Source organism: Megalobrama amblycephala, unplaced genomic scaffold (assembly GCF_018812025.1).
Source record: "Megalobrama amblycephala isolate DHTTF-2021 unplaced genomic scaffold, ASM1881202v1 scaffold398, whole genome shotgun sequence".
Taxonomy (NCBI): Eukaryota; Metazoa; Chordata; class Actinopteri; order Cypriniformes; family Xenocyprididae; genus Megalobrama; species Megalobrama amblycephala.
This window is the reverse complement of record NW_025953356.1, coordinates 81,396-225,574: the sequence shown is the minus strand read 5'-3', so window position 1 is coordinate 225,574 and position 144,179 is coordinate 81,396. Positions and strand designations below refer to the sequence as shown.

At 42.0% G+C, this 144,179-nt stretch overlaps 1 protein-coding gene across 10 annotated transcripts; it reads right to left on the bottom strand.

Moving 5' to 3' along the window:
* Nucleotides 1-28,420: 28,420 nt before the first annotated feature.
* Nucleotides 28,421-65,311, bottom strand: LOC125261329 (collagen alpha-1(XXV) chain-like). 10 transcript variants are annotated; one of them, XM_048179901.1, is made up of 22 exons: nucleotides 65,170-65,311; nucleotides 61,208-61,270; nucleotides 60,243-60,311; nucleotides 59,095-59,139; nucleotides 58,879-58,923; nucleotides 58,165-58,242; nucleotides 57,757-57,780; nucleotides 57,451-57,573; nucleotides 57,298-57,342; nucleotides 57,084-57,128; nucleotides 56,910-56,990; nucleotides 56,704-56,766; nucleotides 56,333-56,383; nucleotides 56,069-56,095; nucleotides 55,819-55,883; nucleotides 55,509-55,589; nucleotides 55,160-55,195; nucleotides 54,636-54,689; nucleotides 53,894-53,947; nucleotides 53,713-53,739; nucleotides 53,480-53,533; nucleotides 28,421-28,880 (listed from the first exon to the last, which is right to left on the bottom strand). In XM_048179901.1, the coding sequence occupies exons 1-21, from the start codon at nucleotides 65,233-65,235 to the stop codon at nucleotides 53,518-53,520; spliced, it is 1,158 nt and encodes a 385-aa protein (XP_048035858.1). In that variant the 5' UTR covers nucleotides 65,236-65,311; the 3' UTR covers nucleotides 28,421-28,880; nucleotides 53,480-53,517. The 10 variants fall into 10 exon arrangements, with proteins under 10 accessions (XP_048035858.1, XP_048035859.1, XP_048035856.1 ...); XM_048179900.1 differs by lacking the exon at nucleotides 28,421-28,880 and adding an exon at nucleotides 45,784-45,868; XM_048179902.1 differs by lacking the exon at nucleotides 55,819-55,883.
* Between the last annotated feature and the right edge of the window lie 78,868 nt (nucleotides 65,312-144,179).

Genomic DNA, 144,179 nt, shown 5'->3' with positions numbered 1-144,179 from the left:
ATTCCAGATTCTTATGGTCTGTCAGCACAAGGAACTGATGTTTGGCTCCCTCCAACCAATGCCTCCACTCTTCTAGAGCCAACTTCACGGCTATGAGTTCCCTGTTTCCTATGTCATAGTTGACCTCCGCCGGGTTTAGCTTGCGGGAGAAGAAGGCGCATGGGTGGAGTCTACTTGGTGTCCCCTGCTGCTGAGACAAAACGGCTCCCACTCCTGTGGTGGAGGCGTCCACCTCCACGACGAAAGGGAGGTCCGGGTTAGGGTGGACGAGGAGGGGAGCGGTGGTGAAGGCTTCTTTAAGGCTTTCGAAGGTGTTGGTGGCAGCTGGTGTCCAGGACAGAGACTTGGGCTGGTTACGGAGCAAGTTGGTGAGTAGGTTATGGAGCTGTAATTCTTGATAAATCGTCGATAGAAATTGGCAAAGCTGAGGAAACGTTGGAGTTCTTTTATGGATGTTGGGATTGGCCAGGTCTTGATGGCGTCCACCTTCCCCTCGTCCATCCGGATGCCACTGTGATCAATGATGTACCCGAGGAAGTGAACAGAAGATTGATGAAATGAGCACTTTTCTGCTTTGAGGAAGAGATGGAACTGGCGAAGTCGTTGGAGGACCTCCGCAACGTGGTGGCGATGTTCGGCCAGGCTCCGGGAGTATATCAGGATGTCGTCGATATAAACTAGCACGAACTTGTGGAGGAACTCCCGGAGCACCTCATGTATGAAATCCTGGAATACGGAGGGGGCGTTGACCAGGCCATACGGCATAACAAGGTATTCATAGTGGCCGGTGGGCGTGATGAAGGTGGTCTTCCACTCGTCCCCCTCGCGTATCCGGATGAGGTTGTACGCGCTGCGGAGGTCCAGCTTCGTGAACACAGTGGCACCATGGAGATGTTCCAGGGCCGCTGGTACGAGAGGAAGGGGGTAACGGAACTTGATGGCGATCTCGTTAAGGGAACGGTAGTTGATGCAGGGCCTCAAGCCTCCGTCCTTTTTTGCCACAAAGAAGAAGGTCGAAGCAGCAGGGGAAGTAGACGGGCGGATGTATCCTTGAGCAAGGGCCTCTTTGATGTATTCCTCCATGGCCTTCTCCTCTGGGATGGAAAGGGGATAGATCTTACCCCTTGGCACTGGCTCACCTGGAAGCAGATCGATGGCACAGTCCCATGGCCGGTGTGGAGGCAGCTTGGAGGCTTTCTGCGGGCAGAAGACGTCACTGAAGGGGGCGTAGCACTCTGGGATTTCGGTGGAACGTTTCTCAACTGGACTCTCGATGGAGGTGGTACAGATGGTTAGATCATGAGAGGATGGTACTCGAGGAACTGGAAGGTTGGAGAAACAGCTTGAGAAACAGGCTTCGCCCCACTTCAGGATCTCGCCGGTTCTCCAGGAGAAGGGTTGTGCTGCTCCAACCAGGGGCGCCCTAGAACCACGTCAGAGGTGGATTCCTCCAGAACCAGCAGATGGATGTTTTCTTGATGAAGAATGCCGACACGTAGCTGAATGAGACCCACACATCGGCGCACACATCTTCGGCTCAGAGGTTTTCCCATGATTGAGTTGATCTGATAGACAGTTGGAGAGGGCGAGGTCTTGAGTTTGAGCTGCCTGCAGAGGGCGCCGGAGATGAAGTTGCCGGCTGACCCTGAATCGAGGAGCGCCACCACTGGAAGGGAAATACCGGCAGCAGTAAGGTTGACAACAGTGGTGAGTGGTTTCATCTTATTGAGTGAAGGAATAATGGCACTCACCATTGGTCGTGGGGGACGAGTTGGGCACGCCGAGATGATGTGCCCAGGTACACCACAATATAAACAGAGGTTCAGGGTCAGCCGTCTCTGGCGCTCAGAAGGAGTAAGGCGAGAATTTTCAACATTCATGTGTTCGTGGGCTGGTTCTGGAGGGCTGATGGGTTCTGGTCGGCGGAGGAGATGGTGAAAGAGTGACTGGTCCTGGTGTTCTTCTATACACGACTGCATATGAGAGGCAAAGCGGATGGACAGCTGGATGAATCGCTCGAGGCCGATGGAATCCTCATATGCAGCGAGATGCAACCGCACCCGAGGATCCAAACCTTGACGGTCGGTGGTTATGAGGGCTTGTTCATTCCATCCACTGGACGCGGCTAGCATTCTGAACTGCAAGGCATAATCGTTAATAGTCATGGAACCTTGTTTGAGATTACACAATTTCTCACCAATAGAGGAGTCGTAGGAGGGTTTACCGAACACCTCCCGGAAGTGGGTCACGAAGGAATCATATGACTGAATGACGGGACCTTTTTGAGACCAGATGGATTCAGCCCACTGCTACGCCTTGCCTTGTAACTGGGAGATGATGAATGCTACCTTGGATACGTCGCTGGGGTAGAGGTGCGGTTGCATCTCCAGGACCGGTGCACACTGCAGGAGGAAACCGCTGCAGTCCTCCGCCGATCCTGAGTAGGGCGCTGGTCTGGCCATGGGACTGGCAGGTGCTGATGGAGAGGAAGAGGTGACGGTGTTTGCGGAAGTGCTGACTTGTGGTGGTGGAGGTGCGCTGGAGGTGAGTGTTCGTCGGAGAACATCCACTAGTTCTTGGAAGGGATCCGGGGAGCTCATACTGGCCTCGCGCTGTTGTGGTCCGGTCTTCTGTTACAATATAGAAGGGACAGAGATCAACTTGAACAGGTATTTGAGCTTTATTGAAAACCAGTATGAGCAGTGGCAGAAGTGCAGGTGAGTAAGCAGTGCAGTAGAGTGGTTTCTTGAGATGAATGGATGATAACAGAGTTCTTTGTAGTTAACAGGTGCTGGAGACGCTGGAGACACTCTGGGGTCTACTGCCACTGGACATCTTTCTTTTTCAGATTGTTGAGGGGAGTTGTGATGTCTGCGAAGTGAGGTATGAATTTGTGATACCAGCCAGCCAAACCAAGAAAACGTCGGAGTGCCTTTAGGTCTCTGGGTGGAGGATACTGAACGACCGCTTTGGTTTTTTCAGTGTCAACCTCAACTCCCTTGTTGGAGACAATATGGCCCAGGAACTTCAGCTGTCTTTTGAAGAAATGGCACTTCTTCATATTGAGGGTAAGATTGGCCTGGGTGAGTCTTTGGAATATCAGGTTTAGATGAGAGATGTGTTCTTGTAAGGATTGGGAGAAGACAATTATATCGTCAATATAAACAAAACAAAACTGCCCTCTAAGCTCTGCCAACACCTTCTCCATCAGTCTTTGAAAGGTGGCTGCGGAGTTCCTGAGCCCAAACGGCATAGACCGGAATTGGTATAACCCTTTGGTGGTAATGAAGGCCGTCTTGTCTTTGCTGCTCTCCTCCATCTCCACCTGCCAATAGCCAGACTGGAGATCCAGGGTGCTGAACCACGCAGCTCTTTCCATGGACTCCAGGATATCATGTACAAGAGGCATGGGATAAGCATCTGGTACTGTCTTACTGTTAAGCTTCCTGTAATCAACGCAAAATCGATATGTTCCATCTGGTTTACGAACCAGGACGACAGGCGATGCCCAAGGGGAAAAGGAGGGCTCGATGATATGGTCCTTGAGCATCTGGTCCACGTGCTCTTCAATTATCTTTTTCTTAAAAGGGGAAACACGGTAAGCATGTGATTTAATGGGTACTTCATCCGTCAAAATGATTTTGTGTTTTTCCACATCTGTCTTCCCCAGGATGTTGGAGGTAGCACGTGGCCAGGCAGCCATTAGCTTCAGCAGCTCTTCTTGGTTGTCTGAGTCCCAGCTTGGAACATCTAGAGGCAGAGAGGAAATGAATGGCGTTTCCCAGGTTGGAGGTAAGGCGTAATATAGATTACGGTGGCAGTGTGGAGCCTAGTTTGATCATCAGACATGGTAGTTAACCCCGGATTCATCTGGGTGTGGTAGAAAGGGTAATATCTGTAACCTCCTTCTGTCTCCAGTCCATATCTATTATGAGCCAGCTCCAGAATGGCACCCGCAGCCCTCAAAAAGTCCAGTCCGGCCAACAGAGGAAATGCCAGGTGAGCATCTTTCATTATAAAAGTATTTAGTTGACATACTTTATTGTGCCACCGGTAGGTTATGTTCCTCTGGTCTACTGCTTGATGAATCTTGCCATCTGCCATTATGAATTTCTGGGGAGGGTCTGTTGTCCTTGTCGCTACCTCACCTCCTAACTGTCTCCACAGAGTTTCCTGCATTAATGTGAAGGTGCTTCCGGTGCCAAGCACAGCCTTCATTTCTTTGCCCTGCACCTCAACCGGGACCAATAGGAGGGATGTTGCTGCATGTGGTTGGGCGATGGATAAGCCAGCCATGTGTTTGGAGGTATTTCTTTCAGATGGTCTCTTATCTGCCTTTTCTTTTGTATTTTGACTGCCAACCTTCTGCCAGTAGTCCTTTGCCCCTAAACAATCCTTCTCCACATTTGACCCCACTTTTACCAACTGTTCTACTGTCTTCACAGTCCCTCGTAGGCAGCCAGCCACCCTGGGGTTGATGTTATTAAGGATGCGACTCACCACCTCGTCCTCGGAAATATCAGGTTTCCACTTCAAGCAGAGGGCCCGATAGTCATAGGCGAAGTCTCTTAGGCGCTGTTTCGGCTGCCGCACCATCGACCTCAGCTTGTCCTCGACCTCCGTGAGGTAATCCTCTGGTAGAAACACAGCCATGAATGCCTTCTTAAAAGACCGCCAATCGGTTATCTTCCTCTTTTCCGCTTTCCACCAGCTCAAAGCCGGCCCACGCAGCACCGTGCTCAGGGTTCCGATGAGCTCTGGACTGGGCAGTGGCCTGATTTCCAAGTAATTCTCGCACTGTTCGATGAAGGCGAGCACATCCGCCGTCTCACATGCATCACCAAAGGTGGGAAACTCCAGTCTGATTGGAGGCTGAGCACAGAAGGATGTGGCACTTTGAACAGCTGGAGGATTAACCCTCTGGAGTCTGAGGCTGATTTGGGGCTTGGAGAAGTTTTTACATGCCCTGACATTTGTGCTTTTTTCAGTTGTTCATAAACATATAAATGACAAAAGTGTCATTACACTGTATTCAGCACAAACTAGGCTATAATAATATGTGAGGAACATGTACGTACATGTTTGTATTTTTGAAGGAATAATGTTAATGCGTGGTTATTGAAAAAACAAAAACTTAAGTCACTGAAATAAGGCCAAAAAAAGTATATTAAATCTATGTTCACAAGACTTTTGGGTATTGGAGGTTGTAGACTAGAGTTTTTGCTTCAGAATTATGTAAAAATTATGCTGCCTACTCCTTCATATGAAACAATATATTGATTTAGTTTTTGTAAGACACTTTTTGTCAAGAAACACAGTATGCGTGGGGGCGTGAATCTGCATGAATAATGGGCCATTTACACCTGAGAAGACAAAGGAATCACATAGTAATGATCTGAAATGACTTGCATATTAATGAGGCCTATCAGTCAGGTAGGCTGTGAAAAAAAACCTCTGTAATAATGTCTCAGCTCATCATAAACAGAAATACTGTGAAATATTATTACAATTTAAAATAATGGTATTCTATTATATTCTTTAAAATATAATGTATTTCTGTGGTGCAAAGTGTCTGAACAATTATGTTACCTCTATGGCATTTCATATATGCTTATAGCTTAAAAGCATGCACATTTGGAGAAATATTGATGGATTCTTATATATTTATGTCAATTTTCTATACTGAGAAATAATATTTATTGTCATCACTATGAGTGCTGGATACTGTGTTTTTAATTCATACTTGCAGCCGGAGGGCGCTCTTTACACCTTTAGTCCACAAATTCATAATATAAAGAAGAAAAGGAACTAGGAACTAACGGCATGTCTTCTAGAGATCGCTAACCATTGCTTTAACATCCAAATAAACACTTTTCAATACAATAAATACACGATTGAGACGATGAATGCATGTATTGCCTCTGAATTTGCGTCTGAATAGCGCTGGCTCCGTGGGTGTGGCCGCATTAGCGGATAATGAGCTGAATCACAGACTTCTGACATGGCTCTCTTTTCATACAGATTACATAAACACAGAAAATTTGTTTTCGATTTGACTTGCACGATTTAAAACCTGACATTTCAACATTTCTTTAGACGTAAGTGTCATTTTTTTTGTCATTAGTATTCATAAGTTACAGTTCATTTTCTGAGAACTATCAGATTGGACTTCGTTCAGAGGGAGAGGAGAGATCACGCATCATGTTAGTTTTCTTTATTTTACAAAAAGCACAACATTGTGTTTTTACTCTGAGTGTACACAGATAAAAGAAGATATTCTATAGTTTCAATTGATATATTACTTATGTCTCTATGACAAGAAATGACGGAGTATTTTAAGTCTGTTTTGCTGCAATGTGAAAAAAAACCTGCAAAACGCGCCGACGTGTTTTCAGACCTCAGGGAGTTAAGCACAGTGGTTAGTGGGGTGTTGACAGGGGGTACATCATATGTAACATTGGCAGTTTTAGATGTAGGTGTTTTAGTTCTGGCAGCAGGTATCTGTGTTCTAGGGGCAGTAAAAGAAGAAAAGGAGGTAGCTGGAGTGTATGCTCATAGGTGGGACAGAGAAGGGGTACTTGTGAGTCTCAGCTTTTTCATCTGACTCTCCCATTTTGCTTCTCTCCGCAGAAAGCAGTCTGTAACGGCCCTCTCCAACTTCTCCAGACTCTTCTGGAAATATTCTTCCAGCTCCGCCAAGCTAGCGTCCACTGCCTGCCGAAAATTGGCCTCTCTATTTAAAGCACTTTCAATAGACTGTTTGAAATCGCATTCCCCAGCCTGCACTTTTGTGTTAAGGGCCAATAAATCCACCTTTAACTTCTCAATATCTGCCTGCATTGTTTGTATTACATTGACATTGTACACACAGCTTGATGTTACATCATCATCATCATCATCACTTTGGTCATCAGGGTCAGAGATATACAAGGAACTTAACATAGATGTTAACTCTGCTGTAGGATTGCGTCGAGTTACAAATGGGCCTGCCGTAAAATCTACCTCAGGCGTATCACCAGAGTTATCAGCATTATTCACCATATTTTCACCAGTAACATTAGGTGTCTGTACATTATCATTAATCATAGCCGTCTGAGTAGCAGTATCTGTATCCTCCATATTTACAAATATATATGTATTCACACAAAAGGAAAAAAGAAAAAATACAAACAGAACAATCCCCGTACGGGCCACCACTATGTAACACTCCGACTAGAGAGTACACTAAATTGAGGGAACCGCTCGTTCCTCAGGAAAAAATATGAATAAAACACAGACAAAAATTTGTTTCAATCACCCAAGTGTATTATACAATTTAGAAAAATTCATGACCCACAATACATCCAGAAAAAATGTTAAAGAAAAAAGTGTATGTGAAAGCGAAAGTCCAACTGTAGTATGTATGATATTGAATCAGTCTCACCGGAAAATGTCCATGAATGAATGAATGAATGAATGTCCGAGAGCAGATCCAACGTGATCACCAAACTGTTTAAAATCCTCACTGGTAAGTAGTCCAAAGTCCCAAAAAACACCCAGACAAAACTCCACAAGCGAGGTGGCAGTAAACTCCAAGAAAAACAGTTCGGTAAGTATTCCACAATCAGTTGACAATCGGGAGCGAGCAAAAAACGCTGCAGACGCCGGTAAGCCGGCTACCTTTAAAGTTCCATGTTATGATCACGTGATGTGTAGGCCGCGCGGGCATCGCAAAATCTCGCGAGAGTTTGTTCATATGGGATCTCACACACACACACCGGAGCAACGGAACAGAGCACAGGGTGACAATTAAAATAAATGATCAACCATGCAATCGTGTTAATCATACATAAGTATAAATATCACCCCTTATGTGGCATTGCTACACTTTTGACAAGAAACAGTGAAAGGGATTTTGTCGCTGGCTGGCCCAGGCTCCGGCTGACTCATTAACCTCCTCCGTAGTCGGTTTGTTCTGCCTGGAGCTTGATAACACTGCCACGAGCTGATGCCACGTGTTTGCTGAGGTTATAGGCCCATGGGGCCTTCTTTAGCGCGTGATGGCGTACGCTGTACTCCTCTTGCTTAAAGAGTAGAAAGGTGCTTTTACAGAGTACACTGCTCGTTGGATTGTGTTGGACGGGCTGTTCCGTGGGCACTCACAGCTACCTAATCATTTGGTTGGTCATGCGCTTGGCATGCTATGTTTTCAGTCAATGGCCTTATGGGCCATCCTGAATACCACCTTATGGATTGGGTTCTTGTTGTGATATTAGTTCGTTTAAAGAACTTTAGTTATGTTGTAGGCCCCTTCTGGTCGGCCTCCATGGCTATGTGCCTACAGTACGGTCTGTCTGTTAGGTTGAGTTTCGTACTTCCCTTTGGGTTGACTGTGTAATTGTGCTTAGCTCCCTAAGCCGGTCAGTGGTTGTAGACTTCTGTGAAGTCTCCCGTTCAGACTGCCCCCCAGGCTGGTTTGTGCTCCCCTGTGTTTTTTCTAGAGCACTGCCTCCTCAGCGCCTTTATCAGAAGCTGAGTAGATCCTAGGATGAGTGGTTGTACTCCTCTCATACAAGGGTTTTTAGCGCTCAGCTGAGTTCCGCTCTCCAGGATGCCCATCTCTGCGTGTGGGTTTGAGTTGCTTACTGCCTTTTCGCAGTCGCTCTTTCTCGCTCTCATCTTTGGAGTTTGCGCTTGGAGATTCTGTGTATCAGACAAGGTTGGCCAGGCTAGGTTTGGCTTCGCTAGATTAGTAGGCCTCCTTGGTGGCGTTGGGGGTGATTTTGTTTCCCCCCCTAGTGACTGGCCAGGACTCCTTTGGACTCTTGGCCACATTACCTTAGAGGGACCACTTTCTTTGGTTCGTTGGTCCCAGATGCTCGAAAGGGAATGTCTCAGGTTACGCATGTAACCATGGTTCCCTGAGAACAGGGAACGAGACTCTGCGCTTTCCTGCCATGCTTCGGGATGCCTGCTGAACAGTCCCTCAAAGACGAAAAGATGTTGGCTGCTTCCTCAGGCGCTCCCTTTATACGTCACGGTTCGCGCCGTTTGACGTGATAGGCTGTCGCCGGCCAATAGGATTGGAGTGTTGTGATTCTTGGCATTTCGAACACGAGTCACGAGTGACGTTCCCCATAGCGCGATCAGCACAGAGTCTCGTTCCCTGTTCTCAGGGAACCATGGTTACATGCGTAACCTGAGAAGTTTTCACTACTATTTTCAGTTAGCTATATATTTAGAATAAATGACTGCACCAAGGAGAGGAACTGTCACGGAGACGAACCCCGTGATCCCCTCCGCTGGCCAGCAGAGGGCTCCATCTCCGGAATACTGACATTCATGCATCCACTCACTCACTCACACTGACGCGCACTACATTTCCCATCAGCCCCATACCTTGGACTCTGATCATCCGCCAGCTGCAGCTGGTTAGGACTACCATTTAAGCTGCCAGTTCACACAGACTGACGCGAAGTCTTGATCATTACTCCGGCTGTCATTACTAAGCGTTATTTCCCAGTTTGCCTTCCTGTTGCCATTCTTGTCTGTTTACCGTTTACTGTTTCTCCGCTGCCTGCCTATTGACCCCCGCCTGTTTTCCTGGACTGTGATACTTGCCTGTTACCCTGACTTCCTGCCTGTCTCTGACCACGATATTGTCTATTCTCCGTTGCTCTTGTTTGCTGTTTCTGACCATCGCCTGTACGACCCTGTACACTTCATTAAAGCTTGCAAATGTATCCTATGTCGAGTGATCACTCACAACAGGAACATAGTTTCACTAATAATTTGTTTATTTTTTCACAAATGTTATTGGAATACATCTTTCATGTATTGGACAATTTTAAGATTTTGGTCTATTTTTGCTTCTTTTACTCTAATGGAAACAAAACTTCTAAAATACACATTTAGATTGTGTTTGTTTTAAGCCTACTATCCTCCGTCTGTTTGCATCTGTAGATTTCTTCTAAATTAACCAAAACAAGCTAATCTGCATATTTGAACACATAAATTTTTCAGATTTTTTCCTCCGAAATGTTACAAGTACATAATATATTATAACAAATGCCTGCAGAGGGCACCAAAAGCCTGGTAATTGTTGTTGTTACACAGCACGATCAAATCCTTGTTTTTGGCCAACCAGCATAATTAAAAATATAATATTAGTTAAATAATAATAAAAATAATATTCAGACACTTTTTTATGATAGAAAAGCCACTTTAATTTCATCAACAAGAATATGTGGACATCAAACATGCATGCTCAGAGCAAGGGTTTAAACTTTCATTATTGTATTCTGTGTAAGCGTAGGTTTAAGAATGATAGCAAACTGAAAACTGTCTAATAATACGGTTCATGGATTCGCGTCCGTAGAATGCTCCATTTCCGGTATTGACAACCGTATACAGATATCTTTACCATGGTTCAAAACGCAATGCATAGCACATTAAAATAATTATTAACGCATCGTTAAACGTATAATCTTAGCCTTAAATGGCCAAAACTTTCACAGGTTTGTGAACATATATAGGCTACCTGAAAGAGATGCACGCGATTCATCTAGGGCTTTTTTCTTTTTCGATTCTCATTGCCAGACAGCTGTTGTCCTTTCCCGGGCATAGTTGTCACAAGTTGTCAGCCAACAGCAAATACGAGGTGGGGTGTGTCACGGAGGGAGGGCATCTTGACAAAGCAGACCTGATATATAATATTTTTCTATTCAGTAAATATATTTGTTTGACAGGGAAGTTGTGCACAAACAGGAATATATATTCATTTATTAAAATAAAAAAAAAAAAGCACCCCAGAAAAAAGGGCACTTTCCTTTCTCTCAAGGAAGAAAAAGGGCAGGTGCTCAAGCCCCCTTTTATGTCTATGTGTGCACTTGCCTGTGTCCCAAGATTTCACGTTTAAACTTGGCGTCATCAAGCTACGCCTTTGTTTTGAATAGGCCTCATGTGACCTCTAGTGGACAGAAAACTTTACACATTGTAGCTTTAATCAAAAGCTTTTACCTTTTTTTTTTTTTTTTTTTTTTAATTTTGATCACAAGGTGGCATTCTTCCAATACTTTTTTAGTATCTTCCAGGCATGGTGCCGATGACACATACAGAGTTCAAAATGGCCGTAGCTTAAAATGGCCAACATGGAAATACTGGGTATCATTCAACTAGGTATGCTGCACTGAATCAAAAGAGTTTTATAATTTTTTTGGGCAAACGTGTTTGTTTCCCGCTCCCATATTTTCTAGTCCAATCTAACATTTTAAGCCCATTTAATTATGCTTTTTTTAGGTTCAAACAAACAATCTATCATGCATTCTATCGCCAGGCCTTATCGGCCGAATTTAAAACAGCACAGCCATCTCAGCACTCAAGGAGAAGACTGACAGCATTCAGACCACGTTGTCAGATCACACACATAAAATTGCTTCACTCAAATTGAGTGCTAATGATTTAGACAAGCAGGTATGAGCATTGGAAGCGACCTGCACCACACTGGATGAGAGTAGCGCGAAGCTACAAGATAAAGATATGGACCTTGAATCACACAGCTGCTGTAACAATATTCAGATTGTGGGCTTATCGGAATCACTCAAAGGGCCGTGTCTTTAAGTTTTCTTTGTGCAAGTTTTCATAGACATTTTGGAGAAGACATCTTACCCTCTCCGCCGGAGATTTACCGGGCACACAGAGCTTTCATTAGTAAACCAGCGACTGGGAAGAAACAGAGGCCAGTCATCATCCGGCTCCATCACTACCGTCAAAAAGAGCTGATCATCCGTGAGGCTTGAGTCAAAAGAGGCAAACTGGTTTACCAAGGCAGCCCAATCGTCAAGGTTTCTTTTTCCTTATACTATTGTATTGTAAAATCACTTGGTTGCCTTATAGCTGGCAGAAGCACATATATAGCAATTTAAAAAAACATTTTTTAAAAGCAATTTTTTTTCTAATCTTATTAAATGTATGCATAATATTTTGTCAATTTCTTAAATTAAAATAGAAAATATGTTCCCTTTCGAAAAGGAACTCGCTCTGCGTTCGAAACGCTTTGGGGAACGTCACACGTGGCCCGGTGTCTGAAAGCCAACTATCCAACAACTCCAATCCCTATTGGCCGGCGACAGCCTATGATGTAATATGGCGCAACAAGGAAGTATAAAAGGAGCACATGGAGAAACAGACAGTATCTTTTCGTCTTTTGGGTCTGTTCTGTCTGATCGTGACTATATCGTCTCCGGTAAGGCATTCTATAATATGCCTTACAAACGTTCAAGAGAGTGTGTTCATCCGTGTCCCAGCTTTTGACAATTGATATACACATTTCTGCGCGTTTTCTGTCTGGGAGAGGAACGCACATAGACAGTGCTTGTGGGCACTGTCTGTGTGTTTTTCCGTTATTTACTGTGAGCGTCTCCCTATCGGGACGCTCCGTTCTTGTTTGGCACTCTTCTCAAGGGAAGAGATGTCCGCATCTGGGCCTGGTGATTCTGGCCCCGTTTGTGCTGAGGCAAAACGGTGGCTGCAATCATAGGGCTCGCAGGTGAGCTCGTTGGGAAGTTTGAGAAAGTTGTATTCTCTCTCAGCTTCCCCGGGGCTGACGAGGATGAGTTGTTGGGTGAAGGTGACGTCCATGTTTGATGTCATCGCATCGGGCAGCGAGCGCTCCTCTGGCTGCTGTGTATGCAGAGCTGCTGGTGTTTTTGGGACGCACTTTTCGGCAGGCTGCAGCTGCAGTGAGAGCGCGTTAAGAAAGGGGCCGCACGCGGACGGCTCCACGAGCGGTTCCTTTCTGTCCATGAACGCTGCAGCTCCCATAAACTTTCCATTCCTTCCCAATCTCCATGTTTGAGATTGGGAGGGCATGGAAAAACCCCTAGCCGTTCAGATTTATATGAGCCCAGACAGACGGGAGGAGGAAGAAGCGAGAGTGAGATGGGTGATCGGTTGTAAACACCATTGCATCTGTAATCAATCCCCCAGCGATTTATATCTACCCTCTCCTCTTCTTCTTTCACCTCCAATATATATATATATATATATATATATATATATATATATATATATATATATATATATATATATATATTTTATAGACATATATCATGCTCAGATGCTTCTTATGGTCAGACTGATGTCTAGGCCCATAGTGATTTTTCTGTCGGCCCGCTTTTCCGATTTGATAATGAGAGGATCTTTTAGGCTTAAAAGAACCCTAGATTCTATCCTTTCATGTGGAGAAAAAGGAGTATTAGGAGTCTTCGGTCTTTGAGCCGCAGGAGGGTCTGTATTTTATGTTTTTAAAATAAGACCTTGTTTACATGTATAGTTTTTTCTGAGCACGTAGTCAGAAAAGGTAAGGGTTTTTTTGGGGCAAACTGAAGTTGATAAGTTGGCTAGAAAGATATATTGTGCAGGCCACAAAATGGCCGCCTCTTAGCCACCTGTTGTTTAGAGTAGCTTCTCATCTGGTGTTTTCTAGAGTAGTTTGAGTTAGCACTCGTCACTTCAGTTAGTATGTATGTTTAGGTTGGCCTTAATCGGCCGCCTGACATTGTTTGCTTGTGAGCTTCGCTTTCTTTCTCTTATCCATGAGATTTGGAGGTGAAGCCCAGGCTTCACTAGGATTGTGGCCCTAACTAGGCTAGGCTAGAGCTAGGTTAGGTGTGTTATATGTTAACCCTATGTATACTATCCCTTGTCAAGTGGTATAGTTACTAGTTCTGGCCTCCTCCCGAGGGAGTTGTTAGGCCGTATGCCCATTGTCCCCTTGTTTATGTAGGTGCAATTGGTGAGTTAACAGCTAAGGTTGTAAACTGTTTTTAGACTCCCTGGTGCTGTTTTTCTCAGGTGGTAGGCCCTTATCTTTGCGTAGATAAGTTATCAGTGTATGCTAGGCCCCACTTTCTAGAACTTTTCATGCTATGAAAAATGTTTTTTTTCCTCTGAGTCACTTGATTTTCCATTCAAGTTTGAGTTGACAGTGCTAGCTTTTTAGCCTCCGTCCTCTAGGGTTCAGTACAGATTTGCGAATCTGTTTGGAGAGAATGTTTATCCTATTAGGATAGCATTGTGACACAGTCACATAAGACATGTGTTTTATCCACTCAATATATATATAACATGATGGTTTTATGTATATTTGAGTTTTAATTGGGTTATATGTTGTCTTAGCCATTTTATTCCTCTTACTTATTTTAATGTGTGTATGTCTTTAAATGTGTATGGGTCTGCCTGTCATGTGACTGATCACATGACAGGAACCAGGAAGTAAGCCAGCATGAAGGAGGCAGCATGGCAAACAATCACCACCTCAACATTGCAAACACACTAGCTGGACTGTGGAGTTATTTTTATGGACTTGCCTTTCCAGCACTTCACCTCATCTTCACTTGGATTAACACTTCCGTGGACTTTGTATATACACTGGTGGATACTTTCACATTGGGACTTTATCAGCACTCTACTAGGACTCTTAAGGACTGTTTTTAGGGTATGGTGTAAATGGACTCCATGCTTTAAAACAGCCTAAATTATTCTAGTTTTATTGTGTTGTTTTAAGTTCCATGTGAATATTGTAAATACACCTTATTTATCCATTTCTGTTGTCTGTCTCATCTTTTTAAACACTCCAAACCTCTCACACAGTTTAATGTGACCCCATTTTAATTCATGTAAAATCGACCAATGGACTAGAGGACTAGATCGTTACATATGGTAGCCCGTACGGGAACGTTTAAAGATTTTAAACGCTGTGTTGAGAAGAGTGTTTTAAGATGACGACAAATCCAATTAATGCTGCTTCTTTTAATACATCTGCTGGTTTTAATGATGTATGGGTTTTACATCATTGTGAGTGTGTACAGCTTCGTGCTGGGGTGGCTGCTCTTAAAAAGCAGCAAATCACCTCATCATCCACCTCATCACCGTTCATCATCAACATCACACACCAAAGAGATCCACAAGCCGGATAGGAGGAAATTCTGGGGGGAGTGGCGAGCCAGGAAGGCTGGATGCTACAGGAACTTGGGAGGAATGGTGTCACCGGCCCAAGGACATCCAGGCTGGTATCGAATCCCACCTCTCTCTAGTGTTCCCATAGATTCCTCCGGCAGACTAGTGCCTCTGTGGGAGGGCCTAGTTTTATCTAATTTATTACAAAGACATTTTAAGACACTCATTTTAGAGGACACCCACTATATGGACAATGGCTGACAGTTCCTTTTAAGGACTAGTTTCTTCCCTGGGGTGCCGAAGGCTAAGGGGGGGGACTATGTGACATTGTCACATAAGACACGTGTTTTATCCGCTCAATATATATATAGTTATAAGTTATCCTAGTTATATTGTGTTGTTTTAAGTTCCATGTGGAAATTGTAAATAAACTTTATTTATTCATTTCTGTTGTCTGTCTCATCTTTTTAAACACTCCAAAAACTCACACAGTATAATCTGACCCCCATTTTAATTCATGTAAAATCGACCAATTGGGCCGATTGTTACAGCATGTATTTCAAAGCATTGTGTTTTGCAGTGCACCACCTGCTGGATTGCATACTCAGGGTAGTGTTAGAACCACTTTTGCAGTCTGGTTTCTATTAGCTCTCTTTGGTGATCCTGATAACAGCTATATTGCATATAACTTGGAATGTAGGCTCTTATGTCTTTAGCCTCTTTCTAGTTAGCAGCTTTTGTTTTTCAAGTGCTGTTGTTAGGTGATCATAGTTTGATCACATAGATTTTACACTGCCACAGGCTTTTGCCACGTGTCTGTTTAGGGTAGTAGGCCTTGGTAAGCCTCCCCATAGACCATGTAGTCATTTATTGGTTCCCTTTACTCACTGGCGTAGGGTACATTGCCTGTTGGAATGTGTAACCATAGCTCAGGTTGTAGTTAGCTTCCCACAGCTTTGCTGGGTTAGAGCTGGTTCCCTGTAAGCTTGGTTCCCTTATATTCACGAGCTGGCGCCACGTGTCACTCAATTGGTAGGCCTTAATAGGCCTCCTTTTTAGTTTACATGTTGGCACAGTTTGTGTTTATATGTTTCAAACGGGCTGAACGCCACTTGTTGCTGAACTTGAAGGCCCCATAAGGCCTCCTTTTTAGCTGACATGCTGGCAGGATGCTTGTGAATCCAGTACCACCATCGGCCCTCCTTAGCACGTGTTGGCATACGTTGTACTCCTCTTGCTTTAAAGAGTAAAAAAGTTATTTTACCAAATACACTGCTCATTGGATTGTGTTAGGTAGATTGTCATGTGGGCACTTTACAGTTTACCTACTGTTACTAAGTCATATGTCCTGCTCCCAGCAAGACAGGTGTTCAAGGTGGCCCTCACAGGCCACCATTGAATGTCCTTCTAATAAAGCTATTATCATGATGTAGGCCCCTTTCTGGCCTCCATGATTATGTGCCCACAGTATGGTCTACCTGTTAGGATGAGCTTTGTACTTCTCTGCTAGGGATGTTTGTGTAATAGTGCTTAGCTCCCTAAGCTGATCATGGGTTGCAGGCCTCCATGAGGACTCCTCCTGAGGTTCAGTCCTAGGCTGGTTTGTGCTCCCCTGTATCAGGGTTTCTAGCGCACAGCCTCCTCAGTGCAAATAATCAGGTGCTGAGTAGATCCTAGGATGAGCGAATTATACTCCCCTTAATACGAGGATTTATAGCACTCAGCTGAATTCTGCTCTCCAGGATGCCAGTCTCTATGTGGCAAATAGACTAATGCTGTATGTTTTACAGGTTTTAGGCCCTCTGGGCCACCTTTTGAACATACTGGTGTATGTAATAGTGTACTCCTCTTGATGACAAGTATTTTATTGAGTACACTTCTGGTTGGCCAGGGCCCCAGGTGATAATTTAACCTCCTTATGGTTCGGTTATTTTTCCTTCCTGGTGCTTGAAACACTGCCACAAGCTGATGCCACGTGTCTGCTGAGGTCATAGGCCCGTCTTTGGGGCCTTCCTTAGTGCGTGATGGCGTATGTTGTACTCCTCTTGCTTTAAAGAGTAAAAAGTGTTCCTTTTACCGAGTGCACTGCTTGTTGGATTGTGTTAGGTAGACTGTTATGTGGGCACTTCAGTCTCATTTTGCTGTATACTGAAGTCATGTTTCTTGCTTCCATCAAGATGGGTGTTCAAGTTTCATTTAATGTCCAACTGTTGTGACAAAGTATTCTAGCTTATGTGAGTCTTACTCCACATAGAACTACTATCATGAGTAGGCCCTTTCTGGCCTCCATGGTTATTGCCCACAGTATGGTCTACCTGTTAGGTCGAGCTTTGTACTTCCCTGCTAGGGTTGCCTGTGTAATAGTGCTTAGCTCCCTAAGCTGATCATTGGTGAAGGCTTCCATGAGGCCTCCCATTGAGGATCAGCCCCAGGCTGGTTTGTGCTCCCCTGTATCAGGGCTCTCTAGCGTACAGCCTCCTCAGTACAAATAATCAAGTGCTGAGTAGATCCTAGGATGAGCGGATTATACTCCCCTCAATACGAGGGTTCATAGCACTCAGCTGAGTTCTGCTCTCCAGGATGCCCATCTCTACGCGTGGGTTTGAGTTGCTTACTGCCCTTTATGCAGTCGCTCTTACCTGCTCCCTTCTCTGAAGAATGCGTTATGGAGATTCTGTATTCAGACAGCGTTGGCCAAGACTAAGTTTGTCCTACATCAGACCAGCTTGGCCTCCCTGGTGGCTTAGGGGTGACTTCATTCCCGTCTAGTGACTGGTGACTCCTTTTGGTTCCCTGGCCACATTCCCTTTATGGGACAACTTTTGCTTGGAAAAGTTGGTCCCAGATGCCTTGAGCGGCCTTAGTAGGCTTTCTACGGAAGGCCTCTTTTAGGCTCAGCTTGGGCTGTTGGCCGTAGGGAATGCTGTCACTGATGGCCTGGTGTGATCCGAGGGTGAGTTGCTAAGCGTTTCCTTCTAAACTGCTCGACATTTGTCAGCCATATTATTTGGCATGCACTCTCCTTAAGCATGGCGGCGTGGGTATATCATTCCCCAAAGCGTTTCAAACGCAGAGTAGGGGTGACCCTGAATAGTTGAAGATTCGAAGCTTCGATAGGAGGAGCTTGATTTGACTACCAATATCACAGTCGAATCTTCGCAGAGGTGTTATGAGATGAGATATGGGTGCGCTCAATATCTGATTTTACATAGATGTACCGGTTCTCTCCCAATAGGTTAACTCCCTCAGGTCGGCGGTCATGTGTGAAAGAGACTCAAAATACTCCGTCAATGTTGCACATATAATTAAGAGCTATACACCATTTTAATCTGTGGAATATCTTCTTTTATTTGTGTACACTCAGAGTAAAAACAAAATGTTGTGCTTTTTGTAAAATAAAGAAAACTAACAGATGCATGATCTCTCGTCTCCCTCTGAACGAAGTCCAATCTGATAGTTCTCAGAAAATTAACTGTAACTTAGTGAATACTAATGACACAAAAATGAGACTTATGTCTAATAAAACATTGAAATGACAGGTTTTAAATTGTGTAAGTCAAATCAAAAACAAATATTCTCTGTTTATGTAATCTGTATGAAAAGAGAGCCATGTCAGAAGTCCGTGATTCAGCTCATTATCCGCTAATGCGGCCACGCCCACGGAGCAAGCGCTATTCAGACGTAAATTCTGAGGAAATACATGCATACATCGTCTCAATCGTGTATTTATTGTCTTGAAAAGTGTTTATCTGGATGTTATAGTGATATCTGGCCTCTGTTAGTTCCTGGGGAGTCACATGGTTGTTCTTCTTTAGATTAATTTGTGGACTAAATGTGCACAGAGCGCCCTCCGGCTGCAAGTATGAATTGAAAACACAGTATCCAGCGTTCATAGTGATGACAACAAATATAGAATAAATATTACTCCTCTGTATAGAAAATTGACATAAACATATGAGAATCCATCAATATTTCTCCAAATGTGCATGCTTTTAAGCTAAAAGCCTATATGAAATGCCATCTGGTAACATAATTGTGACCCGTCACGGAAACTAGGGACACAAGTCGGCAGCACAACTATTGAGCAAACTGAGTAAGAAGCGTTTTTTTTTTTTCAAAATTGGTGATTTTCGTTTTTTTGCAGAATCTGTTAGTTGAGATCACGAAGAAGCATCTCCGTGTTTTAGGTAGCAGTATTGGTTTATTTAAAAGCGTACATTTTGAGGTTGAAATCGGCTTGTTTTTCTGGGATTCTATCTCACAGTAGGGGCGTGTCATTGTCTGTTTGTATTTCCATACTGGAATCGGATACGCCAGCTTTTGTTTCTTTTGTTATTGCCGCTGCCCTCCAAGGGAAGCGAGGCTACTTATTTATGCAGCGCTCTGGCCGGCTCTAGCTGATATCAAAATTTAATGAAGATGGATGCCGCAAAGAATATCGCAGACGAGCTGAACCGTGGCTGTTACACCGAAAATGTTTTGAAGTACAACATATGGCTGGATTCTTTAGCTGCGGAAAAAAGAGTGGCAGGACATGCAAATTATTGGACATTTAGAGGCAAACAGATGCATAGTAGTGCAAACTTCGGAGATGGTTACATCCACAAAGAAGACTCCGACAAAGAGAAAGTGTGCCTGAACAACTTATTTCATTGGAGACAACGAGATCTTTTCTGTTTCTTATGGGGTGAGTTTCCATAAACATCAAAGTTTGTCGTTTTGTGTTCATTCTAAGAACACATAGGCTACATGTTATCTCATGTGTCTTTTGCTATTAGTTAGCTCAGGAGTTTCGTTTTAATTGTAATCATTAGCATCGTATCACTTGCCAAAAACCCCCATTACTATAATGGGCTTTTAGATGGTAATGTTAGCATCTGCTATTAATTTGAATAACACTTCAACTGCTTGAATTGACTGGTGTAAATGACTTAGCTCATGTAAACCTTACTATTCTTGAATTGAATGTGACGCTAATAATTTTAGCCAGTTACTACTTAATATTCTTAACAAGGATTTACTAATGTAATAGTAAATGTATCAGATTAAATTCCTACGTGTAGGAACTGTGGACGAACCAGACAAATGAATCATTCAGATGATTCTTTCAAAACATAATTCTAATTCAGAATTGAGGTTCCGGCTCCGGCCCGTCTGCAGATAAAGCCAGGCTGATTACTTTTACGACACATGCTTCCTGATAGTAGAAGAAGCGACATACCAAAGGGTCACCCAAGAAGACAGAGAGACAATCCAGACCCTTTTGTTTCCTTACTTCACAGGAAAGCCAAAGAGACTGTTGAACAAATAAAACTGCTTCAAAATTGTTCCAACAATTTTAACGGACTTATCAAACATCTTTTAACTACATACATTTTGCATTATGTGTCCACAAGTACTACCTGTAAACAGTTAGGCTTTAGAACACTCACAATTCATGTAAATGTGTTAACTCTTGACTGAATGACTGAAAGTATGCCTTATTTGGACTTAATTTGATTCTTTCCCCCTTTCCTATATCCTGACTTGAATGAAATCTGTTTAAAATGTATTGTATTCCATTTAATAGAAATTAGGTTAAAATGGCACTCTCTGCTGAAGCAGAAACAGGATGTAACACTTATGTTTTATTGGGGGCAGAGGAAGGCCCGCTTGAAACAGGACAATGTCTGATTGGCCAGGACTCCTCAGAGGTGTGACAAACAACTAAGTTTAAATGATCATATTGCAAGATAGTGAACGGGAGAAGTTGGTTAGTAAACGAGAAAGGAGTTGGTTCTGTTCTGGTAAGAGAAGTCAAGACAAGTACCAAGAACAATGGAGTAACAAGAAAGAACAGACAAGCTGCTCATTCAAGCCATCCGACCTTCACTCACTTTTCTTTTCTTTTACTTAATTTTCCTTTACCGCTGAAAGTCTTGTGTTCTAAGTTTTGCCGCAAAAGTTCAACCAACTACTTCTGCCGCTTCAACTTTAACTCCAGCGACAAAGAGACTTCCCTTCAATTTTTCAGCAAGCTCAAACGTGATTGGGTTCTACCGAACACAACACGGACCTTGAAGACCCTGCGACAAATTATCGACTTGGAAAACCCTTCTCTACACGCCAACGAGGGATATTCACATTTAAAGTCAACGCAAGCAAGTACCTCCAGATTAAACTGAACTGGTGCATTTAAATTGATTCAGGGTTCGTTCAGGTCAGATCTTTGAAATGCATTGATAGTAATTCTGTTAATCAGATCACTCTCTCTCTCTCTCTCTCTCTCTCCCTCTCTCTCAAAACTCTTTCTCTCTCATTTCCTTCTTACTGCAACGCGTATGAATGTATGTGTGTGTGTGTGTATGTGCGTGCCTTTGTGTTAGATTAGTTTGTGTTAGAATAAATAAAATCTCTTGTAGATTTTAAAAAGAAAGTGTCTTGTATTATGTGCTTTATGATTTAATGTCTTAAACTGTCGATTTCAAGTTACCGTGCTCTAATCAGTGTTTTCACGATTGTTGGATATTTATATTCGTTACAAGAGCTTATTACGGCTCGAGCAAATGAACGCTGGACGAATCAGTTGCTCAGTCGTAATCTAAACAACTCTTTATTCATTTGAGCTAATTTTACTTCCTAGGGTGTTTTCCCTACAGTAATGGTGGAGGATAATTCGGGCAGTTTAATCTAAATTTGGAGCACATATCAAGTCATTTTTCTTTTTATCAACGCAAATTATTAAACCCAGTGTTCGTGTGACGTATGCAGCGCGCACGGCGCGGCCCGTTTGAATGAGTGCCTGAATGAGTGAGTGCTTTAACCCCAGTCTGCTGTCTTGTCTCTAAACTCCAGTCTGCAGTAAATTTCAGATCTATGATATCACAATAAGGTAAGAATTAAGCGTGTTCCTTAAATTCTAGAATGCCTTGTTTATAGCTATCCTGATGTCTGCGTGTTCCAGCGTCATATAGCTATAATAACGTTATTGTGTATCAGAGAGCTGAATTGAAACTAAACTGCAATAGTTAAAATACCTATGTGTAGGACGAATACTCTCCTCACAGAACGGCAAGATTGAGCGTGTTCCTCGATCTGTTTCTAAAACTATATAGTTATAGCTAAAGTGTCAGTGCGTGTTCCACTGTACTCAATCTGCTATATTCTCCCTCTGTTAAACAGTAACGCTATACGCTTGCTTGTTTTATATTCATAGCTAAACTGATTATAGTGCGTGTTCCACTGTACTCAATCTGCTATATTCTCCCTTTTTGCTAAACGCTATACGATTGCTTGTTTGAGCTCGTGTAACACTACGTGTGTACGAGCGCAATTTAATGGGAAGTGATTTGAAACTGACCAAGTGAAGCTTTTGAACCTGTTATATTTTGCATGCACATAGAGACCCGCTGAGGTCGCGATTTTTCATCTATTACAGCAGAAGCTATCACTTTAAGTTTAAGCCCCACGTCGTAAAACAGCTACGAGTGGTGTCTCTTATTTATAGAGTTGAAATGCGCCGACATTTCACGTAATGCTTGATTGTACGTGCATGTGTCTTTCATTTGTACAGTTACATGTATTTGATGTAATTCACATGTTCGCCACTATCATTTTGTTTGGTCGCCATAGTTACAGTCGTGGCACGGAAGTCTTAACCAACGCTTCCGGAAGAACGTCATTGTAAACAAACCGCACGGTGTTGCTAAGCTAACCTCTGTAGTTTTTTACACCGAAGTTCGTATGCTAAAGCCTTTAGCCTCAAAGCTAATCTAGTTAACATCATTGTGTGAACACAGTGTCTGTTTTAGCAACTATAAAGTGATTTAACCACTTAAAACACTTCAACTTTATGTACACTTGTTGGTCTTTCCTTCATACTTTCCCTTTTAACTTTCTCACTTATTACTTTACCTATATTTTACTTGAAAAGGAAAATATTGGTTTACAACTAATAATTGCCTTACCTGCATTTGACTTGAAAAAGAAATACTGGTTTACAATTTTTAATTGTCAAATTTGAATTTAATAAAACCAATTAAATTTAAATTGAAATCCTACATTTTTCTAGAAAGTCATTTTAAATGATTTCTACATTTCCAAATTTCCATTATTTCTAATTTCACAATTTTCATAAATCTAAAATTCTATTTTAGATCAAATTACTTTAGGTATGAATAAGCCTTGAACTTTAGAAGTTTAAGCAAACTTATTCCACCAAAGTTTTTCCTAATTTTGACTCACATTTGCTCATTGTTTTATTGCGTTATCTTTCTTTTCCTTCTTGGTTATTCACTTAGCCACTCTATTTTATTTATTCATTTACCTCTTTGTTTAATTCCCTTTTCCTTATTTCATCCTGTTATTTTCATTGACTTCATTTTCTTACCTTTTTCCTTTCCTCTTTGTATTCTAGCTTAGGAACGACACACCTGAGCCTCAACAGGAGACTCTGATATCTTTTTACGAGTTTCAAACCAATCAGAGACAACCCTCTCTTTACTAACATTTTTATTCTCATGGCTTAGTTGTCCATCAACTACCAATTATATCCTCGTAATTAGACAAAGGCTTCAGAGCCATTTGTGGATCTGGTCTCATTTCTTCTCCTTTCCTTTCCCTCACGTCTTTCCTGTGCTCTCCTGCTTTCTTCCATCCTATTCTTCACTTTTGTAGGGATCAAGCTTGGACGAACCATCAATCAATTCTAAAGAAAGAGAAACACAATCTTTCCAAAGAAACAATTCATTAGGTTTTTGATTTTAATCAAACCCTTTTGTGTTCTCCATACTCCCTGCATTTGTAAACGCAATTTAAATTTTGACATTTCCTCCAAGAACATTTAACAGAGACAAGTGTTGAGCAACCGTTGCCTTCACAGCATCCCTGGTAATCAGTTCAACTGAAGGTGTGTGGTGTCAATCCTGTCAAACTAAGAAAAGAGGTATCAGCATTATTATTGTATTATTGTCCTTGCGAACATAAACAATAATATGTATTTTCTTTTCTTTTAATTTTAGAAAATAGTTATTGGAAATAAATATTTCTCTAAATTGAAAAAAAAAAATCTCTCTTTTTACTTTCTCAGTAGCGTGACAAAGTCCTCACATCACGAGTTGGAAACAGTTTTTCATTAATAGAAAATATTTATAGAAAATATTTCATCTATTGAAATTTGTTTTAACTTTTTCTCTTTCTCTCTCTTACTCAGTTGAGTGACAAAGCCTTCTCATCACTAGCCTACCTGTCTACACTCTGAGACCAACACGTAGCCATCACATTTCACGATTGGTGTACATTCACTGAAACGACACTTAGCTGTTCCACCACATAGGCTTACACCCCACACAGATCTGTGTCAGTCTCTTCTCCCCAGCGTGCCAACATGTTGCAGACGGAAAACCCCACTGCCCAAGATGTGGACGCCTGGCTCAGCGGCATTACAAACTGCCTCATGCCAAAGACAATTGAACTGTTATTATTTTTAATAATAATCATAATTCTGAGAAGATTCCCGACACATGATTCAAGCCAGAACCAAGACCACACTGAACTAGGCAAGATAACCAATTCTCTAAGCATTGCCTTCACAGCCCAGCTGAAACTAAGCGACAAGCACATCACCCACCTACAGGAGGAGCTGACACGTGCCCAGAGCCGCATAGACAAGCTGGAAGTGAAAGTCCAGGACGACTTCAAGCGTCAGACCACTGAGTTCCTGAGAGAGCTAATGCACATCCAATGCTGCACAGACCAGCACAAGGTGAAAGCTCAAGACAAACTTGTGGAGCAAGAAACAAAGGAACAAGTTGACAAGCTCCAAGAAGCCCTTGCAGTTGCGGAACGTGACAAGCAAGAATTAAAGACTGTCCAATGTCACCTGGTAAACCAACTAGAAAATGCCAATTCTGACATTAAAGATAAGAACTTTAAAATCAATGCTCTGGAAGACCATTTGAAATGGTACAGCACTGAAATGGACCATCTAAACCAACGATTAGACGATGCCAACGGCAAGCTCTACATGGTCAGAAATGAACTTAAACATGTTCACACCCAGAAACCAGAGTCAAGAAGGGAGGGGCCTCCCTCAGCATCACCACTGCTGAGCACAACAGAGTCCCCCATCCAAGAACTGCCATGCAACGGAAGAAGTGAGTGGCCACAACCCACAACACCACCGGCCTTCACTACAGAATTCTTCCCTGTCAACCAAAGAGAGCTCATCCATGCAGACCCCAAAGTTGCACATGTAGCAACTGTGGACGAACCAGACAAATGAATCATTCAGATGATTCTTTCAAAACATAATTCTAATTCAGAATTGGGGTTCCGGCTCCGGCCCGTCTGCAGATAAAGCCAGGCTGATTACTTTTACGACACATGCTTCCTGATAGCAGAAGCGACATACCAAAGGGTCACCCAAGAAGACAGAGAGACAATCCAGACCCTTTTGTTTCTTTACTTCACAGGAAAGCCAAAGAGACTGTTGAACAAATAAATCTGCTTCAAAATTGTTCCAACAATTTTAACGGACTTATCAAACATCTTTTAACTACATACATTTTGCATTATGTGTCCACAAGTACTACCTGTAAACAGTTAGGCTTTAGAACACTCACAATTCATGTAAATGTGTTAACTCTTGACTGAATGACTGAAAGTATGCCTTATTTGGACTTGATCTATTTCTTTTCATCTTTCTTAAATCATGGCTTGAATGAAATCTGTTTAAAATGTATTGTATTCCATTTAATAGAAATTATGTTAAAATGGCACTCTCTGCTGAAGCAGAAACAGGATGTAACACTTATGTTTTATTGGGGTCAGAGGAAGGCCCTCTTGAAACAGGACAATGTCTGATTGGCCAGGACTCCTCAGAGGTGTGACAAACAACTAAGTTTAAATGATCATATTGCAAGATAGTAAACGGAGAAGTTGGGGGGAGAGGTTGGTCACTAAACGGGGGAGAAGTTGGTTAGTAAACGAACAGGGAGTTGGTTCTGTTCTGGGAAAAGAAGCCAAGACAAGTACCAAGAACAATGGAGTAACAAGAAAGAACAGACAAGCAGCTCATTCAAGCCATTCAACCTTCACTCACTTTTCTTTTCTTTTACTTAATTCTCCTTTACCGCTGAAAGTCTCGTGTCCTAAGTTTCGCCGCAAAGTTCAACCAACGACTTTTGCCGCTTCAACTCCAGCGACAAAGAGACTTCCTTCATTGTTCCACACGGACCTGATCTGGACCAATCATCGACTTGGGAAACCCCTCTCTGCACGACGAGGGAAATTCACCTTTAAGCCAACGCAAGCAAGTACCTCCAGATGAAAACTGAACTGGTGCATTTAAATGAATGATTCATGGTTCGTTCTGGTCTTTGAAATGCATTGATAGGAATTCGGTTAATCAGATCCCCTCTCTCTCTCTCTCTCTCTCTCTCTCTCTCTCTTTCAAAACTCTTTCTCTCTCATTTCCTTCTTACTGCAACGCGTATGAATGTATGTGCGTGTGTGTGTGTGTATGTGCGTGCCTTTGTGTTAGATTAGTTTGTGTTAGAATAAATAAAATCTCTTGTAGATTTTAAAAAGAAAGTGTCTTGTATTATGTGCTTTATGATTTAATGTCTTAAACTGTCGATTTCAAGTTACCGTGCTCTAATCAGTGTTTTCACGATTGTTGGATATTTATATCCGTTACAAGAGCTTATTACGGCTCGAGCAAATGAACGCTGGACGAATCAGTTGCTCGGTCGTAATCTAAACAACTCTTTATTCATTTGAGCTAATTTTACTTCCTAGGGTGTTTTCCCTACAGTAATGGTGGAGGATAATTCGGGCAGTTTAATCTAAATTTGGAGCACATATCAAGTCATTTTTCTTTTTATCAACGCAAATTATTAAACCCCTTAGTGTTCGTGTGACGTATGCAGCGCGCACGGCGCGGCCCGTTTGAACGAGTGCCTGAATGAGTGAGAGCTGTAACCCCAGTCTGCTGTTTTGTCTCTAAACTCCAGTCTGCAGTAAATTTCAGATCTATGATATCACAATAAGGTAAGAATTAAGCGTGTTCCTTAAATTCTAGAATGCCTTGTTTATAGCTATCCTGATGTCTGCGTGTTCCAGCGTCATTCAAATAGCTATAATAACGTTATTGTGTATCAGAGAGCTGAATTGAAACTAAACTGCAATAGTTAAAATACCTATGTGTAGGACGAATACTCTCCTCACAGAACGGCAAGATTGAGCGTGTTCCTCGATCTGTTTCTAAAACTATATAGTTATAGCTAAAGTGTCAGTGCGTGTTCCACTGTACTCAATCTGCTATATTCCCCCTCTGTTAAACAGTAAAGCTATACGCTTGCTTGTTTTATATTCATAGCTAAACTGATTATAGTGCGTGTTCCACTGTACTCAAGCTGCTATATTCTCCCTCTGTTAAACAGTAACGCTATACGCTTGCTTGTTTTATATTCATAGCTAAACTGATTATAGTGCGTGTTCCACTGTACTCAAGCTGCTATATTCTCCCTTTTTGCTAAACGCTATACGCTTGCTTGTTTGAGCTCGTACAACACTACGGGTGTACGAGCGCAATTTAATGGAAGTGATTTGAAACTGACCAAGTGAAGCTTTTGAACCTGTTATATTTTGCGTGCACATAGAGACCCGCCGAGGTCGCGATTTTTCATCTATTACAGCAGAAGCTATCGCTTTAAGTTTAAGCCCCACGTCGTAAAACAGCTACGAGTGGTGTCTCTTATTTATAGAGTTGAAATGCGGCGACATTTCACGTAATGCTTGATTGTACGTGCATGTGTCTTTCATTTGTACAGTTACATGTATTTGATGTAATTCACATGTTCGCCACTATCATTTTGTTTGGTCGCCATAGTTACAGTCGTGGCACGGAAGTCTTAACCAACGCTTCCGGAAGAACGTCATTGTAAACAAACCGCACGGTGTTGCTAAGCTAACCTCTGTAGTTTTTTTACACCGAAGTTCGTATGCTAAAGCCTTTAGCCTCAAAGCTAATCTAGTTAACATCATTGTGTGAACACAGTGTCTGTTTTAGCAACTATAAAGTGATTTAACCACTTAAAACACTTCAACTTTATGTACACTTGTTGGTCTTTCCTTCATACTTTCCCTTTTAACTTTCTCACTTATTACTTTACCTATATTTTACTTGAAAAGGAAAATATTGATTTACAGTTACTAATTGCTTTACCTGCATTTGACTTGAAAAAGAAATACTGGTTTACAATTTTTAATTGTCAAATTTGAATTTAATAAAACCAATTAAATCGAAATTGAAATCCTACGTTTTCCTAGAAAGTAATTCTAAATGATCTCTACATTTCCAAATTTCCATTATTTCTAATTTCATAATTTTCATAAATCTAGAATTCTATTTTAGATCGAATTACTTTAGGTATGAATAAGCCTTGAACTTTAGAAGTTTAAGCAAACTTATTCCACCAAAGTTTTTCCTAATTTTGACTCACATTTGCTCATTGTTTTATTGCGTTATCTTTCTTTTCTTTCTTGGTTATTCACTTAGCCACTCTATTTTATTTATTCATTCACCGCTGTTTAATTCCCTTTTCCTTATTTCATCCTGTTATTTTCATTGACGTAATTTTCTTACCTTTTTCCTTTCCTCTTTGTATTCTAGCTTAGGAACGACACACCTGAGCCTTTTTTGGAGACATTGATAACTTATTACGAGTTTCAAACCAATCAGAGACAACCCTCTCTTACTAAAATTTTATTCTCATGTGTTAGTTGTTCATCAACTACCAATTCTAAACTCGTAATTAGACAAAGGCTTCAGAGCCATTTGTGGATCTGGTCTCCTTTCTTCTCCTTTCCTTTTCCTCACATCTTTCCTGTGCTCTCCTGCTTTCTTCCATCCTATTCTTCACTTTTGTAGGGATCAAGCTTGGACGAACCATCAATCAATTCTAAAGAAAGAGAAACACAATCTTTCCAAAGAAACAATTCATTAGGTATTTGATTTTAATCAAACCCTTTTGGGTTCTCCATACTCCCTGCATTTGTAAACGCAATTTAAATTTTGACATTTCCTCCAAGAACATTTAACAGAGACAAGTGTTGAGCAACCGTTGCCTTCACAGCATCCCTGGTAAGCAGTTCAACTGAAGGTGTGTGGTGTCAATCCTGTCAAACTAAGAAAAGAGGTATCAGCATTATTATTGTATTATTGTCCTTGCGAACATAAACAATAATATATATTTTCTTTTCTTTTATTTTAGAAACAGCTTTTCATTAATAGAAAATATTTATTGGAAATAAATATTTCTCTAAATTGAAAAAAAAACTTACAATTTGTTTTAACATTTCCTCTCTTTTCCCTTACTCAGTTGAGTGACAAAGTCCTCACATCACGAGTTGAAAACAGTTTTTCATTGATAGAAAATATTTATAGGAAATATTTTGTCTATTGAAATTTGTTTTAACTTTTTCTCTTTCTCTTTCCCTTACTCAGTTGAGTGACAAAGCCTTCTCCTCACTAGCCTTCCTGTATACACACTGAGACCAACACGTAGCCACACTTCACTATTGGTGTACATTCACTGAACGACACTTAGCTGTTCCACCACATATAGGCTTGCACCCCACACAGATCTGTGTCAGTCTCTTCTCCCCAGCGTGCCAACATGTCGCAGACGGAAAACCCCACTGCCCAAGATGTGGACGCCTGGCTCAGCGGCATTACAAACTGCCTCATGCCAAAGACAATTGAACTGTTATTATTTTTAATAATAATCATAATTCTGAGAAGATTCCCGACACATGATTCAAGCCAGAACCAAGACCACACTGAACTAGGCAAGATAACCAATTCTCTAAGCATTGCCTTCACAGCCCAGCTGAAACTAAGCGACAAGCACATCACCCACCTACAGGAGGAGCTGACACGTGCCCAGAGCCGCATAGACAAGCTGGAAGTGAAAGTCCAAGACGACTTCAAGCGTCAGACCAATGAGTTCCTGAGAGAGCTGATGCACATCCAACGCTGCACAGACCAGCACAAGGTGAAAGCTCAAGACAAACTTGCAGAGCAAGAAACAAAGGAACAAGTTGACAAGCTCCAAGAAGCCCTTGCAGTTGCGGAACGTGACAAGCAGGAATTAAAGACTGTCCAATGTCACCTGGTAAACAAACTAGAAAATGCCAATTCTGACATTAAAGATAAGAACTTTAAAATCAATGCTCTGGAAGACCATTTGAAATGGTACAGCACTGAAATGGACCATCTAAACCAACAATTAGACGATGCCAACGGCAAGCTCTACATGGTCAGAAATGAACTTAAACATGTTCACACCCAGAAACCAGAGTCAAGAAGGGAGGGGCCTCCCTCAGCATCACCACTGCTGAGCACAACAGAGTCCCCCATCCAAGAACCGCCATGCAACGGAAGAAATGAATGGCCAAAACCCACAACATCACCGGCCTTCACTACAGGATTCTTCCCTGTCAACCAAAGAGAGCTCATCCATGCAGACCCCAAAGTTGCGCACGAGATGACCCTTAAAGACCTTGACAAGCTGGCTAAGAACATCACACAGTTCAACCCGAACTCCATGGAGAACCACAACATCCAGACTTATCTCAGAGATATTGACTTCTACCTAGAGGTGAGACCCAATGTGACTGACGGAGACAGGTTGTATCTCCTCAGGTCCACATCCAGCCCCGAGGTACGAAGCTTCTTAGATCGACAACCTGTTCACGTTAAGCACAACTACCAGCTATTACGTGAGTCACTGATCAAAGAATTTACAGGCCCAGAGTCTGAACATGGACTGCTAGTCGCCTTGGAAACCAAACAAGGTCGACAAGAGACTCCCCAAGCTTACTACAACCGTTTCCGACAAGCCTACTTAGGTGCACATCACGAACCTGAACTTGAAGAGGATGTGAACTTCAAAACCCTCTTCCTGAGAAACCTGCACCCTGGACTAAGTCACCATCTTGGCGTCATGGCCTGCCCAAGCACAATGTCAATCCAACAGCTACGTGACTTGACACACAAGGCCTACATCAAACAGAAGATGAACTCAAAGAAAGGTTTGAAAACAGTCACAATTTCAAACTCCGGCAGCCAAGACCCAAGCCGTGCACTGCAAGACGGCCAGTGGCATGACAATGCCACAGCCTGTCATAAAGGACACGGAGAACGTGACCCCCATGCCACTGACAGCTTCCACACCGACAACTGGAAAATGTCATGGGACCAGCCACACTTCTCAAGAAACCCACCAGAAAGAAACATCTGGGATCCAAACTGGACAGCTAAAGTCCACCAACCAACACATTCAAATGCATCCACTGTGGGTAAACGACGGCGGAACCCACCTCTGCATCACTCAGTTAAACACAGCACTGAGAACAAGAACGCCCAAGAACAAGACAGTTCCACCTCAGAAGACATGGAACAACTGATGAGGCAAATTACAGCGTTCTTTGCAAACAACATAAACAGCGACGATCACAAGGATGAGTCACCCTTGTTATGACTAGAGACGGAACGGAAGGTCAGTGATCATCTGATCCACCTTCCAAATGGAGATGACTGCCACCTGTTCTACAACAGCACAGAACGAAGCGGTCTCTTGCAGCCAAACACCGCTGAAAACTCAGTAGTACCAGAGAACACAGTTCTGGTTACTCATCACCCACCAATAAACCCAACGAGTTCCCATCTCAAGAACCATGCTTGTGCAACAGTAACAACAGTAAGCACAGTAAGCACAGGTCAGACAGTCTGTCACAACCAGAAGGCATTACAAAAGGAAGGCAACGTAGGAGACAAAGTTTTGCACCACAGCTCAACACAGCCATGTCAAACTTCCTCCCACCTTCTGCCAAAGAACTTCCTGCCTCACTGGACTGACTCCCATCAAATTAGGGATGATCCCTCGTCCCAAGCCCAAGATGCAAAGAGCCAATCTTCATCTAAGCCCTTCAAGAAAAGGGGGGAGCAAGACAGACTGAACCAGATCTGACCATACATACACTGCACTACATTACATTTTACACTACACTACATTAACATACTCACCAACATGCTCTTCCTACAGACAGATATTAGTTTCAGAACCTAGCTCAACATCGACTTAGCTACATTCACCATAAGAACCATACAACCATCTGCACAACAAGTAGAACACCTTTCATTAAGCTGATACATGACACCTTAGATGCACGCAGTAGTGTTAGCCATACCAGGAAACACTTAACTGTTTTATTTTGTTTTGTTTTCCTCTTCCTCTCTTTCCCTTCTTCTTTATAAGGTAAAATACCTGACTGCCCCATAAGGGTCAAGGTCATGACATTAGGATTGACGCACCACGCCTAAGGTCTGAAAGCCATTTGAAAATTCAAATGTGAGCCCGAGAGAGCTCCATGATGGGTCACATCATTTTTACCACAAATGATGTCACCAGAACAACCTAGAACAATTTAGAAGAGAAGGAAACAAACAATTTAAATCACACAATTTGATCCAAGCATTAACATACTGAGACAATGTAGAATAACACTCCTAAAATTCAAACTTAATCCATTAGTACTCAGATAATCGAATTCCCTGCACCAGTATAGTGGTCAATCATGGAGGTGTTGTTTTGTTGTTGCTTTGTGTGTGTCTGCTTCTGTCCATTTTTCCACAGTGTCCGCCGATGTCTTCATCTCAACACATCGCCGAACAAAGGGGGGATATGTAGCAACTGTGGACGAACCAGACAAATGAATCATTCAGATGATTCTTTCAAAACATAATTCTAATTCAGAATTGGGGTTCCGGCTCCGGCCCGTCTGCAGATAAAGCCAGGCTGATTACTTTTACGACACATGCTTCCTGATAGCAGAAGCGACATACCAAAGGGTCACCCAAGAAGACAGAGAGACAATCCAGACCCTTTTGTTTCTTTACTTCACAGGAAAGCCAAAGAGACTGTTGAACAAATAAATCTGCTTCAAAATTGTTCCAACAATTTTAACGGACTTATCAAACATCTTTTAACTACATACATTTTGCATTATGTGTCCACAAGTACTACCTGTAAACAGTTAGGCTTTAGAACACTCACAATTCATGTAAATGTGTTAACTCTTGACTGAATGACTGAAAGTATGCCTTATTTGGACTTGATCTATTTCTTTTCATCTTTCTTAAATCATGGCTTGAATGAAATCTGTTTAAAATGTATTGTATTCCATTTAATAGAAATTATGTTAAAATGGCACTCTCTGCTGAAGCAGAAACAGGATGTAACACTTATGTTTTATTGGGGTCAGAGGAAGGCCCTCTTGAAACAGGACAATGTCTGATTGGCCAGGACTCCTCAGAGGTGTGACAAACAACTAAGTTTAAATGATCATATTGCAAGATAGTAAACGGAGAAGTTGGGGGAGAGGTTGGTCACTAAACGGGGGAGAAGTTGGTTAGTAAACGAACAGGGAGTTGGTTCTGTTCTGGGAAAAGAAGCCAAGACAAGTACCAAGAACAATGGAGTAACAAGAAAGAACAGACAAGCAGCTCATTCAAGCCATTCAACCTTCACTCACTTTTCTTTTCTTTTACTTAATTCTCCTTTACCGCTGAAAGTCTCGTGTCCTAAGTTTCGCCGCAAAGTTCAACCAACGACTTTTGCCGCTTCAACTCCAGCGACAAAGAGACTTCCTTCATTGTTCCACACGGACCTGATCTGGACCAATCATCGACTTGGGAAACCCCTCTCTGCACGACGAGGGAAATTCACCTTTAAGCCAACGCAAGCAAGTACCTCCAGATGAAAACTGAACTGGTGCATTTAAATGAATGATTCATGGTTCGTTCTGGTCTTTGAAATGCATTGATAGGAATTCGGTTAATCAGATCACCTCTCTCTCTCTCTCTCTCTCTCTCTCTCTTTCAAAACTCTTTCTCTCTCATTTCCTTCTTACTGCAACGCGTATGAATGTATGTGCGTGTGTGTGTGTGTATGTGCGTGCCTTTGTGTTAGATTAGTTTGTGTTAGAATAAATAAAATCTCTTGTAGATTTTAAAAAGAAAGTGTCTTGTATTATGTGCTTTATGATTTAATGTCTTAAACTGTCGATTTCAAGTTACCGTGCTCTAATCAGTGTTTTCACGATTGTTGGATATTTATATCCGTTACAAGAGCTTATTACGGCTCGAGCAAATGAACGCTGGACGAATCAGTTGCTCGGTCGTAATCTAAACAACTCTTTATTCATTTGAGCTAATTTTACTTCCTAGGGTGTTTTCCCTACACACAAGACCGAACATCACACAAACCCGAACTCCATGGAGAACCACAACATCCAGACTTACCTCCGAGATATTGACTTCTACCTAGGTGAGACCCAATGTGACTGACAGAGACAGGTTGTATCTCCTCAGGTCCACGTCCAGCCCAGAGGTACGAAGCTTCTTAGACCGACAACCTTTTCACGTTAAGCACAACTACCAGCTATTACGTGAGTCACTGATCAAAGAATTTACAGGCCCAGAGTCTGAACATGGACTGCTAGTCGCCTTGGAAACCAAACAAGGTCGACAAGAGACTCCCCAAGCTTACTACAACCGTTTCCGACAAGCCTACTTAGGTGCACATCACGAACCTGAACTCGAAGAGGATGTGAACTTCAAAACCCTCTTCCTGAGAAACCTGCACCCTGGACTAAGTCACCATCTTGGCGTCATGGCCTGCCCAAGCACAATGTCAATCCAACAGCTACGTGACTTGACACACAAGGCCTACATCAAACAGAAGATGAACTCAAAGAAAGGTTTGAAAACAGCCACAATTTCAAACTCCGGCAGCCAAGATCCAAGCAGTGCACTGCGAGACGCCCAGTGGCATGACAACGCCACAGCATGTCATAAAGGACACGGAGAACGTGACCCCCATGCCACTGACAGCTTCCACACCAACAGCTGGAAAATGTCATGGGACCAGCCACACTTCTCAAGAAACCCACCAGAAAGAAACATCTGGAATCCAAACTGGACAGCCAAAGTCCACCAACCAACACATTCAAATGCATCCACTGTGGGTAAGCGACGGCGGAACCCACCTCTGCATCACTCAGTTAAACACAGCACTGAGAACAAGAACGTCCAAGAACAAGACAGTTCCACCTCAGAAGACATGGAACAACTGATGAGACAAATTACAGCGTTCTTTGCAAACAACATAAACAGCGACGATCACAAGGATGAGTCACCCTTGTTATGACTAGAGACGGAATGGAAGGTCAGTGATCATCTGATCCACCTTCCAAATGGAGATGACTGCCACCTGTTCTACAACAGCACAGAATGAAGCGGTCTCTTGCAGCCAAACACCGCTGAAAACTCAGTAGTGCCAGAGAACACAGTTCTGGTTACTCATCACCCACCAATAAACCCAACGAGTTCCCATCTCAAGAACTATGCTTGTGCAACAGTAACAACAGTAAGCACAGAAGGTCAGACAGTCTGTCACAACCAGAAGGCATTACGAAAGGAATGCAACGTAGGTGTAACGACTGGGAGACTCAGGCAGGGGATCCAAATGCAGCGTTTATTAAAGATAAGCGTCGTCGTACAAGCAGGGTAAACCAGGGGCAAACAGGAACAGCAGAGGGTAGATAGAATCGTAATCCAGGTACAGGCAGAGGTCAGAACGGGCAGATAACATTCACAGGTCGGTAAACAAAGCAAGGGTCAGAGGTAGGCAGCACAGGATCGTGAAACAGACAACAGGCAGGAACGGTAACACAGGACAGGCAGACAAGGAATAACGCTTAGAAATGACACACTGGGTAATCAAGACTTCGCGATTAGATGGTGTGAGTGAGAGTCCTTTTATAGTCCAGGTAACAAGCTGCAGCTGGGTGTGGTGATTAGTGAGGAGTGTGTGCATGGCTGTATGTGGCGACAGGTGATTGGTGTGGAGTGAACATGTGACTGACAAGGAGAATTGTGGGAAGTGTAGTCCGGGGAGTGACAGGAACAGACGGTGATCATGACATAACGCCCCCCTCCCGGAAGGCGCGTCCTCGCGGCGTAGATGACACCAATAGGGAGGGGGGGTGGGTGCATTGGAGCTCTAGTAGCGGACAGGAACGGATTCTCCAATGCAGGTTCCAGGACCGCCATGGCGGGTCAGGTGCCACGGGCGGCCACGGCGGGTCAGGTGCCACGGGCGGCCACGGCGGGTCAGGTGCCACGGGCGGCCACGGCGGGTCAGGTGCCACGGGCGGCCACGGCGGGTCAGGTGACTCAGGCGGCCACGGCAGGTCAGGTGGCTTGGGCAGCCACGGTGAGACAGAGTCCGTGAATGACCACGGCGGGTCAGAGTTCATTAATGGCCAAAATAGTTCAAAGGCCGATGACGGCAGTGGCCGAGCAGGGTCCCCACCCACAAGCTTCCCACCCCTGGGTATACTGCCCCCCCCAAAAAGTTCTTGGGGATTTCCACGGGGTCCATAGCAGGTTCGTGGACAGAAGGCCTGGATGGCGACAGCAGGGCAAAATGCTTGGGCGGCGGCAGGGCAGGCAGCCTGGGCGGCGGCGGTAGGCCTGGCCAAGGGAACTCAGTGGCCATATCGGGGAGAGCGGACAGCTCAGTGACGGCAGCAGGTTCAGGCTGGGGCTGCTCTGGGACGATAGCGAGCTGCTCGGGCTGCTCTGGGACGACAGCGAGCAGCTCGGGCTGCTCCGGGACGGCAGCGGGCTCGGGCTGCTCCGGGACGGCAGCGGGCTCGGGCTGCTCCGGGACGGCAGCGGGCTCGGGCTGCTCCGGGACGGCAGCGGGCTCGGGCTGCTCCGGGACGGCAGCGGGCTCGGGCTGCTCCGGGACGGCAGCGGGCTCGGGCTGCTCCGGGACTGCAGCGGGCTCAGGCTGGCAAACTGGTCCATGGTCAAAGAAGCCTGAGTGCATCCTCCAGGCCCGCAAAACAGCCAGAACATAGAATGTGAGCACAGCCCTTCTGGCCATGACGGGACTGACAGGAAGCGCATGCGGGGCTGGAGCAGACTCACTGGCTGGAGCGGATTCTGGAGCGGACTCACTGGCTGGAGCGGATTCTGGAACGGACTCACTGGCTGGAGCGGATTCTGGAACGGACTCACTGGCTGGAGCGGATTCTGGAACGGACTCAATGGCTGGAACGCCCCCTGCATCCTTGAGCAACGCAGGGGCGGCCATCTTGCCCGTGGGCACTGGCAAAGCAGCCATCTTGTCCATAGCGTCCAGGGCGCTTGAGTGCGTTGAAACAGGCGAGCTTGAGTGCGTTGAAACAGACGAGCTTGAGTGCGTTGAAACAGACGAGCTTGAGTGCGTTGAAACAGACGAGCTTGAGTGCGTTGAAACAGACGAGCTTGAGTGCGTTGAAACAGACGAGCTTGAGAGCGTTGAAACAGACGCGCTTGAGAGCGTTGAAACAGACGCGCTTGAGAGCGTTGAAACAGACGCGCTTGAGAGCGTTGAAACAGACGCGCTTGAGAGCGTTGAAACAGACGAGCTTGAGAGCGTTGAAACAGACGAGCTTGAGTGCGCTGAAACAGACGGGCTTGAGAGCGCTGAAACAGACGGGCTTGAGAGCGACGCGGCCGGCTGATGCTTAGGAATGCCCGCCGCTCGGGCAGAAGTCAGCGGTTGATCAGCCACACTGGAACGCAGCCCTCTCGGCTCCCTGACTGATCTGGAGGTAACGTGACATTGCGCTGGGTGATCAACGAAGGCGTGACGTTGCTCTGGGAAATCAGCGGCGACGTGACATTGCTCTGGGTGATCAACGAAGGCGTGACATTGCTCTGGGTGATCAACGAAGGCGCGACGTTGCTCTGGGCGATCAGCGGCGACATGACTCGTTGTAGTGACCGTCATTTTGTGTGTGTTCTCGGGCTTGGCAGCCATTACGGGATTCTCCGTGGTGTCGGAATCCTCTGCGACACCCACAGTGAAAGTTGAACCAACTGCAAGCAAGGCAAAGTCCAGGAATTCTAGGAGCGATCCGCGGGGACCATTGGTGAGTACGTAGTCCTTTAGTGGTTCGTTTAATCCATAAGCAAAAAAGTCAATGAGGGCACAGTCCGGCAGATCAGACAGATAAGCAATATCAAAAAAGTTCTGAATGTGCACCTCGAGGGTACGGGTACCTTGGCGTAGGCTGACCAGTTGCATTGCTGGGTCCATGTTGCGACAGGAAAGACGCTCACCGAAGCTGCTGGATCTGGTTGGGGCGAAGTCTTCTGTAACGACTGGGAGACTCAGGCAGGGGATCCAAATGCAGCGTTTATTAAAGATAAGCGTCGTCGTACAAGCAGGGTAAACCAGGGGCAAACAGGAACAGCAGAGGGTAGATAGAATCGTAATCCAGGTACAGGCAGAGGTCAGAACGGGCAGATAACATTCACAGGTCGGTAAACAAAGCAAGGGTCAGAGGTAGGCAGCACAGGATCGTGAAACAGACAACAGGCAGGAACGGTAACACAGGACAGGCAGACAAGGAATAACGCTTAGAAATGACACACTGGGTAATCAAGACTTCGCGATTAGATGGTGTGAGTGAGAGTCCTTTTATAGTCCAGGTAACAAGCTGCAGCTGGGTGTGGTGATTAGTGAGGAGTGTGTGCATGGCTGTATGTGGCGACAGGTGATTGGTGTGGAGTGAACATGTGACTGACAAGGAGAATTGTGGGAAGTGTAGTCCGGGGAGTGACAGGAACAGACGGTGATCATGACAGTAGGAGACAAAGTTTTGCACCACAGCTCAACACAGCCATGTCAAACTTCATCCCACCTTCTGCCAAAGAACTTCCTGCCTCACTGGACTGACTCCCATCAAATTAGGGATGATCCCTCGTCCCAAGTCCAAGATGCAAAGAGCCAATCTTCATCTAAGCCCTTCAAGAAAAGGGGGGAGCAAGACAGACTGAACCAGATCTGACCATACATACACTGCACTACATTACTTTACACTACACTACATTAACATACTCACCAACATGCTCTTCCTACAGACAGATATTAGTTTCAGAACCTAGCTCAACATCGACTTAGCTACATTCACCATAAGAAACATACAACCATCTGCACAACAAGTAGAACACCTTTCATTAAGCTGATACATGACACCTTAGATGCACGCAGTAGTGTTAGCCATACCAGGAAACACTTAACTGTTTTATTTTGTTTTGTTTTCCTCTTCCTCTCTTTCCCTTCTTCTTTATAAGGTAAAATACCTGTCTGCCCCATAAGGGTCAAGGTCATGACATTAGGATTGATGCACCACGCCTAAGGTCTGAAAGCCATTTGAAAATTCGAATGTGAGCCCGAGAGAGCTCCATGATGGGTCACATCATTTTTACCACAAATGATGTCACCAGAACAACCTAGAACAATTTAGAAGAGAAGGAAACAAACAATTTAAATCACACAATTTGATCCAAGCATTAACATACTGAGACAATGTAGAGTAACACTCCCAAAATTGAACTTAATCCATCAGTACTCAGATAATCTAATGCCCTGCACCAGTATAGTGGTCAATCATGGAGGTGTTGTTTTGTTGTTGCTTTGTGTGTGTCTGCTTCTGTCCATTTTTCTACAGTGTCCGCCGATGTCTTCATCTCAACACATCGCCGAACCAAGGGGGGATATGTAGGAACTGTGGACGAACCAGACAAATGAATCATTCAGATGATTCTTTCAAAACATAATTCTAATTCAGAATTGAGGTTCCGGCTCCGGCCCGTCTGCAGATAAAGCCAGGCTGATTACTTTTACGACACATGCTTCCTGATAGTAGAAGAGGCGACATACCAAAGGGTCACCCAAGAAGACAGAGAGACAATCCAGACCCTTTTGTTTCCTTACTTCACAGGAAAGCCAAAGAGACCGTTGAACAAATAAAACTGCTTCAAAATTGTTCCAACAATTTTAACGGACTTATCAAACATCTTTTAACTACATACATTTTGCATTATGTGTCCACAAGTACTACCTGTAAACAGTTAGGCTTTAGAACACTCACAATTCATGTAAATGTGTTAACTCTTGACTGAATGACTGAAAGTATGCCTTATTTGGACTTAATTTGATTCTTTCCCCCTTTCCTATATCCTGACTTGAATGAAATCTGTTTAAAATGTATTGTATTCCATTTAATAGAAATTAGGTTAAAATGGCACTCTGCTGAAGCAGAAACAGGATGTAATACTTATGTTTTATTGGGGGCAGAGGAAGGCCCGCTTGAAACAGGACAATGTCTGATTGGCCAGGACTCCTCAGAGGTGTGACAAACAACTAAGTTTAAATGATCATATTGCAAGATAGTGAACGGGAGAAGTTGGTTAGTAAACGAGAAAGGAGTTGGTTCTGTTCTGGTAAGAGAAGTCAAGACAAGTACCAAGAACAATGGAGTAACAAGAAAGAACAGACAAGCTGCTCATTCAAGCCATCCGACCTTCACTCACTTTTCTTTTCTTTTACTTAATTTTCCTTTACCGCTGAAAGTCTTGTGTTCTAAGTTTTGCCGCAAAAGTTCAACCAACTACTTCTGCCGCTTCAACTTTAACTCCAGCGACAAAGAGACTTCCCTTCAATTTTTCAGCAAGCTCAAACGTGATTGGGTTCTACCGAACACAACACAGACCTTGAAGACCCTGCGACAAATCATCGACTTGGAAAACCCTTCTCTACACGCCAACGAGGGATATTCACATTTAAAGTCAACGCAAGCAAGTACCTCCAGATTAAACTGAACTGGTGCATTTAAATTGATTCAGGGTTCGTTCAGGTCAGATCTTTGAAATGCATTGATAGGAATTCTGTTAATCAGATCACTCTCTCTCTCTCTCTCCCTCTCTCTCAAAACTCTTTCTCTCTCATTTCCTTCTTACTGCAACGCGTATGAATGTATGTGTGTGTGTGTATGTGCGTGTGTTAGATTAGTTTGTGTTAGAATAAATAAAATCTCTTGTAGATTTTAAAAAGAAAGTGTCTTGTATTATGTGCTTTATGATTTAATGTCTTAAACTGTCGATTTCAAGTTACCGTGCTCTAATCAGTGTTTTCATGATTGTTGGATATTTATATCCGTTACAAGAGCTTATTACGGCTCGAGCAAATGAACGCTGGACGAATCAGTTATTCAGTCGTAATCTAAACAACTCTTTATTCATTTGAGCTAATTTTACTTCCTAGGGTGTTTTCCCTACATACGTAAGTAAAAGTATAAAGTATCCGTAGCCGTAAAATGTGCGTTATAAGTCAAAAGTAAAAGTATTTATTGAAGAGTTTAATGTACAGGATTTTTTTAATCCTTTGACTCAAACCAGGTCTAACCACTAACTGAGGTCTAAACCAGGACTATACGGTTATCACAGAATCCTGTTAAAAAAGATAAATTACTGACATTTACAATGCACATTATCCTTTATTATTAATAGTATGCGGTCCGATTTTTCCCGTTGCGCCTGTCGTTGCTATGCAACCATGCAGCTTTACAGGGGGTATGGCTTATCTAAATGAGATGTAAATGAGCCCTTCTGTCACTCCCAGCAGGTGAGAACAGGCGAGAACTGCAAAATTAGAGGTCATTTTCTGCCCTTTGAGCATTTTTGAGTGCCTACCTTCAAATGGCCACAACTTCTCCAAATATTATCAGATTTCCATGTGTTACACATCGTTGGAAAGCTTGGAGACTACACTTTCAGAATCTGTGAATAACTCAAAATGCCATTAAACATCTTGAATATAATAGAATACCATTATTTTAAATTGTAATAATATTTCAGAGTATTGCTGTTTTTTCTGTATGTTTGATATACACCATGATGAGCTTGAGACATAATCACAGAGGGTTTTTTCACAGCCTACCTGACTGAAAGGCTTCATTATTATGCAAGTCATTACAACTCATTATGCAATTCTTTTGTCTTCTCAGGTGTAAAGGAGCCATTATTCATGATGATTCACATTTTTTGTTTTTTCAATAACCATGCATAAACGTTATTCCTTCAAAAACACAAACATGTACATACATGTTCCTCACATATTATTGTAGCCTAGTTTGTGCTGAATACAGTATAATGACACTTTTGTCATTTATATGTTTATGAACAACTGAAAAAAGCACAAATGTCAGGGCATGTCAAAACTTCTCCAGGGCCCCAAAAATCCTCAGACCCCAGAGGGTTAATTGTCTTTAGTATAGATTTTAAAATTTTGTTAATTACTTACAAAGCACTAAATGGTTTAGCTCTCCAGTACCTGAGCGAGCTCTTAATGCATTTATAGTCCTTCACTGCTATTGCAATCTCAGAATTCTGGCCAGTTGATAATAACTAGAATATCAAAATCAACCGTAGCACCTAAACTTTGGAATAGTCTTCCTAGCATTGTTTGGGAAGCAGACACACTCTGTCAGTTTAAATGTAGACTAAAAACACATCTCTTTAACCTGGCATACACAAAACACACTAATTCAAATAATGTAAATTGTTAGGCTGCACTTCCCATAACAACTGATGTACACGCTACATCATAAGAAGAATGGAGTCTACGCTAATATTAGTCTCTCCCTGTTTGTCCCGAGGTTTGCCGTAGTCTGCCAGATCCAGTTGAGATGAAGGACCTGCACCTAGACACGACGAAAACACAGCCCTGAAGTGTCAACTTAACTATCTCCTGCGAAGGCTTCCTGCCCTTCCCTTTCCCTATTTATAGATAAAACGTTATCAAAATTATTCCAATTCGCATAGATATGCAGACACGACTAATTTTTCTGTATTATGCGGACCAGACAAGTAATTTGGCAATATCACTTTGTAAAAAAGACCAAGCATCTGCATACATACACATTCAAACGCGCAAGCCTATAGACTAAACACATACATTTATGGCAATAATGCATTAGAGGTCATCGGTTTTCAGTAGGAAAAAGGTGTCATTTAAGCGGCCCCTAAGTTAATAATTTACCATTTTTACAACAGAAGTGATTCAATCAAAAACCTACTTTAGCTTGATAATATTTTCTTAGAGCTGCTGTAAAGCCAAAACAATCTCTGTCAATTAATTTTCCTATTATCACTGTGAAGCTGCTTTGAAACCATCTGCATTGTGATAAGCACTATATAAATGAAGATGACTTGACTTGACAAAGCCAAGGGCCTTCTAAAATGCTTTTTATATATGAGATGCGAGTTCAGAACAGATGTGCAAGTGGATGCTGTGACATTTGTTACCATGACAACCATCGCCAATTGTCCGTGTTGAGCATTTTTCTTGTGTATCCTGTTTGTATCAAATAAAAATATCATGCATCTGAATATAAATATTGAGCAACAGTGCATATTATATTTTTGTTGTTTTAAAATGAAGCTTACTCGTTTCTGTGAAGGACCCCAGTAGAGGACGCATGCACAGTTACTTTCCACACAGGCACTCAACACTGACACCTCATTGAACACACTGCACATATGTTTGTGGTTGAAATAATCCTTGAATGATGCGACCACAGCCATATTGCGCCAGAACGCCCGCCACACATCAGCTTATTAGTGGAGAGGAGACAGAGTGATGAAGCCAATCAGTATTTGGGGATGATTAGGAGGCCCAAATTTGCCCATTGGCATTGCCTTCAGATGGTGCTTGTTACAGTATACTGCGGTGTTAGAACCCACACAGAGCACAGGGTGCTTCAGTTGGGCAACCAGTCTTGGGCTACCCTCGGGCAGTTCCATTTATGATTTCACCATATAGCCTACAGTTGCTATTTAGAGGTCTAAAACAAGGGGTCTACAACATGAAAGGAAGCCATTATAACATGTACTTGAAAATTGTAGAAAAATTGGACACAGCTATGGGACACGGTCCAGCAGCAGCAAGCATCACAACAGAGAAATGAACCTCAGGGTTGATCCAGGTAAATGTGTGCATTTGTATAGGGCCCCATTCCTATATTTTGCCTGGAGCCCCCAAATTACTAAATCCACCCCTGAAATCTAGAGTCTGTGAATCAAACATTGATGTCCCAGTCTATTCTGGAATCATTCAGACAGGTGCAAAACAATAGAACCTAATCAGAACACAGCTGCACCTGCATTGAGTAAGAGTAAAAGATAGAAACACAGCAGAAATGGCAGTAGAACACTCTTCTGGGATGGCAGTAGAACACTCTTCTGGGATTCATGCAGCAAGCGTCTCTCAGATCATCAGTGAATTCAACCAGAGAAATATGGTTCACACAATAGATGAGAGAGAGAAAGGGAGTCTGCGCACTCTCCATTACACATGCTTACTGTGTGTGTCCTTGCTCATGGGGATATGGAGGTACAAACGTCTTAACTGACATTGTATGGAGTCAAATTAATGTCTTAAAGTTTTGCACAAAAATAAAGTTTTGCAAAACAAAAAAAAGAATTGAGCAATAAAAAAATGTTTTGCAAACAAAAATAAAGAATTGCAAAGGAAAAATAAAGTATTGAGCGGAAAAAAATAAGTTTTGCAAACAAAAATAATAAATTGCAAAATAAAATAAATTGCAAAAATAAAAATATAATCAATTACAAAAATCAATGACAGCTGTAATCCTATTTTATCTTTGCCACATATTTTTCATGCTCAAACCTACTAAATCATTTGCAACGCTCATTTTATTCTGCGTTTCAGTCAAGCGTGCGCTCACGATACCGGTTTTCCTTTGTGCTGCACTTTTCTGTGCGGTTCTCTTTATGGCACTGGTTTGACGTGGGGGTGGAGTCAAGAAACTGGGGCACGCCTCCGCAAAATGCATTGGAGGGGAACGTAATCGGCGACAGGTGAAATAATTCTTTGACGTGGTTAAAAATAATGAATGGTTTGTTTTTGTTGGTTTGTTTAACATATGTTGTCGCCGATTATGACCCCATCCAATGCATTTCTTATAGTAATATGACCCGTTGCGCTCTGTTTCACTGCCTGTATCCACTTTTGTGTCCTTAAACATTCGTTTTTTGGGGTCGACAGCTTATAAAAACTTATTTCTGGGTTTTTTAGCTTGTTAGCTGTACACCTTGTCACACAGCAGCTTTAGGCATTGTTCTGTTTTTTTTGTAATGAGTCAGAAAAGACGAGAAGGCAGCCTCACGCAATACAAAGTCAATGGAAACGGTTGGATTGTTTCCCCCCCCCCGGTGGGCGTGGTTTTCAGATTATAATAAATGCGCTCTGTCTCTATGCTTGATCTATTCTGTTGCGATCTGCGTCTCCTGCCGATGACGTGTTTCGCGGGGGCGTGTCCCCGTTTCTTGACTCCACCCCCACGTCAAACCAGTGCCATAAAGAGAACCGCACAGAAAAGTGCAGCGCAAAGGAAAACCGGTATCGTGGGCGCACGCTTGACTGAAACGCAGAATAAAATGAGCGTTGCAAATGATTTTGTAGATTCGAGCATGAAAAATATGTGGCAAAGATAAAATAGGATTACAGCTGTCATTGATTTTTGTAATTGATTATATTTTTATTTTTGCACTACGTTATTTTATTTTGCAATTTATTATTTTTGTTTGCAAAACTTATTTTTTCTGCTCAATACTTTATTTTTCCTTTGCAATTCTTTATTTTTGTTTGCAAAACATTTTTTATTGCTCAATTCTTTTTTTTGTTGTTGTTTTGCAAAACTTTATTTTTGTGCAAAACTTTAAGGCATTAATTTGACTCCATAACATTGTGTTTCACCACAAAGAAATGAGATCCACTTTAGTTGGTCGCTGAAGCACAAAATTCCAATGCAAAGAGAAAACTTTTATCACATACTAGATAAATCGCTTCCTGAAGAATAAGAAATCTGAGGAGTAATGGTGCAGAAGCTTCCTTATAAAGCACTGGTGACGCAATGCCTCAATTGTTTCTATAAGGGCTTCACACAGCCTTGAGTGAACCTATAAAAAGGAAACTTATTTAATATTTTATGAAGGTTATGATATTTATAATGGTTTACAAGTAAACTTGTCTTATTTGATTTCACAGAACCTTACATTAGTGGAAAAAAATAATACACAACACTTCAAAGCAGAAATGTGTCAAGGCTACTGTAAATTATTTCAAGTGCCATGCTAATATAATCTACAGTATAAAACTGATATTGTATGACAATGTAATCGAACCCTCTATATATTTCGTCTTTAATTTAATTAAACAATGGTAAATTCAGAAGTAAATAATATGTTTAGACATCTTTTTAGACATTTAGACATTTTAAAAACTAAGATGGGGACTGGATTTCCTGCTTATTATATATTGCATTGACACATTCCAAGACATTAAAGACTGAACATGGTACAGTCTCGGTCTATGAAAAAGGCAGGTGAAATCATGAATCATGCAAGAGAAGAAGCCAGAGTACAGAGCCATTTCAAAAGCAAGAGCCTGTTGTCAATGGACTTACTCTGTATTTCTTGCTGGAGTAAGAAATAATAAATATTTTCACTTGACAGTAAAAATAAATAAATAAATAAAAAAAAAAAAAATGATTTTTATGATTATGGGATGGTAAAATGCCATGATAGTAAATGAAACTCTGAATGATGACATACAAATACTTAAACAAATACAACTGTAGGAAAAAGTATGTGAACCCTTTGTCTTTACCTGAACTTGTACATAATTTGACCATACAATTTTGAGAGGATGTAAGCCACAACAATAGACAAACAGTTTACTGAATTATTTTTTTTATTTTTAATTGCCTTTATAAAAACACTGTGTAAACATTAGGGGTGTAATGGTACACAAAAATGTTGGTTTATGGAGCTATTGTAATTGGGGGAAGAGATTTGAAGTGCTTTACACTTTTGGATGCAAAATATGTTAGCAAACCCCCCCTGATTTTTTGTTTTATGTTCAGGGGTAAAATTAATAAACATCTTGAATATTCAATTTCTACATGTGGGTGGGAATGAAACGTCCCTTTCCACTGACTGGTGAACCAAAGATCAAATCTCATCATCATCAGTTCTTCCTCAGTTCTGCTCAACAGAATAATAGTCATCTGCAGCTACAGTTGTACAGATTCTTAAAGCATTTATTGCAACTACAAATGATGACAACAAATATTTACAATTAATTTAATATTTAATTTATAAGATATAAATTATTAAATTAATTGTAAATTAAATCTTTTTAAACACTAATACAAAAAGAAAATTATAAATGGAAAAATGAAGAAACCATTCATTTATCAAATATTCAACCCTTCTCATGAACATAAAATTTAATCTCGTTTTTTCACATTTTTATTTTTATCACAATTTGTTCTAATGCACCAAATGGATACACAATAAAACCAAAATGAATAAACCGCATGAATATTCAATCTCTATATGTGGGTGGGAATGCAATGCCTCTTTCCACTGATTGGTCAACCAAACATCAAACCGTGCCATCCTCAGTTCTTGCTCAGTTCTGCGCAACAGAATAATAGTCATCCGATGCTAAAGTTGGATTTTTATCGACCTTATTCCTGACAAGTCTACTGCATTTTGAATTATGGGTGGCACTTTTGGTTTGGGGAACTTCCATTCAAAAAGACTGAAACAAATCATTTCAAATCATAAGGTTGCCCTACAAATAAAGCTTATCCGTCAGTTTGACCGAATGAGCTGTCAATTTTCCTTCATGTTTTATTTTTAGACATCATGAGAATAATGTAACACTTGGTATTTTAACTTGTTATAACAAGAATATCTATGGCAAGAGCTCTTTTCAGTCACTACATTCTTTTCCTCATGATTATTTTCTTTTTTCCCTTTGCATTCTGCTGTAATATTATGAAAAAGAACAACATATACTGCAGATTTGTGGTCTGTTCTCCCGATTTAATCCGATTTATCTCATTAATAATTCACTGGAATGCGCAAAGAATCTCTCGTTTTTCTCCTCAAATCCTCACGTCTCTTTCAAGGTTTGTTTTCACAGGTAAATACAATTTATCTATCAAAATGACGGAAATCACTTTGAAATAGTATCACGCAATGCTGAAGTTAATGAACATTTTTGATTATTGCAACGTATGTTACATCCCAGACGGCAACTAGTGTTGGCCCAGATCTGGCCTGCAAATCCACACGTAGGCTGGATCTGGGCCAAAACTATGTTGCTGTCTGGGATAATACAGATATATATTACTACAGTGATATTTAACCCGTCCGTTAAGCTGTGGAAAGAAATGCGCTCTTGGGGTTATTCATGGTCTGTTGAAAATACCTTGTTGATGCTTTTACACTTTAAAATGTCCTTTTAATGTTCGATGGTTAAAGGGTGAGTAGAATAATGTAATCTCATTGTACCCAGTAAAAAAAAAAAAATGATTGCGTTCATAGAGCGAGCCTTTCACTTATTGTTCACAGCTTAATGGAAGTTACACCCATAATTTGTGCAAAGAGTCATGGTGCGTAGGAATAAGGTGGTTAGCATTTCACGAGTTTACACTTACAAATGATTAGATAAGAGTAAAAGAGTATGCGTAATTGGCGTGCTGTCTGGGGGAGGGCTCCGAGCTCGGAATGTGGCCCGAACCCAGAGTACTCCCCCCGCATCTCTGGTTAGGATAGAAACCAGGCAAGTGTGAGGAGACGGGGTAGTGGAGGGATGCAAAAAAAAAAAAAAAAAAAAACTGTCGAATTACTGTCGGCTATGTATTTATAGGCCTTCTCTTATGCTGATTTGGTAGATCATTTGAACGTGCTCCTCCCAAACTTTGTTAATAAAACATAATTTATTGCATTTATTTCATCTCTTTCAGAGACAACCAGACTAACAAATGGCTTGAAACAAACCATAACAGGGTGGAACCTAGACAAGGCTTTCTTTTTCTCTTTTTGCAGATTTATTAAAAAAGAAAAACTGAAATATCACATGGTCCTAAGTATTCAGACCCTTTGCTGTGACACTCATATATTTAACTCAGGTGCTGTCCATTTCTTTTGATCATCCTTGAGATGGTTCTACACCTTCTACACAGTCCAGCTGTGTTTGATTATACTGATTCGGACTTGATTAGGAAGGCCACACACCTGTCTATATAAGACCTTACAGTTCACAGTGCATGTCAGAGCAAATGAGAATCATTAGGTCAAAGGAACTGCCTGAAGAGCTCAGAGACAGAATTGTGGCAAGGCACAGATCTGGCCAAGGTTACAAAAAAATTTCTGCCGCACTTAAGGTTCCTAAGAGCACAGTGGCCTCCATAATCTTTAAATGGAAGACGTTTGGGATGACCAGAACCCTTCCTAGAGCTGGCCGTCCGGCCAAACTGAGCTATCGGGGGAGAAGAGCCTTGGTGAGAGAGGTAAAGAAGAACCCAAAGATCACTGTGGCTGAGCTCCAGAGATACAGTCGGGAGATGGGAGAAAGTTGTAGAAAGCCAACCATCACTGCAGCCTTCCACCAGTTGGGGCTTTATGGCAGAGTGGCCCGACAGAAGCCTCTCCTCAGTGCAAGACACATGAAAGCCCGCATGGAGTTTGCCAAGATGGTGAGAAATAAGATTCTCTGGTCTGATGAGACCAAGATAGAACTTTTTGGCCTTAATTCTAAGCGGTATGTGTGGAGAAAACCAGGCACTTCTCATCACCTGTCCAATACAGTCCAAACAGTGAAGCATGGTGGTGGCAGCATCATGCTGTGGGGGTGTTTTTCAGCTGCAGGGCGACTGGTTGCAATTGAGGGAAAGATGAATGTGGCCAAGTACAGGGATATCCTGGACGAAAACCTTCTCCAGAGTGCTCATGACCTCAGACTGGGCTGAAGGTTTACCTTCCAACAAGACAATGACCCTAAGCACACAATAGCTAAAATTCAGCTAAAATAATGAAGGAGTGGCTTCACAACAACTCCGTGACTGTTCTTGAATGGCCCAGCCAGAGCCCTGACTTAAACCAAATTGAGCATCTCTGGAGAGACCTAAAAATGGCTGTCCACCAACGTTTACCATCCAACCTGACAGAACTGGAAAGGATCTGCAAGGAGGAATGGCAGAGGATCCCCAAATCTAGGTGTGAAAAACTTGTTGCATCTTTCCCAAAAAGACTCATGGCTGTATTAGATCACAAGGGTGCTTCTACTAAATACTGAGCAAAGGGTCTGAATACTTAGGACCATGTGATATATCAGTTTTTCTTTTTTAATAAATCTGCAAAAATGTCAACAATTCTGTGTTCTTCTGTCAATATGGGGTCCTGTGTGTACATTAATGAGGGAAAAAAATGAACTTAAATGATTTTAGCAAATGGCTGCAATATAACAAAGAGTGAAAAATTTAAGGGGGACTGAATACTTTCCATACCCACTGTATATTAATTTACTTTGTAGCTGCACTCACAACTACCACCTAGCCTAAATCTTTTTCACACCACCTATTTTATTTATCTGACTAACTATCAAAATCTGTGGGACAAAGCTGTGTGATGCACTGGACAGCGCAGAGCAGATGAATGTTTTGCTACATTACTGAAGAGCAGACTAGAATCTATTTAAGTGTACATGCATAACATTATTTAGTATCAATGTAGTTTACAGTCAAAGCACATCTATTGTTTTTGGTTATTATTCTATTTTGAGTTTTTTCATAGAGAAGTTTATTCAAATGTAGGCTATCATAATGTAATTTTCCTGTTGTTTTTTACTGTTGTTTCAGTAATTGACTTTACTGAAATGTGATGATTTGATGAGGAAGATAAACTTGTTTGAGATGCCAATTTGCATTAAATTAAATAGGTTAAAGGGATAGTTCACCCAAAAATGAAAATTCTGTAATTAATTACTCATCCTCATGTCGTTCCAAACCCTTAAAGGGTTAGTTCACCTAAAAATGAAAATAATGTAATTTATTACTCACCCTCATGTAGTTCTACACCCATAAGGCCTTCATTCATCTTCGGAACACACATTAAGATATTTTAATTAAATCCAATGGCTCAGTGAGGCCTGCATTCAAAGCAATGACACTTCCTCTCTCAAGATCCATAAAGGTACTAAAAACATATTTAAAACAGCTCATGTGAGTTCAGTGGTTCTACCTTAATATTATAAAGCGACGAGAATACTTTTTGTGCACCAAAAAAACAAAATAATGACTTTTCAACAATATAGTGATGGGCCGATTTCAAAACACTGCTTCGGAGCTTTACGAATCGAATCAGTGTGATTTCAGCAGTTTAGATGTTTGATAGATATCCGAATCCCTGATTCGATTCGTAAAGCTCTGAAGCAGTGTTTTGAAATCGGCCCACCACTATATTGTTGAAAAGTCGTTACTTTGGTTTTTTTGGCACACAAAAAGTATTCTCGTGGCTTTATAATATTAAGGTAGAACCACTGAACTCACATGAGCTGTTTTAAATATGTTTTTAATACCTTTATGGATCTTGACAGGGGAAGTGTCATTGCTTTGAATGCAGGCCTCACTGAGCCATCGGATTTAAATCAAAATATCTTAATTTGTGTTCCGAAGATGAATGAAGGCCTTACGGGTGTGGAACAACATGAGGGTGAGTAATAAATTACATTATTTTCATTTTTGGGTGAACTAACCCTTTAAGACTTTTGTTCATCGTCAGAAAACAAATGAAGATCTTTTTGATGAAATCTTTCTGTCCCTCCATAGACAGCTGCATAACTACCACTTTTACGCAATAAAAAGTTCATAAAGAGATTGTAAAACTAATTCATATAAATTGAGCGGTTTAGGCCAAATTTTCTGAAAAGACAGTCAGTTTATATGATGAACACATTGAATTTAGGCTTTTATTCACATAAAAACATTCATTAACTCACACATCATTTGTGGTAAATGGAAGCTCAAGTGTGTTTGCTTAACATGCGAGAACCAGTGAGGTTCATTCTCGTGTGTTACGCAGCACATTTGAGCTTCCAGAAGAGGTTTGTTCTCATGTGTCAAGCATGTTCGGTTGAGCTTCTGTTTATGTTTGCTGATCAATGTTTATATGTGAATAAAAGCCTAAATTAAATCTGTCCATCATATAAAGTAATCAAGTCTCTTCAGAAAGTTTGGACTAAACCACTCAATTCATATGGATTGGTTTTACGATCTCTTTATGAACTTTTTGAAGCGTCAAATTATCAGTGTTGCGTAGCTGTCCATGGAGGGACAGAAAGTTCTCAGATTTCATCAAAAAGATCTTCATTTGTGTTCCGAAGATGAACGAAAGTCTTATTGGTTTGGAACAACATGAGGGTGAGTAATTAATGACAAAATTTTCATTTTTGGGTGAACTAACCCTTTAACATTGACAAACTACACAAGATGTGAGGCTGTGGTTCCTAGAAAAAGGAATATGCAGTATGCTCAGCCTAGTTAAATTTCAGGGGTAATGTTAAATAGCCATTATAACATATATTATTCCTATATAATATAGCAATTGCTCTCTCAATTACAAGAAGATATCATAACCCTGAAATAACACTTTGAACAATAAAGCCAGAGATAAAGAGTATTTTTATATTGCCACCTACAGTCAAACCAAATTTTATTCAGACACCTTGAACATTTCATTCATTATTACAGTTGATTCACTATAGTTTAAAAAAAAATGTAATAAAATATCACAAGAGCTCAGAGTTAAACTGTGTCAGAAAAAAAAAAAAAATCTTAATTATGTCAGATAAGACTTAAAAAAACATGGTCAGGTCAAAGTGTCTGAATAATTTTTGGTCCCAAATTTTTATCAGTGTTACTGGTAGTCCACTGTATGAACAATTTTTGGGTATAATATGTCACAGTTTACTTTATTTTGCTATCCTCACTTCCATAAATGAACTATAGAGTCCTGCACCCACTAGTGTCTGAATATTTTTTGGTTTGACTGTATAACTGTCAGAAATTAACTTTCCCATATGGGGCATATTTTCCCCCATCAAATGATGTTGAGTGGAATTTTTCATTTACTTTTTTTAACCTTTATATAGAAAATATCCCCCCGAATCTTATTAAATATCTATGTCATCCTTATTGTTTAATTATTAAATTAGAATGAAATGACACTATAGGCTGTTACCAATTAAATTAGTATCAAACAAAGCTATCTTTGCACTGCAGAGGCTAGGCATACTGAACCAAAAGACCTCTACCAAATATTTTCGGTTCAAATGTCTGTACCGTTGCACACCCCAAGTAAACATTCAGTGTAGGGAGAGAAAAGTTTTAATAATTTTACATGTAAACCATGTCTGTCTTTTGTTTTGGCTTAGCTGAAGATCAGATTAAATTATGATTATGATTAATGTTGATTTATTTTTGCAGAAAGAGTTCATATACTTTTTCCTACAGCTATAAATATTGATATTTTCCTATTGTAGCAGAAAATCTGTTAAAAGTAAGATCTTAACACTGATCTCCAACTCCATGGCCCACATTAGGTCTATATGAAGGCCTGTACCTGAGCTGCTTTGTAAATGTCCATTGACATCAGATCTAATCAATAAAGAGAGCGAACGGTTCATTCCCTGTTTCACAACATCTATGTCACAATCACCTTTTCTCCTCTTTCCCCCACGTCGCCCTTGTCTCCCTTTAAGCCTGGTAACCCCTGCAAAAATACAACTTCAAGTAATTACAAATGCTTGGAGGCTCATCGGTTCAGGGGTAAAGAACTTCACTGAGTTTGTTTAGAGCTACTAGAGGGCACAACAGTAGCAAAAAGCGACCCAGGAAACAATAAATGACAAGAGTCAACACATAAGCAGAACATTAAAAGCTACAACTCACATCCATTCCAGGTGTTCCAGCAGCTCCCTTCAAAAAAATAAAAAATAAAAAATCATTTTCTCTGGAACAACAATAGTGAATAATGTGATCATTATTAATTTGCCAAATTATTATGAATGTTTGTTTTTTTTGTTGTTTTTTTTTTTTTAATTAAACATTAAAAAAATATTTGAGTACTTACAGGTAACCCATATGGCCCTCTGGGTCCAGGACCACCAACATCACCCTTCTCACCCTGTGACAAGTACATTGAACAGGACCTTTTATATAAACAAATATAGTGTGTAGTATAATATTCATACATAGTTTCTATCCTGATTTTAGTAATTGCACACAATTAGCCAGCTGTTACAAGTGAAGTTCCCTCTCCACTTCCTCCAGATCATCAGAGGGAGCTCTCACCAGAATACTGACTGTTGCTATTTCGGACTCCATTTCCCATAGGCCCTCATACCTGGGACTGATTGCACACACCTGCAGTTCATCACTCACACACTATTTAAGCATGCCACATACACGCCACTTCTGTGAAGTCTTGATTTTGCTACGGTGGTCATTTCTGAGCGTTTCTATTGTGGATGGTCTTGTTTGATCTTGAACTGTTTCCTGTTATTTGATTCTCTGCTGCCCGCCCCGACTATTGCCTATTTATTGGATTGTGAATGTAAGCTGCCAGCCCTGACCTTCTGCCTGATTTTCAGACTGTGTATGTTTGCCGCCTGCCTCAACCCAAGCCTGTCCCAGTTTATGATTTTGTTTTGCCTTCTCTACTGTCACTGCTGTGTATCAACCCTGTACTGTTTAACTCTGACCAAAATAAAGCTGCAGATGGATCCTTACTCCACTGACTCTGCGTTACACCAGCAAAGACATCAAAAAACAGCAACAAACATAAAAACCAAAATAAAATAAAATAAACTTACTCTATCTCCTTTCGGACCGGCTGGACCAGGAGCCCCGATTGGTCCATCCATACCCTGTAAATAAAAGTAAGATGTTTTGCATCTATATATATATATATATATATATATATATATATATATATATATATATATATATATATAATACTTGCATATCAACACAGTTTAGAAAACCAGACTGCCAAGTTTTATCAATCTGCTCTTCATAATCCTTTTCTCAGACTTTATCTTTAGCGATTGATCATGCAAATCCCAAAATAAATATACGAATGAGCATAAATAATAAATGGAATGTTAATGGATGAGTGAGTGTTAAATCTGTGTTAATGTCAAATCTGTCAGCAGAAAGACAGAGTAACTCTTTTTGTTGGCACATAGAGCTGAACATTGATGAAACATTACCAATAATGAGTCTAACCACATTCCCCAATCATCATAAATGTATTACGAGACCCAATTTTTTTTTTTTTTTTTTTTTTTTTTGGGGGGGGTGGGAAGAGGGGTGTGGAACATGGCTTGAGACTCACCCTGGGTCCCGGCTTGCCATCCAAGCCAGATGCTCCCTGTGCATTTATGGAAGTATGAATGGAGGTTTGAAAAGTGTGATTAGTATACGATGAGTGAACTGGACAAAAAATCTTGTGAACTCAACAGCTGTTAACAAAGATAAACAAATAGATGTTTAACTAACACACAAAGTTTAAGGGGCAGCAAATCAGGCTTGGTTGTCTGCACAAGTCACGGCAACAAAAACATATGTTTATAACATCAAACAAATGAACAGTGGGGAATGTGGTAAAGGTTAGAAGATGTTGAGTCAAAATAAGTGGGGATGAAGTACTTAGATCCTAGGATGCACGACTGTTGTGTACTTACAGGGAGACCCAGGGGTCCTCTGTCACCCTTATACCCAGTCTCCCCTCGCAGTCCCTTGAGACCATGCAACCCTGGTTCCCCCTAAATAGAAGAGAAGAGAGTGTAGGGAATGCTGGGTAACATTAACTCAGAAGCATATTGTCTTTTGATTTCTGGACAAATAGCACAGATTTAAATCCTCCTGAATAAATTGCACCTGATAGTCTACAAAAACTTGGATGACTATAGTCACTAAGAACATTTTGTGATAGGAGCACACAGTGGGAGTTAAAGTAAAAGTAGTAAGTAAGACCTGCTGCAAGTCTCATACCATGTTGTATGTCCAATCACTGCTGAAGTAATTACTTTCATCTTTGACAGAAGGCGATTTGCTCTCTGAAAAATTCATGCCAAGTTTGTTGCATGCTTTAAACACCAAATGTCTTTCCACAAGGAAAGTAGGTAATTCAGAAAGGCAATAACTTGAAATGAATTAATTAGCAACAAAGTTAAAAGACAGGCATGACTGTGGCACTGATATCAGCTATAGCACAGATATGCTCCACCCAGTAATGGTGTACCTTTGGGCCAGGGAATCCATGAGGACCCTGCAACACAACACAGCATTAATAACACACACACACACACACACACACACACACACACACACACACACACACACACACACACACACACACACACACACACACACACACACAAAAAAACAAAAAAAACAAAACAAAACAAACACAAACACACACACACACACACACACACACACACACACACACACACACACACACACATCTTATTACCATTTCTGTTGTGCAAGCATTTTAACTCACCATGGGTCCAGGTGGTCCATGTGGACCAGGTGCTCCAGGGGGCCCAATAATCTGTTAATGTGAGCAAAATGAAAATTGTATAACTGAAATATTCACAGAAGACATGAGTGACAGCAGGGCACAAAGATGGAGAAGCTGTTTAAATCATCTGGCCCTCAATTACACTACTACAGTAAGGCCCAATATAAGGTAAAGTGATCTGGCATCATACATGCAAAGTGATGACAAAACATTTACTCTTAGTACATGCACTGACATTATGCAAACTGTTATAAAGACTAGTCCCAGTTCTCTACAGCTGTCATTGACTGTGAGTTAGACTGCAGACCATACATGCACATATACTTAATTCACATTTTGGATGTACTTACCGATGGTCCCTGAGGACCAGGCAGGCCAGTGTCTCCTTTGTCTCCTTTCAGACCATTCACACCCTGCAGACACATTACCGAGATGTGATTTATCTTGTCATTATTTTAAACAAGGTGACAAGCCATTAGGACTGTTCAAGATCAAACATTTTATATTCTGTTTAATATCACAAGTATGAACAAATCTCACTCTCTGATCATTTTACCTGTAAGCCAGGAAGACCCATTGATCCCTTTTCTCCTGATATTCCAGGGATTCCCATATCACCCTTTGAACCTTTTTGACCCTATCAACATGTGTGCATTATATTAATTGTGATATATGATTATATAAAAATAGAGTGAAATTGTGCTTAGATTAGACATTTTGCTCCTCTTACCCTTTCTCCATCCAGTCCAGGAAGTCCAGGAACACCCTGATCACCCTGTGAAAAGCAATACAATTTCTCTATAGACTGAAATGAACTGAAGTCACATTGTGATCTTTGTCCTCACAAAGGTTGCAGTCGCAAGCACATAAAAATCTAGACTCTTACGTAAGACCCTCATTTAACTGCCCATATCGGCCATTTTGTTAATAGATTATGTGGTTACCTTCATTCCCTTTGGTCCAACTGGCCCAGGAGGTCCAGGGGGACCCTAAATCACAAAAAATAAATAAAAGAAAATAAGAAAATTACATATGAATCATGACATGAGAATGTGAGAGACAATGTGTCATTTCTGTGATAACCTGTGATAACACACATAGGCTATATTCAAACAGATCCAACCAGAGCACTCTGAATACATAGCTGAGAAAGGGCCTAGGCAGACTGAACCACATTCACAGCTACTTTGATCCTTGATACATAGGAGATAAGTCTTTATCTGAAGTCAGATAAAACAAGTGTTAAGGAACACTGGCACAGCAACACACAATGTTCTGTCAATAAGGCACTGGTAAGAGAATTAGCAGAAATAGGGGAGAGAAACATTTTTATGGAAGTGTTGAATTCATGTTGAACAATAACAGCACTTATATAACACAGAGACAAAACAGAGGTCAATTACCGTAACTGTAATAGTAGTTATCTTCTGTAGGCGGTCAGGAAAAAGGGAAAGTAAAAGATAAGTACAAGACCGTTATGACAGTTATGAACAAGACCAACCTGTGTGTCATATTTTCTGTCTGTGCCAATTACTTTACAAGTACCAATACCACTGCTACAGATGTTTATCCATTATGCATTTTGGGGTGTTTATCTAAATTATTGTGAATTCAATTCAGTGTGAACAGTCAGCAATTTAATTTAAATCCTTATTTTATGTCATAATTATTCTCAATTATTTGAGCAGAAACTAGAAATTGGGCACTTCGGTTTATGATGTGAAAGTAGCTGTCCTAACTTACACAGTTTAATACAGTTTAGAAATATAATTTCCAATGAAAAATCATACTGTAGATATGATTCCACTAACCTGAAGAGCCTCTTGAATGTTTCCATTGTAGTCTATGATTTCAGTTGTACCCTGTTCACCTTTCTCCCCAGGTGGCCCCTGAATAGCAATTAGATTTTAAATGAGTGGGGATATGTAAATGCCAGCACTGTTTTTAAAAAGAGGGACTTAGTTCATTAATTGCCTTGTGACAATATTTTTATTTTGAAGCTTCCGTACCTCATTATACTAGAAACTGAGACTAGATCAAAGCAAACCAATGTGCTTAATCACATAATTTACTTGAAATAGTGAACATTTCAACTAACTTCACACCATCACAAAATATTAATTCCTTTAACAGCTTTACAGTCCTTTTATGTGAGAACTTTACTTCAGGAACTTCATCACAGTTATTTTTCATTGCACAGTCACTTATTTGCCAACTTGTTTCATTGCATTATGTCCTGGATTTGTGAATAATCAATAAATCATGCCCTTTGTGGTATCATTCAGTCAAGTGCAACCCTAACCCAATTACGTCAGCATGACAAGTGCATATTTGAGAGGAAAAAAAAATCTAGATTTTAACATATAATTCTGTATATTCTTTTGTATATCATACTCCAAAAGATAATGAAGTTTATACTCTACAGCAATCAAATGATGTCAGAATAAAGCTAATTTATAGGCCACTATTACATATGATAGTCAGAGTTGACAAAAGTCATTTTTAGACATATAGACTTTACTCACTTGTGATCCTGTTGGGCCTACATCACCTTTGTCTCCTGCATCCCCCTGTAATTTTAAAATATGGGCAGAGATTATATTTAGTCATTTAAGACAGTAGAATATTTGCTATTTGTTATAGTAACATGTAACAAATGTTCCTTGTTGAGGATTTTAGCTTTAAATTTGAATTGTTTTTTAACTTCCTAATGCATGGCTTACTAAGGAACTGAGACTGACCTTTGAACCTTTTGGGCCTGGTGCTCCTGGTTCCCCCTGCTCTCCCTTTAAAATTATTTGAAGACAGTTAAAGATTTATTATTTAACAACACATTCGGAAGCAATCGGATAAAATATCTATGGATCTGAGTGTGGTCAGACTAATCATTGTTCACGTTACTGAAACAGCAATAACATAATTAAATACTGGTGCTAAAACAAAGAAATGTCTGTTCCCTTTTTAAAGCCCCCCTTGAGAATTACACAGGTCGTAATATGGTTTATGTCATATTTCCAGCCTTAGTTTTCTTGAGGTACTAATAAGAGATTGTTTATTTGAACTTGGAAAGGCAGACTGATTGTCATTTAATGGCTTTTATCTGATATGGGGTGGGGATTCATTATGTTTCATACAAACACAGGTTTGTTTTGCTATCAAAGTGAGGACATTCCATAGGTGTAATGGTTTTTATACTGTACAAACTGTACATTCAATCCCCCTACACTACCCCTACCCCTAAACCTATCCATCACAGAAAACATTCTGTATTTTTAAATTTTTTTACATTTTTAATAACACATTTAGAAAGCTATTTAAAATATGAAAAATATTGTTTTTAAAGCCATTTTAAATATGAGGACTCATTAAATGTCCTCATATTTCATGTTTACATCATAATACCAGTGTAATACCCATGTCATTATACAAATTTGTCCTCATAAATCACAAAAACATGCACACACGCACACACACGCACACACACACACACACACACACACACACACACACACACACACACACACACACACGCGCGTGCACACAAACACATAAAAAAACTCCTACAGAAATGACCCACAGCATAAACTCTGCTAATTCCAGTACTGTTGTACTGTTGTTTGTGGAAAGATCACAGGCAGAGAAAATTAACCCTTGTCTAAATCGCATTCAAAATAAAGTTTCCTGAGGAAATTTGGCAGGATAATCATTTCACATCGTCTCAAGGCAATCTAGAGATTTTAATATTTTGACCAAAGTAAACACACAATTAAAGTTCAGGGGATGAGAATTGCCTGCTCATTGTGACAGCTCTGAGAGTTTTCTCTACATGAATGGCTTTTCCCATCATTAGATGACCACTTCAATAGCACTTACTTACTGCTCATCTTACCTTGTGTCCTGCTGGACCTGTCTCACCACGTTCACCCTTGCCAGGTGGTCCAGGTTCCCCTCTCTCACCCTAAATAAAAATATTTTTGTGAGGATATTTTGTGTGTGTGTGTGTGTGTGTGTGTCTGTATTCAGATATTCTTTTATCACAACCTATCCTAAAAAAGCCTAGGGTGCTTAAACTGATCTCTCAGTCTGATTAAGCTGGTTTGCTCTGCTGGTTTTAGAAATGACCAGCTAAACACCAGCTTAAAAGGTGAACACTTTGATATTAGAATTTTACAGAACAATTTGCACATGATGGTTCTCAACCACGGGGCCAAATTTCCTGCAAATTTCCAGGAGGGCCCCAGTAAAACGTAACGTTATTTAAATTATTATTTAACAATCTTAAATAACATCCTATACAAAAATAACAAAGATGTAAAACAGTAAATGGACATTATATATTTGAGTTTGTTCATTCTTATTACAATATAGAAGTGCCAGAAATATGTCAGCTTCCAATATTGTCTTAGACAAAGCAGGGCAATTGAGTAAAAAACAGTTGAGAACTATTCTACTCTTTAATCTTCATGTCTACTGATTTCTTTGAAATGTCCTGTAGAGGGCAGTATGACAGCACATGCTGTATGTATCTTGACAGGGACTGACTGGAGTCTCTTAATAGAATCCTCATTGCACTGCCTTTTGCATAAATCACACCTTTAATAAAATATTAACTTAATTGGTACATTGGCTTAATAATCTAACTAATCAGAATTTTGTTTAAATGAAATTCTTCTCTCAGTAAGAGATTGTAGAGTAGTGATCCCATACACACTAAACACACTTTTGTAGTCATTTGTTGTTTGTTAACTCTATAGTCCTTAACAGAGCTATCACAGATATATCTGAATGAAACCACAAACCACGATCACAACATTAAACTGGGATATATCACAACTAGTGGTGTTACAAACCCACCTTAGTTCCTGGCAGGCCTGGAAGCCCAGGCTCACCTTGAGGCCCAAAGAAACCAGGTTCACCCTGCATACAGAAGCCACACATGGAATTGTCTGTCAATCATGGGACTCAAGTTAAGTATTCACAATTAAATCAACTTATGCCAAGTTTACACTAGAGGATTTTAAGCCCTATTTGCAAGTTAACGAGCTCGCCGACAGGTCGGGCTATGATCGGGGGAAAACCAGCGGGTGATCTGCGCTCGCCAATTTTTATGTGTGAACCACTCAGCGACGCATCAAAGAGGCTCGCTGATACTATGGAAGGCCAAAAGGTTCAAAAACCTGTGAAATTTAACACATCAAAAACGCATGAAATACACACGTGAAAAATCACTGTGTTAAATTACGTATATTTCATGTGTATTTCACATGTGAAATACATGTGAAATATGCGTTAAAAATCTGTTTAAAGGGGTCAGTGTCATTGGCTGCTGAAAACTTGGGTCAAACCATTTCTGTGAGCTTAAGAGGGTGTACCATCCATAGACTAGGTTACCACCATTTAACATACTAGATCAGCTTATTCAGCCTTTTTTTTTTTGTCCCTTTTTTTTTTTTTTTTTTGTATAACCTATAGAAATAATATATTTAAATTGCACTGTAAAAAAAATCCCAGTAAAATTTACGGTAAAAAACCGGCAGCTGTGGTTGCCAGAACTTTACCGTAAAAAATACAGTAGCGATGTAAAAAAAAAATCTGTTAAATTTGCGGTAAAATAACGTATTTCATTAACTGATATAATGTTAATTTACCAACCTAATGAAGTACTAATATTTGTTTTGAACCTTTATAATACACTGACAGTCACCAAACACAGTGGTGATAAGAGTCACATGATGAATCAAAGTTCATCACAAGCAGCTTTTCCACAAACTGAGAAGGACAACACTAACATATAGAAGGTGCACACAGTGTCATTCACACACACACTAAACACCATCATGGTAACATGCATGAAATTTTAAAAATGCAATAAACATTAATTTAACAACAGTATATGTAACATAAAACCCTAATGTACATAACTGATTAGAAAAAAAATGAGAAAAACTAAGAAGAAACAGAGTTATTTCAATGAAAATATATCAAATATGAAGCGTCACGCAGGGAATTGTGGGAATGTCAGTTTACGGTTTTTCACTGTAAATTTTACAATGAATTGTTATTTATCACTTCCAAAAACTGTGAATTTAACGGTATTTTACCGTAAAATTACATTAAATGTACCGTTAGATCTATTACAGTTATTCACCGTATATAGTACGGAAACTTTCTGTAAACCAATTGACAGTTTTTCACCGCAGCATTTTTACAGTCTTTTACTGTTAAAATCACGGTCATTTTTTACAGTGTGCAGTTTTATGAAAAATTTGATTTATATTATATTAGAAATAAAATTGCCTCGTTTTTCTTCACTTATGCCTTTTTTTTTAGTAAATAAACACATTAGTGGACATTATAGCTTTAACAGTGAGCAAACTTAAGTTAGCATCAAAGCATTAACATTTGTGTGGGGAAATCAGTTACAGTGGAGGTAAGCAATCAATACAGGTTTAAGACAGACAATTGTAATCAATATCGGTCTTTGGAAAACAAAGTGAGCTTTTCTTGTGCTTACATTTACAGCTATTGCCAGCAGGCAGCACTTATTATACACTCACCAGACAAACATGCAGGTGATATTATCCATTTAAATAAATTTAAAGACCTAAAAGTATTTAAATTTGGCATTTTAGAATGTATATAAGTACTTAAGTCTTACAGGTCAGTAGTGTTGTCACGGTACCAAAATTCCAGTAGTCGGTATCGATACCATGAAAATGTTATGGTTCTCGGTACCAATTTCGGTACCACAGCAAAATCTGTTGGAACTATTTTACTATTTTATGTAGCCTATTTTAAAAACATTAAATATGATTTGGAGCATGTGTGTATGTTTGTGTGTATATATAGGCAACCTCAATTAAATACATTTTGAAATATAAATAAATAAATAAATAAATAAATAAATAAATAATTTAATTAAATTATTTAAAATGCTCAAACATCCATTTTGTACTGTTGAAAAAAACAGCATATGTTGGTAAGGTAGGTTTTGAAGCTGGTATGCTGGTTTGAGCTGGTCCATGCTGGTCCTAAACTGGTCCTGGACCAGCATAAACCAGCTCAAACCAGCATACCAGCTTCAAAACCTACCTTACCAACATATGCTGTTTTTTTCAACAGGGGTAACAGACGTGCGTGTTTATTTTAGCTATTCCGTCAGTGAAACAACACACTACAGCCTGTAAAACTATGAAATAAATATCGGTAAATAATGGTAACCTAAATAATAAGAAAGTTAAATATTATTTCAAAAAACATTCGTTTTTTATTTCCACACAAAGATGCGTCATATAGCAAAAGTCCTGTTATTATAGTCTTTGATAATTCTCGGCTTTGAGATGATATGGACACGAGCAGGAAAGAGACCATTTCTCTTTAATAATATCTTCGTTATCTCCTGATGTTACAAGCAACTGACACTTCTTGTAAAAGGTCTGAAGAGCGAGTTTTATCTTCAGACATTCAGGCTATGTTTGAGTTTGCGCTGTCAGAGAAAACGAAAGTAAAAATCACCGCGTGTGTGAAATGCGCTATACAGATAAACTTGACGCGCCTTATAAAGTCTAATAACAAGCACAAACTGTGTTAAATAGAAATTGACGCGCAAGCAAAAAGGTTTCTGTCCTACGGTGTTTTCCTACTTTACCACAGTAAAGAATGCGAATAGCCTATAATAGGCCTAAATGCGAACGAAAGAAACGTTTATAGGGGAGAGCGGTTGGCACACTTTTCACTCTCTGTCATATTTCTCAGTCATGTTTTATGTGAAAATAGTCTAACCAGTATCAACTGAAAGGTTATGATCTCAACTAATCAACAGATATATTTAATATTCTCGAATGATTCCTATTTCCTTTAAAATTCATCATTAATTCATGTTGTGCACTTGTGCCAATCAGCCCCCAGTATGGCACATGCAATAGATGCTATAGTTACAAAGAATGAGGTGACAAATGTAAAAAACTTGAGAATTTAATTCAAAACAGAAAAACATTCAACAGAATTTCAGCCCATTTTCTTCATAGATTGTATTTAACTGAACTAAACAACAGTTTGTATGTGTGTGTGTGTATGCGTGGCACTGAAGACAAACTTCTCCAGGCCGGCTATTCCTATAAAACTCAAAACAAACCAGATCGTATATTTATTTGAACTAAACAGCAGTTTGTAGGCTACGTGTGGGGGGTGTGTGTGCATGTGTAGTATTAGGAGTAACAGAAATAATGCAGTCTCAAAACAAAAAAAAAGTTCTCCCCACTAAATATATTGTAGAACTGTGATAGATAGAGATATATAAAATGTAAGGATTTCATCTATATTTTGACAGGAAATTTACAAGTTTCTGATGAGCTATGCTATGTGGCTAACATGTCAGTAAAGAGGTGTGGATGGGGTTGGTTGACAGTCTTTCCTCTCTCCGTTGTTCTTAAATATTTTCTGACCATTTTGACTTCTAAAAGAAAATTATTTCATACATAAGTTAGTTCTTTATATTATATTACATTATATTCATTGTTTTAACATGTAAAATACATAAATTAATAACTTTTTTGAACCAAATGGCAATGTGCCAACCAACCCCCAAATCAGTGTGTCAACCAACCCCATCCACATCTCTTTACTGACATGATGTTAGACAATTTGCATAGCTCATCAGAAACTTGTAAATTTCCTGTCAAAATATAGATGATTCCTATCTCTATAAACTGAAATCCTTACATTTTATTTATCTCTATCTATCACAGTTCTACAATATATTTAGTAGGGAGAACTTTTTTTTGTTTTGAGACTCTAAAATAGAAAAGTTGTCTCACCTCAATAGTTAGTGACAGTTGAATGATTTCAGTAAATGGGTGTGGTCTGGTCAAGAGGGCAGTCATTTTAATGTTAGATTTTTGTGGCAGCGCCCTCTAGTGTACTGGGATTTAACTGCGTGCCAACCAACCCTTGACCCAACCAGCCCCGCTCTCCCCTAATCCCCTGCGTGAGTGAAGATTGAGGTAAAGAAACAGATTCCATGTTCAGTGGAATAACTAATGGAATATTGTTCATTTCTCTGCTAATCGGGTGACCAGATCGCGATTCGCAAAACAGAATACAAAGCTTAAATATATGGACTCAGGTACCTCACATTCGGCATGAAATGTTTCCATGGCTGCGATGTCACATTTAATTGCTAACCTATTATTTCTTTTGTAAACAAAGCTTTGTGCTTCACTCATGTCTTATTCACATAAATACTGCCACAGGGTACCGAATATACCCGGAATCTCGGTAGGCTACTACCGGTACTACAGAAATGCGGGTAATCGTCACATTTTCAAAATTTCAGTACCAACTTGGTACCGAAGTACCGGTACTTTTGACAACACTACAGGTCAGGTATAAGAACTTGATTTGGCTTTCCTGCATGACAGCAGAACTATTCTACTGTACTAAAGTCCTAGGCCACCCTGAAAATTGGTATTAAAGCAATTTATCTGTGAAATAATGAAGTAATTTGTTAAAGCACTTCATAACATTTAAGTAAACATATAAACATAAAAATACTAAGTAGCTCATTGTTTTTTTTTAGAACCAAACACATTTAGTTTATATCTGCAAGTAATCTGAATTATTACTGAAACACCTATTGTACACTTCATAACAGCTAGAATTAATTTTATGGCTGCTTTTTTGTGACAGTTTATATCCTGGTTTAGAAATGTGACAGACTTGATTGGCTTACTGAAAGTATCAAAAAGGTACGTCAGAAGACTAACTGTATTGCAAACTGCTCAAGGACCTGTAACATGAAGGTAGTTGTACAAACTATAGCTGCGTTCCATTCGACAGGGTCCCTGTCACTGCTCCCTACTCCCTGAGCACGGTATATTCGTTGAAGTGGACTTCGCTGACAATAATCACTCATTTGGAACACACTACAAACGTCATCAAAGAAAGTCAACGATGGTGTCGTGCAGATTATGATATAACAATAAATAGATAGGCCTATAATTTACTTTCAAATTTTAAATTGACTCGTAACAGATTTGAAGCTGTAGCCTCTCATTCCATATGAAAATAAATTCTCATTTGGTTAACTGTATAAATGTATTCTTAATCCACCGTCTGGGGGTGCTTCTCAATATCCCTCCTCGTTTCCTCGCTCCTCCGTCCTCCATCCTATGACCCGGAAACCGACTGAGCTCAGCTATCTTGAAGGATATCTCAATTCTCTAATTGCACCGCAAGGAGGCGAGGAACGAGGTGTGAGGAGGCTTCCCGAGGAGTCATGAGCGAGGATACACAGGTGTATCCTTTGCGGAAGTCTTTCTCATCGAGAAACGTGATGCACACATAAATTCTCCTCCCCCTTCATATCTGTCACAATACTTTAAATGTATGCTTTAATGTATGCAGTTTAAATAAATTTTACATCTCACATATTTCAACGAGGCATCTTGCTTTATTAATATTTATAATATTTTTTTTTAAATAATCAAACTTTAACAACATGGGTAGATCCCTCGAGTGCAGCTGATGATGCTTTGAAGTGACGCTAAAGGGAGCGAGGATATATCATTTCACTTGATTCAATTCCTCCGTCCTCCCTTCTTTTCCTTGTTTCCTTCCCTCGCATCCTGAAGGGGTGGAGCTAAGACGTGAGGAAAGGAAACGAGGATGCAAAAATAAGAATTCAGAAGCACCCAAAGTCTCATCTTGTGCGCTTTCTTTTCCACGCGCAGCCGCATAGTAAACACTTCTGAGGTAAATAAAGTAAAATAATGACAGAGCCTCAGCTGCTTTTCAACACTTTTACTTTGTCATGCCTATTCATACAATAAAATATGCAAATACACTCATCGCCATAACCATTCATACTTTCGTTCGTATAATAATAACAAAATTTATGAATACTCAAAATTCAAATGTAAATTCCTCCATCGGAGAGCCGTTAAAAAACTCTTTCAATGCCTCTGCTCCATCGTAGTTCTGACTGGTGACGTGGTGCGCAATGACAGTTGAGTGATTTTACCTCTCTACTTCCTGTGAAGTGACGTATCAATGTTCCATTACTCCCTATACCGTTCGCAGTGCCCTTTGAACTGAACATGTTCGCTCCCTTCGGAATGGAATCTCACTTAAGATGGCGAAATACCCTGTGAAGTCCACTTCGCAGTCCACTTGCGATCGAATGGAACGCACCTTAAGAGTTAGAGGATTAGTTTTGAGTTGACAAAACCAAACCAATACAAATCAGGCTTTGTTGATGCCATGAAGCAGCTCATGTACTTTCTCTGTTAACTTTGATCTTAAAGCTATGAACCAAACCCCTGCGACAACTCAGTGTTATTGGCAGCAGATCGAGATACAATATAATTTAAAGTTGTAAGGGTAACACTTTACAATAAGGTTCCTTAATTAACATTAGTTAACTACATTAGCCCAGCTAACACTTTTTATATATAGTGACGTGTCATACAGAGCGCACCTCCACAAATGGAGTGCACGCACGCCCACAGTATGTTGATAAGAGTGTAAAGTTAATTTTTCTGAGAGAAGAATTTATTTTTCCGAGGTGACAACGAATAAATGTCTTTTATAAAAATGTATAAAGTTAATTTGGAAAGACGCAAAACCTTTTTTTATTGTTATGTTTACGTTAGTGCAGGTGGCAGTTAGAGTTGCCATGGCAACCGGGAAAACATTCAAGCTGCTGGAGAGGACAGCGTCAATGTTTATCCGTGTTTCTCGTCAGTTTTATAGCAATAAAGTTCAACAACTGCGTCAGATTGGTTAAGTAACATTACCCACAGTCTACTTTACTTTTGTTAATATTTTTACCTCTGTGATTATATGGTATCTTTCCTTGATCGTCTGAAATATGTTAGCAAAATGTTATGCTAGCATAGCAGTTTTTAATGATACTGAGTGCAAAACGTCTTGAATGCTTTTATTTTATGTTTCGCTGTAGGCTATATGTTTTTATTTGTAGTTGAGTGTATTTTATTGTACTGTGTCGTCATTGGATAATCACGTGACTGTTGTGATGGGATACACCTGTGGAGGAGCGCACAAAGGGACACATTAAAAGTGGCATGGTGGAGAAGGAAAGGGGCTTTAGGCGGTGACAAGTGGGGTACGTTTGGCTGTCTCTCGGGGGCAACAGGCCCTCCGGAGATGAAGATAGGTAGTCAGTTAGTTGTCTTTAATATTAGAGAGTGGAGATATAGGGGGGAATTGATTTAGTGTCACCTGCCTCGGCACACTGGTTGCTTGCGCCACGTGTTGCCCGATCTCAGACACGGCTGATGAAAAGAATTCTTGCTCGGCTCTTGTGAGCGCAGCCCAAGGACGAGACTGCTGTGGAGAACGGACTGATTGTTTTATGAATGGACTTGTGACTTAAGCGCCGCCTCCTTATTGTGAAGGGACGCTCTCTGGCGGATGACACGAGTTGCCTGTGCTCTGCTTACCCCCTATGGATGGGTCTCCTCGGCCTTGGGAGAGGGAAGTGTTTTTAACTTACTCATTAATTTATGTAGTTATGAATTGTTTGTTGTAGGACGGGAAAGGGAGGGAAGTTGGGGGTTAAATGAATGGAGAAACGCGCCTTCTGTGTGTTCACGGTGTGCTGAGTAAGCGTGCTGTTTGAGTGCCAAATATTTAATGAATTGAGCGTGAAATTCACTGTGTGTAAATTAAGTGAGGTGGTGAATTGCGGGTTGTTCTGTTTATTGGCCCCCTTCGCCGTATCGACCCGTGCCTGTGTTATAAATTATATTTTTGTATATGTGAAATAAAGTGAATTCCCTGTGATCAAAACGAATAGCCGTTGTATGAGAATTTCTTTGACAGACGTGTTTGGGCTTTCAACAAAGTTTATTACACTGGTAATCACATAGAGACTGTGTCTGTACCTCGAACTAGTAAATACAAAAAACTTCCGAAACCTTTTAAGGGTAAAAATTTAATTGATGTTCAAAAAATGAAAATCACAGATAAATCAGATAAACAAATGATAAAGCTTGGGTTACTGAATATTAGATCTATTTCTTCAAAAGCACTTATTGTAAATGAAATTATCACAGACAATAAACTAGACTTGCTGTGTTTGACAGAAACCTGGCTAAAACCAGACGATTACATTACTTTAAATGAATCTAGTCCTCAAGGTTATGATTATCGACACAATCCTCGACAGAAAGGAAAAGGCGGAGGTGTTGCTGTAATTTATAGTAATATATTCAGAATCATTCAAAAGAATTTCAAATATAATTCCTTTGAAGTGATGGTGCTTTATGTAACATTATGTAAGTTGACATTTGTGCTGGCTACTGTATACAGGCCACCAGGGCACCATAATGACTTTATCAAAGAATTTGCTGATTTTATATCAGAGTTAGTACTGGCTGCGGATAAAGTCCTTGTTGTTGGTGATTTTAATATCCATGTAGATAATAATAAAGACGCATTTGGATTGGCATTTGCAGACATTTTAAACTCTATTGGAGTTAGACAACACGTGTCAGGACCCACTCATTGTCGTAATCATACCTTAGATCTAATACTGTCGCATGGAATTAATATTGATGCTGTTGAAATTCTACAGCAGAGCGATGATATATCAGATCATTATTTAGTCTCGTGTATAATACAATTAGCCAAGGCTACAAAACCACCACCCAGCCATAAATATTGTAGAACCATCACGTCTACCACTAAAGATTGCTTTATAAATAATCTCCCCGAGCAGTTTCATCGCCTTAGTATACCTGACAACTTAGAAGAACTCGATGCTGCAACAGAAACTATTGGCTCTCTCTTTTCCAGCACATTAGATGCAGTCGCTCCTTTACGTCTAAAGAAGATTAAGGAAACTAATCCAACGCCGTGGTATGATGAGCACACTCGGGCTCTAAAACGAGCTGTTAGAAAAACTGAACGTAGTTGGAAGAAAACAAAACTAGAAGTTTTTCGCCTTTCGTGGAAAGAAAAAATGATTGAGTACAGAACGGCTATAAGAAATGCTAGATCTACTTATTTTTCAAATCTCTTAATAGAAAACAAACATAATCCTAGGTATTTATTTGACACAGTGGCTAAATTAACTAGAAACAGAGATTCAACTGCTGACGTTTCCATAGAGCACAGCAGTAATGACTTTATGAACTTCTTTACTTGCAAGATTGATAATATTAGAGAGAAAATTAAAAACATGCAACCGTCCACAGTTTCGCTTCAGACAGTGCACTGTAGTGTCCCTGAGGTAAAACTAGAATCATTCGCCGCTATAGGAGAGGAAGAATTATCTAAACTTATCAAATCATCAAAATCAACGACATGTATGTTAGACCCAATGCCGACTAAACTACTGAAAGAAATGCTTCCAGAGGTCGTAGGTCCACTTCTTGATATAATTAATTCATCCTTAACACTAGGATACGTGCCAAAAACCTTTAAGCAGGCTATTATTAAACCTCTTATTAAAAAACCTCAACTAGATCCGAGAGATTTAGTAAATTACAGGCCAATCTCGAATCTACCTTTTCTGTCAAAGATACTAGAAAAGGCAGTTTCAACACAACTGTGCTCCTTTTTAGAAAGAAATGGAATCTGTGAGGATTTCCAGTCAGGATTTAGACCATACCATAGTACTGAGACTGCTCTCGTTAGAGTTACAAACGATCTACTCTTATCATCCGATCGTGGCTGTATTTCTCTATTAGTGTTATTAGATCTCAGTGCTGCTTTTGACACTATCGATCACAACATTCTTTTAAAAAGACTTGAAAACTATATTGGCATTAGTGGAATTGCTTTGGCATGGTTCAAATCGTACTTATCTGACCGTTATCAGTCTGTAGTAGTTAATGAAGAGATGTCGTATCGATCACAAGTTCAATATGGAGTACCACAAGGCTCAGTACTAGGACCGTTGCTTTTCACTCTGTACATGCTGCCCTTAGGAGAGATAATTAGGAAGCATGGTGTTAGTTTTCACTGCTACGCTGATGATACTCAGCTCTATATTTCCTCGCGCCCTGACGAAACCTACAAATTCACAAAACTAACAGAATGCATAGCTGACATTAAAAACTGGATGACAAGAAATTTCTTATTATTAAATTCAGAAAAAACTGATATCCTAATCTTTGGACCAAAAACTTCCTCACGAAAAAACCTTGAATACTCTCTAACACTTGACGGGTGCTCCATTAAACCTTCGTCCTCAGTTAGGAACCTGGGTGTGCTCTTCGATACCAATCTTTCATTTGAAAGTCATGTTTCTAGTATCTGTAAAACCGCCTTCTTCCATCTAAAAAATATATCTAAATTACGACATATGCTCTCAATGACAAATGCGGAACAGTTGGTTCATGCATTCATGACCTCAAGACTAGATTATTGTAACGCTCTACTGGGTGGTTGTTCTGCTCGGCTTTTAAACAGACTACAGTTGGTCCAAAATGCGGCAGCTAGAGTTCTTACTAGAACCAGAAAGTATGACCATATTAGCCCAGTTCTGTCAACATTACATTGGCTCCCTATTAAACATCGTATAGATTTTAAAATCTTGCTACTTACTTATAAAGCTCTAAATGGTTTAGCTCCCCAGTACCTAAGTGAGCTCTTAATGCATTATAGTCCTTCACGTTTATTGCGATCTCAGAATTCAGGCCAGTTGATAATACCCAGAATATCAAAATCAACTGAAGGCGGCAGATCCTTTTCCTATTTAGCACCTAAACTCTGGAACAATCTTCCTAGCATTGTTCGGGAAGCAGACACACTCTGTCAGTTTAAATCTAGACTAAAAACACATCTCTTTGCTCTTGCATACACATAACACATTATCAATACATTAACATTTTTCAAATCCGTTAAAGGATTGTTACGCTGCAATAATTAGGTCGGCCGGAACCGAGAACATTTCCTATAACACTAGATATACCTGCACATCAGAATAAGAATGGCATCTACGCTAATATCTGTCTCTCTGCTTATCCTGAGGTTTGCCGGGTGCTGGATCCAGGCCGTATCCAGATCAGATGGAGAACCTGTGTCTGGACCTGACTACAACGTAGCCCAGGAGACAATGGGCCTACAGATCCAGTTCTGGCTGCATCTATAATTCAGATTTTTAATCCCCGTATCCGCTTACATATATTTATATATAATCTATTTTTAATCTCTATAATAAAAATGTATAATTCAGATTTTGATCTCCATATCCATTTACATATATTATATATATCTTCCAAGGGTTTTTTTCCCTCCTAGGACTTTTTTCCCAGTGTTAGCACGCTGGGTTTTTCTCCTAGGGGGTTTTTTCCACCCCTGGGAGTCAGCCGACATTGGCTTAATGTAGCACCATCTTGTATATGTTACATATTACCACGCTTGTTTGTACAGCTTATTTTTAACCACTTCCCTTTTTTCTGTGCTTCTAATATGTAAAGCTGCTTTGAAACAATTACCAATTGTAAAAGCGCTATATAAATAAATTTGACTTGACTTTGACTTGGTGGCAGCGGTGGGATCATAGCAAATTGCTGTGATTCATATAGATCTCGTTGAAATATTTGATAGCCTACAGTTTCTCAAAATGTCAGAGCCAAGGTCTGGAGGGGCGAGCGGGGCCAATGCTGTGCCCGTTTCGGGTGCTGAAGCTTTTGGGCAGTTAAATCCTGCGCCTTGTCCTGTTTTTATGCCTGAAACATTCACGGGGACGGGGCGTGAGTGGTCCAATTGGGCCGACCAGTTTGAAATGGCCGCGGGGATTAATGGTTGGGACGATGCATTGAAATTAAAATTTATGGCTTTACTGTTGTCAGGTCGTGCGTGGGATGTTTATTGTGGCTTACCCGATGAAGCTCGACAAAATTTTAGTCAACTGAAGGCAGCAATGGGTAAATGTTTAGAGCCCTGTGAAAGTACTGATTGGAATCGAGTTAGTTTTTCTTCACATAAGAGGCAGCCCAATGAGACCGTGCGTGAGTTTGGAAATGCTTTAAGGCGTTTAATTTCAAAAGCATATCCGTCAGTAGATGGTGTTACGAGAGATCTGTTGGCTTGAGATGATTTTATTGCCCATATAGGCTGTGCTGATACGCGTATCCATTTGCGCAGTGTTAAACCAGCTACTTTGGAAGGGGCGATTAACCTGGCAGCTGAACTTGAATTGATTAGAAATTTGGAAAGAAATACAGCTCTCCCAAATTCTAAAGTTTGTGGTGTAGTAAATGAAAATGTGGGGCCAGCCAGAGATGGGCAACTTCAAGCTTTAGTGGGTATGGTGGAAGGGCTTCGGCAAGAAGTAAAGGTTTTGCAGAGTACTGTTAACATGTTACAAGATCATGTGACAATGAATTCGTCGTCTCTGAGTCCTCAATTTGATCATGTCATAAATAGACATGATACCAAGAATTTGAAATCAGATAGTTCACGAACAGACCCACAAAATCGAGATTGAAGTTTGTTGGGAGTGTGGGTGTACTCGTCATTTTAAGAAAGACTGTCCATACGTCCTGGGAAACAGGAGGGGGCGGGCTCGGTAGACCAGGAGCCCGTCCCTCTTTCTATTGTGTCTATACCTGGAGAAGTGTGTCAGTCCCAGCCAGAAACGGCTGGAGTTTATATGCTCGGTAAAGTTGGGGGAGTGGAGACCCGCTTATTGGTGGATACGGGAGCACAAGTGTCGATTGTACCTAAGCAGTTTTGGTTGGAGGCAACAGGTGGGGGTGGTGATTTGGTGGAGTATAATGGTAGTTTGCTAGTAGCAAATGGAGGCAGAATGGAAGCTATAGGTCATTGGAAAACTACTTGTCAATTTGATTCTTTGACTGTAGTCCTTGACTTTGTAGTAGCAGATATAAGCCCCGGTGATGTGTTATTGGGGAGTGATTTTTTAGTCAAATTTGGCGTAAAATTGGATTTGAAGGAATTATGCTGTTACCTGATGGGAAAGAAAATTTCTGTATTTTTGCAAACTGACTTTCCAGTTTCTTCTATGTCTGTTGTAGTTCATGGAGATACCAGGATACCTCCACGCAGTGAAGTGATAATATTGGGGTCAGTTGAGGGAGCACCACCAGGAAAGATAGTGGGTATGTTGGAACCTGGTTCTTCTCTGTCTCGTCATTGTGATGTGTTGGTGGCGCGGGTGGTGTGTGCAGTAACCGCTGGTGTTATGCCAGTTCGGGTTATTAACTGTATTGTCCCAGGTGGAGGAAGGGATGGAACGTGTTGTGGCTTATGCCAGCCGGTCATTGACTAAACAAGAACGTAAGTATGCAACCACCAAAAAGGAATTATTGAGTATGGTAACATTTACAAAACATTTCAAGCATTACCTTCTGGGGGCAGAGTTTGTGCTTCGTACCGATCATAATTCCCTGCGGTGGTTGCATAACTTTCAAGAAATTGAAGGACATCTGGCTCGTTGGCTAGAACAACTAGCAAGCGTTCAATACAGAATTGTGCATAGGTCAGGTAAGCAACATGGTAACGCTGATGCTTTATCAAGACTGCCAGGCCTGAATTTAGTTTCGGATCAGGTGCACAATGGAGTTGGGGTTGTGGCTAGTGAAGAATCCTGCCCTGTAAGGGTAGTGCAAGTGGCCAACTCAACTGAGAAGCCACTGCTTGGAGAAATGTTGGAAGATGACTTGGTTAAGTTGCAGAGGGAGGATAGTGAGTTGTGTCAGCTGCTTCATCTGCTAATCAAGCCACCAGAGGAGCGTGGGGAGATAGAAAGTCATCCAGAATGGAGAAACGCGCCTTCTGTGTGTTCACGGTGTGCTGTGTAAGCGTGCTGTTTGAGTGCCAAATATTTAATGAATTGAGCGTGAAATTCACTGTGTGTAAATTAAGTGAGGTGGTGAATTGCGGGTTGTTCTGTTTATTGGCCCCCTTCACCGTATCGACCCGTGCCTGTGTTATAAATTATATTTTTGTATATGTGAAATAAAGTGAATTCCCTGTGATTAAAACGCATAGCCGTTGTATGAGAATTTCTTTGACAGAAGTGTTTGGGCTTTCAACGAAGTTTATTACATTATTATATTTATTGGGAGTTTTGTTCATGTTCTGTGTGTTTTTCAAAATAAATGAATTGAATTCATTTTGAGTCTGCATTCATCGTTCACAGCTGTTGGAATAGCCTTTCAATTAGTTTGGGCAAATGAGGACATAAATTAGGTTAAACTACTGCATGTCCGCCCATAGAAAAATAAATAAATAAATATAAAAATTACCAACTGATTACCAACACACAACTATAATACACAACGTTGCCACGACGTCGCAGTTACTAACTGGCAATGTCACAAAGTTACGTTGTGGCGACGTATAGGCACCTTTCACTTTTCCGGTTGCCACGACGTAACTAGTTACGTTGCCACGACGAAAGTTTGGTCACCAAATTACGTTGCAGTTACGTAACAGTCACGTATTTTGGTTAGCTGGGAGGTAACATGAACTAATAATGAACTGCACTTATACAGCATTTAATAATCTGTGTTACTGTTAATTTCAACATTTACTAATACATTATTAAAATCTTGATAACATAATACACTGTGAACTAACAAGAACAAACAATGAACAACTGTATTTTCATTAACTAACATTAACAGAGATGTAAATAGAGTAAATAGAGTAACAAACGTATTGCTCATGGTTAGTTCATGTTAGTTAATACATTAACTAATGTTTAACTAATGAACCTTATTGTAGAGTGTTACCGTTGTAGGTATGTCACAGCTTTCATTTTGGAGGAAGTCACCTGCATGTTCTATGTTACACTACTACTGTATACAGTGACCCGGCTAAGGCCATAATTCATTGGCTAAGTGCTTGTTTTTGAGATATTCTTGATATACAATATAGAACAAATTAAGCTGTTTACTGTTTAACTTAATGTATATGGGTTAGCAATTTTGTTTTCTTCTGTTTATTAATCTGTTCAGTTGTGTATTTTATATTCATCATGTGTATATCTGTTTAGAACATGTTATTATCGTGTATGTTTATAATTACTCTGAATTTTGTTTCTATAGAAAACCACACATTAAATACACCCACAAAATAAGGACTATATTCAGTCTTTGTTAATAAGTAATAACTGAGTTGTTGCGATGACAAATAAACTCCACAACCCCAAATTTCCAACATCTTTTCACCAAGTCTCTTACCAGACACCTTGTGGTGGGATTCAAACCTAACCAGCAGTATACTCAAATGAGACTGTGCTATTAAAGCGAACTCATTTTTTTTCAGTTCCTACACTTACTTTTACTCCTCAAGCACTGACAGAACACTGACTGAGCCAGGTCAGTTTACATCCAAGCTTATGGTCATACATGTACAAATGTACAGTAGGTCAGTGTGTAACTTGTGTGTAACTTATTACCCGCTGATTACTATTTTAAATCAGAAATGATGTCACTGAAAGCTCACACGTACAACAGACCTACAGTACAACAGACTTTCTATTCGCAAAACCAGCCTCATGTTGTTTTAGAGCTGTGAATGATTGCAATGTATGTGCAGGCTATTGTTCTTATGATTCTATCGGGCAGGGGTGTCAAGCTCAGTTCCTGGAGGGCAACTGTCCTGACGAGCTTGATTAGCTGGATTAGGTGTGTTGGAGCTGCTTGAATCTAAACCCTGCAGGACAGTGGCCCTGCAGGAAACGTGTTGTGCACTTGTGGTGTAGGGAATACTTAAACTTATTGTTGACCTTTTTAATATGTGCTGTATTGTATGCAGTGATGGGAATAATGGCATTGTAAATAAACAGCATTTTTTTCAGTAACGAGTAATCAAACGAATTACTGTTTCACCGTTACTGTAGGCCTAACTGACAATAAAATGCAGCGTTACTATAATTGAGCTCCAGTGTTGGGAGTAACGCATTACAAAAGTAATTACATTACAGTAATATATAACTTTTTGCTGTAACGCAGTAATATAACGCATTACTAATAAATAATGTAATAAATAATAAAATTTTGGTAATATTATACTCTCAGTAAAGCACGTTACAACAACGCATTTTAACCTGAAATTAAAGGTGCAATATATAAAAATTTTGCAGTAAAATATCCAAAAACCACTAGGCCAGTGTTATATATTTTGTTCACTTGAGTAGTTACAATATCCCAAAAGTTTCCAACTATTTGTAAATCGTGAGAAAATTGAAATTTTAACTAAGGCTCCGGGACGTGTTTAGAGTCACCTGTCAGTTGTGTCATACCCGTGTTAACCCTCGGTTTCCAGTTTTATTTTGTAGAAACCATGGAAACACCAAACCCGCTCTAATATATTGCATGTTTTAATAGACAAAGGAACAACTGTTTTGATATTTATTTACAGAAAACTAATTATTGTTATATAGCTCAACACATTTTGTCTTATTGTTTAAATCTAATTTTCTATATTTTTTGCGAGTAGGCTACCATGCTTGTTGTGTTTGTTCAAATAACACAAATAAAATCGGGACAACGTGGGTAGTTCTTCTTTTTGTTTTTACTGTGCAATCACTGAATCACGAACTCCATTAATGCAGGTGTCTCTTTGGACAATGGCTAACCAATATCTAACCCAGACAAAATAAATAAACTTATGCTACTGTATGACTATAATGTCCCATTTAAGGTTTCTTCTTTTTTTTCTTCTTCTTTTTTTTCCCACTCTTGTCATGACACTTGTACAGACCATTTGAATCGATTTTGTGCCCTCAATATGTGATTGTTTCTTTAAAAAACTCACACTTATCACGTCTTGCACACAGTCCATACTCTTCCAATCTCTTTAAGACTTGTGCTAAGTTCTCCAAGTGACTACTGTCACTATCACCTGTGACGATGTCATCGAGGTAGCATTGGGTACCAGGACAACCCTGAAGTACCTGATCCATAGCTTTTTGCCATAAGGTCGGTGCTGAGGCGACACCGAAAACAAACCTGTTATAGCGGTACAAGCCCTTGTGAGTATTGATAGTCAAGAACACTTTTATGTCCTCCTCCATTTCCATTTGTAAATATGCTTACACCAAGTCTGTTATGCTAAAAAGCTGTCCTCCTGAAAGTGTAGCAAAAAAATCCTCTATTTTTGGTAGTGGATATTGTTCTGCCTGCAATCCAGGGTTGACAGAGATTTTAAAATCCCCGTCTTACAGTTCCAACTTTCTTCGCAACAGGAACAACAGCAGTGGCCCAGGGACTCCAGTCAACTTTTGAAAGTATTCCTTCAGCTTCCAACCGATCCAGTTCAGTTTCCAATTTCTGGCGAATGCCTTGTGAAACTTTGGAACAGTGTTCTCATCCATCTAAATTCTCATCCATCCATCTAAATTTGCCAACCCTTCATCACGTTATTCATCTGAGTTTTCAGCGACAACATGCACATTCCTACTTTTCTTTTTCTGAACCTTGAACTGTCTCTCCTTATCAATGTATTGTACATCAGATCGACGTGCTCTTTGTATGTGTCCAATTTTATTGCACTTTCTGCATATTTGAAATGCCACAGACTAGACGATCTCTCAGCGCGTCATTCAGTCCACCCCCAAACTGACAGTGTTCTGACAACTTCTTTAATTCAGTGACATGAACTACGATTGACTCTCCGTCATTCTGATTCTGTTTATGAAATCTGAATTGTTCTGCAATGAGCAGCAGTTTTGGCACTAGATGCTCTTGCATTACTTTCACAATGTTGTCAAAACTAAAATCGGCAGGCTTTGTGGGAGCAGTGAGGCTTCTTAGCAGTGCATAACTCACTCAACAACACTGACACCCGCTTGTCTTTATCAATGTCATTAGCTTTGAAATACTGCTTGAATCGTTCACAGTACAAAGTCCAATCATCTGTAGCATTGTCAAGTGCATCAATATTTCCGATATATCCTGCCATCTTTCTGCTCTATTTCTATTAAGAGCTTAGAACCCAAGAGGTGACACTTTGATACTTTTTGGGTAACAGCCACTAGATGGCGCTCCGGTAGCGCGGCCGCCATTATGGGCTGAAAATACTAACTGGACCATAGAATCCTTCACATCTTACGCACCCAAAATCGGCGAATTTCACTGCCAAATCAGAAGCACAATAGAACAGTTTTTTAAATTAAGTCAACAGTAAATTGTATGGCTGCCACAGTAAATGTTGTATTGTCTTATATATGTTTTATTTTGGAATCCAACCATTCATCCATCTGAGGTAATGTAGTTAGGCTATTTTATTGAGTATTTTCATTTTATGCAACTTTACACATTTATCAATATTAAACTGACTGGGTTTCTAGAGATCAAAGGTTTTGTGAAAAAAGTGGAAGACTTAAACACAAAGTGTGTAAAATAAACTGTTAAAAGGATTTGATGATCACTAGTGATAGTATTTCATTCTGTGTTGTCATCATTCAGGTTGGATTTCAGCTTTAATGTACGTTTTTTTTTTTAACAAAGCAGCTGATATTGCCACAGAAACTAGAGTACTGTCGACTCGCTTTCACCCCAAAATGGCGGAAATGCAGGGCCGCTGCTGGGTGCCGGTGTTGCAATGGAACGTTCTATTGACTGTTGCTTCTTGTTAGCGTATATTCTTTGACTCCATTAACACAGGTGTCTCTTTGGACAATTAACTGGCAAACCAATATCTAACCCAGAGTGGCCAACAGTGCTTATTCCTGGCTTTATTCAGTGTGTATTTAACTCAATACACTACAATGCTTTACCATGCCTCAGAGAAAAACACTATTATGTCAAGTAGCTAACATCTAGCATAATCAGATGCAACTTTATTTTTAGTAACAGGAATACAGAATTTTCTCCATCATACATTTTAAAATTTGATAACTGCATGCCATTTATCAACATAAGCCAGCATTTAATATGATATTCTAATATCGATCTAGCTTACTGCAGTGTGCAACAGTGTCTCACAGCAGCTGCCGAGTGAACTCACAGAGTAAAGCCCCGGGTATACTTCAGCCGTCCGCGTTTGTGCACCGTCCACATGACGTAATTTTCGTCATGCGGAGGGCTCGCGGCCGGCCGCACACCCTGTCCACGTGCAGCCCAAATTTCGAGACCACGCGGACAGTCCACTAGGTGGCAATACGCACAGTACTGAGCACAATGTGCAGTCGCCGAAGAAGTGTGATTCAAAAATAAGATGAGTAAACTCCAAAGCATGCCTTCTTTATCGGAAAGTGAAAGTATACCCAGGGCTTAACGTTATAACATTTTCAACACACTCAAATGTATCTAATATGATAAACAGAGCTGCGTTACCTCATACTCATGACCGGAAAAGCGAAAGCAGCACCAGCAACTGTGACATAATAAAAGTTCCGCTCCAGCGGCCTAGTTCACCTCCCACAACACTCGGTCCTGCTCTGCTTCAAATTACAGTAACGTTAATAATCGCATCCATAAACACGGTTTCTTGCTGAGTCCTATCCCGATTTATTTCCACCGGCTGTGAGGTGAACACCACATATCCCAAGATTCCACGCTCAAACTTGGCGTCATCAAGCCACGCCTTTGTTTTGAATAAGCCTCTAACGACCTCTAGCGGACAGAAGATTCTATATATTGCACCCTTAAAGGGTTAGTTCACCCAAAAATGAAAATTATGTCATTAATGACTCACCCTCATGTCGTTCCAAACCCGTAAGACCTCCGTTCATCTTCGGAACACAGTTTAAGATATTTTAGTCCGAGAGCTTTCTGTCCCTCCATTGAAAGTGTAGGTACGGTGCACTGTCCATGTCCAGAAAGGTAATAAAAACATCATCAAAGTAGTCCATGTGACATCAGTGGGTTAGTTAGAAGTTTTTGAAGCATCTAAAATACATTTTGGTCCAAAAATAACAAAAACTACGACTTTATTCAGCATTGTCTTCTCTTCCGGGTCTGTGTATATCCACAGTGACGCTGCTTCTTCTTCTTCTTCTACGGCGGTTGGCATCCAGCTTATTGGTGCATTACCGCCCCCTTCTGCTTCGGACAGTGACGCTGATGACGTGTTATGTAGTGCGCCCGAGCTTCGTTTACGCTGTATTCAAGCTATTCTACATTGTTTGTATTTTGGTATTGCTATATTTTTTAAAATGGTGCGTAGGTGTGCATGTCGCTGATGTCCTAATGGACACATGGACTTCTTTGATGATGTTTTTATTACCTTTCTGGTAGGGCTGGGCGATATATCGCATGCGATTTTCACGTGCTTTTCGTCAGTAAAGCCGGTTCCCTGATTACCGCTAAATCGCCATCACCTGCTTTCAAATGGAGCGGCATTTAATAGACAGAGCCGTAGTTCACTGACAAGCTACGCAATATCGCGTTCATTTTTGAAGGCGATTCATCTGCGATATGAACGCGATATTGCATAGCTTGTCATCGCCTAGCCCTACTTTCTGGACATGGACAGTGCACTGTACCTACACTTTCAATGGAGGGACAGAAAGCTGTCGGACTAAATCTAAAATATCTTAAACTGTGTTCTGAAGATGAATGGAGGTCTTACAGGTGTGGAACGACATGAGGGTGAGTCATTAATGACATAATTTTCATTTTTCGTGAACTAACCCTTTAAGTGGTGTTAGTTTTATTTTTTACCAACACCGCATGACATCCCTGACAGCAACATAGTGTCGGCCCAGAGCCGGCCCACATCTGATCCGCATGTAATCCACTTGTACCAGATGTGGGCCGGATCTGGGCCACACCATGTTGCTGTCTGAGATCCCAGCACCAGAGAGTAAAATAGTGGGTAAAATAGTATGTCTGTTTCCTGCTGCTGGAATTCGATGGTTGAAATGACTGCAGACCAGGGATGTGCACAGGAATTTTGAGGGGCAGTTGCTCTGACCTAAAAAAAGGGCACTCCCCTACCAACACCCCCCCTCACGGGCTACATGAAGGACTGAGAATAACCGTGGTATAAGCGGAATAATTGACTCCGCTTCGAGTCGTGACCGAATCACCACCTCAGGTGTGCATTATTTTTCTAATAATTCAACGGCCAATTCAATTATTCCTTACTTGAAATCACAGCTTAAATAGTGTTTTGACATCGACAACCCAAGTGCATTTTACCTCAAACTTGCGTCTAGTTAACTTTCTAAAGTAGCAATCGCTTCTCAGGTCGACATTAACACGCTGACAAAATTACAATGTGTGATTGTGTAAAGGTTTTCACGAGATACCAACCTTTCGCGAACTTGCTTCCAACACTCGTTCTCATGGAGGCGCGGTGTGCACGGAGGGGAGGGGCTGTGCGCGCGCAAGTATGTGAGAGACGTGTGAGTGAGAGACGCAGGGAAATGAAATGCAGCTGAACGTTTGCTCTATGAAAGACATTGACAAAGACGAAAACTAAGGACATTTAAAAACACACATTACAGTTTTGGTTAGTTATCGTTTTTTTGTAATGCTTCGTTTTTATTTTTTATTTCAGTTAACGACGATATTTTTTCCCACCTAGTTTTCGTTTTTTCGTTCGTTTTCGTTAACAATTATAACCTTACTTACCTTTCCGACAACGTTAAGTCGTCTTACCCGACAACCGCGACAATCTCCTTCTAGTGCCGCTCATGCAGGCTCAGCTCAGGTGCCGGTCGCATGCAGCGCTGCAGCCACGTAAACAGAGTTTGCCCTTCCCCTACTGACTTTCACTTTCGGACGGGTGCCCGAATATGGAAGTGAGTGAAGCTTTGCGATTTTTTTTTTTTTTTTAATCTAGGCCTACGTGAAATTCTGCATCCATTGTATGATTTATTTTTTCCCACCTAGGAAGGGCAACGTGAGTCGAGAAGGGCATATGGGCAGTTGCCCGGGCAACCTGAGCAACCCCCCTGTGCACCTCCCTGCTGCAGACGGATTCTACATTTGTGAAATAGACATAGCTACTCCCATTATAATCAGAGAAAAGGACAAGAACGCAGTAAGTGCAATATTGCAATCAATGTGCAAGACTGAGGGAACGTTTTAAAAAAATAGCACTTGAAAAATCACCTGGATCGGTGCCAGGCGAACACTAGATAACTGAGAGCGCTTCAGGGTCAGAGAAGAGAAAGAATGCGCCAAACGAGAGCGCGGGCAAGACAAAGCAACAGATGCCGAAATATCAGTGAGCCATGAGTGCACATACAGTCATACACAGTTTGTTTGCGCATCAATAATAACGGACTCGTGCATGCCTAATGTACGACTCCTGTATGCCACTGTAATCATCTTTACCTTCATTACAGTCTTCATCCATCAAAACTTTATCAGCAACACACACTGGTTTTCTTTATCCAACTGAGAGATGTAGTTTGCGTATAGTATGTTACTGATACGGTTGGGTGTTTTGAGCCGCATGTTCAGTTTGTAGTTAAAACAGCGCGATGAGAATCGTGGGCTGCTCCGAAAGCCGAGTTCAGACTGCACGATTTTAGCCCCGATTTTGACTCGCCGACAGGTTTTGAGAAATCGCCGACAAATGCCCGAAATCACAGGCAAATCGGTGCTCGTTCACGCGAGTGACAATCACGCAGTGTGAATGAGCAAAGACGTGATCTGAGAGAATCGCCGATGAGTCGCCGACACCCGTGAGATATTTGGCATGCTAAATATCTGGACCTGTCGGCGATTCAAAATCCTGCAGTGTGAAAAGTGTTCTGACTGAAAACTACATCGGCGATGACCGACAGCCAATGAGAGAGCAAGATACAGAGCAGCGGAGAGTTCGGGGAGGAGTTATAGACCAAAATATCAGCAAGCATGGCTTCGTTTCAGATAAACATTACAATTTTATCATACAGAAGCAAAGCACAAACATTTGCTTGACCATCAACAGCAGCACATTGAAAAGTTATGTATTTTGCTCCAACTGTCGTTGCAGAACACACAATTCATGTTCTTCGCGTCTCCCCAAACATTTCAGTCTCCATATTCTTCTTTTCTTTATGTTGTTTTCGCTGCAAATCAGCACACAGGGAATTCGTATTTCAAGCTTCTTGCGGGCTACTATTTTTAATAATAATCCCACCGTGTGTCTCATTCAGCTCCCTAGTTCAGTAGTCAGGGCACTGATCAGGGTATCAGCCACATTCACTTTCATTATATACTGATTCACGACCTAGGGAGCTAGGGAGCTGATTGAGACACAGGGCCAGTCTCACGTGAGAACTCTGGTCTTGCGCGCGTTGTTTCCTTGTCATGTCTCGCGTGTGTTTGGTTGTGAAACGTAGTTTGCGTGCCAGACAGAGTTGTCGGCGATTCTTCCTATTGTAAAGTCATGCAGTGTGAAACCTTCTGTCGCCGATCCATCGTGCAGTATGAACATAGCAGCGACTGAATGCTGGCCAAGATAGTCATGTAGTGTGAAAAGAACAGTGACCCGACTACTTTGAAAATCGTGCAGTCTGAACTCGGCAGAAACAATCGGAGAATACGCAGAGAGGTGGTGTTTGTTTAATATTTAATTTAACGTATTAATAATACAATTAATGAATTATATTACTATATTTAGGCCTAAATTAATTTCAAGTTATCTCAAAGAATTTTAAGTTATCATGCCCTCTGGAGGATCACTGGCCTACACAGTCATTATGCTATACCACATCGCCCTCCACTGGATATAATGAGCAACTATAAACTACATTTTAGCATTTTATGCCGTCATACTTCTGTGGTTATTTTGTTGAAAGTAACGCAAAAGTAGTGTAACGCATTACATTTCAAATTGTAAGCAAAAGCCCAGATACTAAGATCAGATTTCCATATATCGTACCACCACTTAAAGGGTTAGTTCACCCAAAAATGAAAATTCTGTCATTTATTACTCACCCTCATGCCGTTCCACACCCGTAAGACCTTCGTTAATCTTTGGAATGCAAATTAAGATATTTTTGTTGAAATCCGATGGCTCCATGAGGCCTGCATAGCCAGCAATGACATTTCCTCTCTCAAGATCCATAAAGGTACTAAAAACATATTTAAATCAGTTCATGTGAGTATATTGTTTCAATATTAATATTATAAAGCGATGAGAATATTTTTGGTGCGCCAAAAAAAACAAAATAACGACTTATATAGTGATTATATAGTGATCAGCGGTTCTGAGCACCATAGTCATGTGATTTCAGCAGTTTGGCGGTTTGACGTGCAATCTGAATCATGATTCAATACGCTGATTCATAATGCTCCGAAGCTTCCTGAAGCAGTGTTTTGAAATCGGCCATCACTATATATATTGTTATTTTATTTTTGGTTTGCCAAAGAAACATTCTCGTGGCTTTATAATAATAATATTGAACCACTGTACTCATATGGACTGATTTAAATATGTTTTTAGTACATTAATGGATCTTGAGAAAGGAAATGTCATTGCTGGCTATGAAGGCCTCACTGAGCCATCGGATTTCAACAAAAATATCTTAATTTGTGTTCCGAAGATTAATGAAGGTCTTTCGGGTGTGGAACGGCATGAGGGTGAGTAATAAATGACATTATTTTCATTTTTGGGTGAACTAACCCTTTAAGGCTCACCATTGGACCACCATTTTATATTAAACTTGCCTGATCATTAACCTCCTAAGCACTGGGACTATTTGGGGGATTTAATTAAATTTAGAGCTTACAGTGCTCTAAATACAAAATCTTGGTGTCATTTTACAGGAAGCCCTTTGAAGTAATATAAAACACTCCTAAAAATGATTAAAAAAAATGTATATATATATATATATATATATATGTGTGTGTGTGTGTATATGTATAAATAAAGTCTCCCCATACCATTTGCAGTGGTATAAATCCAATATCGCAGTGTTATTTTACAGAAAACCCTTTGAAAATGCATAAAACATTGCTGAAAGTGATATATATATATTATAGTATATTTTGTCTGTGCTATAATAAACAAACAAACAAACAAAAAAAGAGGCGTTTTATGTTTTTGATCAGTTTTATTCTTTCAGGAGACACAAGACTCTATTACAATCTAGAACATCCTCTATATCTCTAGATTTGTATAATTCCTAATATGTGCATCATTTTTTGTCACCTGTGTTGAGCATCACCTCAGCATCACCCATCTGCCTCCTAGAGATGTGATGCCAGCTGTGCCAGCTGCTGCTCACTAATCTTCAACAGAAACTGAAACAAAGAAATTACTATTTACACACAGTTTTTGCACTGTAATAATACCCATTTCACAATATCAAAATATAGATATACTGAAATGGCAATTCTATTCAAGTTTGCATACTTGCAGACATACTATGCAGTGTGCAAGTAGCCTTGCCAAATCCCAAACGTATAGTTTTGACATTTATTTTGGTCAAATAATACTTTATCATATTGGTCAGCGACATGCACAGGGGGGTTGCTCAGGTTGCCCGGGCAACTGCCCATATGCCCTTCTCGACTCACGTTGCCCTTCCGAGGTGGAAAAAAATAAATAAAAAAATCGTACAATGGATGCAGAATTTCACATAGGCCTAGAGAAAAAAAAAAAAAAAAAAAAAAAAAAATCGCAAACCCTCATTCACTTCCATTCGGGCACCCGAAAGTGAAAAGGGCAAACGCTGTTTACGTGGCTGCTAGGGTTGCCACCTTCAATACAGAAAAATAAGGGACGCCTGCCGAAGCGGGGGCCACACCCCTCGGGGCCACGATGACCACAGTCCCGATGGCGTGCCAGTGGTGGTATATCATAACTTAAAACATGTTTTCATAAAAATATTAAGATTGATACCAATGGACATTATGATAAGATATGTGCTATTGAAATCAGTGTGAACAGATGCACTCAATCTCTCACTATCACAACTCAAGTGTTCATATTGAATACACAGCTATGACAAAAATAAACATAGGCCAACAAAGTGTGACTGAGACCACAAAAAATAAGCTTTTGGAGGAACTTGTAAGATGTGAACCATATTTTAATAACTTATTAAATTAACAGATCCATAACTTAGTAATTATAATTTAAACAAATTGCAAATTGTCATTTGTTGTGAACAAAGATTTTGGCTAAAATATTTGTCATTGTTTGCAGTAACACCATCCAAACAGTGAAATCACACCTAAATAACAGTAAATTACATAATATCTACAAACATTTCTTATTTAAGTAAAACATTTAACATTTTTATTATTGGCAAGTAAATATATTTTTGTATTTATTTATTCCATTTTTATATAGTCTATTGTTAATTCTATAGTATTGAATGATGCAATTATTTAAATTGATTAATCATAAATAGTTGTTTATTTTATTCACATAGGTACTATATTTTGATTAAATATGTATTAAATATATATCTCTTATCTCTTATTAAAGTAATGCTATGTGTCTGACTGTACAACTTAACCTTAATAAACAAATCATACCATAATATGATTAATGTACATTATTAACATTATTTCTTAATAGGCAGCATATGAAATCTAACGTTATCAATCAAAAACTTGAGGTGATTAAAAAACAAACAAAAAAAAAAAAACAACAACATTACATTATCTGCCTCAGGAGAGAACCGGCGAGGCGGCGTCCCGCCCTCCTCTGACTCTGATTGGCCGTGATTCACGGCCTGTGAACCTGAAACAAACCAATCAAACCATGATGGCAGCGAGTATTACCCAATCAGGGGCAGAATAGGACGTGTCTTCACACAATGTGGGTGGGGTGATTTGCATGGGATGCTGCGTAACGTGGACCTATGTAAAATACGGGACAAATCGCGTCCTGTATTGATTTGATACGGGACGATTCCGTATTTCACGGGACGGGTGGCAACCCTAGTGGCTGCAGCGCTGCACGCGACCGGCACCTGAGCTGAGCCTGCATGAGCGGCACTAGAAGGAGATTGTCGCGGTTGTCGGGTGAGAGGACTTAACGTTGTCGGAAAGGTGAGTAAGGTTATAATCGTTAACGAAAACGAACGAAAAAAATGAAAACTAGGTGGGAAAAAACATCGTCGTTAACTGAAATAAAAATAAAAACGAGGCATTACAAAAAAACGATAACTAACCAAAACTGTAATGTGTGTTCCCTTTCGATACTTCACTCGTACTGCGTATGGGGAAAGGTCTCCTTTTTCCCCGTTACTGAAGCCTTTTTCAATAACGCAGTGTAACTGCATCGTCATTGGTTCACTCATAGACAAGTTGTTGAACCAATGACGGCGCGGCATAGCTGCGCGACCTATGGCGACAGAGCGCGCGAATATTCCCGCCGAAATGGGCGGGGTTTAGGGCTATATAAGCGGGCGTTTCGCCATAGGATTTCAGTTCTCTCTCCTTCAGCGACGACTTCACATCGCTCCTCGCTGATCTCCGGCTGAAGCCTTCGCCGCCTGGAAGAAGCTCGCCTGGAAAGAAGCTCGCCTGGAAAGAAGCTCTCGCCGCCGTCGAAGAGGCTCCCGCAGCGGACTGCTGAGCTCGGCGAGGAAGAAGCGCCGGCGCCCTCGTCGACTGCCGCCTCGAGCGCCGTCTCAAGCCGCCCGCTTCCCGCTTCCGGCCGCCTGCCAGCCCGTCTCCTGCCGCCATCCGGCGCGCCTAAAAGAGCGATTTTCCCGCGGTTTATTGCCGCTCTAAAAGAGCTTTCCAACAGCGGTTTTCACTGCTCTAGCGGCCCTCGCTGCTCTAAAAGAGCCCCTCAAACGCCGTTTTCACGGCGGCGGCGTTGTTACAAATGCCGCGCCACTCGTGTGGCACATGCAGAGCCCCTCTGCATGACGACGACGGTCACGGTGAGTGCGTCGGCTGCCTGGGCAGACCCCATGCAGAGGCCGCGCTCACCGGGACCTCGTGTTCTCACTGTGAGAACATGAGTCTCGCCTCTCTGCGCTCGCGGATCGCCTTCTTTAGCAGAGCATATACGTCCGCGGGCCAGGCTGCCTCAGCGCTGCACGCCATGGCTATTCTCCAGGTGTTTCAAGCGAAGCTCCTCCGTTCTCTGGATGAGTCCGGCGTCGATGCACCTGCCTTCCGTGACCTCCGCAGCGCCACTGACTTAGCCCTGCGTGCCACAAAGGCCACAGCTCAGGCCATTGGACGATCCATGGCCAGCCTGGTCGTGCTTGAGCGCCATTTGTGGCTCAACCTGACCGAGATTAAGGAGATGGACAAGACGGCCTTTTTGGATGCCCCGGTCTCTCCTTCTGGTCTCTTCGGGCCAGCAGTAGAGAGCTTTACGGAGCGTTTTACTGCAGCACAAAAGTCATCTCAGGCTATGCGACACTTCCTGCCTAAACGCCCTAGCTCCACGTCTGCTTCCAGCCGCCCCAAGTCTGTGCCGGCTCAGCAGAACAAACTGCCCCCTCTACCTCTCAGGCAGCACCACCCAAGGAACAGCGCCATCGTAAGCGCTCCTCCTTCCCGAGGCAATGTCAGGGACCCCGGCCTAAGATTACGCTGGACCCGACGCCTCCTAAGCCCTCCTGATATTTCAGGAAGGAAGAGGATGGGGCAAAGTCTCGCCACGGCCGGACCACCCCAAAAGCTCTTTCGTTCCACCCCCCCTCCGCCTCGTTCAGCTCCGGGCGTGGGAGATATGTTCAGTGTTGTACTAACTGGGCCCAGTGCTGCGTCCATGCAAAACGCTATTCTTATGGCGAACACTATGAATATTCTACCTTCTCTAAGAAAGAGCGAAGTTCCTCTTCCACTCTCCCCGCTGCACGGGCCCCCGATTGGCGGCCCGTCACCCGATACCATTCAGCCCCTTGTCACGCGGGCCGAGGCCTGGCGGGCCATCCCCGGAGTGTCAAGCTGGGTTCTGGGAACCATAAGTCGAGGCTACTCGCTTCAGTTCGCCCGAAGGCCCCCGCGCTTCAGCGGGGTGCTTCAGACTTCAGTCAACACGGACGACGTTCATGTCCTCCGAGCCGAAGTCATGTCTCTTCTGAGGAAAGGAGCTATAGAAATAGTCTCCCCCTCAGAGAGCAATTCGGGGTTCTACAGCCGTTATTTTCTAGTTCCCAAAAAAGATGGCGGTCTCAGACCCATCTTAGATCTCAGGCTCTTGAACCTCTCCCTCAACCTCTCCCTCGGAAGTTCAAGATGCTAACGCTGAAGCAGATCCTCGCGCAGGTTTGCCCCGGGGACTGGTTCTGCTCGCTGGACCTGAAAGATGCATACTTTCACATCCAGATAGCCCCCCATCACAGGCGATTCTTGAGATTCGCGTTCGAGGGTGTGGCTTACCAATATATGGTCCTTCCATTCGGACTGTCCCTAGCTCCTCGCACTTTTACCAAGTGCATGAACGCGGCGCTTTCCCCACTGAGACAGATGGGAATCCGGGTTCTCAATTACCTCGACGACTGGCTCATCCTAGCCCAGTCACGAGCCGAGCTGGAGCATCACAGATCCGTGTTACTCAGCCACTTGGAGTGCCTGGGTCTCAGGGTCAACTTTGCCAAGAGCTCACTGCTCCCCAGCCAGCGTATAACGTTCCTGGGTGCAGTTTTCGACTCAGTCCGTATGACGGCTGTAGTATCTCCAGAGCGCGCTCTGGCCATTCAGCAGCTCGCGGCATCGGTCAGGAACAGAGCCTATTTCCCTCTGAAGTTTTTCCAGAGGATGCTAGGGCTGATGGCTTCCGCCTCCCCGGTTCTGCAGCTCGGCCTTCTTCGGATGCGGCCTCTGCAGTACTGGTTGAAGTTCCGGGTCCCTCCTCACGCCTGGCGGCACGGCCGCCTGCGTCTCAGGGTCAATCAGGCCTGTTTGGCGGCTCTGAAACCCTGGATGAACCCTGTATGGTTCAGCCAAGGGGTACCCCTACAGGCGGTGTCCAGAAGGACGGTGCTCTCAACGGATGCGTCCAACACAGGTTGGGGCGCTCTTTGCGAGGGCAGACCGGCCTTCGGCTCGTGGTCTCACGAGGAATGCCATCTGCACATCAACTGCCTCGAGATGTTGGCAGTGATTCGAGCCCTTCATGCGTTCCAGGCACACCTGACAGGGCGCCACGTCTTAGTCCAGTCGGACAGCATGACAGTGGTGTCATACATAAATCACCAGGGCGGTCTTTCGTCCAGCCGCTTATGCGCTCTGGCGAAGCGTCTTCTGGAATGGGCATCACCGAGGTTTCAGTCGTTCAGGGCGACTCACATACCCGGGAGAACAAACTTGGGAGCAGACATGCTATCTCGGAGCAATGTCCCCTCAGACGAGTGGATGCTCCACCCCCAGACGGTTCTCATGATCTGGGAGTTCTTCGGAAAGGCAGAGGTAGACCTCTTCGCTTCAGAAGGCAACTCTCACTGCCCAATTTATTTCTCGAAGGAGGAAGATGCGCTGGCCCATGTCTGGCCCAGCACCCTCCTTTACGCTTTTCCCCCGATCGCTCTGATCCCACAGGTCATCAGACGAATCAGGGAAGACAAGCACAGAGTCCTCCTGGTGGCCCCGCTCTGGAGGAGCCAAGTTTGGTCCTCAGAGCTGTTCAGGCTTTCCACAAAAGCTCCGTGGCCAATCCCCCTGAGACGGGACCTCCTCTCTCAGGCGAACAGGACGATTTGGCATCCCCAGCCAGAACTCTGGGCTCTGCACCTCTGGTCCCTCGACGGGAGCCTGCTAACCTCCCCGGGGACGTGCTGAATACCATTTCTCAGGCAAGAGCTCCGTCCACGAGACGCCTCTACGCCCAGAAATGGTCGGTCTTTGTTGACTGGTGTTCTACACGCAACATAGACCCAGTGGAGTGTGACGTATCTCCGATACTGTCTTTTCTCCAGGAGCGTTTGAATCTGGGTCGCACCCCTTCAACGCTCAAAGTTTACGTAGCAGCCATTGCAGCGTTTCACGCTCCTATCGCTGGCCAGTCAGTGGGACGAAACAACCTTGTGGTGCGTTTCTTGAGAGGTTCTAGGCGATTAAATCCTCCTCGTCCTCTCACTGTTCCCACCTGGGACCTCTCTTTGGTCCTCAGAGCTCTTAAAGGGCCTCCCTTTGAGCCACTGCGTTCAGCTGACCTCAGGCCCCTGACACTCAAAACCGCTCTGCTACTTGCACTAGCATCGGTTAAGCGAGTTGGTGACTTGCAGGCCCTCTCCGTGAGCCCTGCATGCCTTGAGTTCGGGCCCAACGACTCCAAAGTCGTTTTGAAACCTAGGCATGGCTATGTCCCTAAGGTGCTCTCGACTCCATTCAGAGCACAGGTTATTTCCCTCTCAGCGCTTCCTCCCTCGTCGGACGAGCAAGAGTTGGAACTACTCTGCCCTGTCAGGGCATTAAGGACCTACGTTGATCGATCACAGCCTTTTCGGCAATCTGATCAGCTCTTTATCTACTTTGGTGGCCGCACCAAAGGGTCTTCGGTCTCAAAGCAACGTCTTTCGCGTTGGATAGTCGACGCTATTGCTCTTTGTCACTCCTCTATGGGCCTCGACTGCCCCATAGGAGTTAGAGCTCACTCTACTAGAGGAATGGCTTCCTCTTGGGCCTGGTCTAGTGGAGTTTCGATTAAAGACATCTGTGAGGTGGCCGGCTGGTCCTCGCCGTCCACTTTTGTCAGATTTTATCATTTGGACGTCCCGACCTTACAAGCTCGGGTCCTCTCGGTATGATCCAGCGGCCTCTATCGAGCTCCGCTTCATGCCACTCTGGGAGTTAACTCCCTTTTTGTAGTGTAACGAGGGTTCGACGGCTCCGGCCTTCTCACTTATCCTCTGGTTCCGAGTACGTTTTTAAATGTCCTTAGTTTTCGTCTTTGTCAATGTCTTTCATAGAGCAAACGTTCAGCTGCATTTCATTTCCCTGCGTCTCTCACTCACGCGTCTCTCACATACTCGCGCGCGCACACGACTGGAGCATCACAGATCCGTGTTACTCAGCCACTTGGAGTGCCTGGGTCTCAGGGTCCATGAGAACGAGTTTTGGAAGCAAGTTCGCGAAAGGTTGGTATCTCGTGAAAACCTTTACACAATCACACATTAAAAAGTGGTATAAAAATATTTTTAATTCTGAATATAATTTTGTCAGTGTGTTAATGTCGACCTGAGAAGCGATTGCTACTTTAGAAAGTTAACTAGACGCAAGTTTGAGGTAAAATGCACTTGGGTTGTCGATGTCAAAACACTATTTAAGCTGTGATTCAAGTAAGGAATAATTGACGACGGGCCGTTTAATTATTAGAAAAATAATGCACATCTGAGGTGGTGATTCGGTCACGAATCGAAGTGGAGTCAATTATGCCGCTTATACCACGGTTATTCTCAGTCCTTCATATAGCCCGTGGGGGGGGGGGTGTTGGTAGGGGAGTGCCCTTTTTTTAGGTCAGAGCAACTGCCCCTGTGCACGTCCCTGATATTGGTTGCTGTTCTTTCTCATTTTAAAGTAATAACAATTCAATCGAAAATGAGTATAAGCATTGTAAATGCAGTAATACAGTTTATACATACCAAACGCAGAGTCCTCTCCTCTCGCGCACCCTCCGTCCTCCAAGTGGGCCGCGCGTCAACAATACACGGTCAAGCCAGCCGCACTTCTTTTTTTTCTTTTTTTTTTTGTGCGTCTAGTCGTGTACTTACTGGAAACGGTCAAAATGGATTTAAAGACGGCACACACACACATATATATATATATATATATATATATATATATATAGGGAGAAAATGTAAGGCAAACACACTTCCAATAAGAAAGTGCATTCTAAGTTTTGCATCATGTCCCATTTTCAAACACTCATACAAATATATTCTTTATAGGTTTGCTCATTCTGTTAGTTGATATTTGTTCATAGTGAACCTGACTATTACTGTACTCATTGTCGTATCATTTTACTGTACAGTTTTGGAGAAAATTAAAGGCAAACTCACCCCCAAACATCGAAGTGCATTCTAGCACTTATGCAATCCCATTTTCAAACACTCATAAAATCTTTCCTTTATAGGTTTGCTCATTCTGTCAATAGATATTTGCTCAGAGTGACCCTGACTGTTACTGTATTCCTTTTCATGTCATTTTACTGTACAGTTTTGGAAAAAAATTAAAGGCAAAATCACCCCCAAACATTAAAGTGCATTCTTGTATTTTCTTACATCCAAACACTTTTTCTTCTTTTTTTTTTCCTTTATAGTTTTTTTTTTTTTTTTTTTTCCTTTTTCAGTTGATTGGTTCATGTCTCTGCAACTGCATAGACAAATGGCGTTTCAGCCTGCTAAAAGGGGTGGGGTTGACTGCATATATCAGTCACACTGGAATGCAGCCAGTCAAAATGTTTGTCCTTCAGTACAAAGATTATCCCTCTGATCAAAGAATACTGAAGCTGCTCTACTCGTCTCTTCTCACAGTCAAATGAGCCTCGCAAGCAAACTAGGGATGGGTCGATACCACAATTTTGGCTTCGTTACGGTACCACAATCTAATACCGGTATATCGGTATTAAATTGATACCATACAGGGTCTATATTTTGGCTCGAGTACTGTGCATAATTTTACTCATTCTCGCAGGTTTCGCATTTACAAAGTGGGAAATTACCGCAAATGGGGCCTTTACGCCCAGAAATGGTCGGTCTTTGTTGACTGGTGTTCTACACGCAACATAGACCCAGTGGAGTGTGACGTATCTCCGATACTGTCTTTTCTCCAGGAGCGTTTGAATCTGGGTCGCACCCCTTCAACGCTCAAAGTTTACGTAGCAGCCATTGCAGCGTTTCACGCTCCTATCGCTGGCCAGTCAGTGGGACGAAACAACCTTGTGGTGCGTTTCTTGAGAGGTTCTAGGCGATTAAATCCTCCTCGTCCTCTCACTGTTCCCACCTGGGACCTCTCTTTGGTCCTCAGAGCTCTTAAAGGGCCTCCCTTTGAGCCACTGCGTTCAGCTGACCTCAGGCCCCTGACACTCAAAACCGCTCTGCTACTTGCACTAGCATCGGTTAAGCGAGTTGGTGACTTGCAGGCCCTCTCCGTGAGCCCTGCATGCCTTGAGTTCGGGCCCAACGACTCCAAAGTCGTTTTGAAACCTAGGCATGGCTATGTCCCTAAGGTGCTCTCGACTCCATTCAGAGCACAGGTTATTTCCCTCTCAGCGCTTCCTCCCTCGTCGGACGAGCAAGAGTTGGAACTACTCTGCCCTGTCAGGGCATTAAGGACCTACGTTGATCGATCACAGCCTTTTCGGCAATCTGATCAGCTCTTTATCTACTTTGGTGGCCGCACCAAAGGGTCTTCGGTCTCAAAGCAACGTCTTTCGCGTTGGATAGTCGACGCTATTGCTCTTTGTTACTCCTCTATGGGCCTCGACTGCCCCATAGGAGTTAGAGCTCACTCTACTAGAGGAATGGCTTCCTCTTGGGCCTGGTCTAGTGGAGTTTCGATTAAAGACATCTGTGAGGTGGCCGGCTGGTCCTCGCCGTCCACTTTTGTCAGATTTTATCATTTGGACGTCCCGACCTTACAAGCTCGGGTCCTCTCGGTATGATCCAGCGGCCTCTATCGAGCTCCGCTTCATGCCACTCTGGGAGTTAACTCCCTTTTTGTAGTGTAACGAGGGTTCGACGGCTCCGGCCTTCTCACTTATCCTCTGGTTCCCTCACGGTGCCCAAGACAAGTCCAGTCGTTCCCTGCCGTGGCACGGCGCGGTTGAATTCGTTCCCCATACGCAGTACGAGTGAAGTATCGAAAGGGAACGTACTCGGTTACTAACGTAACCTCGGTTCCCTGAGATACGGAACGAGTACTGCGTTACATGCCGTGCCACGAGGCTGTGGCTTCAGTGTCGTCGCTTCAGTCGAATGACCTGAAATCCTATGGCGAAACGCCCGCTTATATAGCCCTAAACCCCGCCCATTTCGGCGGGAATATTCGCGCGCTCTGTCGCCATAGGTCGCGCAGCTATGCCGCGCCGTCATTGGTTCAACAACTTGTCTATGAGTGAACCAATGACGATGCAGTTACACTGCGTTATTGAAAAAGGCTTCAGTAACGGGGAAAAAGGAGACCTTTCCCCATACGCAGTACTCGTTCCGTATCTCAGGGAACCGAGGTTACGTTAGTAACCGAGTACGTTTTTAAATGTCCTTAGTTTTCGTCTTTGTCAATGTCTTTCATAGAGCAAACGTTCAGCTGCATTTCATTTCCCTGCGTCTCTCACTCACGCGTCTCTCACATACTCGCGCGCGCACACGACTGGAGCATCACAGATCCGTGTTACTCAGCCACTTGGAGTGCCTGGGTCTCAGGGTCCATGAGAACGAGTTTTGGAAGCAAGTTCGCGAAAGGTTGGTATCTCGTGAAAACCTTTACACAATCACACATTAAAAAGTGGTATAAAAATATTTTTAATTCTGAATATAATTTTGTCAGTGTGTTAATGTCGACCTGAGAAGCGATTGCTACTTTAGAAAGTTAACTAGACGCAAGTTTGAGGTAAAATGCACTTGGGTTGTCGATGTCAAAACACTATTTAAGCTGTGATTCAAGTAAGGAATAATTGACGACGGGCCGTTTAATTATTAGAAAAATAATGCACATCTGAGGTGGTGATTCGGTCACGAATCGAAGTGGAGTCAATTATTCCGCTTATACCACGGTTATTCTCAGTCCTTCATATAGCCCGTGGGGGGGGGGGGTGTTGGTAGGGGAGTGCCCTTTTTTTAGGTCAGAGCAACTGCCCCTGTGCACGTCCCTGATATTGGTTGCTGTTCTTTCTCATTTTAAAGTAATAACAATTCAATCGAAAATGAGTATAAGCATTGTAAATGCAGTAATACAGTTTATACATACCAAACGCAGAGTCCTCTCCTCTCGCGCACCCTCCGTCCTCCAAGTGGGCCGCGCGTCAACAATACACGGTCAAGCCAGCCGCACTTCTTTTTTTTCTTTTTTTTTTTGTGCGTCTAGTCGTGTACTTACTGGAAACGGTCAAAATGGATTTAAAGACGGCACACACACACATATATATATATATATATAGGGAGAAAATGTAAGGCAAACACACTTCCAATAAGAAAGTGCATTCTAAGTTTTGCATCATGTCCCATTTTCAAACACTCATACAAATATATTCTTTATAGGTTTGCTCATTCTGTTAGTTGATATTTGTTCATAGTGAACCTGACTATTACTGTACTCATTGTCGTATCATTTTACTGTACAGTTTTGGAGAAAATTAAAGGCAAACTCACCCCCAAACATCGAAGTGCATTCTAGCACTTACGCAATCCCATTTTCAAACACTCATAAAATCTTTCCTTTATAGGTTTGCTCATTCTGTCAATAGATATTTGCTCAGAGTGACCCTGACTGTTACTGTATTCCTTTTCATGTCATTTTACTGTACAGTTTTGGAAAAAAATTAAAGGCAAAATCACCCCCAAACATTAAAGTGCATTCTTGTATTTTCTTACATCCAAACACTTTTTCTTCTTTTTTTTTTCCTTTATAGTTTTTTTTTTTTTTTTTTTCTCCCTTTTTCAGTTGATTGGTTCATGTCTCTGCAACTGCATAGACAAATGGCGTTTCAGCCTGCTAAAAGGGGTGGGGTTGACTGCATATATCAGTCACACTGGAATGCAGCCAGTCAAAATGTTTGTCCTTCAGTACAAAGATTATCCCTCTGATCAAAGAATACTGAAGCTGCTCTACTCGTCTCTTCTCACAGTCAAATGAGCCTCGCAAGCAAACTAGGGATGGGTCGATACCACAATTTTGGCTTCGTTACGGTACCACAATCTAATACCGGTATATCGGTATTAAATTGATACCATACAGGGTCTATATTTTGGCTCGAGTACTGTGCATAATTTTACTCATTCTCGCAGGTTTCGCATTTACAAAGTGGGAAATTACCGCAAATGTTTATTAGTAAATTAATCAACACAGATTATCACATGAAATCAGTAATTGGTTACCACTTATAGTAACTTACACTTGAACCCATAGTGTACTACAAGTGGTAACTAAATACATTTAAATACAGAGATAGTATATTAAAGGTGCCCTAGAATGCTTTTTCAAAAGATGTAATATAAGTCTAAGGTGTCCACTGAATGTGTCTGTGAAGTTTCAGCTCTAAATAGATTTTTTTTTTATTCATTTTTTTAACTGCCTATTTTGGGGTATAATTAAATATGCACCAATTCAGGCTGCTTTCCCTTTAAATGCTCGCACTCCCCGCCCCCGAGCTTGCGACTCTATAATACATTGCATAAACAAAGTTCGCACAGCTAATATAACCCTCAAAATGGATCTTTACAAAGTGTTCGTCATGCATGCTGCATGCATGCATCATATCATGTAAGTATAGTATTTATTTGGATGTTTACTTTTGATTCTGACTGAGTTTCATAGTGCTCCGAGGCTAACAGGCTAATGCTACACTGTTGGAGAGATTTATAAAGAATGAAGTTGTGTTTATGAATTATACAGACTGCAAGTGTTTAAAAATTAAAATAGCGATGGCTTTTGTCTCCGTGAATACAGTAATAAATGATGGTAACTTTAACCACATTTAACAGTACATTAACAACATACTAACAAAACATTTAGAAAGACAATTTACAAATATCACTAAAAATATCATGATATCATGTCAGTTATTATTGCTCCATCTGCATTTTTTGCTATTGTCCTTGCTTGCTTACCTACCTAGTCTGATGATTCGGCTGTGCAGCTCCAGATGTTAATACTGCCTTCCCTTGTCTAATGCCTTGAACATGTGCTGGTATATGCAAATATTGGGTGCGTACATATTAATGATCCCGACTGTTGCGTAACAGTCGGTGTTATGTTGAGATTCGCCTGTTCTTCTGAGGTCTTTTAAACAAATGAGATTTACATAAGGAGGAAACAATGGTGATTGAGACTGACTGTATGTCATTTCCATGTACTGAACTCTTGTTATTCAACTATGCCAAGGTAAATTCAATTTTCAATTCTATGGCACCTTTAAAAGCAAAATTTGGTTAATATTTCATGGTGTTTCAAAATAGCACAGTTGAGTACACTTACATGTTCTTAAGATTATCTTTGCTTAAGAACATGTAAATATATAGAGCTTGCGCATTCCAAATTGAGTTATTTTATCTTAAATGGTCAAATACACACAAAATTGTCAAAATGTCCTTCTTAGTGAGTATTCACATAACGTACTCTGTTACGAACGTAACCTCGGTTCCCTGAGCTAAGGAACGAGTACTGTGTATGGGGAAAGGTCTCCTTTTTCCCCGTTACTGAAGCCTTTTTCAATAGCGCAGTGTAACTGCAGCTACGCCGCGCCGTCATTGGTTCAACAACTTCTCATGAGTGAACCAATGACGACGAGGCGTAGCTGCGCGAGCCTATGGCGACAAAGTGCGCGAAGAAGCCCGCCAAAACGGGCGGGGCTTATAGCTATGTAAGCGGGCATTTCGCATTGGGATTTCAGGTCATGCGACTGAAGTGACGACACTGAAGCCGCAGCCTCGTGGCACGGCAAATAACGCAGTACTCGTTCTATATCTCAGGGAACCAAGGTTACGTTCGTAACCGAGTACGTTTCCTTTCAATACTTCACTTGTACTGCGTATGGGGAACAAATTCAACCGCGCCGTGCCACAGCAGGGAACGACTGGACTCGTTTTGGACACCGCAGGGGGACCAGTGGACAAGTGAGAACCCATGTGTTACACTTGCAAAAGGGAAGCTAACTCCCGAAATGGCATAAGGCTGAGCTCGACCAAGGCCGCTGTATCATACCGAGAGGACCCGAGCTTGTAAGGTCGGGATATCCAAGTTATAAAATCTGACAAAAGTGGACGGCGAGGACCAGCCAGCCACCTCACAGATGTCTTTAATAGAGACTTCACTGGACCAGGCCCACGAGGAAGCCATTCCTCTAGTGGAGTGGGCTCTGACTCCTATGGGCCAGTCTACTCTCGCTCATCTGACGAGGGAGGCAGCACTGAGAGGGAAATGACCTGTGCTCTGAACGGGGTCGAGAGCACTTTAGGGACATAGCCATGCCTGGGTTTTAAAATGACTTTGGAGTCATTTGGCCCAAATTCAAGGCATGCAGGGCTCACGGAGAGGGCCTGCAAGTCGCTGACACGCTTGACCAATGCTAATGCAAGTAGCAGAGCGGTTTTGAGCGTTAGGGGCCGGAGGTCAGCTGAATGCAGTGGATCAAAGGGGGGCCCTTTGAGAGCTCTGAGGACCATAGAGAGGTCCCAGGTGGGAATAGTGAGAGGACAAGGGGGATTTAATCACCTAGAGCCTCTCAGGAAACAGCCTTGCATTGCGTTTCGACCCACTGACTGGCCAGCGACGGGAGCGTGGAGCGCTGCGATGGCTGCTACGTATACTTTGAGCGTTGAAGGGGTGAGACCCTTATCTAAGCGCTTCTGGAGGAATGACAGTATCGGGGATACGTCGCACTCCACGGGGTCTTCGTTGCGTGCCGAGCACCAGTCAACAAAGATCGACCATTTCTGGGCGTAGAGTCTCCCGTCTCAGGGGAATCAGCCACGGGGCTTCCGTGGAAAGCCTGAACAGCTCTGAGGACCAAACTTGGCTCCTCCAGAGCGGGGCCACCAGAAGGACTCTGTGCTTGTCTTACCTGAATCGTCTGATGACCTGAGGGATCAGAGCGATCAGGGGAAAAGCATAAATGAGGCGGCCTCGCCAATCGTGGGCCAGCGCATCTTCCTCCTTTGAAAAATTATTGGGCAGTGAGAGTTGTCTTCTGAGGTGAAGAGGTCTATCTCTGCCCTCCCGGAGATCTCCCAGATAGTGAGAACCATCTGGGGGTGGAGCGTCCACTCGTCTGAGGGGATATTGCTCCGAGATAGCATATCTGCTCCCAGATTCCTTCTTCCTGGTATGTACATCGCCCTGAGCGACTGCAACCTGGGTAATGCCCATTCCAGAAGGCACTTCGCCAGTGTGCATAAGCGGCTGGACGAAAGACCGCCCTGGTGATTTATGTAAGACACCACTGTCATGCTGTCCGACTGGACTAGGACGTGACATCCCGTCAGGTAGACCTGAAAAGAGTGAAGGGCTCAAATCACTGCCAGCATCTCGAGGCAGTTGATGTGGAAATGGCTCTCCTCGTGAGACCACGAGCCGAAGGCTGGCCTGCCCTCGCAAAGAGCGCCCCAACCTGTGTTGGACGCATCTGTCGAGAGCACCGTCCTTTTGGACACTGCCTGTAGGGGTACTCCATGACTGAACCAAACAGGGTTTGTCCAGGGTTTCAGACCTGCCAGACAGGCCCGATTGAACCTGGTACGCAGGCGGCTGTGCCGCCAAGCGTGATGAGGGACCCGATACTTCAACCAGTATTGCAGAGGCCGCATCCGTATAAGGCCGAGCTGCAGAACCGGGGAGGCGGAAGCCATCAGCCCTAGCATCCTCTGGAAAAACTTCAGAGAGAGGTAGGCTTTGTTCCTGAATGAAACAGCGAGCTGCTGAATGGCCAGGGCGTGCTCTGGCAAGACTACAGCCGTCATACGGACAGAGTCGAAAACTGCACCCAGGAATGTGATACGTTGGCTGGGGAGCAGTGAGCTCTTGGCAAAGTTGACCCTGAGTCCCAGGCACTCCAGGTGGCTGAGGAGCACGGATCTGTGATGTTCTAGCTTGGCTCGCGACTGGGCGAGAATCAGCCAGTCGTCGAAATAATTCAGAACCCGGATTCCCATCTGTCTTAGTGGGGAAAGCGCCGCGTTCATGCACTTGATCTGGTTCAGCGTTAACATCTTGAACTTCCGTCTCATGAGGGAGAGGTTCAGGATTCTGAGGTCTAAGATGGGTCTGAGACCACCATCTTTCTTGGGGACGAGGAAGTAACGGCTGTAGAACCCCGACTCGCTCTCTGATGGGGAGACTTTCTAAAGCTCCCTTCCTTAACGGAGACATCACTTCGGCTCGGAGGACATGAGCGTCGTCCGTGTTTACCGAAGTGGGAAGCACCCCGCTGAAGCGCGGGGGTCTGCAAGCAAACTGGAGTGAGTAGCCTTGAATTATTACATTATTATCCCCAGAACCCACTTTGGGTTCCGGGGATGGCCTGCCAGGCCTCGGCCCGCGTGACAAGGGGTTGAATGGCGTCGGGTGGCAGGCCACTGAGAGGGGGCCCGCACACCGGCAAGTGTGGAAGAGGAAAATTGCTCTTTCTTTGAGAAGGTAAAATATTTATTGTGTTCGCCATAACAACGGAGTGTTTTGCGTGGGCGCAACAGCAGTGGACCCTAGTAGCAGAACACATGAACCGTCCCCTGTGCCCGGAACTGAACGGGGCGGCAGGTGGACTGAACAAAAAAGCTTTTGGGGTGGTCCGGCCTCGGCGGGACTTTGCCCCTTCTTCTTCTCTCCCTTTAGATCAGGAAGACTTGGGAGGCATCGGGTCCAGCGCAATCTTCGGTCGGGGGCCCTGACATTGCCTTGGAGGAGCGCCTGGCGGGACGAGCTCATCGGCGCTGTTCCTTAGGGGGCACTGCCTGGGAGGTAGAGGGGGCAGGCTTGCTCTGCTGAGCCGGCACAGTCCTGGGGCAGCTAGAACCAGAGGCAGAGCTCTAGCGCTTGGGCAGGAAGTGTCGCATAGCCTGGGACGACTTCTGAACTGCGGTGAAACGTTCTGTAAACCCCTCCACAGCTGGCCCGAAGAGACCGGTTGGAGAGACAGGGGCGTCTAAAAAGACTGTCTTGTCCACATCCTTAATTTCGGTCAGGTTGAGCCAGAGGTGGCCATGGACCGTCCGATGGCCTGGGCTGTAGCTTTTGTGGCACGCAGAGCCAAATCAGTGGTGCTGCGGAGGTCACGAATGGCAGGTGCGTCGATTCCAGACTCGTCCAGGGAGCGGAGGAGTTTAGCACGGAACACCTGGAGGATAGCCATGGTGTGCAGTGCTGAGGCAGCCTGGTCTGCAGAAGTATACGCTCTGCCGGCTAAGGCAGAGGTAGTCCTGCAGGGCTTAGATGGAAGGGCCCTCTTAGTCTTCCACCCCACAGCCATGGGGGGGCAGAGGTGAGGCGCTACTGCCTCGTCCAGGGGTGGTAAATTCTCGTAGCCCTTCTCTAGGGAGCCATCAACTGAAGTGAGAGCTGACTGATGTGTAGTGTGTAAGCGGGCTGAGTAGGGTGAGCGCCATGACTTAGTCAGTTCATCGTGAACTAGGTCGAGTTCTTCGACGGCCTTGAAGAGGATGCGGAACAGCTCGGCATCCATCCCGGGCCTGCAGTCGATGGGCTCCAGCGAAGGCAGATGGGAGGGGTCCTCAGAATCACCGGCCCATTCCTCCGTCTCAGAAGCCGCGAGAGACATGCAAGAGTCATCAAGCGGCTCGTCCTCAGAACTGCCGAAGGAGACAAGGTCGCTCGCATCAGCCGAGGGACGCAGCTCAGGGCAGGAGAACAGGACGGGGGACTGCTCTCTCGTTGGAGAGGGTGAGGCACGCGGGGGCTGAGCCGACGTGAGCTCACACGACTCCGGGCGCTGCACTGCTCTACCCCGCTGTCTCTTCCTAGCCAGCTCGCAGGAGGAAGACGACGGGAGGGCGCGAGCGGCGGGACTGTCTTCAGTGAAGAAGGCGATCCGCGAGTACAGAGAGGCGAGACTCATGTTCTCGCAGTGAGAACATGAGGTCCCGATTGGGCAGCCTCTGCGTGGGCCTTGCCCAGGCAGCCGACGCACACACCGTGCCCGTCATCATCATGCAGAGGGGCTATGCATGTGCCACAAGTGTGGAGTGGCATTTGCAACAACGCCGCCGCCGTGAAAACGCCGTTTAAGGGGCTCTTTTAGAGTGGCGAGGGCCGCTGAAAGCTCTTTTAGAGCGGTGTGAACCGCTGGGAAAAGCTCTTTTAGAACGGTGATAAACCACAGGAAAAATGCTCTATTAGATGCGCCAGATGGCGGCAGGAGACGCACTGAGAGGTGGCCGGAAGCGGGAAGCAGGCGGCTCGAGAGCGGTGCTCGAGGCGGCAGTCTGTGAGGGCACCGGCACTGTCTTCGTCCGGCGAACTCAGCTCAGTCCACTGCGGAAGCCTCTTCGATGGCGGCGAGAATTTAAAAAGTTTAATAGTATGCGTCATTGCATGTGTATATATATAGCCTATAATCGAATCTGTGAAGCCTAAAATACAAGCTGTGGTCTATCTCTAAATAACGTTTGTAACTTTAAATTAATCATATGGATTTACCTTTTTAATGTATTAACAGTGACTATTCAGTGTTATTTTACATTTGATTACTTTATTTAATTTCTGTAACAATCATCTCTGTACCTTAGAACTACCTAAACTTAAGTACAAACAGGGGCGGATCTAGAAAATTATTTATAGGGTGGCATCACCAAAGCAAGCGCCCATGCATAGTTTTTGGAGATTTATGGCTTGACATACACAATTATGTTCACAAACATTGCATTACCAAAATAAATAAGATTTCAATATCCATCATGGCACCAAGTAAAGGCAATATATGAAAAACATCAACAGATTTAAAATGAGTCTGACCTTGTATCACTAAAGGAAATGAGCAGTTTTATTAATATTACACAGGTTACTTCGATGGCATAAACACATGTTTTAGTGCAAGTTAAATGACAACAAAAACTTGTTTTTTGCAAACAATTTTTGAGTTTCTGTTATTAACAGAGGTGGGAATGTGTGTGTGTGTGTTCACCCAGCTAACACGCTATCAATTACATACTCTAGCAACACCCCAGCAATTGCAGTAAGAGCCTTGCAACAGAATCTCCTAGCAACCACCTAGCAACACTTTAGCAATCACCCAGAACATCTATATTCTGGCCTACCTGACCAAACGGTTTGTTTTTTAAACAAGACTTTAAGTTGGCTTTATGACAAGTCAGCATAAATTTGTCTTTCAAACTTTTAATCTAGTTGAAAGGAAACAATTCAACATTTTCTTGCAACTATAAACACAATCTCAAAACTATGCACCTGTAATGAAGGGTCAGTGGAGAGTGGATCCATTTGCAGTCTTTATTAAAATACAGCAAATACAACAGGGCAAAGACTGTACCATGGTCGGGGACAGGCAAGAGGTCGGGTATGGCAGCAAGAATCAAAGTCAGGTCACAGGCAGTAGTCGAGACAGGCGGCAAGCAAACACAGATCAGAGTCCAGGCAGAAATCAGGGTAGGCGGCAACGGCTCAAACAGTGATAATCAGTCCAGGTAATAACAGAGTAGCAGTCCCCAGCAATAACGCTCAGAAATGATCACCTTAGCAAATCAAGACTTCACGATGTATGGGAGTGTGTGAACGTCTTAAATAGTGTGTGTGTGATGTGGTGCAGGTGCATGTGCAATCAGTCCCAGGAATGAGGGCCTATGGGAAATGGAGTCTGAATTGTAAACAGTCAATATTCAGGTGACGGCTCCCTCCGGTGGTCCGGAGGATGAGTCGAGGGAGCCACATTCATGACAGCACCAATTTGTACAAACCTCAAACTTCCAGGTCAAAATAAAATGTTTTAGTCAAAAACTTATTCTTGTCTGACAAAATCAAACTTTGGCCTCAGATGACACACAAAACTTAACAAATACACAGACTACTGCACTGCCCAGTGAACACTAGTGAGATCAATTCATATAACACTGTAACAAAAATACCGCTTACTGGGATTCAGGAATTATTTTGCAGCTCAGTCTACTACACTATAGACAAATCCGGCGAAACATGGAAGTAAAGCAGCGCCGCCATTACTGCGTGCCTTGCTGCTTAGGAAGTAGCAGAAGTAGCGTGTTGGTCCCGTAGGCTGTAGCAGATGTTAGCTATATAGTTTTTTTAGTATGTATGCTGTCCAGTGATGCCGGGCAGAGCGTGTTGTGTGGTTGGTTGTTTTAACAACAGCACAAAACTACAGGCCTGGAATAAAACCGTTTGTGTAATCCACAAAGCTTTGTTGCACATTGACTGCCCATGTTTACGGCCATACGGATTGCACAGAGTTCCTGGTCGAGCGGAGGACCAAGATGTGCGTCAAAAGTGGATGAAACACATAACCGAGGTGGCTCATCGCATGCCAGATGATTAATAAAATAATCTTGAATACCTATAAGAACATGTATTTTATTGCTACAACTGGTCGTGGCTAAGGCCATCCTTAAAAATATTTTGGTTTGCCGTAACAGCCAAAAAAATAAAAAATGGTTGGTAGGTCGTAAAAAATGTAAAAAAAAAATTTTTTATTGCATCACATTAAGTGTATTGTGATTGTCAAAACATTTTAGTAACTAAGCTGAATTTTATTAGGTTTAGTGACATGTTACAATGTTTACATGGTAGGCTACAATTTCTGGTAAGCTACACTTTTTTATTATTTTTATTCAATTATTATTATTTAATTATTATTGTGATTTGATTTAATATTGACTCATTTGGATAAATATTAGCTAGGCTACACAAGGTAGGCATTAATTTTTCTCAAGAAAAAAACAACTCACCTAACTTAATGCTGTAAACATACAGAGAGCCCTATCAGCTGGCAGTATTATTTAAAAATAACAATTTAAATATAATGCATTTTTTATTATAATAACAACTTTATTTAATGCTATAAGTAAAAATATAATAAAGATGTAATACAGTACACATATCAGCCAAAACAGGTTCTGTGTGAGGGGCTGTAGCTGACAGCGTTCGGTCATTTCTGAGAGATTTACCTCAGACGAAGGTAAGTGTGAATACATAAATACATTTTGAAAAACATGTTTACAAGAACATAACATTATACGTCGTTTGATGTTGTAATATTTTTTAATCTGTATTTCTAGCATGTCACATTTACAAGCACCAAAACGGTATTTATTGTTTGAATTTCGTAATAAAATTGACAGAATCTGAGAGCTGAGATTTTTTTCTATCATAAGTAACCTGCTCTGTCTAGTCTGTCGGTCTCTCTGTCCTCTTTACTTCGCGATTTTTCTGTGCGTGAGAAAATGGATGTGTGGCGTGAGAGCGTGTGAAAAGCGTCAATTGCGTGTGTCTCACATTTTATTGCATTTGTATTAGCTGTTTGAAGAGTAAAAAAAAATCCGTGGGTCTTAACGCAATTACAATCGGCAAGTCGGTCGGACTAAAAGGGGAAAAAATAATTAATTGGGTCGGTCCTAAATTGACAGGGTCGGTCGGGTTATGGCAAACAAGAATATTTTTAAGGATGGCCTAATAATTATTTGAAACTTAAGCTTGTGAACATATTAGCAACACAGCCAGTAATGACAGCGTTCGGTTTTATTGTTGTCATCAATTAATACACTTCTTAATTACATTACATTACATTTTTACATTATTACATTATGTTGTCAATAAATTACCTTTATCGGTAAGTTTTGGCCACTGCCTGACATCATCTACCCATGTTCCCTTTCACCAGACATTTTCTTTAATGAGCAGGATGAACTTTAATTGAAATGTCATTAGAGGGCACCGGCAAGTGTCACACCGTCACACTTTGCAGGCACGCAGTAATGGCGGCAGGCAAGATGGCGGCGCCCATAGAGTTCGCGGCGGATTTAATTTACAGATATGAGTAAGACATTATTCGATACTGCGAAGTTTACTTTTATGAAGGGAACGTGTGACTACAGAGAGAGCTATTTGTGTTGTTGGATATCGTTTTATTGAAATGCTGTGAGGAGACGCAGAAGAACTGATGAAATACTGGTTAAACAAGTAGCCTATATGCCCATACACTGGCAGTCTCCACATGAACGCGCTCGCGCACAAAATAACTACGAGTTTAAACATCTGATTTCTATGTCGAGGGCTGTTTGTCAGACTTTGTTGGGCCTAATACATAATGACATGGTGTTTTACGCACAAATGGTCACTACACACCATGAGTAGCAATGGTTTCCATCACCTTGACGCGCATTTGAACTAACGCAAAAATCTGCGTCTGCCTATTGAATTTCTTTGATAATTCTGGACAGTAAAAACGACCATAGGCGGCTATACGGTCATTTCAGCGCTAATGTGTGCATTTAGGATTTATACGCATTTAGGAGAGTATTGCAAGAAGCTGCTTACATTAATCTTACTTTGGAAAAAAATAAATAAATACAATCATGATTTTTCATTAAAAAAAATATGTTATAATTATAGGCTTAAATACCTTGGTATCAGCTTAATGTTATCATCAATGGTAGGCCTATAATTAATTCAATTCAAATTTATTTGGTTTGTCATGATTAATTTGTGTCCATAATAAGTAGCCTAAAATAAAAAAAATTAAAAATTAAAAAAAATATTCTAACAAGAATAAACACATATGAACAATTATTAAATTATTAATGTATTATTAATTATTTTCAACTAGCCTATCTTGAAATTATCCAAGCAGCGTTTTGCGCTCAGATGTGACGGCGAAATTACCTAAATGTGATTACAGATTATATTTAAATTAATTAGGCCTATCCATCAAATTGTCATGTTCTCCTTACAGTCTGGCGAGTTAACAATAATGCCCAGTAAATTACTTTGTGAACAAAGAAAACATTTTGGCATTAGGCATTAAAAATGTAAAAGTTTTACCTTACAAATAGAATTTAGTTTCATTCATTTTAAAATTCGTCACCGGAGTGAATGGGAACATGATTTATTGAAAATATTTGAAAATATAAGTGGTTCTTAAGTCAGTACTTTTTAATGGCTTGTCAACTTTCCATTCCTCCGCTGCGTGGTTCAGCGCTGGATTCAAGGCACCACCAGATTGTTAAGCGCGAAACACATTTTTGTGCACATGAATTCATGTCAGCGCTTGAGCGCTGATCTATGACTGGAAAAATAATCGTTGCAAAAGAAACGATACATAGCCTAGCTTACATGTTGCATTAAACTGGCAGATTTTAGAAAGTTGTAGGCAATTCTTTTGCAAGTAATTACACGTTTAATCTTGTCATGCCTGGATCTTTGGGTAAACTCGTGAACGCCCCCCAAGAACACCTGAACGCCCCCCTTTTAAAGATTCTTGAGATTCGCATTCGAGGGTTTGGCTTACCAATATACGGTCCTTCCATTCGGGCTGTCCCTAGCTCCTCGCACTTTTACCAAGTGCTTTCCCCACTGAGACAGTTGGGAATCCGGGTTCTCAATTATCGCGATGACTGGCTCATCCTAGCCCAGTCACAAGCCGAGCTGGAGCATCACAGATCCGTGCTACTCAGCCACATGGAGTGCCTGGGTCTCAGGGTCAACTTTGCCAAGTGCTCACTGCTCCCCAGCCAACGTATAACATTCCTGGGTGCAGTCTTCAGCTCAGCCCGTATGACGGCTGTAGTATCACCAGAGCGCACTCTGGCCATTCAGCAGCTCGTGGCATCGGTCAGGAACAGAGCCTATCTCCCTCTGAAGTTCTTCCAGAGGATGCTAGGGCTCAACCTGCTAGGGTTTCCACCTTCCCGGTTCTGCAGCTCAACCTTCTTCGGATGCAGCCTCTGCAATACTGGTTGAAGTTCTGGGTCCCTTCTCACGCCTGGCGGCACGGCCGCCTGCGTCTCAGGGTCAATCAGGCCTGTTTGACAGCTCTGAAACCCTGGATGAACCCTGTATGGTTCAGTCAAGATGTACCCCTACAGGCGCTGTCCAGAAGGACGGTGCTCTCAACAGATGCATCCAATACAGGTTGGGGTGCTCTTTGCGAGGGCAGACTGGCCTTCGGCTCGTGGTCTCACGAAGAAAGCCATCTGCACATCAACTGCCTCGAGATGTTGGCAGTGATTCGAGCCCTTCACGCGTTTCAGGCACACCTGACAGGACGCCATGTCTTAGTCCAGTCGGACAGCATGACAGTGGTGTCATACATAAATCACCAGGGCGGTCTTTCATTCAGCCGCTTATGCGCTCTGGCGAAGCGTCTTCTGGAATGGGCATTACCGAGGTTTCAGTCACTCAGAGCGACTCACACACCCGGGAGAACAAACTCGGAGCAATGTCCCCTCAGACGAGTGGATGCTCCACCCCCAGACGGTTCTCACGATCTGGGAGTTCTTCGGGAAGGCAGAGGTAGACCTCTTTGCCTCAGAAGACAACTCTCACTGCCCAATTTATTTCTTGAAGGAGGACGATGCGCTGGCTCACGTCTGGCCCAGCACCCTCCTTTACGCTTTTCCCCCAATCGCTCTGATCTCGCAGATAAGACGAATCAGGGAAGACAAGCACAGAGTCCTCCTGGTGGCCCCGCTCTAGAGGAGCCAAGTTTGGTCCTCAGAGCTGTTCAGGCTTTCCACGAAAGCTCCGTGGCCGATCCCCCTGAGACGGGACCTCCTCTCTCAGGCGAACAGGATGATTTGGCATCCCCAGCCAGAACTCTGGGCTCTGCACCTCTGGTCCCTCGATGGGAGCCTGCTAACCTCCCCGGGGACGTGCTGAATACCATCTCTCAGACGAGAGCTCCGTCCACGAGACGCCTCTACGCCCAGAAATGGTCGGTCTTTGTTGGCTGGTGTTCTGCACGCAACATAGACCCAGTGGAGTGTGACGTATCTCCGATACTGTCTTTCCTCCGGGAGCGTTTAGAACTGGGTCGCACCCCTTCAACGCACAAAGTTTACGTAGCCATCGCAGCGTTTCACGCTCCTATCGCTGGCCAGTCAGTGGGACGAAACAACCTTGTGGTGCGTTTCTTGAGAGGTTCTAGGCGATTGAATCCACCTCGTCCTCTCACCGTTCCCACCTGGGACCTCTCTTTGGTCCTCAGAGCTCTCAAAGGGCCTCCCTTTGAGCCACTGTGTTCAGCTGACCTCAGGCCCCTGACGCTCAAAACCGCTCTGCTACTTGCACTAGCATCGGTTAAGCGTGTTGGCGACTTGCAGGCCCTCTCCGTGAGCCCTGCATGCCTTGCGTTCGAGCCCAACGACTCCAAGGTCGTTTTGAAACCTAGGCATGGCTACGTCCCTAAGGTGCTCTCGACTCCATTCAGAGCACAGGTCATTTCCCTCTCAGCGCTTCCTCCCTTGTCGGACGAGCGAGAGCTGGAATTGCTCTGCCCCGTCAGGGCATTAAGGACCTACGTTGAGCGATCACAGCCTTTCCGGCAATCCGATCAGCTCTTTATCTGCTTTGGCGGCCGCACCAAAGGGTCTTCGGTCTCAAAGCAACGTTTTGCGCGGATAGTCGACGCTATTACTCTTTGTTACTCCTCTATGGGCCTCAACTGCCCCATAGGAGTTAGAGCCCACTCCACTAGAGGAATGGCTTCCTCTTGGGCCTGGTCTAGTGGAGTTTCGATTAAAGACATCTGTGAGGCTGCCGGCTGGTCCTCACCGTCCACTTTTGTCAGATTTTATCATTTGGACGTCCCGACCTTACAAGCTCGGGTCCTCTCGGTATGATCCAGTGGCCTCTATCGAGCTCCGCTTCATGCCACTCTGGGAGTTAACTCCCCTTTTGGTAGTGTAACGAGGGTTCGACGGTTCCGGCCTTCTCACTTGTCCTCTGGTTCCCTCGCGGTGTCCAAGACAAGTCCAGTCGTTCCCTGCTGTGGCACGGCATGGTTGAATTCGTTCCCCATACGCAGTACGAGTGAAGTATCGAAAGGGAACGTACTCGGTTCCCTGAGATACGGAACGAGTACTGCGTTACATGCCGTGCCGCGAGGCTGCGGCTTCAGTGTTGTCGCTTCAGTCGAATGACCTGAAATTGAAGCGCCCGCTTATATAGCCTAAACCCCGCCCATTTCGGACGGAATATTCGCGGGCTTGTCGCCATAGGCCGCGCAGCTATGCCGCGCCGTCATTGGTTCAACAACTTGTCTATGAGTGAACCAATGACAATGCAGTTACACTGCGTTATTGAAAAAGGCTTCAGTAATGGGGAAAAAGGAGACCTTTTCCCCCATATGCAGTACTCGTTCCGTATCTCAGGAAACCGAGGTTACGTTAGTAACCGAGTACAGTTTGATGGTTCTTTATCATTTTTTATAAGCAAAGTAATTCCAAATTATGCGTCTTCTCTCATTATTAATTAGTTTTGGGCGTGTTGAGTGAGTTTCAACTACTTTATCAATTTTGTTCCTCTATGTTGTCACGTTTGCCGGTTTCGCGTCAGTTTGTGTAGCACACTGCCACCTAGCGGTGAACTTCCAAACAGCAGCATACCGAAATTAGCAAAATCATGATATCGTACCATTTGAAATAAAAGGGTCATTCTACAGAAATGTCCACTTTTGGTATGACAAAATGTCCTAAAATGTATTTCTTTTTTTAACATTCAAACTTAGACCACAATATTATATTACACTTTGACTTTATGAATAGACATAAATGACAGCTTAATGATTGTTTTATTTTTTTGTGCATTTATTTAAAGACTGCATGTACCCATGTTTTTGTCACTGGTGTTAGGCTACCTTACTTCTCTGGCATTTTTAAACATTTTTATGAAATATTATTTCTCAATTTTTTCAGCACATGCAGTCAGAGTTACAGAAAAATAATGATAATGCAAAAAATAAGGACACCGGCCACGCACATTTTGAATTGACTCCTGATAGAAGAGCTGCACAATGGGAGTGTTTTACATCAACAGGGAAACATTACATATGTCTATGCTTTAATATTTCGCACTGAGGTTGGTGTAGCCTACATGGAAAAATGGCACAAGAAAGCTAAAGGAAAAAATAAGGCTACGTTTACTATACATTTTTAGACTTTATTCAAGCTGTTAAACTAAAAGTGTAAAACTAATGTATCTTGCAGCACAGGGTGAAGTCAGTATGTACATTAACGACGATTTGAGAGAAATATAATATACATTTAATGTAAAACAATGTACATGGTGCTCTATGGCACGGCAGGATTTTGAACAATTTCCTGAGTCATAGCTGGGCGCCACGGACAGGCGGCGAATGTCAGCACCGGTGTGCGTACACTCATAGAAAACAATGTGTTCAAATTTTAAAGACGTGGCGCGGCGCTGAGCTTCGCGTCCGGTGTGCGACCCCCTTAAAACACTGTTGCTCAGTAACGGTGGAAATCCATTTTGTCCGGTAATGCAGCGAGATGAAAACAGGGACTCACTGACTGATTTAATGGCGGGATTGAAATGGTCCAGTCGTGGCAGCATTGGGATTCTTCCTCTGTTTGTAATGGTTGGCATTTGCCACATGTGCACCACCACATCTCGTTAGATCTTCGTCTGCCCGATGCTTGAGAGGTGTGTGTCACCGCAGCATGAAATCCGGTTCAAAAAGGTAGGTGTCACGTTCCTGTTCACTCCAGACTCCATTTCCCATAATCCTCCCTTGCCTATCACATGCACTCACTCCACCAATCACCTATTGCCACATACTCCTGAAGCTCTTTACCTGGACTATAAAGGACTCTCACTCATACACATACATTGCGAGGTCTTGTTTACCCAGTGTAGCAATTCTGAGCGTTTGTATCCTGTCTGCCAGTCTGTTATTGATCCTGCCTGTTTCCGGTTTATGATTCTCTGCCTTCTGCCTTTGGACTGTTTATTGTTATCTGGACTGTGAACGATATCTGCCTGCCCTGATCTACTGCCTGTATCCTGACCACGATTCTGCCTAGCCCTTGCTGTTCCTGTTTGCCCCTGCTATGACCCTGCCTGTACGACCACGCTTACTTTAAATAAAGCTTGCAAATGGATCTCTGCCTGAGTCCCGTCTCATTACAGTAGGGCAGGGCGAAGAACTCATCTTCTCCTCGAAGTTCAAAATCGTCCAACATAGTTGTTTTACCTTTTTTTGTAAACACCGACTCGGTACTTCCGCCTACGTCAAGCGTGACCTTTTCAACGTAATTGTGTATTACGTGACGTCACGAACGCGCATTGCAGAACAGAGCAAGGCGAGCGTTTGTGCTTATAAAACTCTAACTTTTTTTTTTTAAATGACCGATCGTTTCGCTAGATAAGACCCTTATTCATCGTCTGGTATCGTTTAAAGCCCTTTGAAGCTGCACTGAAACTGTCATTTGGACCTTGAACCGTTTGGTGCCCATTGAAGTCTATTATATGGAGAAAAACCTGGAATGTTTTCATCAAAAACCTTAATTTCTTTTCGACTGAAGAAAGAAAGACATGGACATCTTGGATGACATGGGGGTGAGTAAATTATCAGCAAAAGTTTATTTAAAAGTGAACTAATCCTTTAAAGGTGCCCTAGAACGTTCTTTCACAAGATGTAATATAAGTCTAAGGTGTCCCCTGAACATATCTGTGAAGTTTCAGCTCAAAATACCCTATAGATTTTTTTTAATTAATTTTTTTAACTGCCTATTTTGGGGCATCATTAACTATGCACCGATTCAGCGCGTGGCCCCTTTAAATCTTCGCGCTACCTGACCCCCCCTGACCACCCCCCCCCACCCCCCCGGGCTCTCGACTATAATAAAGTGCATAAACAAAGTTCACACAGCTAATATAACCCTCAAATGGATCTTTACAAAATGTTCGTCATGCATACTGCATGCATGCATCGGATCAGAATCAGAAAGAGCTTTATTGCCAGGTATGTTGTTTACACATACTAGGATTTTGTTTTAGTGACAGAAGCTCCACAGTGCAACAGAGTAACAGTGACAAGACAAGACACATAATAAAAAGAATAAAATAATAATATACAAATTTACAAGATAGACAAAGTGCAAAAAAAGCAAAAGACAATATATATTATAGACAATTGTATGTACAATTATGTGTGCAAATTGAGATATAAATAAGTGTTTTAAGTAAATAAAGTGTGATACTGTTGTGTGTTCTGTGTTTGTCAAGTGTTCATGAGATGGATTGCTTGAGGGAAGAAACTGTTCCTGTGTCTGGTCGTTCTGGTGCTCAGAGCTCTGTAGCGTCGACAACAGTTCGGATGGCAACAGTTCAAAGAGGAGGTGTGCTGGATGTGAGGGGTCCAGAGTGATCTTCTTTGCCCTTTTTCTCACTCTGGATAAGTACAGATCTTGGAGAGTGGGGAGGGTTGTGCCAATGAGTCGCTCAGCAGACCGGACTACCCTCTGTAGTCTTCTGAGGTCAGATTTGGTAGCTGAGCTGAACCAGACGGTAATTGAAGTGCAGAGGATGGATTCGATGATGACAGTAGAACTGTTTCAGCAGCTCCTGTGGCAGGTTGAACTTCCTCAGGTGGCGAAGGAAGTACAACCTCTGCTGGGCCTTTTTCACAATGGACTCGATGTGGTTGTCTCACTTCAGGTCCTGGGAGATGGTGGTGCCCAGGAACCTGAATGACTCCACTGCTGCCACAGTGCTGTTCATGATGGTGAGTGGGGGGAGAGCAGGGGGGTTTCTCCTGAAGTCCACGATCATCTCCACTGTCTTGAGCGTGTTGAGCTCCAGGTTGTTAAGACTGCACCAGACAGCCAGCTGTTCAACCTCCAGTCTGTAAGCAGACTCGTCACCGTCCTGGATGAGGCCGATCAGTGTGGTGTCATCCGCAAACTTCAGGAGCTTGACAGAGGGATCTTTAGAGGTGCAGTCATTGGTGTAGAGGGAGAAGAGCAGTGGGGAGAGAACACAGCCCTGAGGGGCGCCGGTGCTGATGGTGAGGGTGCTGGATGAGAATTTTCCCAGCCTCACTAGCTGCTGCCTGTCTGTCAGGAAGCTGGTGATCCACTGACAGACAGAGGTGGGCACGGAGAGCTGAGTTAGTTTAGGCTGGAGGAGTGATGGGACGATGGTGTAAAAAGCAGAGCTGAAGTCCACAAACAGGATCCTCACATAAGTCCCTGATCTGTCCAGATGCTGGAGAACATAATGCAGTCCCATATTGACTGCATCATCCACAGACCTGTTTGCTCGGTAAGCAAACTGCAGGGGGTCCAGTAAGGGTCCAGTGATGTCCTTCAGAAAAGCCAGAACCAGTCTTTCAAATGACTTCATGGCCACAGACGTTAGAGCCACAGGTCTGTAGTCATTTAGTCCAGTAATTTTGGGTTTCTTTGGGACGGGGATGATGGTGGAGCGTTTGAAGCATGAGGGGACTTCACACAGCTCCAGTGATCTGTTGAAGATCTCTGTGAAGATGGGGGCCAGCTGGTCAGTGCAGGTTTTCAGACAGGCTGGTGAAACGCTGTCTGGGCCTGGTGCCTTTCTTCTCTTGTTCTTTCTGAAGACCTGGCGCACGTCATCTTCACTGAACTGAATTGCAGGTGTGGGGAGAGGGGGTTGATGGAGGTGTGAATGGTGATTTTTCAAACCTGCAATAAAACCCATTCAGATCGTCTGCCAGTTGTTGATTCTCCACAGAGCTGGGGGATGGTGTCTTGTAGTTGGTGATAACTTTCAGACCTTTCCACACTGAAGCTGTGTCATTAGAAGAGAACTGATTCCGAAGTTTATCAGAATAATTCCTCTTTGCCACTCTGATCTCCTTTTCCAGTGTGTATTTGGCCTGTTTGTACAAGACTCTGTCCCCTTTTCTGCAAGCATCTTCTTTGGCCTGACGGAGCTGGCTGAGTTTTGCAGTGAACCAGGGTTTGTCGTTGTTGTAAGTTAAATGAGTCTTTGTAGGAATGCACAGATCCTCACAGAAACTGATATATGATGTAACAGTCTCTGTGAGCTCGTCCAGATCGGTGGCAGCAGCTTCAAAAACACTCCAATCAGTCCATTCGAAACAGGCTTGTAAAGCCCGCTCTGTTTCGGTGGTCCATCTCTTTACAGTCTTTGCTACAGGTTTAGCTGATTTCAGTTTCTGCCTGTAGGTTGGTATGAGATGAACTAGACAGTGATCAGAGAGCCCCAAAGCTGCCCGTGGGACAGAGTGATATGCATCCTTTATTGCTGTGTAACAATGGTCGAGTATATTACTGTCTCTGGTGGGACAGGTAACATGCTGTCTGTATTTGGGCAGTTCACGTGAGAGAATCGCTTTATTAAAGTCCCCGAGAATGATAAGAACAGAGTCCGGGTGTTGTTGCTCGCTCTCTGTGATCATATCAGCGAGTATCTGTAAAGCCGAGCTCACGTGCGCTTGCGGAGGAATGTAGACGCTCACCAGAATGAACGAGCAAAACTCCCGCGGCGAATAGAACGGTTTGCAGTTAATGAAGAGTGTTTCAAGATCTGGACAGCACATCTTCTTTAACACCGTTACATCTGAACACCACCTTTCGTTGATGTAAAAGCACGTCCCGCCGCCGCGCGATTTCCCCGTTGATTCTGCGTCGCGATCTGTTCTAAACAGCTAAAAGCCCGGCAGACTTAACACGCTGTCCGGAATGGCGTCATTCAGCCAGGTTTCCGTGAAGCACAGAGCAGCCGAGTTCGAGAAATCCTTATTTGTCCGGGAGAGCAGAAGGAGTTCGTCCGTTTTGTTGGGCAGAGAGCAGAGATTCGCCAGATGGATGCTAGGCAGTGGCGTTCTTAATCCGCGCTGTCTGAGCTTCACAAGGGCGCCGGCGCGCTTTCCCCGTCTGCGCGTCCTGAAGCGTCTAAACAGCGCTGCCGCTCCGCCGACTACAACATTCAACAAAACGTCTGAATAATCGAAATCCGGTAAAAGATTTTGTGGTGTGTACTGCCGAATGTTCAGCAGTTCATCCCTGGTAAAACTGATGGTGTTTGAAAAACAGAAAACAGGAAAAACTAACAAAAACAGAACAAACACTGAAGAGCTAAGCACTGTGGCTGCCATGGGCAGCGCCATCTTGTTCTTCAATCAAGTGAGTATAGTATTTATTTGGATGTTTACATTTGATTCTGAATGAGTTTGAGGCTGTGCTCTGTGGCTAACGGGCTAATGCTACACTGTTGGAGAGATTTATAAAGAATGAAGTTGTGTTTATGCATTAGACAGACTGCAAGTGTTTAAAAATGAAAATAGCGACGACTGTCTTGTCTCCGTGAATACAGTAATAAACGATGGTAACTATAACCACATTTAACAGTACATTAGCAACATGCTAACGAAACATTTAGAAAGACAATTTACAAATATCACTAAAAATATCATGTTATCATGGATCATGTCAGTTATTATTGTGCCATCTGCCATTTTTCGCTTTTGTCCTTGCTTGCTTACCTAGTCTGATGATTCAGATGTGCACATCCAGACGTTAATACTGGCTTGTGTAATGCCTTGAAAATGGGCTGGCATATGCAAATATTGGGGGCGTACATATTAATGATCCCAACTGTTACGTAACAGTCGGTGTTATGTTGAGATTCGCCTGTACTCCACACGGCTCTGGGGGATTAATAAAAGACTTCTGAAGCAAAGTGATGAGTTTGTGTAAGAAAAATATCCATATTTATCAAGTTATGAACAAGTAAAATATCTTGCTTCTGCCAGACCGCCTTCCATATTCAACTTATAAAAAAACATAACTTCTTTTGTAAGTTGAATATGGAAGGCGTAGGATTAGCGTAAGCATTTTGAACTGCAAGAGGCCTTACACTTTCATCGAAATACGGAAGGCAGTCTGTTGGAAAACTAGCTATTTTATTTTTTACTTTAAATATGAATATTTTTCTTACACAAATGCACTGCTGAATCCCCTGGAACTACCACATTCAATTTTCAGAAAACTAGTAAAAACATTGTTAATTTAGTCAACATGACTACAATGGTTCATGTTATGAAGCGACGAGAATACAAAACAAAACAAAAATAACGACTTTATTCAACATTTTTTCATCTTCCTGGTCAGGCTGTTACACAGTTGGTACAGTGCTGCGTTTCCATATTTACATCCAAAAGCCTGCTCATTATGGGCCGGCTCCTGCGTCAGCATCACACGCATGCCCCGTCCTGCTTTCGTGACCAGGCATTGGCCAATACTGAGCTACTGTTTGGACATAGAACCTGGAAGCGCTGCAACAAAAATAGCGTAGCAGAATGACAGGGGAGACATGAATTTGTTGAATAAAGTTGTAAAAACGTATTCTCATCAGTTCATAATATTAAGGCTGAACCACTGTATATTATGTAACAGTGTGTAGTGATAGGCACGAGGACGAAGGAGAATATGAATAATAGTATTTAATGACAAACAGGCAGGTAACTAAAACACAGATAAACATTAACCAAGACTAAGCCAGAACTGAGGATATAAATACACTGACCAAACAAAGGAACTAATGAGGGAGTAAATGTACACAGTTGGAAATTAATAACGTAATTAACAGACTGACAGAAACTAGGGCAAACTAAGAAACGCAACACATCAGACATGTGACAGTTTGCCCCCTTCCGGGAAGGTGTGACCTCACGCTGTATAGAGTCCAACTGAGGTGGAAGGGCGGGGCTCTGGAGGAGGGCGAAGAACTGAGGGGCAAAATGAAAGGCTTGTTCGACCTGATGCAGCGCCGCACAGACCGATCAGTGTATGACTTGAAGCAGTGCATGCCGGTAAAAAAATTTGTCCGACTTGAGACAGCGCTGACGCCATGTGGGAGGAGTCATGGTGGAGTCGAACACAGACAGTGTTCATTTTGGCAGCCATTTTTGATTTAGTCTTAGTATTTATCTTCAGACGAAAATGCTCTTTAGTCTTAGTCACATTTTAGTCATTTTTGTCTTTCATATTTTAGTCTACTTTTAGTCAACGAAAAGTCATTGCATTTTTGTCAAGTTTTAGTTATTACTTTTAGTCAAACTACAGTTACCCACATACATTTTTGCTATTTTATAGTAGTCTTTAGACAAAATAGTCATTATAATTTTTCTCTTTAGACCAATTCATTTAAGCTTATGAAAAATTTGAATCAAAGTAACAGGCTGTATTGACATTGCACTGTTAGCAGTAGCACTTGTGCAATTCTACATACCATAATTCAGTGGTTCTCAAACGTTTTAGAGTGTCATACCCCCTGAGGAATTTAACATCCTTCTGTGTACCCCTTTTTAGACTGCAGTTACACCTTTTCCATTAAGGGACAATATTTGCCCTCTTAAATCGATTTTTCTTTTTTTCTTTTTTTGCCTTTATAAATACCTTTATAAAATAAATAATGCTTAAAAAAATTTCAATAAATACAATGATGGTAAGAACGAAGTGATACTTTTAAATATTACATTAAAACTGCCAGTAGGTGGCGGTAAGTCACTGTTTTTATGAGTGAATCATCGAGTCATTCATTCTTTCAATATCAAAGCAAGCGGCTGTATTTATGAATGGGTCATTGAATCATTGATGATTCATTCAAAGCCGCAGATTTGTTCACGAAACACAGCTTATGTGTTGCAGGGGTCCGTTCTTCATACCTCACTTAATACATCTGAGATGATTTGACAGATTTAATCGTGATAACTGAACTCTGGCTAATTTGGTTCTTCAAACGAATTTGCAGACTGGATTAAAATATCTGGATTAAATTATCTGCGATTAATGCTAAAAATATCCAAGTTATCTGCATCTCCTGTGCTGCATCAAGCCACTCCCATAATAGCGTCACCATTCAAATTAATGCATGCACGGCATAGACTAATTGTAGCCTACATCATGTGTGTAAGACTCCAATAAAATTATTAGGTAATTATTTCCTCACGAATAAATCTCTCAACAAGTAAAACTGCCAGTGCCTATATTATGATAGACTACACAACATTATAATATTATTTGCAAATTTATTTTTAAATCATTATTATTGTCCCTTGTTCACATAAGGGTACGTTTGTAAGAAAGTAGCAATGGCTGGGACAGATTTTAAGTATCACCTCCACTTAAAAAGATGCAATCTAATCCTGTTTACATGAAATAAGCCTGCTCCAGAGCAGGTTTGAGCTTACAGACCTGTTGCTATGACAGCAAGTCCAGGATGAGCGTTGAAGAACCAAACAATCCAAGATCATGCCAAATCGGCATCAATCAAATCCAGCTAACTGAGTTAGCGAAGTACGAAGAACAGACCCCAGGTCTGCTGTGGCTTTCGTTGCAAAATAGAGCGAAAATACTGGCAATCCTGTTTAAAATGTACATTGCTTAATATTACCCTTTTGTTTGTTGAACTTGTATAAAATCAATGTCACATTTAAAATCGTGTGGATATTCAGGAAACATTGCATTCTTGCTGGTATAATATGATCAACATTAAAAACAATAACTGAAGGGTATGTTTTTGTATCGAAGAGAGTTTTAATCTTAAATCTCTATGCAGTCTGTGTGTATATTTGTTTTTCATGCTAGTAAGTGCTAAATCAACACTTTTACAAAGGTATACTGTCGAGAACAGCACTAATATAGTGTGATTTGCTGGTGTGGATGCAGTCAGTTTTGACCGTGAAAGATGAGGTAATTTGACTGAATGTCGTGTATTTATGGCATTTTACCTGCTAGAAATTCATGCCCAGTTTTAATGTTATTTTAAGGTGGAGTAGAATAAAATGAATAGCAAAACTTAGCATTTTGTTAGCATATGTCAGTTTGAGAGCCACTGTTGGATATCAGCCTACACTTTGGTCGCAGAGTTAGTCAGCAAACGAGCAAACTAATTTAAAGGGCACCTATTATGCCCCTTTTTACAAGATGTAATATTGGTCTTGGGTGTCCCCAGAATGTATTTGTGAAGTTTCAGCACAAAATACCCCACAGTTAATTTATTATAACCATTTGAAAATGTCATTTTTGGGGCCTGTTTTAAAAAGAGCTGTTTTAGTGTGTACCACCTTAAATATAAATGAGCTGCATATCCCCGCCCTGCCTTTGGATGAGGGCGTAACTTGCATACCTATGGCAATAAACAGAGGGTAGAAGCAGAATGGCGGAGAGTGAGAGACCCGCTGTTTTGTATGCCATTCAGCCGTACATGTTTGAACCGGAATCAGACCCAGATGATGAAGAGACTCCGGCAGAAGAAACACAATTGAGAATGGAGCCGGACGTCTCTGAATGGTTATTTGATACATTTATGTACTTATAGAGTTTTAATCGCATCCCCTTTGCAATTATGGATGTGCAACACACACACACACACACACTGTGATAACGTTCGCGCAATTTTTTGAAACTACAAACACAAATACTGTGATAACGTTTGCTAAGTAAACATACACAGTTTTTAATACAATATCTTTAAAAAAAAAATATATATATATATATATATATATATATATATATATATATATATATATATATATATATATACGTGTGGATACACACTATACAAACAAGGTTTAAATTATATACACAGACATTCTACGACGACGACAACAACTTTAGACGCATTTGTTATTGAATTGGCTGACATCGACTGAAATGACTATTTGCTCAAAAAACATTAAATACACTTACTTCTTCTGGAGGTGACGTTGGATCGTGAACAGTAGGCAACGATCCACACTTGAGGATTAACTTTGAAGCAAGACCTGCTTTGAATTGACCCTCGTTCTCAAAACAGTCAGTCAAAAAATGATTCGCGCAAACATAAACGTATTTTGGAATTTTGAGTGCCGCCTTTCCTTCGTAAATAAAATCCATCCACTGCGTTTTCAGTGGCTCTGATGTCGGAAGTAAGTGAAAACTACTATGTTCATTATTACATCCCACAACAGAACACTTATGTTTCTTAGGAGACATTACCGGCTGTCGTTGAAACAATGGAGGATGGTTGACAGATCACAGAGGTCGGGGTCTATGCCAAAACCAGATTGTCAATCAAACCACGTGGGTGGGGCTTAGCGCAATTCTACGTCACAGTGAGAGCAATCTTAGAACAGGGCGTTCTGAGACAGTGCTTATGAATTATTGAGATTGTAAAAAAACCACTGGGTGGATTTTTCTCATTCTAGGGTGGTTTTGCTCACACACTGCCAACACACATTTATGGTCAAACACCATGTAAAAGTGAATTTTGCATAATAGGTGCCCTTTAAGTAGAATATCTCAAATGAAGATCACTGAACTCCAGCTAGCTTGTCTGTTTTCAGATACTACACGCTTCTTCCTCAGTGTAGAGAGAGCGTGTGCGTGGTTGCCTGATTGCAAGGATTAAGTAAAATGTGTTCTTTTAACAGAAAAGCTCTGATTGGGGGTTTAAATTCTGGAAATCTGGCAACCGTAAGCATGGACGCTCGTAAAATGTCTGTAATGTCTTGTCTCCTTTATTCGACAAAAACAAAAAGTGATTTCAAAAGATTGATTTTGGTAAAGTTTTTTGTCTTTTAGCCACATTTCAGTCTCATCTTTTTTCGTCAACGATATTGCATGTGTTGTTTTAGTCACATTATCGTTAAATGACATTTGTGTCATCTCTCATCGTCTAGTCTTAGTCATGGAAAAAACAGGTCAACAAACCTTTTTTCATCATAGTTTTTGTTAACGAAATTAACACTGTTGGCAGACAACACCCTGAGGACGACCAATGGAGATGCAGCCGAAGATGGAGACCCAGATGGAGCTGATGAGCCCACGTGCAGCCGATGGTTCTGGTGACCGAGGTGGAACCGGGAATCCTGAGGACAGAGGCTGAGCCGGTGGGACTGAGGATGGAGCTGGGGGGAAGGTGGAGCCAGATGGAGCCGTAGGTGTAGGCAGGTCAACGCTTGACCAAGGTGGAGATGGAGGGATGAGGTAGCCCGGAGAAGCCGTATGGCTGATGTTGGAGCCGAAATGTCGACGGGCCGAGGTGGAGCAGGGGGCACAGAGGCTAGAGGTGGAGACGGGATCCTCTGTGCGAGATGGAGCTGGTGGCCTGAAGACACTTGGCATCTCTTGCTGGTATGTGGAGGATGTAGAAGGGCTGAAGGACAGCAGCGATGGTGGGGCTGAGGAACTGGCTGAATGAGGAAGTGGGAGAGGGAGGCTGGGCAGGAATTCAGGAAATATAAGGGCCACTGGAGATATAGCCAGATGGTACACCAGAGACCAGCCAGGAAGAGGCCCCAGGGCGGAGTTGCAGGTGGGAGGCAGAATAGCGCCCTGCTGGAAATACAGGGGAGAATCACCTCTCTAAAAATGTCTATCAAGTCCACTTCAACAAATCCTTCAGTTCATCAAAATATTTGCCAGAGATCGACATACACGGGTTGCCGGTCTCCACTGTCTTTAGGTGGCTCAAATAACATCTCCATCACATCGTTTACTGGTGGTGGATGGCTGGCCTGTGAAGTGGGGCTGGTGGCGTAAATTAAGTAAATTAACACAGGTGGAAACTAATTACATAATTACAGACTGAAAGATACTAGGTGAAACTAAGAAACACAACACAGCAGACATGTGACACTGTAGTCATGTTGACTATTTTATCGATACTTTTACTACTTCTCTGGACCTTGACTGTGGCAGTTTTGTTGCTTTCAATGGAGGATAAAAAACCTCTTGGATTTCACATAAATGTCATAATTTGACATGAAAGAAATTAGATTTTTGGGTGAACTAACCATTTAATATAACTCTGATTGTGTTCATCAGAAAGATGAATGTTATTGAAAAGAACATTCCTCCTCCTCTCAATGCTATAACAGATGCCGCTCTCCCGCTCCAGCCTGAGATGCAGCCTGCAACACATCAAGCGACATTTATGCATTCTCACGAAAATAGCACTCCCCTCCTCTCAATGCTGTGAAAGGTGCCTCTCTCTTGCTTCAGTGCGAGACACAGCCAGTAGCACTTCAATATTGGAAATAATAGAACGAGTCTACTAGCTCCTACCATGCTTCTTGGGCATGGTTTACTCCTCAGTCTCAGGCAACAGTTCTCATGTCCTCCAAGCCAAGTGCAGTCTCTGCTAGAAAAAGGCGCTGTGGAGAGAGTTCCCTAAGAATGGAGCGAGTCGGGCTTTTACAGCTGCTACTTCCTCGTTCCCAAGAATGATGGTGGTCTCAGGCCCATTCTTGATCTGTAACATCTGAACCGCATCCTCATGAGACGGCCAACTATGAAAAAAATCCTCGCACACATTCCCCATGGTGATTAATTTATATTGGTCAGTCTGAAAGACTCTGACTTTCATATCTAGAAAGCCCCCCACCACAGGCCATTCTTAAGAATTGCCTTTGAGGAAGTGGCATACAAATATAAATTCTTTCCATTCGGACTCTCTCTAGCTCCGCATAATTTTATGAAGTGTGTAGATGCGGCCCTCTCTAATCTGCAACAGATGGGAATCCACATAATCAACTACCTTGACGACTGGATGCTTCTAGCCCAGTCAAGACAGGAGCTCATAGATCCCTGCTCTACAATGTAGTATTAGTCAGGGTGACCCTTAACAAATATCAATTCACAGAATTAGCAAACCTATAATGGGAAGATTTTTATGAGTGTTTGAAAATGGGACATGGTGCAAGAGTTAGAAAACACTTTCATATTGGAAGTGAGTTTGCCTTTAATTTTCTCCCAAACTGTACAGTAAAATGATACGACAATGAGTACAGTAATAGTCAGGTTCACTCTGACCAAAAATCAATTAACAGAATGAGCAAACCTTTAAAGAAAATATTTTTATGAGTGTTTGAATATGGGACATGGTGCAAGAGTTAGAATGCACTTTGATATTGGAGGTGAGTTTGCCTTTAATTTTCTCTGAAGCTGTACAATAAAATGATACAATAATAGTCAGGTTCACTCTGAACAAAAATCAATTAACAGAATGAGCAAACCTATAAAGAAAATATTTTTATGAGTGTTTGAATATGGGACATGATATGTGCCGAATGCACTTTGATGTTTGGGGGTCAGTTTGCCTTTAATTTTCTCCCAATACTGTATAGTAAAATGATACGACAATGAGGACAGTAATAGTCAGGGTGACCCTGAACAAAAATCAATTAACAGAATGAGCAAACCTATAAAAAAAATATTTTTATGAGTGTTTGAAAATAGGACATAGTGTAACCAAAAATATAAATTGGAAAAAATATGAGTATGATAATTAACATTAATATTAATAAATATATATATATATATATATATATATATATATATATATATATATATATATATATATATATATATATATATATATATGAAAAAACATTAAAATCATAAATATAAATTTAAGAAAATTATGTATGGTAATTAACATTAATATTAAAATTAATAATGTATAAATTAATATAAAATTAATATAATAATGAATGTATAATATATATATATATAAACATTACAATACAAAATAAAAATGTATAATAAAATAAATGGTGTCTAAAAATTCACATTAATAATAACATTAATATTAATAAATAATGTATAGTAATTTATGTATAATATATAAAAAAAAAACATTAAAATCAAAAATATACATTTAAGAAAATTAAAATTAATACATTATTTATCATAATATTAACATTTATTAACAATAAATTATGTATAATAATTAATGTATAGCTTATATACAAACATTAAAACAGAAAATGAACGTCATGGTTTTTTTTTTTTTTATCACAACTTATTTGTGTCCTAATAAGATGAAAAATAGCAATAAATAACCTTTCTGATGTCTCTTTACGGTTTTGCCCTTTTTTAGGGGTAAATGCAAAGAAAACGGCATCTTTAAATCCATTTTGAAAATTTCCAGCACCCATACCATAAGTACACGACTAGACGCACAAACAAAAAAAAAAGTGTGGCTGGCTTGACCGTGTATTTTCAATCCACTTGACGGCAGTCCCATAGCGTCGCTGGCCGAGGCAATAATCACTTTAGTTTTGCTTTCAAAGATCTCTTTTATCAATGCTTTTCCATTGCTAGATGTGATTATCGAAATCAAAACAGTCCATAAACTATAAATCCTCATGAAAACTCACAAATACTTCAGTCAAGCCAGCTCGCACATCAACCGGAACTGAATGTAAGAGATTAGCCTGTGTCAGATTTCTCAGTTTCTGAATGGATGGTTGGCTTGATTGACATCCCCACGAACGCTAACTTTCGAGCATGATTTATATATCATTGACATGTCCTCAGAAAACATTAGCACGCTTTGATCGATGGTTTGGAGATTGCGTGTTTCTTCGAGAGCTCATTTCCTGTTCTGCACATCCGCAACAACACAGTTGATTATTTACAAACGAAAGCTCACAGAAACGTGAAAATGTCTCATTTGAAAGAAAATATCCTAAGCTAGTTTGTAGCTTTTTGATACTATTTTAGTTTGATACTGACTTAAGCAGCCCTTATTAAAAGTGCAGGGTCAATTTCTGTCTTTTTAAAACTGCGAGGGTCCTGACCCCCAGTCCCCTGTGCCAACGGCGTGCCTGCTAACTGATGATGATTGGTGTGTGACTACACAAATATAATTTTTAAACTGATAATAATGTACAATACTCTGTGTGTGTGTCTGTGTCAGAGCATGTGAGCAGAGAGCGAGCTCAAACCAGAATACCCTTTGTGACATGCTGGATCAAAAATATGTGAAATAAGTTTTTTTGTAGTCGACTAGTAGTTGTTCATTTAAGCCATTAGTTGACCAATCACATTTATATAAATTTAATTTCTTAAATACTGGAGAGAATAAACCATAATAATGAGCGTCTATGTAATATAGGCTATATAGCACTCAAGCGTACACATAAAGCTTGCCATAAAGAAACGGCAAAAGTAGCTAATGATTATGAATGTGACAAAAAAAAAAAAAAAAAAAAAAAAAAAAAAAGGCTATCTACAAAACAAAACTTGATGAAGTGGTCAAAATCATGTCTGACCCACTCCATGTCTCCCAATATATTGCTTGTCTTATGATATATCATATCTTACTCATGCTGTTCACTTTTCATAATCAAATAGATGAAATTAAAAAATAACATTATAATAGGCCCATATAAACATAAATATGAAACTAAATACATTTTCTGTCATGACTAATCAACACGTAGCCTATAGTACAGTACAGAGAAAATTCATGTCGTGAGCAAGAGCGGATCATGAGTCACGAGTTGGATCAAGCATAATTTATTTTTAGACTTATTTGTTGGCCAGTTGTGGTCTGTGCAATAAATATTAAAAGTTCTAAACCATCTATTGTGTTTTATTGTTACTCCATAGTAATGATATTATTTACAATAATATACTGAATTTGATAGGTGTCTCTCACATTGTCCCACAACAACATTAAAATAGTGTAGATTAGTGTACAATGTTTTATAATAATATTTTATTCTATTTAGTTAGGGTCCATTTCATTCATTTAACATATTTAATATTGGGGCATCCAAGTTATTTGACATATTTTCTTTTTTTTCTTTCTTTTTTTTTAGTAACACAATAGTTACTTTCCCTGGTAATTTGTTACTTTTATAATGATGTAACTCAGTTACTATTTGTGAGAAGTAAGTAACTAATTACTTACACTGATTGTATGATACGTTAAGAGCTTTCTAAATATAAAAAAGTGTAAAGGGTTAAATTAGCAATTTAAAAGGGGAGTCAATGTAGTGTCACCTGTCATCTTTCCTAGCTATTATATTAAAGCCTTCTTTGATGGACAAAGTAGATAAATGTATGAAACTGTGAATGTACCCCTGCAGTGTGAGGCCCACCTTGATATATGGCTGCAAACATGACCACACACCAGTATGTACTGTAAAAAAATAAATAAACTGCAAGACAATACATTCCATTTTTTTGTACATAAAGGCGTGTAAAAGCATGCATTTCATGCAAGTATCAGAGAAAGCCCGCAAATTTGATCTAACAAATTAGCACTGTTAAAGTTATAATGTCCACTAATGTGTGTATTTACTAAAAAAAAGGCATAATTGGAGAAAAACTAGGCAATTTTATTTCTAATATAATATAAATCTAATTTTACATAAAACTGCAATTTAAATATATTATTTCTATAGTTTATACAAAAAAGACAAAAAAGGACAAAATAAAAATGCTGAATAAGCTGATCTAGCATGTTAAATGCTAGATCAGGAAATAGACATACTATTTTACCGGCTATTTTGGTGCTGGAATGTCATGCGGTGTTGGCAAAAAATAAAACTAACAGCACTTAAAGGATTAGTTCACTTTTAAATAAACTTTTGCTGATAATTTACTCACCCCCATGTCATCCAAGATGTCCATGTCCTTCTTTCTTCAGTCGAAAAGAAATTAAGGTTTTTGATGAAAACATTCCAGGATTTTTCTCCTTATAATGGGCTTCAATGGGCACCAGACGGTTCAAGGTCCAAATGACAGTTTCAATGCAGCTTCAAAGGGCTTTAAACGATACCAGACGATGAATAAGGGTCTTATCTAGCGAAACGATCTGTCATTTAAAAAAAAAAAAAAAACAAGTTTACGTTTTATAAGCACAAATGCTCGCCTTGCTCTGTTCTCGGATGCGCATTCGTGACGTCACGTAATACGCAATTACGTTGAAAAGGTCACGCTTGACATAGGCGGAAGTACCAAGTCAGTGTTTACAACTTGAACGTGCAAATACTAAGTCAAACGCTGTTTACAAAAAAAGGTAAAACAACAATGTCGGACGAGGAGAAGATGAGTTTTTCACCCTGCCCTACCTTTTTGAACCGGAATACACAGAGGAAGAAATTAGGCAGATGGAAGAGACTGCTGCGGCGACACACACCTCTCCAGTATCGGGCAGACGTGGTGACGTGGTGGTGCACATGTGGCAAATGCCAACCATTGCCAACAGAGGAAGAATCTCAATGCTGCCACGACTGGACCATTTCAATCCCGCCATTAGAATCAGTCGGTGAGTCACTGTTTCCATCTCGCTGCATTACCGGACAAAATGGATTTCCACCGTCACTAAGCAACAGCGTCACACACCGGACGAGAAGCTCAGCACCGCGCCACGTCTTTAAAATTCGAACGCATTGTTTTCTATGAGTGTACACACCGGCGGCGACATTCGGCGCCTGTCCGAGGTGCCCAGCTACGACTCAAAATCCTGCAGCGCCACAGAGCGCCATGTACATTGTTTTACATTAAATGTATATTATATTTCTCTCAAATCGTCGTTAATGTACATACTGACTTCACCCTGTGCTGCAAGAAACACTAGTTTTACACTTTTAATTTAACAGCTTGAATAAAGTCTAAAAATGTATAATAAACGTAGCCCTTTCTTTCATTTTGCTCTGTTGTGCCATTTTCCATGTACACTAACCTCAGTGCGAAATATTAAAGCATATGTAACGTTTCCCTGTTGACGTAAAACACTCCCATTGTGCAGCTCTTCTATCAGGAGTCGAGTCAAAATTGAGCTTGCGCGTATATAATGTGCGCATCCGGTGTGCGACCCCCTTTAGAGGTGTTTTTGTTCTGATGGAGAAGGGTATGACAGTCTGATGGCACTGACAACACAGGATGGAAGAACCATTAGTTGTTTTACCTTTTTTTGTAAACGGCGTTTGACTTACCGTGTGTCTCACTCAGCTCCCTAGTTCAGTAGTCACGGCACTGATCAGGGAATAAGCCACATTCACTTTCATGATATATTGATTCACGACCTAGGGAACTAGGGAGCTGATTGAGACGCAGGGTTAGTATTTCCATGTTCAAGTTGTAAACACCGACTCTGTACTTCTGCCTATGTCAAACATGACCTTTTTAACATAATTGCGTATTACGTGACGTCACGAACACACATCCCAGAACAGAGCAAGGCGAGCATTTGTGCTTATAAAACGTAAACTTGTTTTTTTTTTTTTTTTAAATGACAGATCGTTTCGCTAGATAAGACCCTTATTCATCGTCTGGTATCGTTTAAAGCCCTTTGAAGCTGCATTGAAACTGTCATTTGGACCTTGAACCGTCTGGTGCCCATTGAAGCCCATTATAAGGAGAAAAATCCTGGAATGTTTTCATCAAAAACTATTTCTTTTCGACTGAAGAAAGAAGGACATGGACATCTTGGATGACATGGGGGTGAGTAAATTATCAGCAAAAGTTTATTTAAAAGTGAACTAATCCTTTAATTTCGGGTTAAAACGCGTTGTTGTAAAATGCGTTACTGAGATTGTAAAGAGTATAATATTATATATTATAATATTATAGTATAATATTATTGTCACAGACACGTCAGGCTCCACCTCCCGTCAATACCCACGCACCCAATCACCGGAATTCTAATCATCGCCACCTGCACATCATCAGCCACTTAATCACCAGCACTATTTAACCCACTTACACACACACCAGTTGTCCGGTCTCGTTTGTAGTACAGACTCATGTATGCGAACCTCAAGGACTCATCCTGCTACTTACCTGCTACTTACCTTCTACCAGCGATCCCTATCGCTCCATTGTCTCCAGTTCCCCTCCTGTGTTCCTCCTTCCGTGTGTGTGAGTGTTCCTCGTCAGCCATTCTCCATCTCCTCGACTTCTACCTCCATCTGCAATCACAAGGACAGTATCAAACCTCTATCATCTCATTTGAATTCTCCATCTTCCATTTACTCACCTGCTCATTGCTGTTTCTCAAATAAACCACCATACTTGCTTTTACCTCTGCCTCCATGCCGTCTGTATCATAACAGAAGTCCGGACCAGTAAAACACGTCTAGAGATCAGCATGAGCCAACAAGACCCCTTCCAGGAGCTCGTGAGCGCGCTGCGCCGAGCACTCACTCCACCACAACCACCGTCACGAGCACCTGCCGCCGCTTCCCCAGTCACTTCTTCATTGCACTTTCCAACCCAGCACGCCAGTCCCATGGCCAGGCCGGCGCCCTACTCAGGATCGGCGGAGGATTGCATGTGAGCTGGTCCTGGAGATGCAATCGCAACTTTACCCCACTGACACCTCTAAAGTCGCATTTATCATCTCGCAGCTACAAGGTAAAGCTCTCCGTTGGGCAGACGCACTCTGGATTCAAAAGAACCCCGTGGTGAAATCCTATTCAGCCTTCGTCTCTCACTTCCGCGAAGTCTTTGGAAAACCCCTTTCGGATTCATCTGTCGGTGAGAAACTCTATAAATTAAAGCAAGGATCTAACGCTGTGAGTGACTATGCTTTGCAGTTCCGTACCCTGGCTTCCAGTAGCGGATGGAATGAACAAGCCCTCATCACTTCCTTCCGCCAGGGGTTAGAACCAAAGTTGCGATTGCATCTCGCTGCATACGAAGACAACATCGGCCTCGAACGCTTCATCCAACTCGCCATCCGTGTGGGCACTCGTATGCAGTCGTGTCTTGAAGAGCACCAGGGCCAGCCACCTCTTCAACCTCTCCTCCGTCGGTCCGAACCCGTCAGCTCCCCAGAACCAGCCAGCGAACCTATGCAAGTTGAAAACTCCCGACTCACCCCTGCAGAACGACAACGCCGGCTGACCCTGAACTTATGCCTCTACTGCGCCTCTCCCGGGCATGTACTCTCCGCATGCCCAACACGCCCTCCGAGACCTCTGGTGAGTGCCATCCTTCCCTCTTTAATCCAGATGAAACCACTCACCACCGTTGTAACCCTTACTGCTGCCAATATGTCTGTTCCAGTTGTTGCGCTCCTCGATTCAGGGTCAGCCGGGAACTTCATCTCCGGGTCCCTCTGCCGTCAACTCAAGTTCAAAACCTTGCCTTCGCCTAGTATCTATCAAGCCCACTTCATTACCGGAAAACCCCTAGGCCGCAAAAAGATCACCCGATGTGCTGGTCCTCTGCAACTCCGCATAGGCCTCCTTCATGTCGAGGATATCCATCTGCTGGTTCTGGAGGAATCCACCGCTGACGTGGTTCTAGGGCGCCCGTGGCTCGAACTCCACAGCCCAACCATCTCCTGGCGCACGGGCGAGATCCTGAAGTGGGGCGAACACTGTTTCTCTACCTGCCTCTCCGGGTTTCCTGTTCCTCCATCTCCACGTTCCAAAGAAATCTCCATCTGTGCCACTTCCATTGAAAGCCCCATCGAGAAACGATCCATCGACATCCCAGCCTGTTACGCCCCCTTCAGCGATGTCTTTTGCCCACAACGAGCCTCCAAGTTACCTCCACACCGGCCATGGGACTGCGCCATAGATCTGCTACCGGGTGAACCAGTGCCACGGGGAAGGATCTACCCCCTATCTGTGCCGGAGGAGAAGGCCATGGAGGACTACATCGACGAGGCCCTCAAGCAAGGATACATCCGTCCGTCTACTTCCCCTGCTGCTTCCAGCTTCTTCTTCGTGGCCAAAAAGGACGGAGGCTTGCGGCCCTGTATTGATTACCTCTCACTCAACAAGATCACCATAAAGTTCCGTTACCCACTTCCCCTCGTCCCAGCGGCCCTGGAACATCTCCGTGGTGCCACTGTGTTCACTAAGCTGGACTTCCGCAGCGCGTACAACCTCATCCGGATACGCGAGGGGGACGAGTGGAAGACCGCCTTTGTCACGCCCACTGGCCATTATGAATACCTGGTCATGCCCTATGGACTAGTCAACGCCCCCTCCGTATTCCAGGATTTCATTCATGAGGTGCTCCGGGAGTTTCTCCATAAGTTTGTGCTGGTGTACATCGATAATATCCTCATCTACTCCCGGAGCCTGGCCGAACATCGCCACCATGTTGCGGAGGTCCTCAAACGCTTACGGCAGTTCCAGCTGTTCCTCAAGGCGGAATAATGCTCCTTCCACCAGTCGTCCGTCCACTTCCTTGGATACTACATTGACCACAGTGGCATCCAGATGGACGAGGGGAAGGTGGACGCCATCCGGTCCTGGCCCACTCCGACTACCATAAAAGAACTCCAACGCTTCTTAGGCTTCTCCAATTTCTACCGCCGTTTCATCAAGGGCTACAGTTCCATCGTCTACCCACTCACCAACCTTCTACGCCATCAGCCCAAGTCTCTGTCCTGGTCCGAAGAAGCCACACAAGCCTTTGAAGCCCTTAAGGAAGCCTTCACCACCGCTCCCCTCCTCGTCCACCCTGATCCCAACCGGCCATTCATCGTAGAGGTAGACGCATCTACCACAGGAGTGGGAGCGGTACTTTCACAGCAGCAGGGGCAACCTAGTAGACTCCACCCATGCGCCTTCTTCTCCAGCAAGCTCAACCCGGCGGAGGTCAACTATGACATCGGTGACCGTGAACTCCTGGCCGTCAAGCTCGCGTTGGAGGAATGGAGGCATTGGCTGGAGGGAGCCAAACACCCCTTCCAATTTCTAACCGACCATAAAAACCTGGAGTATCTTAAAGCAGCTAAAAGATTAAACCCCCGACAAGCCCGCTGGGCCATGTTCTTTTCAAGATTCGATTTCACCATCTCCTATCGTCCCGGCTCCAAGAACCTCAAGGCTGACGCCTTATCCCGTCTCCATGCTCCTGATGAGAAGTCTGAAGCTCCTGAAACCGTCCTCCCAGAAACCATCTTTGTGAGTCCCATCCAATGGTCTGAAGAGACTCTGCCCTCCTCCAATGCCTCCTCCGCCGGGTTGCCCTCAAGGTCTCCAGTACATCACCAGAGCATGACGCACTCAACTCATCCACGCAGCTCACTCATCACTTGGCACTGGTCACCCGGGGGTCAATGGAACCCTCTCGCTGCTTAAAGCACGCTTCTGGTGGCCCAACTTGGCCAGGGATGTCAGAAGGTACGTGCAGGGCTGCAGGGAGTGCGCCATCTCGAAGAGCTCTCGTCATCTGCCGGCCAGCAAGCTCCATCCTCTGCCCGTTCCTGAGCGACCATGGTCACACCTGGGAGTTGACTTTGTGACGGATCTCCCACCTTCTGATGGTCATACCTGCATACTCGTGGTAGTGGATAGATTCTCCAAGGCCTGCCGGCTGATCCCTCTCCAAGGTCTACCTACCGCTCTCACTACTGCTGAATTAATGTTCAACCACATCTTCCGCTACTATGGAATCCCCGAGGACATTGTATCTGACAGGGGCCCCAGTTCATCTCCCGAGTCTGGAAGGCCTTTTTGTCACTCCTGGGTGTGACCGTCAGCCTATCGTCGGGATACCACCCTAAGACGAATGGGCAGACGGAACAGAAAATCCAAGAGATCGGCCGCTTCCTGCGTACCTTCTGTCACGGCCACCAGGACTCCTGGAACCAGTACCTGGGTTGGGCCGAGTACGCCCAGAACTCTCTCCGTCAACCTTCCACCGGATTAACACCTTTTCAATGCGTACTCGGCTACCAACCCCCATTGTTCCCCTGGGACGGGGAACCCTCCAACGTTCCAGCCATCGACTACTGGTTCCGGGAGAGCGAGAGGGTGTGGGACTAAGCCCACCATCAGTTGCAGAGGGCCCTGCGCAGATGCAGGATGACAGCCGACCTTCGTCGCTCCAACGCTCCCAACTACCAACCTGGGCAGAAGGTCTGGCTGTCGACAAGGGACATCAGACTGCGTCTGCCATGCAAGAAGCTGAGTCCCCGCTTCATTGGCCCGTTCACCATCCTTCAGCAGATCAACCCCGTCACGTATCGTCTTCAGCTTCCTCCTGAATATAAGATTCATCCCACTTTCCACGTGTCTCTACTCAAACCTCACCACCCTTCTCTCTCTCCTTCCACAGAGCCTGACGTGACAGCCACCGAGCCCCCCCTTCCACTTCTTCTGGAGGATGGGACTGCTTACGAGGTTCGGGAAATTCTGGACTCCCGGCGCCGTGGTGGTCTCCTGGAATACCTCGTCGACTGGGAGGGCTACGGGCCAGAGGAGTGGTCGTGGGTCCCGCGGAACGACATCCTTGATCCCAACCTGCTACAAGCCTTCCACTCCAGCCACCCGGACACACCTGCCCCACGCCCTCGAGGTCGGCCACCACGACGTCGGGGTCCTCGGCCCTCAGGAGCGGGCCGTGGGAGGGGGGGTACTGTCACAGACACGTCAGGCTCCACCTCCCGTCAATACCCATGCACCCAATCACCGGAATTCTAATCATCGCCACCTGCACATCATCAGCCACTTAATCACCAGCACTTTTTAACCCACTCACACACACACCAGTTGTCCGGTCTCGTTTGTAGTACAGACTCATGTATGCGAACCTCAAGGACTCAACCTGCTACTTACCTGCTACTTACCTTCGACCAGCGATCCCTATCGCTCCATTGTCTCCAGTTCCCCTCCTGTGTTCCTCCTTCCGTGTGTGTGAGTGTTCCTCGTCAGCCATTCTCCATCTCCTCGACTTCTACCTCCATCTGCAATCACAAGGACAGTATCAAACCTCTATCATCTCATTTGAATTCTCCATCTTCCATTTACTCACCTGCTCATTGCTGTTTCTCAAATAAACCACAATACTTGCTTTTACCTCTGCCTCCGTGCCGTCTGTATCATAACAATTATAGTATAATAGTATACAAATTTTATTAGTAATGCATTATATTACTGCGTTACAGCCAATGACGGCACTACACCGCCTTAGCTTTCCACCCAAAGACACTGTACACCATTGAGGCAATAGCGATAGAGCCTTGAGTGCTGAGACTTTTCTTCATAAATGCAATACATATTTTGATTTATAGATTTGAATCTACGAGAAAACGCCAAAAATAAATCTTTAATAAATAAATAAATAATAATGCCTGATTACCTGTGGCAGTTGTTTTCACTAGTTCACACTTACAAATTATCAAATAGAGTAAAAAAAAATTATATATATATATATATATATATATATATATATATATATATATATATATATATATATATATACATATATAAAGCGTATTTGGTGTGCTGTCCAAGGGGATCGAGGGCTCCGAGCTTGGAATTTTGCCCAAATCCAGAGTTCTCCTCATACTTGTATCCCCAGCCAGCCGAGAGTGAGGAACGGGTTGGCGGAGGGATGCAGAAAACTGTCGAAGTAACTATAGGTGAGTCGGCTCTCGTCTGTGTATGTGGTGGTCAGAATTATTGGCTCCCTTGGTAAATATGATCAAAGATGGCTGTAAAAATAAATATGCATTGTTTATCCTTTTGATCTTTAATTAATAAAATTAGCAAAAATCTAACCATTCATTGAAGAAAAAGAATTGAAAGTGGGGGGAAAGTTGCATTATGAAATAAATATTTATATCCAAAACACGTTGGCCACAATTATTGGCACCCTTTTATTCAATAGTTTTTGCAACCTCCTTTTGCCAAGAAAACAGCTCTGACTCTTCTTCTATAATGCCTGATGAGTTTGAAGAACACCTGACAAGAGATCAGAGACCATTCCTTCATGCAGAATCTCTTCAGATCCTTCAGATTCCCAGCTCCATGTTGGTGCTTCTTCTCTTCAGTTCACTCCACTCATTTTCTTTAGGGTTCAGGTCAGGGGACTGGGAAGACCATGGCAGAAGCTTCATTTTGTGCTCAGTGACACATTTTTGTGTTGGTTTTGGATCATTGTCCTGATGGAAGATCCAACTACGGCCCATTATTGGATTTCTAGCAGAAGCGGTCAGGTTTTGATTTTTTATCTGTTGATATTTGGTAGAACCCATGATACCATATATATGAACAAGACGTCCAGGACTTCCAGCAGAAAAATAGGCCCACAACATTAAAGACCCAGCAGTATATTTAACCGTGGGCATGGGGTACTTTTTATCCAAAAAGCACTTTTTTTAGTTTCATCTGACCATAGAAGCTGGTCCCATTTGAAGTTCCAGTCTTGTCTGACAACTGAATATACTGGAAATTGTTTCTGGATGAGAGCAGAGGATTGTTCTTGAAAACCTCCCGAACAACTTGTGAGGATGTAGGTGCTGTTTGATTTTTTTTTTTTTTTTTTTTTTTCACGCTTTCTGAGACTCAAGACTCAACTAATCTCTGCAATTCTCTAACTGTGATCCTTGGAGAGTCTTTGGCCACTCAAACTCTACTCCTCATCGCGCATTAGGACGATTTAGACACATGTCCTCTTCCAGGCAGATTTGTAACATCTTTATTTAATTGGAACTTCTTAATTATCACCCTGATAGTGGAAATGGGGATTTTCAATGCTTTAGCTATTTTCTTACAGCCACTTTTTATTTTGTGAAGCTCAACAATCTTTTGTTGCACATCAGAACTATATTCTTTGGTTTTACTCATTGTGATGAATGATTAAGGGAATTTGGCCTTTGTGTTTCCTCATGTTTATACCCCTGTGGAACAAGAAGTCTTGGCTGGACAATTTCATGTTTATGATCACCCTGGTGCGCTAAAAAAAATGTAAATATGAATGGGAATATTCTTCAGAGATATTTTACTCATAAAGGGGTGCCAATAATTGTGGCCAACATGTTTTGGAGAAAAACATTTATTTCATAATGTGATTTTCCCCCCACTTTCAATTCTTTTCCTTCAATGAAAGGTTCGATTTTTACTCATTTTATGAATTAAAGATCAAAAGGATAAACAATGCAGATTTATTTTTACAGTAATCTTTGATCATATTTACCAAGGGTGCCAATAATTCTGACCACCACTGTATACCTCCACTCAATCTGATTAGATAGACCGTTTGAATGTGCTCCCACAAAACTTTGTTTATAGAACGTAATTTGTCACTTGAATTCTGCAATCTCTCGTGATGCTGAAGGGGGGTGGATTCTGGAAACCACTGCAGCTTCAATATATATCTTTTAAGTTATTAATCAACATTTATTTTTCTGTTAAATTATTTGAATGACTTCTTCAACATATGTTAAAGCATTTATTTTCCTTTTCAAACACTAGAAAATAATTTTGAATATTGTCTGTACCTCTCACTGAGAGAAAAGAACATGTTATCACTATGTTTTGGGAAAGTTTCTTCAAGGCTGAAGAATCATGTGTATCTATGTGCGCTAAGTGTTCTGTGCAGGTCCTTTGTACTGGTGGACAACTGGCACTCTGCTTGAGACCAGCAGACGCCATGCCATGACCCCAAAAGGACATCCAGTACCTAATTTCAGGGTCCCCTCGTCAGCATCCTGACGAATGGAGATATGCTTCTGACTATCTGACCATGTGTGGAAGATTAAATAATTTGTCTTTTTTCTTAGCCAATCAGAATCATTCAACCTGAAGTAATGATGTAGTTAGTTGACTCTGTTAGAGTATAATTGTTGTGGAAAATATGAATGTATGCAGAGCGGCCTACGAACTCCTTGTGTGCCTACATTCTACAACCTTTAATTGAATATGGCAACATTTTTATTTTAAAATCTTCATTTGAATATGGCAACATTTTTATTTTAAAACCTTTATTTGTATATGGCAACATGATACCTCACACCGGCCACATGTATTTCGGTACAAATGGATGAATTCATGTGCTGTAGCCTATAAATCCGACTGACAGGACTCTCTGAACTAAAGCGCAAACAAACAGGATGGTACCCATCTCGCGTTATAGATTAAGATCAAGATCATGATGTAGGTTTTTAAATGACAAAACACTCACTTGAAAATACATGAGAATCAGAATATCAGATAGTTGATGACATGGTAAGAAAAGCGATACATCTGTCATATAAGTTGCGTCCCAAGCAACACACAATGCACTATGCACTTATACACTATGTACTTATGCACTATGTACTCATCCATGTAATGCATGAATTGTATAAGGTTATTTTGTCATTTAACATCAGAGTCTGACAGCTCCTTTCCCTCCACTGCGTAATTAAAGCTGCGACAGTTGAGTGCATAAAGTGTCCAAAATTCCACACTCACACTATGTATACTTAAAAGCGTCATAGAATAGTGCATAAGTACGCGAATTGTGACGCACCTATAGTGTGGCCGCGGTGTGTTACATGACAATCATGATGCCTTATCATGGAAACAATAAAGGAAACATTCTAATGATGGCCTTAACTCTGGGAGGTCAGCCAGAATATTTTAAACTTATGTGTGAAAGGGTTCATTTAATTTAAATTCATTTCAAAATTTAATCCAATTTCTTCCCAATGTCCATTTCCAAATAAAGTTATTGGGTGACAGAGTTGTTGTCAGCTCGTATAGAGTGTAACCCCCTGTTGCAGATAATTTACATTTAAGGGTCTCATTCTCAGATTCCTCAAAAGAACATTAGAGCATCACATTAGCACAAGCAAACAAAACAAAACAGCAACAAGCATTAGCTCATGCCTGTTTAAGCATTTACAAACTATGGAACTATAGAGAAATCCATCGCTCCAGTGATTTTCCACTCACTTTCTCATTATTTTCAAAAATGTATTTTGCCAATTTGGAACATGAACATCTGCAATCAACTTTTAATTTTCAGTTCAGAAGGCAAAAAGAAAGTTCCATTACAAAACACCAAGTGGTTGAATGATTTTCAGTGACTCTGGTAAAATGTTTACTGTATGATTCGACACACTCAGGAGGTTAATGCACTGTTTGATTTTAGTGGAGTCTGTTTGAAAAATCATAATACAAGCCAGTGACACCAATATTTTTTGTGAAAATAAAGGCTGAAGCATAAAAATACCAATGAAATAAGTCAAATATGTAATTTCTGAAGAGTTAAATCTATTCCGAGTCTGAAGATGAGAGTCTTTACATAAATACAAGGATAAACTGAGCCAAGTAATTGTCTGATTCACTGATGAATCATTAATGAATGATTCTATAATCAATAAATCCTGATAATGAACATTTGAATAAACCAATGTAAAACACACTCCATTGAAAAACAATTACTAATTAAAGCCATACATGTTAATGTGAAATATATATGGACATAATACAGTTGCACTTCAACATCTGTTACAGAGTCTATAGACATGACATTGGCTGACAAGCAGTTGATATGGGGGATGGGTAGGGCCAGGGGTTTTGGAGACACAACATTTACCTTAATCCCGGGGAGTCCAGGCAGCCCTGGAAGTCCTGGCTCACCCTATGTAAGAAAAGTGCAACAAATTAAAGCCAAACCAAGCCACCACTACTGGCCATGATCCTGGAAACCCAGCTCAACTACAATAGGTTTCCTCTTAGGCCACAATATCAAAAGACTGGCCCTAGTTCACATACTAAAGTGAAAATAATCTAAATTCTGCAGTTAAAGCAAAGACATATTGGCCATCTAATGGTGTTGCAGTTGGATAATTTCAGATGTTTTAAATTAATGGTACAATCTATATTGAGATCTACTAAAATCGGAAGACATGTCTACAATTATATTTGTTTTTTTTCTGCTTATCTCTTATGCTAAAATAGAATATTGATATATAAAATAGATATATTATTATTATTATTATTATTACTATTACGGCTGTCGATTTAAATTTAGTAGTTAATTTAATTAATTAGTTATGGAAAATAATATGAATAAAATGTTTTAATGCATTTAACGCACCAGACATACATATGGTCATACATTTTATTCAGTTGATTGATGACATGATGCAGGGCAACAACTGCATGATGGAGCCTATAGAATGCAGTTAGAATGCCCCTAAAATTCAATATATCAAGGCAAAAATGCCTCTGTATGATTTTTTTTTGTCTCATATTTATATCATATGATATAGTGAAGCAATATTACACAAGTGCTATTTTTGTCCTGGATAGCATGAGTGTAAATGTGATATGATAACAGTTCAAAAAAATAAGTAGTTAATATTGTGTTATATTTTAGACACAATAGTGTCTATTTTGTTATTGTCTCAGTTTGACCAACAAAAATATTGCCTGTAAAAGCCACAGCAGAACTGTTGTGTGTCTCCTAGAAACACAAAGTGGTGTTTTGTTTCTGAACAAATCCACATTGAGCAAATCAATCGGGTGAACCAATGATTCAACGGCCATTTACTTCATTCCTCAAATTTTAATGAATGAACGAATGACTCAATGACTTTTTTTATTGCAATCTTTTAAAGGTCCCGTTCTTCGTGATCCCATGTTTCAAACTTTAGTTAGTGTGTAATGTTGTTGTTAGAGTTTAAATAAAATCTGTAAAATTTTAAAGCTCAAAGTTCAATGCCAAGCGAGATATTTTATTTAACAGAAGTCGCCTACATCGAACGGCCAGTTTGGACTACATCCCTCTACTTCCTTCTTTAATGACGTCACTAAAACAGTTTTTTGACTAACCTCTGCCCACAGGAATACACAAAAAAAGGGGGCGTGGTCTTGTTGCGCTCCCACGGAGAAGAGCAAGAGTTGCGTTTGTAGAGTGTGTTTGTCGCCATGTCGTCGAAACACTGTTATTTTCATCCCGCAGTCCAATCACCTTTGTTTGGCCTTCCCAGGGACGCTGTACTTAGAGATCAATGGTTACAATTTATGTTTAACTCGGTTCCCGAAAATTATAATCCACATGTAAAACTATGTGCAGCACACGTTATGGTAAGAGGCGTGACCTTTCCGGGCAAGGTGCGCTCAGAGCCATCTCTATGGCTCTGTGTGCGCTAAGCTGCTGTCGAATCACAACACAGGAACCGCTGGCACAATCAGAACTCGTTACGTATTTCTGAAGGAGGGACTTCATAGAACAAGGAAGTCATCAGCCCGTTTTTATGACAGTGGAAACAGCGGTATACAGATAAGTAAATTATGTGGAAAATACTGTGTTTTTTTACACGCGAAACACGAACACGTTATATTGCACACTATAAACACAATCAAAGCTTCAAAAAACCACGAAAAACGGGACCTTTAAACAATGAACATACAAAGGCAATAACATATTTTACATTAAATAATCATCAAATTAAATGTTATGATAAAAAGAAAAGAAAAGAAAAGAAAAGAAAGTAGCAAAAAATTCACATGTATTAAAGGTGGTACAGGGGATGTTTTCGTCGACTGAGTTTTTGAAATGAGCGCATGCGGAAGAACAATCCCCCTCCTTCACAGCTCATTTCAAGTGAACGCCTCCCAAAACTCGTGCACGAGTATCGGAATACGAGTGTTTACCACCGGCATTCGCTGTGTTATTAAGCCGGGCACACATTTTACGACTACCTAAAACATTCTGACTATGCTCAACATACAGCAATAGTTTCCTGCTCCTGAAGCAGATTTATATACTTTCACATGGAATTTGAACACCGACTGTAATCACAGACTAAACGCAACTGGCTCTGACTGGTCGCGTTTAAGCGCGATCAGTCATAAGTATCAATTTATATTCATAATCGGCCTTACAATCATTAAGCCGCGCACACACTTAGTGGATTCATTATGTCGGACTCACCGCAGGTGACTCATATTCTGCAGTTGTTACTCCTGTCTCCCGACAAAAACATTACATGCAGCGCCTGTAGAGTGTGAAAAGTTACTAGAGCGCGCAGCCGCGTGTCTCTCACAAGGAACGTCATGGCAGTAATTGACAAGCCAGAGGGCCAATCCGTGCACGTCTCTCGCAATGGCAGTGATTGACAAGCCAGAGGGCCAATCGTTTACGCAATGATCGCGTAAACGATTGGCTGATGTTTTTAAGGCCCTACCTTGTGCACAGATGATGTATATTAATAATATTCCTTTCAGTGCACCTAATAAATAGTCTTTTATCACTTAGTAAAGACAGTTTCAAGTAATATTGCAAAAATGTATAAAACAAAACATCCTCTTTACCACCTTTAACAACGTTACAAATTATTCAAAGAATAGATTTAAGGCTTTAAAATAATTTACAGCTTTTTGGACAGTGTTATTTCTTGTTTCTTTTAATGTATACAAGTAGTGACCTATTTCTATTTCAAAATGAGTAAAATTAGGGTTTTTCCCTCCCCATTTACATTTGTGGATAAAGAATTTTCCATATATAATGAGTAATTTCACTATTTATACCAAATTTTGAAATCACCCATATTATTGTGGTGAAATACCGTTCACAGATATCTCCGCCCTGTTAAGTATTAATTGAGCGGTGTGTGTATATAAAGAGCTTCCACAGGCTAGTGTGAGATCGCGTCATCATTGCGTCATTGTTGCGTCTGGGTTTCCAGTAGTCCGCAGCTTTATAGACCGACCCTGCGTTCCAATGTCCATACTATCCATCCTAAATAGTATGTGAGATTAAAATAAGTGTGTCACAAAGCATAGTATGTTGAAAAGAGTATGCCAAAAGTCCCCGGATGGTCTACTATTTCCGGCATATTTTCAAAGTGTGGATCCGTGCACACTATAAAGGCTAATATTGCCCACA

Excerpts from the sequence above, each read along its gene's own strand:
- LOC125261329 (XM_048179898.1), bottom strand. The coding sequence starts at position 65,235 with ATGACTGCCCTCTTGACCAGACCACACCCATTTACTGAAATCATTCAA. Across the intron at positions 56,096-56,332 it reads ATGGACCACCTGGACCCATG|GGTCCTCATGGATTCCCTGG; the intron begins GTGAGTTAAAAT and ends GTTGTGTTGCAG. Across the intron at positions 55,196-55,508 it reads GAGGACCCCTGGGTCTCCCT|GGAGCATCTGGCTTGGATGG; the intron begins GTAAGTACACAA and ends ATAAATGCACAG.